This window comes from Euleptes europaea, chromosome 19 (genome assembly GCF_029931775.1).
Source record: "Euleptes europaea isolate rEulEur1 chromosome 19, rEulEur1.hap1, whole genome shotgun sequence".
Lineage (NCBI taxonomy): Eukaryota > Metazoa > Chordata > Lepidosauria > Squamata > Sphaerodactylidae > Euleptes > Euleptes europaea.
The window spans coordinates 19095263-19237621 of record NC_079330.1 but is presented as its reverse complement, the minus strand read 5'-3'; the positions used below and the strand labels follow the sequence as shown (position 1 = coordinate 19237621).

Sequence of the window (142359 nt, the reverse complement as noted above, 5' to 3'; positions counted from 1 at the left end):
CCAGGTTTGATTCCCCACTCCTCCACATGAGCGGCGGAGGCTAATCAGGTGAACTGGATTTGTTTCCCCGCTCCTACGCATGAAGCCAGCTGGATGACCTTGGGCTAGTCACAGCTCTCTCAGCCCCACCTACCTCACAGGGTGACTGTTGTGGGGAGGGGAAGGGAAGGTGATTGTAAGCTGGTTTGAGTCTCCCTTAAGTGGTAGAGAAAGTCGGCATATAAAAAACAACTCTTCTTCCATCCTCCATCCTGTCTCACAACCATTTCCCAGCGGTTTTCTGAACCTGAGATTCTAGCTCTTGAACACAAGCCCTCTCTCTTTCCTTTTGTTTCCACTGGAATGTTTGGTTGCTTCTCATTAAAAGCAAAAGAGAAGAGGTTAGAGTCTCTCTCTCTCTCCCCCCCACCCCATCCACGGGGAGCCAGGACAAGATGCTAGTTAGCTATATCCCTTGGCTGGAGTGTTTCATGCGAAAAGGCGCATACACATGCTCTGTCAGAAACTATCCGAGTGATAAATTGCACCAGAGCTCTGGGCGAAGGAGTCTAAATCCAGGCACATTCATTAATGCGCCGCTTGGAAATTAGGAACCAAATTAAGGGAGGTGTTGTGGCAGGACTCTGAGCGAGCCAGCTGAGCATCTGAGATTATTCATGTCTGGCCGGAAAGCCCTTGGCGATTTCGTGTGTGAATAATGAGGTGATCCCGTCATTCTGGGGGTTGCCAGAGTCCCCCTTTCCCCAAATCCAACACCCAAGTTTGTACGTGCTGAACATCATTTGCTAATTACACAACCATTTATTGGGGCATCACCCCAATTCCTGCTTTGTGTCCACTCTCGGCAACCACCAACACGGGCGGATCAGAGGAAGCATCTTTGAAGAACATAAGAACATAAGAAAAGCCATGATGGATCAGACCCAAGCCCATCAAGTCCAGCAGTCTGTTCGCACAGCGGCCAACCAGGCGCTTCTAGGAAGCCCACAAACAAGACGTCTGCAGCAGCACTGTCCTGCCTGTGCTCCACAGCACCTCATATAACAGGCATGCTCCTCTGATCCTGGAGAGAATAGGAATGCATCATGACTAGTATCCATTTTTACTAGTAGCCATGAATAGCCCTCTCCTCCATGAACGTGTCCACTCCCCTCTTAAAGCCTTCCAAGTTGGCAGCCATCACCACATCCTGGGGCAGGGAGTTCCACAATTTAACTATGCGTTGTGTGAAGAAATACTTCCTTTTCTCTGTTTTGAATCTCTCACCCTCCAGCATCAGCAGATGACCCCACGCTGTAGTATTATGGGAGAAGGAGAAAAGCTTCTCCCTGTCCACTCTCTCCATACCATGCATAAATTTATAGGCCTCTATCATGTCTCCCCTTAACCACCTTCTTTTCAAGCTAAACAGACCTAAGCTTTTTAACAGCTCCTCATAGGGCAGTTGCTCTAGCCCCCTGATCATTTTGGTTGCTCTTTTCTGCACCGTCACAAGCTCTGCAATATCTGTTTTTTAGGTGTGGTGACCAGAACTGTACACAGTATTCCAAGTGTGGTCTCACCATAGATTTTGATTGGATGTTGTGCCAGCACTAGCGTTGCCAACCTCCAGGTGGGAGCTGGTAATCTCCTGGAATTACAAATGATCTCCAGGCTACGTAAATCCCTTATTTATTTATTGAAAACATTTGTTCCACTTCTCCTGGACGAAATGGCTGCTGTGGAAGGTAGACTGCATGTCATTTTTAAAAAATTTAAAATTAATTTTCCAAACAGAAAACCATCATCCAAACAAACAACAATAACAACAAACCTTCTTAAAAACAAATATTGCAACAATATAGTAAAAAAACACCCCAAACCCAGAAAAATACATAAAGTTGAATCAGATTATTGACAGAGGGTTTAGCATTTAACACATTTTCCAGTTTATTTTACGATTACCGATAAGAGAGGAATTCATTGATGGCACTGGGTTTCTTTTTAAATTCTTTATATAATTTGGACTTCATTCATTTCCATCAACTGAGAAAGGGCTTAGATAGATGCTGAGTAACTTTCTGATTCGTGTGTGAGATAAAATTATGCCACGTTTCATAGAAATCTGATATTTTAGCTTTACCTTTGACTACTCTGAGTTGGTGTGACAATTTTTCTGCCATAGTTATTTGCCACAGTTCAGACTACCAAGAGGAGACTGCATGGCGTTAAACCCTACCAAGGTACCTCCCCTCCCTAAACCCCAATTTGCCAGGCTCCACCCTCAAACCTCCAGGGGTTTACGAACCTGGAGTTGGCAACCCTAGCCAGCGCTGCTTTGGGTTTCCTGGCTTTTATACATCAGCAACTGATCTGGGTGTTGGAAAACAGGGCAGACTAACAGGAATCTGATATCTGTTGGGTGGGGGTCTCTATCTGGAACGCCACGAACTGATGGACTCTAATCTGGAGAACTGGCTTTGATTCCCCACTCCTCCCCATGAGCAGTAGAGGCTAATCTGGTGTACTGGGTTGGTTTCCCCACTCCTACACATGAAGCCAGCTGGGTGACCTTAGGCTAGTCACAGCTCTCTCAGCCCCACCTGCCTCACAGGGTGTCTGTTGTGGGGAGGGGAAGGGAATATGATTGTAAGCTGGTTTGATTCTGCCTTAAGTGGTAGAGAAAGTTGGCATATAAAAACCAACTCCTCCTCTTCTTCTTCTGATGCAAGGAGAGGAATGAACCCGATCATGTGTACGGTCTGTAAAAAAGGGTGCAGTGTGGGGTGTCGATTGCATTCAGGCTTGGATCTCCCAGTGGCCCAGAACCTCTTGCTGATGCAACCTCACCAACCCTGGGCAAAAAACCCAAAAAACTACTTTCACAGTGGGTGCAAGTAGGGTTGCCAACCTCCAGGTAATAGCAGAAGATCTCCTGCTATTACAACTGATCTCCAGCTGACAGATATCAGTTCACCTGGCCGCTTTGGCCATTGGGCTCTATGGCATTGAAGTCCCTCCCCTCCCCAAACCCGGCCCTCCTCAGGCTCCGCCCCAAAAAAACTTCCCGCCGATGGCAAAGAGGGGCCTGGCAACCCTAGGTGTAAGGCATCCAGTTTGTTGAGCCTGGTTCTGTAGCAATGGGGTCTAAGGGACCGTATTCCTTATACAGCCGGAACCGCTAGCAAGAATGGCTGGTCTGACTTTGACAGCATTACAACGCCACCACTGCAACGAGCCAGAAGGTTTACTGCAGTTCTGCGGCCCAGCAGGGATCAGATGACCTGAGGATTGCCATCTGGCTTTGCCTAATTGCTCATTCTAGCCTCGCTCCTCAATGTCAGCATCTTACGTGTCTCTCTCTGCAAGACCAAACTCTTTGGAGCCTCGCTTGGATCTCTAGCAAGCTACATGCTTGCCTGCCCAGCTTAAACCTACCACCTCTGCATAAAACTTCCACCCTTCTCTGTTCCTTTCCCAAAACCATTGAGTAAAGTCTAAAGAGAGCCGGTGTGGTAGAGTGGTAGGGTTGCCAGGTCCCTCTTCACCACTGGCGGGAGGTTTTTGAGGTGGAGCCTGAGGAAGGCGGTGTTTGGGGAGGGGAGGGACTTCAATGCCATAGAGTCCAATTGCCAAAGTGGCCATTTTCTCCAGGTGAACTGATCCCTATCAGCTGGAGATCAGTTGTAATAACAGGAGATCTCCAGCTAGTACTTGGAGTTTGGCAAGCCTATGTAGTGGTTAGGAGTGGTGGACTCTAATCTGGAGAACTGGGTTTGATTCCCTGCTCCTCCACAAGAGTGCCGGACTCTAATCTGGTGAACGGGGTTGGGTTCCCCACTCCTACACACAAAGCCTGCTGGATGACCTTGGGATGGTCACAGTTCTCTCCGAACTCTCTCCGCCCCACCTACCTCACAAGGTGTCTGTTGTAGGGAGGGGGAGGGAAGGTGATTGTAAGCTGCTTTGAGAGTCAAAGGTAGAGTAAAGCGGGGTATAAAAACCAACCCTTCTTCCATTCCTTTTCGGACTACTAAAGAAGGCACCAAATGAATGAGTAATTATAAACATCAAATATTTCTACCAGGTGTCCATACACAGGATGTGATGGTATGTTGTGGGCCAGCCCTCTGCATGCATCCCACAGCGTTCAGTTGATAATTCCCACATCTAGAGCTGCTTCTGCTTCTATATACCTCCCTCTTGCCTCTGAGTTGGAGGTGAAACAGGTCAGATAATATCCCATTGCGTGGCTGGATTTCTCCAATGCCATGGGTCAATCGCCCTTAGATTGCTATTTCAGTGGCCACCCCCATCTCAGGTAGGGAACAAGATCTGCAAGAAGAACTTTCTACATACCTAGCAGAATCTGATCAGTAGCTACCGGGGAAATGGTAGGGAACCTGACAGCTCCTTGGGGCAGGATGAAGGATGGTTTAATCACAGTCCCGATGTGGTCAGCTCACCTGTCAGGGGAATGATATAGAGATTCAGTCAAAATGTAGGAGTGAGCGGAGGAGAAGTCTGGGCGGGATCCTTTGCTCTCTTGCTAATTGCCAGAACTTTTTTCCTGGAAATGAAGGGAAAGAAGCTGAGTCAGTCAGAGGACGCAAAGGCTGAGATAAACAGGGCGACGGTCTGACTTGGTACAAGTAGGGTTGCCAGCTCTGGGTTGGGAAATACCTGGAGATTGTGGGGTGGGGGAAGCCTGGAGAGGGCAGGGTATGGGAAGAGAAGGACCTCAGCATGGTACAATGCTATAGAGTTCCCCCTCCAAAGCAGCTGTTTTCTCCGGGGGAACTCATCTTTGCAGTCTGGAGATCAGTTGTAATACCAGGAGTTTTCCAGGAACCACCTGGAAGTTGGTAACCCTAGGTGTAGGTAGGGTTGCCAGCTCTGGATTGGGAAATACCTGCAGATTTTGGGGGTGAGACCTGGGGAGGGTGGGGTTTGGGGAGGGGAGGGACCTCAGCAGGGTCTAGTGTCATGGTCCATCCTCCAAAGCAGCCATTTTCATCCAGGGGAATTGATCTTGGTCATCTGGAGACCAACTGTAATAGTGGGGGATCTCCAGGTGCTACCTGGAGGTTGGTAACTCTAGATAGAGGGTCTTGAGCATACCCTAGACTAGTCGGCTTGCCAACCTCCAGTCCAGGTGGTGGCTGGAGATCTCGCACTATTACAACTGATCTCCAGGCAACAGAGATCGGTTCCCCTGAAGAAAATGGCTGCTTGGGCACTTGGACTCTATGGCATAGAAGTCCCTCCCTTCTCCAAACCCCACCTTCCTCAGACTCCACCCCTAAAATCTCCAGGTATTTCCCAACCTGAAGCTGGCAACCTTATCGACTAGGCCCCAGCAATAGTCCAGTGGCAAGAATGAAATCCATTTGCTAGTTGGAGCAGATGGCTGTCAGGCAATTGCTACTCTTATTGACACTAGTTGGTAGGGTTGCCAAGTCCCTCTTCGCCACTGCCGGGAGGTATTTGGGGCGGAGCCTGAGTAGGGTGGGGTTTGGGAAGGGGAAGGACTTCAATGCAATAGAGTCAAATTGCCAAAGCGGCCATATTCTCCTGGTGAACTGATCTCTGTACCCTGGAGATCACTTGTAATAGCAGAAGATCTCCAGCTAGTACCTGGAGGTTGGCAACCCTACTAGTTGGGAGGCACTGATGAAGCAGGGGGTATTATATTCTGCCAATGGGCGAACACTTGTTTCGTTTGGCATGCCCCCAGTAAACTCTTACTGGCTCTCCCTTGTGTGTGTATGCCCCTCACTGGCGGTCTTCAAGTTAGGGTTGCCAACCTCCAGGTGATGGCTGGAGATCTCCCACTATTACAACTGACCTCCAAGCAACAGAGATCAATTCACCTGGAGAAAATGGCCGCTTTGGAAGGTGGACTCTATGGCATTATACCCCATTGAAGTCCCTCCGCAAATCCCGCCCTCCTCAGGCTCCGCCCCTCAAAATCTCCAGGTATTTCCCACCCCAGAGCTGGCAGCCCTCCATAGAGTCTACCTTCCAAAGAGGCCATTTTCTCCAGGTGAACTGATTTCTGTCACCTGGAGATCAGTTGTAATAGCGGGAGATCACCGTCACCACCTGGAGGTATCTCTTTGGAGAACCCAGAAACCAAATGAAACTAGACTAGCCTCTGGTGAGCAGAAGGAAGTTTGTACTACCCATGGGGAGTTTTTGCAAGACAGAAAAAGATATGGAAATTTACCAGCTGGAGATATAAGATGTTAGAAGAGGACCTGAAGAAGATCCGAAACGGCCGTCTTCCCTTTCTACTTGACATCTGTGGATAAAGAAATATATATTACAAAATATACAGTGTGATATTGTGAATTGAAATAGTAGCCTCATATTGTAACTTGTTGTACTTATATTTATGATATTTATATTTGTGATACTTATCTGGTATTTTATACCTGTTTGAAGAAATGCGTTGAATATGTTATTCACTAGTTGGTGATATTATACTTTTTCTGGATTATAGAATTTTTCGCATTGTGATGATATTACTGTCTGTGGTTTGTGGTGGTTGGCAACCCTGAGACAGAACTGTGCCTCCATGCCTTCTGTCTTCCCCACGTATGGGGGAAAGCGAAGATGGCGGGTTAGCAGAGATAAGTGGGATTCTACCTATTTCCCCCTTCCCTCTGTACCATGTCTAATCACTCACCGCAATGGCATTCCTCTGCTCTGCCCCCGCCGCTATCCGTCTTGCAATTGAATTGTGTGACATCTATAGTCGTAGAGTTCGGCGGGTCAGATTGAGATAAATTACTCCAGGCTGAGTACTGGTAGGGAACTGCTAGAGGATAGAAACTATCTTTAGGTAAAGAGCCGTCTGCATCCCATTGAAAGCAACATTTCAAAGGACGCTTTGGGCCTCCTTTGCGAGACGGGTCTGCCCTATTGCCAGCCAGGGCTTCCGAGAAACAAATGGAGAATCAGGGATTTGTTCTTAAACTGTGAGAGGTGAACCTAGGGTTGCCAGCTTCCAGGTACTAGCAGGAGATCTCCCGCTATTACAACTGACCTCCAGCCGGTAGAGGTCAGTTCACCTGGAGAAAAAGGCCGCTTTGGCAATTGGACTCTATGTCATTGACTCTATGTCATTGGCAATTGGACTCTATGTCCAATTGGACTCTATGTCATTGACTCTATGTCATTGGCAATTGGACTCTATGTCCAATTGGACTCTATGTCATTGGCAATTGGACTCTATGTCCAATTGGACTCTATGTCATTGGCAATTGGACTCTATGTCCAATTGGACTCTGTGTCATTGCCAATTGGACTCTATGTCCCCAAACCCCGACCTCCTCAGCCTCCACCCCAAAAACCTCCCACCGGTGGCGAAGAGGGACCTGGCAATCCTATGGAGGCCTCTTCAAAAAGGATGTGGACAGAATGCAGCGGGTGCAGGGAGAGTGACGAGGATGACCAAGCCCTACGAGGAAAGGCTGAGGGAGTTGGGAATGTTTAGCCTGAGAAGAGGAGGTTGAGGGAAGGCATGCAGGGCCGGCGTTACCATTAAGGCTACATTAAGGCGAACTAGGCTGTCGCCTAGGGCGCATACCTCAGAGGGGCGCAGAACTGGCCTGAGGGGCACAGTTTTAAACTGATTAGTTTCTTGAAAAAATGCAACTGACAATTTATATTTTTTATTTTAAGGTAAGTACCACAACAGTGCTATGGAATATCATTAATTATGACATCTTATAAACAGCTTTGTAGGAGTGCATCAGGCTTCCCCCCCCTCCCCGCTCACAAGACATCTGTTTTTGAAAAGTGGTTAGCAGTGGGGGGGGGAATAGTTAGCCTTGCCTAGGGCGCAAAAAGAGCCCCGTGGCGCAGAGTGGTCAGCTGCAGTACTGCAGTCCAAGCTCTGCTCACGAGCTGAGTTCGATCCCGACGAAAGTCTGTTTCAGGTAGCCGGCTCAAGGTTGACTCAGCCTTCCATCCTTCCGAGGTCAGTAAAATGAGTACCTGGCTTGCTGCTGGGGGTAAAGGGAAGATGACTGGGGAAGGGACTGGCAAACCACCCCGTAAACAAAGTCTGCCTAGTAAACGTCAGGATGTGACATCACCCCATCGGGATGTGACGTCAGGAATGACCCGGAGCTTGCACAGGGGACCTTTACTTTTTATAGGGCGCAAAAAAGTCTAGCACCGGCCCTAGGGACTTGATTGCTCTCTTTAAATATCTGAAGGGCCATCTCTTAGAGGAGGGCATGGAGCTGTTCCTCTTGGCAGCAGAGGATAGGACTCACAATAATGGGTCTAAATTGTGGGTGGAAAGGAACCGGCTGGATATTAGGGGGATTTTTTTTACATTAAGAGTTGTTCGACAGTGGAATCAGCTACCTAGGGAGGTGGTGAGCTCTCCCTCGCAGGCAGTCTTCAAGCAGAGGCTGGACAAGCACTTGCCAGGGATGCTCTGGCTGATCCTGCATTAAGCAGGGGGTTGGACTAGATGGCCTGTATGGCCCCTTCCAACTCTATGATTCTCGTTCGGCCCAGTAAATTGTGAGCATGCGCCAACTCGCTGCCATGAAGGCAAAAATGCTGCACACACACTCAAAATGTAGCTGATTTTAAACAATAGATAGCCTATGCATGGGTCATACATTATCCCCGAGAGCCAGTAAATTGCGAGCAGATGGCTACAGCAGCAGCTGGATGCTACCAGATGCAAAGCCGCTCTGCAAACCAGTGATTTAAAACCGCAAACTACCGGTAATCATTAATGGAAGCATATGGGGCGCCTGACTCGAAAGACATGGGCTTTGTGAACAGAGTGCATTCGTTTTTTTGCTCAACCTATTTGCAACAAAAATCAAAATGTAATAATTTTTTTCTTTTTCTTTTTGCACTTGGCATTCTTATACACCCCCTCAAGAACTTAGGGTGAGGAGGCAGCATATGAATGATTTAAAAGGTAAAATAAAACGAGAGCTGCCGTGGGTTTTGTACGCTCGGGGAAGTGCTATGGCACGGTTTTCCCTGGTTCACCCCTCGTTTTCTAGTCTCCACACTGTTCCTTCATCAAGGACGTTGCTTCCGACTTCACATACCTTGCATTCGACGAATGTTTAACATCTCGTTGTCGGTAAAGGCCACACGTGCCACAAAACCGGTGGGGGCCTTGACTACCACATTATCCTGCACGCCACAGAGAAGCCTCCAAAATCAAACAGAAAGCCAGGATGGAAATGGTTTTCAATGACGCAAGAAACAAAAGTGTCCTGCATGACCAAACCTTGGCAAAACAGCCTTGGAAATATCCAGTTTTTGGTTTGCAGCAAAATCACACCAACCGCTGTTCAGCCAGTATAGCTGAAGGGCCTCCAGGTGCAGAGGCAGTCTACCTCTGCATTTAAGATGCTTTGGACGGTGGCCCAACAATACGGAGCAGTGCTGTTGCGTCTATGACCAGCTTTTTAACTATGTACTGTTTGAAACAGGATGATTGGTGGCGAGTTGGATTCTTGGTTCAGTTGTGCCTGCCTCTGGTTTGGATCAGAAGTGTGGTGTGTACAGGGGAGAGTGGCAGTGGAAAGCGCCGTCAACTTACGGCAGCCCTGTAGGCTGTTCAAGGCAAATGACGAACAGAGTTAGTTTGCCATTGCCTTCCTCTGTGTAGCAATCCTGGAATTCCTTACCGGTCTCCCCTCCAAGTACTAACCAGGGCTGACCCTGCTTAGCTTCTGAGATCTGACAGGTCAGAGCATTGGGGAAAGAGGAGGGGTTTAACCCTTCCCTTGCTAATTTATGTGGATTAACTGCCCTCCTGGGGTTTTATGATCATTGGAACGCAAACAAGACAGCCACCCTATTTTCCCCTGTTTTTTTTGTTGTTTTCCAAGTTAATAACAGGGAAACTATACAGGAGGAAGAAGGTCTAACCCCTTTCTCCCCCCCCCCCCCACAATTCTGATTTGAATTGAGAAACTCAGTAGGATCCCTTGTTGCTCAAAGGATTGTGAGGTTGTAAAAGGGGACTATAGCCCTCCCATGGCAAAAAGCGCTCTAGAGGTGGAATTTGACTGCAAATCACACTACCTAGGAGCCCGGCGTTCTCTACCCTTTCCCCTGTGGATTTCCACAGGCCTCTCTCTTTCTCGTTCTCTGTCATTTTTATCTTGCTTTTCAGTATATTTAATCCTACTTTAATCCTACTTTTCCTCCCAAGAGCTCAGGGTGGAAACTGACCATCCCAACAACCCTGTAAAGTACGTTAGGCTGACAGCATGCAACAGGTCTACAACAGATCACTTGGTAAGCTTTGTGGCAGTTGTAGGAGAGGGTGTGTGGCTCAGTGGAAGAGCATCTGCTTCGCATGCAGAACGTCCCAGGTTCAATCCCTGGCATCTCCACCTTAAAGGAGGTGGTGTTGTGAAAGACCTCAACCTGAGACCCTGGAGAGCCTCTGCTAGTCTGAATAGACAAGACTGACCTTGACGGATCAAAGGTCTGATTCAGTATAAGGCAGCATCGTGTGAGTACGCTTGAACCAGGTTCTCCAAGATTAGGGTTGCCAGGTCCTTCTTGGCCACCGGCAGGAGGTTTTTGGGGTGGAGCCTGAGGAAGGCAGGGTTTGAGGAGGGGACAGACTTAAGTGCCATAGAGTCCAATTGCCAAAGTAGCCATTTTCTTCAGGTGAACTGATCTCTGCCAGCTGGAGATCAGTTGTAATAGCAGATCTCCAGCTAGTACCTGGAGGCTGGCAACGCTGTCCGAGATCTTAGTCTGACACTCTAAATACTTTGCTGGCTTTGGTCCCCAAATTATACAGTACCATTACTGTACAGAATAGCCCAAACAAAATAAATAAATAAGATAAAGTGGGGGATGCTTCTCTGCCTACAGCGCAATCTCTGGTCCTAGCTGCCTTCCACAGTTTTCAGCCCACTTGACGTTTCTTTTTTTCTTTTTTTAATCTGCCTTATCTGACGGCCAGATTTTGGAGACTACCATGGCCATTAACAGAGCGACTACACAAATCACACGTCATAATAAAAGACCCAGCTAAAAGTTCCCCAAAAATTTGAAACCGTATTATGCATATGTCTCGTAAAACACGTATAAATTGAAATGAAAATGCTTAGATATCAATATATACTGGAAAAAGCAAACAACAGAAATTAGTGATCACAAATGTTAGCATGAATGTTAAAATAAGATGACAGTTTAATAAGGCTAGTTATGTTATGAAAATGCAAAGTAGATAGATAGATAGATAGATAGATAGATAGATAGATAGATAGATAGATAGATAGATAGATAGTTTATTTACGGCCCTTGGCCAGATGAAACAAAATACATAGACTAAACAAAGACAAAAGTTTACAGTCCGAGTCTTAAATCACTTTAAAAAAATTTGTAAAATAAATAACATCCAAGTTACATCTGCCATTTAGACATATTTGGATGGGAGACCACCAAGGAAGTCCAGGGTTGCTGTGCAGAGGAAGGCACTGGCAAACCACCTCTGTTAGTCTCATTCCTTGAAAACACCATAAGGCATCGCCATAAGTCGGCTGCGACTTGACGGCACTTTACACACATATATATCATGAGAGTGAATGATTGAACAAAAATAGCATACTAATGTTTTAATGCCAGATTAGTATAATTTAGGGAAGATTACAAGAGGGGAACAAAATTGTAATGTTCACCCAGCTAATGCTTGTTTTGGTATATTTGAAATTTTGCGTCTGTGTTGCGTTATGTTCTGTTGTTCTGTATTTTATGTTTGTTTGTATTTTAGTGGATATGCAATAAAAAACTTTAATTAAAAAAAGAAATCACACACACACATATATGATTATACACACACACACATATGTGTGTATATATGATATGTATATCATGTATATGTGATTGGAGCTCTGATTGAAACAGAAGGTTTTCTCCTCCGCCAGCAGCAGCAGCCCAGGAGGAAAACGCTCTCTGCCCTTGAACTGATGCTGGTCCTTTTGTGCCAGTTTGTTCCAAACCTTCACGCAAGGTCCTCCCAGCTGCTTTGTGGATCCGGCTGGTTTTGTTTTCATTGTACACAAAGGCTGCAGTGCTTCTGTTCTCTCGCCTGACAGGGAGGCCGTCCAGGTCAAGGCTGGATCAGGTTTTTGATGTGCAAATGGTTTCTGAAACGTGCAAGAGGGCTGCAAGGCGGGGCTGTGGGTGGAATGATAGCAAACTCAAAAACCTGCTCAGATAGGGTTGCCAACCTCCAGGTAATAGCTGGAGATCTCCCGCTAATACAACTGATCTCCAGCCAATAGAGGGCAGTTCCCCTGGAGAAAATGGCCACTTTGGGAATTGGACTCTTTGGCCTTGAAGTCCCTCCCCAAACCTCGCCCTCCTCAAGCTCCCCACAAAAAACCTCCCACCAACGGTGAAGCCCTCTTCACCACCAATGGTGAAGCCCTCTGGCAACCCTATCTCCAGCCAATAGAGATCAGTTCCCCTGGAGAAAATGGCCACTTTGGCAACTGGACTCTATGGCATTGAAGTCCTTCCCCTCCCCAAACCCTGCCCTCCTCAGGCTCCGCCCCAAAAATCTCCAGGTATTTCCCAACCTGGAGCTGGAAACCCTAGGCACAGAGCCCTGCTCCGTCAAAACAAAGGCGCATCTAGACCATCATCCTCTTTCCTACAGGGCCAGGCAGATGTTTCCCAGAAGCCCACAAGTGAGCACAAAGTCAACCACCTTCCCTTGTTGCTTATCCTCCAGCAACTGGAAATCAGAGGCCTCTGAACATGGAGGTTCTATTTAGCCATCTTTGGGTGTAGTAAAATTTTGTCTCATCCCTCTTTAAAGTCATCTATAACTAGCAGCAATAGGGTTGCCAACTGCCAGGTAGTGGCAGGAGATCTCCTGCTAATTCAGCTGATCTCCAGCCAGATCACCTGGAGAAAAATGACCGCTTTGGCAATTGAACTCTATGGCATTGAAGTCCCTCCCCTCCCCAAACCCCACCCTCCACCCCCAAAATCTCCCGCTGGTTGAGAAGAGGGACCTGGCAACCCAAAGCAGCAACCTTGACCTGAATGGCCCAGGCTAGCCCAACCTTATCAGATCTGAGATGCTAAGCAGGATCTGCCCTGGTTAGTACTAGAATGAGACCACCAAGGAAGTCCAGGGTTGCTACGCAGAGGCAGGCAACGGCAAGCTGTCAGGCCTTTGCCCTTAGCAGGAGTAAAGGCTCTTGACATGAGTTAAGCCGGTTTCTGGCTACACGTCAAGTCCTTGGTTCTCATGCCTGTAAACGTCTGTGTACAGTTTCGCTCGTCCTGTTTTCCACAGCTGTGCTAATGTTTAGTCTTCCTTCCTGGGAATCGCTTCTCTCAGGGTTGCTTAGCCATGTTTACCTTCGCAGCCTGTAGTGCTTTTAAACATGTAACCTGCCTATGTTCGCCATTACCAGCCTCACCTGCCTGTGGGCAGTCAGCTCTTCAATCTGCCTTTTGCTCCCAATAAAGTCTTACTGCGTCAGATCTACCTGTCTGGATGAGTTTGCTTATGGGATGTTAGGGACAGACGCCTGATCCTGACACAAGCCACCTCTGTTTGTCTCTTCTAGTTTTAGAGGACGGGGCGAGCACACGTTCCCCATCCCCACTGTCTTTTCCTCGTGCATAATTTTACAGGCCTTTTCTCATGGTCCAAACCTGATGTCTTGAAGTGTTTTTTTTTTTTAAGAGAGAAAACAGCCCAATTACTGGATTGGCAACCAACCTAGGAGCTAAATGCTCTGGGCCCACAGACCCGACTTCCCTCTTCCCTCCTTGCTTTTCCCCAAGCAGCTGTCCCAAAACAAATGCTCTTTGTCTCAATTTCTGATATTCCCCATCCGTTTCACCGGTTTGAGATTTTGTCTCAGCCTCCAGGTAATTGTTCCTTGCCGACCAAGGAGACTTTGATTGATGGAAGCCGGGCGCTGTTTTCGTTTGGCACCCAGCAGAGAGGGATGCCCTTAGAAGCCACAATTCTCCTTCTGCACTGGACAGGAGACCGCTTCAAAAAAGCATGCAGATGGCAACAGAAATTCCAGACAGAAGAAAACATTTAAAAAGAAGGGTTAAGAAAGCCGGAAGAATACCAATTTGACTTTTAATGTGGGAAAGGGGGGGGGGTAGAAGAAAAATGATATCAACTTAATTTTTTACTTGGGGGTATATAATAGTTTTTTAAGATCTAATTCTTTTTATATGACAGAGATGAGTGACTGGAGACATTAATAATAATGACTGATAAGGATTAGAAAATATTAATACAAAGGAGATACTAGATATTTGTAGGGAGGGAGGAAGTGGGTGGGGAAGTCAATTGTAACTAATTATATTTAATACTGAAGATATACACCTAATAATTTTTTAATTCTTTACTGACTCAAAGATTGGTATATAGGATGTATTGTCAAATGAAATGTATAGCAATTATTGAAAAACAATAAAAAAATATATATAAAAAAATTCTCTTTCTGCACTGGTGCCAATTAGCGAGAAATGGTCATAAGGAGGTCATAAGGTGACTTTTCTCCTGCTTGGCTCAATGTTGGCGGACAATGGCAGGAGGAAGATGGTAGAGGTGTCTTCAAGTCTGTTTGGAGTGGAGGCCAGATGATTCTGGGGAGTTAACTAAATGACCCTCTCTTGTCACCGCCGCACATTTTGGTACTCAAAAAACCCCTGCCTTCCAAAAAGAGGAAAAATGACACCTCAACAAAGGTTCCTAGCCCACTATTTAGGCCTCTGCGACACCCCCGCCCCGGTCCCAACCCATGGGTTGAACGCCCCAGCTCTAGACAATGTAAAATGATTGTGTGAATTTAGGGCTTTTCCTTGAGGGTTACAAACATTTGGGTTTTAAATTAAAACGACTATTCTCAAGATTCTCTGCTAATAACAAGGCCACACATCCCAGGCTTCTGTAGCTAGGGTTGCCAACCTCCAGGTACTAGCTGGAGATCTCCTGCTATTACAACTGATCTCCAGCCGATAGAGATCAGTTCACCTGGAAAAAAAGACCGCTTTGGCCATTGGACTCTATAGCATTGAAGTCCCTCCCCTCCCCAAACCCCGCCGTCTTCAGGCTCTGCCCCAAAAACCTCCTGCCAGTTGCAACAAGGGACCTGACAACCCTATCTGCACTCTGTAGCACATTTGTAGCTTTCTGGATTCCCAAACCTCTCTGGTATCAGCCAAATCCCAACTAGCAGCCCAATTTAAATACCCGGTAATACCAAATAATTAATGAAATCTTTTCTCATCTGGTATTTAGCTTGAACAAGTCCTAGATCCTGTGCATTTAGATGGACTGCACCTAGTGCGCGCATGCCCCTCCTCACAAGGCAGCTGCAGCACAGCAGCTGAAAGCCCTCTGATCTAATTTTAATTGTCCCTTCTGGGAATTGGGCTTGTAACGCTGCCCACGTTCATCCCAATCTAACACAAGGGAGAACATGAGCCAGGCTTGCTGTCCATTCGCAAGCACCTCTCCCAATAGCAGTTAGTTGTTGGGGATGGTTAGGGCTGCCAACCTCCAGGTACTAGCTGGAGAGCTCTTGCTATTGCAACTGATCTCCAGCCGATAGCGATCAGTTCCCCCGGAGGAAATGGCTGCGTTGGTAATTGGACTCTATGGCGTTGAAGCCCCCACCCCAAACCCTGCCCTCTAGGATTAGCAAAACTCAATGGTTAAACCACAGAGTTTTTGCCAGTTCCTAGAGCACCCCCCTCCCGTCATGATGCCACTTCTGATTTTTGCCGGAAGTGATGTCACGTATGGCCACAATGGTGGCACACCCCACCAATTTGCCACTGTTTTTCTCCAAGCGGCCTTTGAGGTGCCAGTGGACAATAGGGCAGATTGCTGGGAGGTTTGCTGCCATAGTGGGAAACCTAGCGAGCCTAGTTTAGAGGCAGGAGTAAAACGAACAGATCTTACTGAGCCTTAAAAACATATTCCTCTCTCACCAGGGCAAAGTAGCCTGTCCTTTGGGTGTATATCTGAAAGTATGTGTTTTGACATTGGGACACTCTAAAAGGAACTACCATCAATATTGGGGACACATTTAAATTATCATATCTGACGGGCAAAATAAGCTTTTACCCTTCTTTGGAAGTGACAATGGACTTTTTTTTAATTAAAGGTATCTGCGTGAGTCACTGGGGGTGGGGGGAGGAAGAAGAATACTCTCCTCCGATCTACCCTCAGGACAGTATAAAACCATCAGTATATATAACCAGTCACTTACATGTTGACCACTTATTGCGTGTGTGTGTGTGTGTGTGTGTGTGTGCGCGCGCTAAGTGCCATCAAGTCGCTTCCAACTCATGGCGACCCTATGAATCAACAGGGGTTACCGCGCTTGTATTCCCAGCGATGTATTAAGAGTTTGAAAATGTTATAAAAAGTACTGTTCGCACTTTGTTTGGCCCCTTTAGCTGTGAAGATGTCTTCCAACCATTTATAAGCCATGGTTTCCAAAAACCCTTTCAAAGCGATGTTTTTTATAACATTTTCAAACTCTTGATACCACACTAGGTATTCCCAGTGATGTAACAGCCAATGTCCTCCAAAACGTCCTATCTTTAACAGCCTTGCTCAGGTCTTGCAAATTGAGGGCCGTGGCTTCCTTTATAGAGTCAATCCATCTCTTGTTGGGTCTTCCTCTTTTCCTACTGCCTTCAACGTCCTATCTTTAAGCCTTGCTCAGGTCTTGCAAACTGAGGGCCGTGGCTTCCTTTATAGAGCCAATCCATCTCTTGTTGGGCCTTCCTCTTTTCCTACTGCCTTCAACATTTCCTAGCATGATTGTCTTTTCCAGTGACTAGGGTTGCCCACCTCCAGGTACTAGCTGGAGATCTCCTGTTTACAACTGATTTCCATCTGATAAAGAGATCATTTCACCTGGAGAAAATGACCATTTTGGCCATTGGACTCTATAGCATTGAAGTCCCTCCCCAAACTCTGCCCTCCTCAGGCTCCGCCCCAAAAACCTCCCACCGGTGGCGAAGAGGGACCTGGCAACCCTAGCAGTGACTCATAATTGTACCATTGAAGAGGGGGGAAAGACCCCATTAAGAGGGCTATGTGCCGCAGATGCCAAGGAGAACCTCATTAATCTTGCCTAGAGAACTCCTTGCCCCCCAGGGAGATTTCCCCCTTCCTTCTTGCCCCGTTAACAGTGCTATTCCACCACTTCTTTGACCCAGGCAACAACCGATAATGGCCTTTTGATTTCTGATTTTTCCTTTCGTTTTGTCCTCTGTTTTGGCTTTCAATGCATAAAACTGTTCTTCAGGGAAATTGAGTGTTTGTGTGTGGACATTGTAATCGAAAAGCTATTATGATTGCTGAACACTAGGTTGAAAGGGAAGAAGATAAATATTTTTATTAATGAATTCCTTAGTGGCCACGGGAGGGGAAAAGAAAACCTCTGGTGCCATCTCTTGGCCTTCACGGGAACTGAAGAACAATCCAAATTTGGCACAATGGATAAATAAGGTCCGTCATCTACCATTAGTATACATGCAGTTAATTCAGATGCTGCCCCAGAAATGCTGAATTCTGCAGTCTAATTCCGTAAGCTACTTGATTTAAGCTGGTGTGCTTTTAAAGTTGCACACCTGGTGCAACTTTTCTACTTCTACCAGAGAAAGATAACATTTTATGGATACGTATCTACATATTATCCAAGACTTACCATGATGGCTTTGGCCATCTACCCCAGCAACCTGTTTCCAGTATTTGCAAGCAGGGCACAAAGAGGAGGGGTGTACTCTTTGAGTTCTAAAATGCTTCGGAAGAACACGTAGGGTTGCCAGGTCCCTCTTCGCCATCGGCGGGAGGTTTTTGGGATGGAGCCTGAGGGTGGGGTTTGGGGAGGGACTTCAATGCCATAGAGTGCAATTGCCCAAGTGGCCATTTTCTCCAGGTGAATTGATCTCTATCGCCTGGCGATCAGTTGTGATAGCAGATCTCCAGCTATTACCTGGAGGTTGGCAACCCTAACGGGGACCAAAGTGGCTTACAACGTTCTCTCCTTCCCCATTTTACCCTCACAACATCCTTGGGAGGCAGGTTAAACAGCATGTGCGTGATTGATCCAAAGAAGAGTTGGTTTTTATATGCCAAATTTCTCTACCTTTTAAGGAGTCTCAAAACGGCTTACAGTGGCCTTCCTATCCCCCCCACCCCGAAAGGGCACCTTATGAGGAAAGTGGGGCTGAGGGAGTCCGGAGAGAACTGACTGGTTCACGGTCACCCAGCAGGCTTCATGTGTAGGAGTGGGGAAACCAACCTGGTTCCCCAGATTAGAGTCCGCCGCTCATGTGGAGTGGGGAATCAAACCCGATTCTCCAGATTAGAGTCCACCGCTCTTAACCACTACGCCACACTGGTTGCCCAGCAAGCTTCCAGGCCAGAGAGGGGATTCGAACCAGGGGCTCCCAGACCCTAGTCTGACATTCGAACCACTATATCATGCTGGCTCTGTTCTTTGACCAGCTCAACCAAACACCAGCAAGCAGATATGTACAGTGGTGACTGTGGCGTTTATAGGCCTCATTTCCGCAAAACAAATAAGACAGAACTGCCATTCAAAAGAAATTAGTGCCCGGTAATTCCTAACAGACAATATTCAGTCCTCTATACCAGCCACAGGCTTTCCTCCTACCTTTGTTTTCTGCACATGGGGGCATCCTCCTCCTCCGCCTAATTCAAATTCTTAACAAGATCATCCTTCTTTCTCTCTCCAATCCCTCCTAGAACGCAAGAGCCATTAATCTGTCCCCACCTTTGAACTCATTTCGGCTGGATTTATTAATAGCTTCAGAAGGGCTCTACCTGATTTCTGTTTAACCTTTCCGTTAATCACTTTGCCCTTTCAGACTGGAGATATTTGCAATGGAGGTTTATTTTAACTTGCCCCACCCCAAAAGTCTCACTACTGGGGAGGGGGGACCAGAGCATCTGGCGTAACTTGTAACTCGCCATTCAGGTGCATACAGAGTTTAGAAAGTTTTGAGACTGAAACACACGACTTAGTCCAGTGATGATGCTTCATTCATGGCTTTATTTATGAAAAACAAAGGGTGTGAGACCATGGCGTTAGCTTTGGGGGGAGAAGGGGCATGCACTATTCTTAAGGCATTGTACTAACAGAGGTAGAGCAAGAGTAACATTTGTAATATCCCAAATTGGGGCATGCAAGGATTCCAGGTAAGGAGCCCCACGGCACAGAGTGGTAAGCTGCACTACTGCAGTCAAAAGCTTTGCTTGTGATCTGAGTTCAATCCCGATGGATGTCGGTTTCAGGCAGCCGGCTCAAGGTGGACTCAGCCTTCCATCCTTCCGACTTCGGTAAAATGAGTACCTATCTTGCTGGGGTAAAGTGTAGACGACTGGGGAAGGCATTGGTAAACCACTCTGTAAAGACAGTCTGCCTAGTAAACGTTGTGATGTGACATCACCCCATGGGTCAGTAATGACCTGGTGCTTGCACAGGGGCCTGGCTTTACCTTTAAACATTCAAAGGGATGAGTACAGGTACGCAAGTGGGAACTTTCTCCACTCAAGAGCCAGCATGGTGTAGTGGTTAAGAGTGGTGGTTTGGAGAGGTGGACTCTGATCTGGAGAACTGGGTTTGATTCCCCACGCCTCCACATGAGCAGCGGAGGCTGATCTGGTGAACTGGATTTGTTTCCCCACTCCTCCACATGAAGCCAGCTGGGTGACCTTGGGCTAGTCATAGCTCTCTCAGCCCCACCTCCCTCACAGGGTGTCTGTTGCGGGGAGGGAAGGTGATTTTAAGCCAGTTTGATTGTTCCTTAAGTGTTAGAGAAAGTGGGCATATAAAAACCAACTCTTCTTCTTCAACCAAAATCTCTCTCCAGGATTCTATATGCTCTTGATAGGGCACCTTCCCCTTTTCACTGACTCCGCAATTCTGGCAGAAATAAGCAACACGCACCTCTCTGAACTGTGTCGTGGGGACTGCTCGCTTTTTCTTAAACTACGAAATAGTGCTTTTTCTACACACGCACACTCACCAAGTATGCAGATGCTCCAACTGTGTCTGTACCTAGACCCCCCTTTTTGCTACATTTGCGATAGGCACTCCACTAAGTAGCACTGTAATGAGGTTAGAGCACTGGACTACGTTCAGATCCCCACTCTACCATGGGAGCTTGCTGGGTGACCTTGTGCCGGCCACTGTCTCCCTCCCAGGCTTGTTTATAAGGATAAAATAAAAAGGTAAAGGTCCCCTGTGCAAGCACCGGGTCATTCCTGACCCATGGGGGGGACGTCACATCCCGACATTTCCAAGGCAGACTTTGTTTGCGGGGTGGTTTGCCAGTGCCTTCCCCAGTCATCGTCCCTTTACCTCCAGCAAGCTGGGTACTCATTTCACTGACCTCGGAAGGATGGAAGGCTGAGTCAACCTTGAGCCAGCAACCTGAAACAAACTTCCGTCGGGATCGAAGTCAGGTCGTGAGCAGAGCTTTTGATTGCAGTACTGCAGCTTAACACTCTGCGCCACAGGGCTCCCTAAGGATAAAATAGAGTAAGGGAAATGATGTAAGGCACTTTGGAACTCCCTCAGGGAGAAAAGCAGGATATAAGTGCCTAAAGAAATTTGCTGTTATGACGGAAGGAGACAGGCGTGATCTTTCGCAGAATGGGAATTCAGGTGACCGTTTTGTTAAAAAAGCATGGCTGGTTTGAGTCCTTATGCCTACCAAAGCCACATTTTTTGGCAACACTCAGCAAACTTTCAGTAGCCAGCGGGAGCCGCTGCAGAAGACACACATGAACACACATGAAGCTGCCTTATACTGAAGCAGACCCTTGGTCCATCAAAGTCAGGATTGCCTGCAGCGGCTCTCCAGGTTCTCAGGCAGAGGTCTTTCACGTCACCTACTTGCCTAGTCCCTTTAATTGGAGATGCCAGGATTGAACCTGGGACCTTCTGCATGCCAAGCAGATGCTCTACCACTGAGCCACAGCCCCTCCCCACTATGTACAACCACAAAGACAGCCCCAAGTGGTCCAGGAAATACCCTGAAAAAATAACAGGCGACTTTATTGAGGAACAAAATGTGAACTGACAGATCAGAGGGAGAGTAATACACTTAATGCAGAGGGGCCTTCGGACAAAGCCAAGGGCCTTTGTCTCCTGAAGCCTTTCAAAGTGACATGATGCACCTTAAATAAATTAAGGGGACTGTGGTACTCTTCTTTTTTTCGCCTTCACTTCACGCTCTTGGCAAACTCCTCTCCTTTCTTGATGGAACCTTTTAGCTCCGAAATTGCGTCGGCCACCATCTTCTCTTCGAAAGGAGAGATCTTGCCAATACCCAAGTTTTTCTCGATGCCATTTTTCTGTTTGGGGGAGAAGAAAGTTGCAGATTAAGCACGCTGAAGCTTTAGATACATAGGTAACCTGCTCTGAAGGAATGCATGGTATGGAGAGAGTGGACAGGGAGAAGCTTTTCTCCTTCTCTCGTAATACCAGAGCACGGTCATCTGCTGAAACTGGAGGGTGTGAGATTCAAAACAGACAAAAGGAAGTATTTCTTCACACACTGCATAAATTGTGGAACTCCCTGCCCCAGGATGTGGTGATGGCTGACAATGTGGAAGGGTTTAAGAGGGGAGAGGACATGTTCATGGAGAAGAGGGCTATATATGGTTACTAGTCAAAATGGATACCTAGTCATGATGCATACCTATTATCTCCAGTACCAGAGGAGCATGCCTATTATATTAGGAGCTGTGGAATACAGGCAGGAGAATGCTGCTGCTGTCATCTTGTTCGTGGGCTTCCCATAGGCACCTGGTTGGCCACTGTGTGAACAGGCTGCTGGACTTGATGGGCCTTGGTCTGATCCAGCATGGCTTTTCTTATGTTCTTAATGATGCAGCTCCTTATCCTTGCTCTCCTAAATGTTTGGCCAGAAGCAATTTTGCCAGGTCTCATCTTTTTCAGACAGACAAGCTTCTAGTCCTTATGGCTACGAAGGTAGATTTGAAGTGGGTGAGCTGTGTTTGCTTTATCTCAGAATGGTGGCTGCAAAGGATTTCTATCGACTGGGAGGAATACATAAGAAACTGCCCCAGACCCTTGAGCCAGACCTGTGGGACCCTTAAGGCAAGGAATCACTCAGCCTACATACCCCTACTTGTTGGGGCTATTTGGCCTATCAAGGTCAGTATTCTCTACGCTGACTGGCAATGGATCTCCAGGGTATGATTATTTTATAAATCTTTTCCAACAGGAGGGAGCAAGCTTTCCTGAGGTCTCAGAGTAATTTCTTATTGATATTCCAGAACGGCCACCGGTGTTGCATGAAGAAATCAAAACACTAATTGGCCAGCTAAAATCAAGGAAAGCCCCAGGTCCTGACATGATTCCTCCTGAATTATTGAAGCTTCGTCCTGATTAGTGGGCTCCACCCCTAGCTGCTCTTTTCACTGTAATCGATAGAACAGGTGAAATCCCAGATACCTGGATGGATATCTGGATCTCCAGGGTCTCAGGGGAAGGTCTGTTACTCCACCAACTACTAGATCCTTTTAACCAGAGATTGAACGTGGAAACTTCTGCATACAAAGGAGATGTTCTACCGCTGACCTGTGGCCCCTTCCCCTGAAGGCTTCAAATCCTGCCTTTTCCCATGGCTTGCAAAAACCACAAGTAGCCCCATGGTAACAGTTGAAGACTGATGTGCAATAGAAGTCATGCCCCAAAAATAAAAAAAAAATAAAACAGAGTAATTTTTGCTGGTTGCCAAATTTCACTTTGGGGGCAGTTACAATTGCCTGAAGTAGGCACGACAGAATTCCTTCACAGTACGGTTTGCGTTGGAAAACCATCGGCTCTTCTGAAATCATAAAAGAGTCAGCTGGGAGCTGGGAATCAAACAGACAGCGTTTCGATGAATTTCAACAGAATGGTGCCATTGACTAGACAAGCTAAATCTACCCCTGGAGTCTTGTGGAGTCCCAGTTACGCCTTTGTGGCATTCTGCAGATAAAGATACTCCGGGCAATGAATCACCCGGCCTACGTACCCCTAGCAGCAGCGGCGTGGAGAAGTACATGCACTCCGTTTCCTCCGATCGGACGAAGGAACATTCAATGACCCCCTCCTTCCCATTCATGGCATCCAGGACGGAAAAAACGAACCGGGCGCCGGCGTAGGCCATAGACAGGGTGGCAGAGCCTGTGGAGGAAAAAAGGTTATTCAAGGGGACGCCGGATCAGGATTCCGTTCCCTACAGGCCAATTCTGAAGCCACTTTCCAAGAATAAAAAGGGAACGCCCCAGTGGTTGTGTCTGCAAGCATCGTGGCTTATTGAGATATGGATGGCAATTGATTCCAAAGTACAAAGCACGTCTACTGACTTGCATAACCAGTGCCACCCCTCCCCCCAATAAAGTAGCGCTGGCATATTTTTGCAGGGTTCCAGATACTTTCTAAAAGGATGGCAGAGGTCCAGAGACAATATGCTAGGATCAAGTCTCACTGAAATCCTCTGGCAGTGGTCTCATGTAGTTTTCCCCTGGCAAAAGCCTACTTGTTCTGGGCCTAATATCCCATATTTGGATATCCAAGCTAGAAGTTTGCCCAGTAGGTGTTTGGCATATAGCTTCCCTACTATGGATAAAAGACTTATTGGTCTAAAGTTGGATGGAGTTGTATACTCTCTCTTGTTATGAATAGGTACCAAAATCACACTTGTCCATGCCTCTGGCATGACACCAGTTTTATTCACCCATGTAAACAATTGGGCCAGTAGAGGGGACCATCAGTTAGGGTCCGATTTGAGCACTTCTGGGCCTAGCACATCTGGGCCAGACTGAAATCAAGAGTAATAGAAAAGAGCAAGAGTCCAGTAGCACCTTATTTCCCCTCTCCTTAATCTAATAAAGGATTGTTCCGAGGAAGGGAGACTGAGGAGTCTCCTATGGGAAGGATCAGACCAGAGGGTGAAGCAAGTAGCTAAATTCTGTGCCGCAAAATACAAGATCTGTCAGACAAAGCTGGGGCTTGGTAACAACTTAAAAGGGAGAATGTTTTAATAATTCGAGGTCTGTTTATGAATCATATATCTATATAGTTACTGTATATTCTCCAGTTTTAATTCTGTAACCGATATGAATGTTTTAATGGCATTTTCCATATTAATAATGAATCGGTAGCACCTTAAAGACAAACAAAAATTTATGGCAGGGTATGAGCTTTCATGAGCCACAGCTCACAAGAAGTGAGCTGTGGCTCACGAAAGCTCACACCCTGCCAGAAATTGTGTTAGTCTTTAAGGTGCTACTGGATTCTTCCTCTTTTCTATGGCTATTGTCATACTAACATGGCTACCCACCACTGAAATCAAGAGGTTCGCTCTCACTGGCTTCCACAGAACGTGGGCACAGCTCACTCACTCTGGATTGCGTCACACGGCTTCTGAATGGAAAGAAGGATTTCTGCCTTGCAAAGGAAGCTAATTTTAAACCACATGGGCCCAGCAAGGGTGCCAAGAGTGGCAACAGTTGGGGCTTGTGGCCTGGCGGCTGGATGACGGGGGCTGTGTATGGACTGGAGCCCACGCTCGGACGGCAGGCTCACACTTAGGGCTTGACGTGGCACAAGGGGGGCACAGATCTCACCCAAACAGCAGCATCACTTCTTTAACTTGGGTAATTATTCTAGTGCTGTGGAAGTTTGCAATAACCAACTAGCCCTGGGCTACACTCAAACCTGCAGTGCTCTGTCTGCAGACTGCAGAGAGCCACATTAGCAATCACTGCCCAAGAAAGAAACATTTACCGCCATCACTGGCATGTGGGCCTGCTCCTCAGGGAGGCAGGCAGTTTCCTGGCAGCTGCCCTTTCAAGGGGGAAACCCCCTGCCAATCACAAGCCCCACCTGGCAAGGGCCTTGCCCACTTCCCTGAAACATGGGACAGGGGCCACATTGAAGAAGAAGAAGAAGAGTTGGTTTTTATATGCCGACTTTCACTACTACTTAAGGAAGAATTAAACCAGCTTACAATCGCCTTCCCCTCCCCACAACAGACACCCTGTGAGGTAGGTGGGGCTGAGAGCACTATAACCAGCCCAAGGTCACCCAGCTGGCTTCATGTGAAGGAGTAGGGAAACAAATCCAGTTCACCAGATTAGCCTCCACCGCTCATGTGGAGGAGAGGGGAATCAAACCAGGTTCTCCAGATCAGAGTCCACCACTCCAAACCACTGCTCTTAACCACTGCACCATGCTGGCTACACATTGGAGGAACAGAGCTCAGACGAGTCACAAGCAGCTTGCTGAAGAGCTACACGTGGCTCCCGAGCCACTGAGTGAGTTATCACCAATTTAAGCCAAACAAAAGCAGCATCTAAGAGAGGCGGAAAGCCTGGTTAGTGGTGGCTGGCTATTGGCAGGACTCGTTCCAACAGGTCACTGGTAATTCACAATCCTCTCCCTCACTGTAGTGCTTCCCGACTCAAGAACGCTCCATAAAACTCAGGCAGTGGACTCTCATCTCGAACCAACCTGCGCCAGCTTTTGCTTTGACCACTTCCGTCCCTGCCTCCTGAATCCGCCCCGTGAGCGCCGCCAGCTGGTCCTGAGGGAAGTCCACTTTGGGGGTGCACTGCAAAGAAAAAAGGGGATGTCACCAGCGAGCCCCTGACTGCCTTCAAGTCTGCCAGAGTGGTGGTTAGAACCCGGGTTTTTTGGGAATCTCAAGTTCCCCGTCCGTGCCAGCAGGGAAAATGGGCTCCAAAGCGTCATCTGACAAGCAGAAGTCTGCCCACAACTGCCGCGAGGACGGTGCAGATGCCCACCTGATATATTAGCAATGTGCAGACTTAGGAATGCTTAGTCTGGAGAAGAGGAGGTTGAGGGGGGGACATGGTTGCTCTCTTTAAGTACTTGAAAGGCTGTCACCTGGAGGAGGGCAGGGAGCTGTTCCTGTTGGCAGGGAGCTGTTGGCAGCAGTGGACAGGACTCACATTAATGGGTATAAATTATGGGCGGAAAGGTATCAGCTGGACATTAGGAAAAAATTTTTACAGTGAGAGTAGTTCAGCAGTAGAATTGGCTGCCTAGGGAGGTGGTGTCTGTCTCAGTCTTCCAGTAGTGGCTGGAGTAACGCTTGTCAGGGATGCTCTAGGCTGATCCTGCATTGAGAAGGGGGTTGGACTAGATTCCCTGTATGGCCCCTTCCAACTCTGTGATTCTAATTTCCATCTTCTGACCCTGGGCCCTCCCAGCCAAAGCTATTAGCAGGGTGGATCTCACCTCCACCTAGCTCATAACATCACCTCCCCACTTCAGCAACTTGGATTCCACCATGCAATAAAGGCGCAGAAGCCTCTGGGTCAACCTCTTATTTTTGTAAAGGGCCGGAGGAACAAATAGCACCATACGTTGCTCTTTCTGCACAATACAGTGAAAGAGCAAGAGGCGGTGTGTCACCTAACTCGGAAGGGGCTGTGGTTCAGTGGTAGAGCATTTGCTTGGCATGCAGACGCTCCCAAGTTCAATCCCCGGCATCTCCAGCTAAAGGGACTAGGCAAGTAGGTGATGGGAAAGACCTCTCCCTGAGACTCTGGAGAGCCGCTGCCGGTCTGAGTAGACAATACTGACGTTGATGGACCAAGGGTCTGATTCAGTATAAGGCAGCTTCATGTGCTCAACTTGGAAGAGGCTTGTCCTGGGAAATTAGCGGTGCTCATGACAAGTAAGGAGAGAGAACATGGCCTCTTGGATGACTGAGAGCAGAGAAGGAGGTGGAGACAGCCAGCTAGGATAGGACTGCAAGGCCATCCCTGCTGTACATGTTCATTTCCAAGGAATCCAGAGAGACTCCTTCTACAGGCAGGCACATGGGTCTCCTTTCTCCACAAGCCCAAGGCTAGACTACTGTCACTTGCTTTTACATGGGGCTGCCCTTGCGGGCTAGGTGGAAATACCGAGATTCAATTGCTTTTTGGCAATGGGTAACAGAGGCCCCTCCTTCACATTTCTGACCTGCCAGAAGTTCTACTGCATTAAATCCAAACTCTCTTCCCTCCCATCATCTCTGCAGCTTCACTTTCAAAGCTGGTATCCGCTATGCTGACACCTTTCTAACACCCGGCCTTTTTGAGGCCAGAAATATCGATGCCAGAAAACACCGTGAGGCATCAGAGCACAGACCTGAGAAATGAGTGGGATGATGGTCTTGCCTGCATGACCGCCGATCACAGGGACATTTACACGAGCTGGATCCAAGCCCTGCGGAAGAGTCACATTTTAGGAACATTTTCAAGTCGAAGCATGCAACAGTCCATACAGATCTGTATCATCGGCTGCCACAACCAGCAGCACACCTACTGAGCTGTGACCAGCACGCCTTTCTTAAAGTTTGCATGACCTAGAATCTGGATGCTCACGAGGCATAACTGAAGCCTAGTGGAACTTTACAGACTGGGGGGGGGGGGGGACTCCAGCATGACTGAGCTCACAAAAGCTTATCCTGGGATAAATTTGGTGAGTCTTTAAGGTGCCACTGGACTTCTGTTTTATTTTATTGCAACAAACTTAATACAGCTACCCCTCTGGAGTGAGTAACCTGCAAGCGAGAAACCCAGTGTATCTCAATTTTTTAAAAAACACACACAAACCAACTAGCCAGGTTCTTCGCTCCCATGGAATCTGAGAAATTCACAAGTTGGTGGGAAACTGGATACAACGCTACCTGGTCCTTTCTCCAAGGAACATTTCATGAAGGCCTTCCAGTGTATGATCAGAAGAGAGGCTCTAGAGCAGGGGTGTCAAACATAAGGCCCGTGGGGTGGATCTGGCCTGTTGAGAGCTCTTATGCAGCCTGTGAGCCAGTTAAGGCAGCCACCCCCCCCTCGATCTGGGCTGGCGAGACATGGCTGGCCCAACCAACATTTATGTCATATCCGGTCCTCGTAACAATTGAGTTTGACACCCCTGCTCTATAACCATTTCTGACCACTATCCTTCCCCCTCTTCATTTCCACATCTACCCTTCCTTGGCCCCTTCTCCCCCTTCCTTTGCCAAGGTACCCCACACTACAAGACCTTTGGTGCTGGCAATGGGACGAGTCGTTGCCATACCAAAAATAGTCATTTATACAACCCTAACCAAGGGGAAGCAGAGATCATTACATTGTTCCGCTCTGCCTCTGAACTCTGCAACTTAAGAGCAGGTGCTAAAAGGGATCTGAATTGTAAATGGGCAACAGGCAAGACTTACAGTGCAATCTTATGGTGAGTTACTCCAGTCTAAGCCCACTGAAGTCAATGGGCTTAGATTGGAGTAACTCTCCACAGGATTGCACTGTTAGACGCATGACTTCTGGAGACACCAGCTGAGTACTCTGACAATTAGCTTAACTTGACCTCAATGGGGACAAAGAGCACCGAGCTTTCCCATGAGTTGATGGGCCATAGCCTAGAGCTGAGAAGAGGATCTGGAGCTGAGAAAGAGAGGAGTGAAAGACCAGCTCTGCACTCAGAAGCCCCCCACCCCACCCCGCTCTTTCTTGTTTCTGTTGTCTATTTCATATTGTCAGCTACTCTGCCCCCTTGCCCCAAGCGGAATATAATTCATTAATTAACTGCCACTTCCTTTGACCTTGATGGCAAGCTAAGAGTTCTGGAAAGGCGCTGGAGAGCCCCTGAAATCCAACTTAGTATATACCAAACTGCATCATGGGATTTTCTATTTATTCTCCCTGTGTTCTTGTGCCAAGGTGAAGAGAGGACACAGCGTGCTGCCCAATTAAGCATCAGGACAGCTTTGCAGCTGGTCAGATTGCCTGGCTTCTTCTTGGCCCTGGACTTGGGAACAGAACAGGAGTCTCCTTTTAATAAGGCTTTTGCAACTGACAAAAATGCCCAACCAACTGCCAAACTGTGGGGGGAAAAACACCTATACAGTGATGAAATTTGATGGAGGTTGACACTTGGAGGGACCTGGAAGGTTTGAATCCAAGTCACCTCTGCTAATGGCAAGGCAGCAGCGAAGATTAAACGCGATGCTGCCAAGTGCAAACTCTGCTGCTGTGGCCAATGGCAGGATACTTCCTACCCATCTGACAGGCTTAGATGCCACCATAAGAATCAGCAGTGAGTTCGACATGCTCAGAACTGTCAACCTTTGACACGGTACAGGCTGCATTCAGATTCCATGTTTAACCACCCTTCTAACAGATACGTGCATGAATCCAGCTTGTTGCATGGCATGCCTGTTTAATGGTAGACAAAGGGGTCATGTGAATGCCACCTTACGCATCTGCTCAAAGCTCAGACATTTGTAAGAGAGAAGGCTCACAGCAGGGGTCCACAACCTTTCTGAGCCTGTGGGTGCATTTGAAATTTTGACATGGCATGGTGGGCACAGCAACAAAATGGCTGCCACAGAAGGGGGAGCCAGCCACAAAATGATTGCCACAGCTTAACTTCAGTAGCACAGTGCAGAATCTTGTGCTGTAGTGGTAGCTGTTACCAAAGCAACATTTTAAAAAAATCCACATGGCCTATCTCCAATAGACAACCAGAAGCCTTGCTGGGTACAAGCCCTACCTGTCCCCACCCAGTTCCTGAAACACTTGGTGGGTGCCAGAAAAGGTGTCGGCAGGTGCCATGGCGCCCACGGGCACCACCTTGGGGACCCCTGGTTTGCAGCACTTACAGCAGTGCACAGACACATATTGGTGGAGTCACAGCCCCTTTGTATAGTTCTCTTCTCTTCTCTGAAGACCAGCATGCCCTAAGCCCTGGTTCTTACCCCGTTTTAACCCTGTGTCTTGTTTCAAGCTCTCCCCCTTTTTGAGTTTGGATGATGTGTTACATACACAAAAAAGCCAAGCCCAAACCTGTAGGCACAAACTAAAAAACAAACGATGACAAATAAATTAGCCAACTGTGGATAAATTGGCTCATGGTACGGATTCTTTTTTGGGGAGGTGGGGCTTGAAAAAAACATTTTAGATTCTCTTGAGAAGCAAAAACAGCAGCAGGTTTCAAGAGCAGGGGCCTGGTGGGGTACTAGAAAATACGTGCTGGGCAAGGTAGTCATGAAAACATGACCAACATGATCCTAGGAGATCCCGCTGGACCAGACCAATGGCCCATCTGGTCCATCATATTAGTTTTCAACAGGTGTATCTGGAAAATCCACAATGATAACACCAAAGTAGCAACAATAGCGGCTTCAGCAGTTGCAATCCACCCCGTTCGCTTCCAAGTACAGGCTCAGTATCCCTTATCCGGACTGCTTGGGACCAGAAGTGGTCTGTATTTCAGATCTTTCCATATATTGGAATTGTTTGGAATTTTTGCCCAGGGCTGCACTGATTCATTTTGTTTAATATTACAGCACTAAATATTCTTACCTTCAACTCAGCAACAAAGGTATTTGCTCGGACAATGTCCAGCGTTGTAACACCGAAAATTCTGTTGGGGTTGTACACTCCGTGCTTCTTGAAAACCTCTGAAGTAATTGGGATGGTGGAATTGACCTGAGAGAGTATAAACAAGCAATGACCTGACACAAGAGCACCCTTGTGATGTGTTTTCCCTTAAGAACAACGCATTCATGTAAAGTGGCTTGATTCCCCCAATTCCTTGTGGAAGAGAGCTTGGTTTTTCTTACCGGATTTGCAATAACACAGATCATAGCTTCGGGGCAGTGCTTGGCACAGGCCGCTGCCAAATTAGCTACAATGGTGGCATTTGTATTGAAAAGGTCATCACGGGTCATGCCTGAAAATCAGATGAGTAAAGCAATTAGCCATTTTCTGGTCTCTGAGCCCACCCAAATCACGCCACAAGAAAAGTAAGACTGCAGCTTACTATGCCCACAGCTAGGCAATATAGGGCATTAGTTTGCAAGAGGACACATGGCGTCTGGGAGATCGTACAAGAAACAGAGCAAGGTGTTTTCACGCAAGCTGAATAATGCACTTCCCTTTCAATGCACTTCAGTGATTGTTTGCAAGCGGATTTTGCTGCTTTACATAGTAAATTTGAAAGTGTTTTAAAAAGTGTTTAAATTACATTGAAAGTGTTTAAATTGCAAACACACACCCAAGTAAAGTCACCTCTTGATGCTGGCAGTAAACCAAGATCAATGTGGAGGCTATCCAAAGACAGCTGCCTCCCAGAATCCTGGCCATACCTCTAAAACAACAGGCATGGAGGGCTGCGGCTCAGTGGAAAAGCAACTGCTCTCCATGCAGCAGATCTCAAGGTTGAGCCCTGGCATATCCAGTTCAAAAATCTCTGGTAATAGGGCTGGGAAAGGCCTCTCTCTACCTTGGAGAGCTGCTACTCACTGGAGTAGATGGGCCAGGGCTCTGTGTTTTCTTTCATATTTCCAGGTCAGCAACCTCAAACTGGGACACCATTCTACCTAAAACAGGTTCCTTTGAAGAACTTCTAACATACCTGGCTTTCTAGGAACTCCAGCTGGGATCACGACAACTTCACAGCCCTTCAGAGATTCTGGCAACTGTTCGGGTCCCAGGAAACCTGAAGTGGCAAGACAAAAAAAAAAAAAAACCCATAGATATGCTGTTCTACTGCTATTCATCTGCTAATGAAAACTGTTCATGCTCTGGGGAAGAAAACAGTCTCATGTTCCCTCACTGCATTAAAATACTTGACCAGAATGCATTTTTACCAACCCTGCTTTAGGCAACAAGATTGTAATTGCACAATTCTGACAGCTGATATCATCCCCAAGAAACCCTTTGGTTCAGCTGTATAAAGAAAACCCACAAGTAAACTGGACATGTTGTACCTTTGACTTCCGCTCTTGTTTCGATGTGGCTGAGGTCGGCTGCAACGCCAGGGGTGTGGGCGATATCATAGAGGTTGAGGCGGCTGACCAAGGGGCTGTTCTTCAGCAACAGTGAAAGAGGCTGGCCAATACCACCGGAGGCGCCAAGCACAGCCACCTTAGCATGGTTCTGGATTGGAGGAGAATAATAAAACAGGCTTAAAGACAGACCAAGTGCATTGGGACACATTTCTCTGGGGTCAGACAGAAAGACAGGAGAAGTTCTTCTCTGCAGGGATCCTCTCAAGCTCCTTCATCACTGCAGGTTAATTTAACATATGCTGATCTTGATAATGAATTTAGGCTGCTCCATCACAGACAGATGAGGCTGTCCTGCCTCATCTGATTTGAATGAAATTAACAGCAGCCAGAAGCAAATAAGTGGGTTCTGGAGCAAATCAAGCCTGAATTCTCCCTAGAAGCTAAAATGACTGATATTATAGTTTGATCTCGCCAGATCTCAGAAGTTGAACAGGGTTAGTAATTGGATGGCAGACCACCAAGGAATACCAGGGTTGTCATGCAGAGAAAGGCAAAGACAAAACACCTTTTGCCTTGAAAAGCCTACAGGGTTGCCATAAATCGGCGACTTGACAGCACTTTACTAACACATTGTACTTTTGCCGCATTATGAGAAGATAAGAGTCACTGGAAAAAGCAATAATTCTAGGAAAGGTTGAAGGCAGCAGGAAAAAAAGAAGACTCAACATGAGAGGAATTGACTCGATTAAGGAAGCCACAGCCCTCAGTTTGCAAGACCCGAGCAAGGCGGTTAACAACAGGACATTTTGGAGGTCATTAATTCATGCGGTCGCCATGAATCGGAAGCTACTTGACGTCCCTTAACACAAACATAGACGCCTGCAGGGTGGAAGTCACAGCACAAAATGAAGACTACTGTCCATAACACAGAACACCTGGTAGCACCTAAAAAAAGGATGGTTGTGTTGCTCTTTTCCAGAAAGTTTCTAGTGCTTGTGGTTCTAGTGGAAAGCCTGGACAATATAAAAGCAACAAACTCTTGTACACTAGAGTGAATCTTGGTGAGATCATCAAGTAATAAAAAAGCCAAATCCCTCCTTACGGAGCCTCTGTCCATTTTTATCTCCCATATAAACCCCTGTAATATCAAGTGCCAACTTCCCTTTCCCAATCTATGAGAGAAATGGCTGCTAAAAAAGCACGTGACAAAATCCCGGATTGTGGAACTAGAAAAACACTGCTAGAGGTTAATACATAAGCTCATTTGCCCATGTCAATAGTAGAACAAAGGAGGATTCTCTAATTAGAGAAGAGTACATCTCACTCCGTGGAGTTCTGCCCTTCAGCCAAGAAGGTAAACCTCTGCCCCTTTTCACACACCTTCTTTGGTATGCTGCTGACAGTGCAGTTCTGAAGGAAGGCAACTGCCAGTACTGGAGCCAGCCAAGATGAAGCCAAAGTATGTGCTGCTCCTTATGAATATTATCAGATAATAGGCCAGGGCACAGAAAGAGGGAAGGACTCAAAGGCAGCCTCTGTTACCGAAACGTTCCCACTGAGTTCAGAGATATGTTGACCTCCAGGTGCCAATAAGTTATTAAAGGGCTTTAAAGGCTAAAAAGAACTAGAGATTTCACAACTCAAGGCAAGAAAAGTCAAGCTCAACTGGGGTCCAAAAGAACTGATAGTGACAGGAGAGACAGTGGATTAACTGGATAGGATCACACTCTCCACAAACGAACAAGTCCATCGCTTGGGGGTACTTTTGAACTTTACACAGTTCTTGAATTCCTCAGCTGCAGCCCAAAACACCTTAGCTGCTTCAGCTAAACTCACTGCTGAGGGACTGAGTGTACATACACCATTGCTCATGCCTTTGTAACTTTTGGACTAGACAACTACAACACTATACCTGTGACTGCCTTTGAATACTGTTTAAAAACTGGTTCAGACACATGCTGCAATGCCAAATTCATTGGCCTAGTTTGTTTCCAAACCAATTTCAAGGTGTCAAACCCAATTTAAGGTGCTGCTTTTGATATATAAAGCCCTAAAATGGTCTTGTTATCCCAGGTAGTACCTGCCAATCTCTGCCAAACTTAAGGTCAATCAACGAGTCCCAGCTTCAGGTTCCAATTTTGACCAAGGCCAGATTTATCTCCATAAGAAGCCTGGCCATCTTCTGTTATCGCCCCAGACCTCTGAACACTCTTCTGAAGGACATATGCTTATCTGCCTCTCCTCTGGCATTCAGGTCCTCATCTCCTGCTGTACTTTTGTATTTTGCCATTTTAAAAACCAACAAACCCTACCATTGGACCTTGCATCCTGTTTTGTGAAATGGTGTTTAATTGTTTTGTTTCGTGAAAGTTGAAAGGTTGCACATAGGTTTGATAAACTGATCTTGAAAACAACAAATCTGATAACTCTCAGCGCTTGTACAAGACTTTACAAGAGGTCACCAATGCGGTGCCCGTGGGTGCCATGGTGCCCGCTGACAGCTTTCCTGGTGCCAGCCAAATACTTTTAGAAAGTGGGCATGGCAAGCTTCTACGCTCATTAAAAGACAGAGCTTCTGCCTGAAATGTTGAAGAGGTACTATTAGAGTTATATATAACCTCACTCCCTGATATTTTGTGGTTGGATCTGCCTCCTGTGGCAGCCATTTTCTGATTGTGCCCATCACCATGTGTCAGAAATCCAAACGTGCCTATAGCCTCAAAAAGGCTGGGAACCCCTGCTTTACAAAATGAGATTCCCTCCCATTTTTATTTGGTTACATTCATTCACAGATTAAGAGAGCAATCCTGAACAGGTCTCCTCAGAATCCTACTCAGGACTAGCCAGTGGGGCTTAGTCCCAGGAAAATATTCGTAGGATTGCACTGTAAGGGCTCTGGTAATCAGCATACTTTTGGTAACCTTTACTTCTCCCACTATTTTTGGTTTTGGGTTGACTGTCAAGGTGCCATAGTTCTACTAACAGCAGCAAAGCTAGAAGCACTTTAACAAGAGGCTTAGGCCAGGAAACCAGTAAGTGGGATCCTAAATGGAAATGGGTTCACTTCTACTCCCAGGGGCCATCGTTCCACTCTGGGACTTTTATTGGAGTCCCAGAACACGTCCACTACTCCAGGTCCTGTCATTCCACTCTGGGGACAGTCATTCCAGTCCCTCAGCACTGATTCTACTCCTATGGACATCATTCCACTCTGGAGGCTATCATTCCAATCCCAGAGCACTGATTCTAGTGATAGGGACATCATTCTACTCTGGAGGCTGTCATTCCAATTCCAGAACACTTATGCCACTCCCAGGGACTGACATTCTACTTGGGGAGGGGGCTATCATTCCAATCCCAGAGCACTGATTCTATTCCCAGGGGGCTGTTTATTCAAGATCCATTCCACATTTGCACTGGAATGTCTGTGTGCTGTAATGTATTTCAATGGATGCCATGCAAGTCAATTATCACTCCCAGCTCCCATTACATCCAGCGGCATTCCAGCATCGCCCACTGCTCCAAATGGGCAATCCTGTGATTCATTTTAGTGCGTCTGTCCTTTGGACTGCTTAGCAGGTACTCTTAGTGGAAGAGGAGGGACCTGTAGCAGCGGGGGTTTAGCGAGTGCTTCAGCTTGATAAATTTCACCCACACGTCAATTAGGAACTACTACTCAAGGTACTTCTGCAAGCCACACTGATGAGGCTGAATAAGTTGCAAGAGAAGGTTGCCAACCTCAAGGTGGATATGTGAAAAAATAGTATTCAGCTCACACTAATTATGCAAAAGTGCGATGTTATTATGTACAAATGCAAGAAGCCAACAATAATGGGGATACATGCAACAAAGTATATACAAGGATAAAGTGTAGCTAACAAGCTACTCATACAGTTGGTTAGTTTCAACCTGGAAAGTCCTTTGGAGGTAAGTACAAGGACGTATCTACTTCTTCCTTCTAGAAAGATAATGAAACTAGAAGAAAGAAGTAGAAAAGTCATTTTTTTTCACATAGTCTATTTAGTATTAGGTGCTTCTTTTTGCTAAACCTCAAGGTGGAGGCTTGAGCTCACCTGACTACGGAGATCACCTCCCCGAGAAAATGGGACTCCATGGTACCACATCCTCCACCCTCCCCAGACACTAGCCTCCAATATTGGAAACTCTATTGCAAGATCTCATTAGCAGAAGGGGGAAAAAACGCTCATATTCTTGGGTTTACACAGCTGCTGGTAGACTTTTAAAAACTTAGCTGTGCCTTGACAGATCGCCTGCGAGTTTCTTGCACAGCGCCTAAGACATCAGCGTCCGGCTGAGCACGACACGCATGCGCAGTAAACTTCAAGGGACAGGCCCGGTCACGGCCACCTGCGGCCTCGTTTCGCATCTCAAGCTCCTCTTTCGCTTCCCCCCTGGCCCAGATACCTGCGAGGAGGTAGCGAGCCCCCTGCGGAGGGCGGCAGAGGCGGGGCGGGCGAGGCGGGCGAACATGACGGGACCGGGCGGAATTCTCGCTTCTCCTCCTCGGACGACCTCCAGGCAAAGAGGGCACGGCCTGCCGCGACGGTCACCGCTCTCGCGCCAAGTCTCGCGAGAACCTGACGGAGCCGGTTCAATCCTTCTCTCGTTATTACTCTCGCGAGATCTCCAGCTTGACTTTTTGTTCTTCATGACGTCTGACGTCTCGCCGGGGATGCCTGTTCTCGTTGTTCTTATCTCGCGAGACCTCTGCAATAAGCTCAAGACGATTGGTTTTTAGCTTTCTGGCATTTCAGTCCACAAGGAGCAAAAGAGAGTATCACGTAAACTTTAGGTAGCGAAAGGAAAACAAATCTTATTTTATATTTATAAAAATCACCAGAGCTGATTCTTTTTTATTTTTTTATTTTCTTAAGTCACATACCATTTCAATATTGTCATCTTCAGAGTTACATAAAATAAAACAATTTCAAACCAATCAACCTAATCAGTATTGACTTTTTCTGACTTCCCCTCCTCTTATCAAATTAATATCTATGCAATCCCCTCTGTATTTGTCTTCTAATTCATTATAGTTCATTGTATCATTTCAATAAACTACATATTATCATCCTATCTACTTTTAATTGTTAAATACTTCATCCTTTCAACATGAATCCATTGAATTAGATTAAGTCATAGCCTTTAACATTTCCCATATTTAATTCGTTTTCGAAATATGTTCATTATCATCATCATTTGTTTATTACGGTCAAAGACCAGTTTTTACAAAAAGAGATATAATAATTAAAACAGAATGTCTGATATTTGCTCAATAAATCGTAAATTTAGTTACAACAGCTCTTGGTAAAATAGTCTGTTTGACGTAAAAGTCATTTTAACAGCTTCGCTATACCACTTTATTATTAGATGATTCTGTTAAAGATATTACCTATCAGGTTGCAAGATTCTGTGCTAGGGCATGTGCAATAAGGCACAATATGTTATCCATGCCTCCACCAGAGCTAATTCGAGCACCTCCACAGATAACTCTCGCAAGCCTACAACCCCCCCCCAATTTAAAATTATTTAAATTTAAAATTGCTTTTCCCAGGAAGGCTTAGTCCTTTTCTCCATTTTACCACGGTCTCTCGCTAACTAATAGGGTGAGAGTAACCAAGGTTTAAAAAAAAATCCGTCTTGAACACAGGCAAGTAAAATCAGAAAAGGGGGGGGAGAGCGCTTGCTTTTCTCAACTCTCGCGAGAGGCTGTTCCTCTTTGCAAGCTGGGCGGCCGTGGCACGAAATATCGCGAGAACCTGTCGCCAGTTTCGGGTCCCGGCGTTCAGGCCAAGTCCCGCGAGAAACGTCAAAGAGGGGAAGACGGGCGTGACGTCAGGCCTTGGTTACCCCGGCGTCTCATGCTTAGCAACGACACTGTGAGCGTACGGACGCGGGAATGGCCATGGCGGCTGTGGAAGCGGTAAGAAAGACGAGTCGTTTCCAGGAAATGGGGCTTCCTTGCTTGCAAGCGGCGAGCTGCGCGTCTTCCGGGCGTAGAACCTGCTCGGGTGCCTGGGAACCGGCCTCCAAGGTGGGGGGCGTGGCCAAGGGTGATTGTGACGCACGTGCGTCACAATCACCCTTGGTCACGTCCCCCACCTTGGAGGTGAACTCCAGCGTCGTGAGCACCAGGTGGCGTCATAGGAGGCCATGGTTACCATGGCGACTGGAACCCAGACCCGCACATTCGAGAATAATTCCGAAAGGGAGTAGCGCGTGTATAATTAATCAGTAATAACATTGGTGGTGGTGATTTCTAATTTAAAAGTGCATAATGGGCATTAATGGGTTGTGATTCCTTACAGCAGCCCTGCAAGGTAGGTCAGCAGTTTAGCTTCTGGATGTTTTGCTCTGCTCGTGGGAAGTTAATCATTCGATGCCTGTTAGGGGATGCCAACCTCCAGGTGGGACCTGGGGAATCCCCCTGAATTACAGCTCATCTCCAGACTACAGAGATTGGTTCCCCTGGAGAAAATGGAAGCTTTGGAAGGTGGACTCTGTGGCATTGTACCCCACTGAGGTCCCTCTCCTGCCCAGGTTCCAACCCCAAATTGCAGGAGTTTCTCAACCTGGGTCTGGCAATCCTACCCCCCATCCCCTGCTGGTGGCTAGGGGAGGACCTGGCAACCGTAATGCCTGTCAAAATGGTTAGTGAAGCACGTATAACCTAATAGTTGTGTGCGTGTGTGTTCAGTGCCGTCAAGTCGCTTCCGACTCATGGCGACCCTATGAATGAAAGTCCTCCAAAATGTCCTATCTTTGACAGCCTTTCTCAGATCTTGCAAACTGAAGGCGGTGGCTTCCTTTATTGAGTCCATCCATCTCTTGTTGGGTCTTCCTCTTTTCCTGCTGCCCTCAACTTTTCCTAGCATGACTGTCTTTTCCAGTGACTCTTGTCGTCTCATGACGTGACCAAAATACGACAGCCTCAGTTTAGTCGTTTTAGCTTCTAGGGTCAGTTCAGGCTTGATTTGATCTATAACCCACTGATTTGTTTTTTTTTGGCAGTCCACAGAATCCGTAACACTCTCCTCCAACACCACATTTCAAAGGAATCTATTTTCTTCCTAATAGGCTGACCGTATGTACGGTTTGAATGGGACAGCCCCATTTTTATCATATTTCCTGGCCGTCCCGTCTTTTTAATTAAAATGTCAATTTTGTCCTGTTTTGCACCTCATGACACTTCCAACGTTTATTTCCTATCAGTTCTGACATTTCTTATGCTGCATGCAAGCATAGCTGAGTAAATTCTCATCGAAAAAGTGCTCTGATCGGGTTACGCTAATATTACATAACCCCTGTCCCATTTTTGCCATCCCAATGTCCCGTTTTTGCCTCAAGGAAATATGGTCAGCCTACTAATAGTTAAGAGAATAAACTGTGCTATTCTCAACAGCACCACCCTAGCTGCAATATTGGGATATTAATACTGATCTACTTTGTAGCGCTGTTGGAAGAAGTACAGCAAGATAATTTGCGTGCAATGTTTTGGACACTGATAGTGCTATATACGGCTTGGCGTTGCTATTAAGTCAATGTTTTCATTTATTTTCAGGCGGAACGGGAACCCTGACACCTGTATTTCTGCTCAGCTCACCCTGTCTCAGTTTTCAGGCTGCAAACTCAGATTGGAAAGAGCGGCTTCAATTCATAGTTGACCCCCACCCCTCAAACACAGATTTGCCTGCTTGAGAATGCTCTGATGTTCTAAATAATTTTCGTCCAGCAAAATGGCAGGGGTGGAGCTCTGTGAACCAACTGAACTATATAACATACTGAACCAGGCAATGATGCATTCCAGGTTGACAGAGCCAAACTATTTATGTTTATTGGGTAAGTAAAGGGCATGGTCAAAGTGGACAGTATGCCTAACCTGCATCACAGTTTTTATAAAGATAAACTAGAAAATGATGTTACCAGCTGCTTTCAGTCCCCATTGGGGAGAAAAGCAGGTATAAATATCTAAATAAAGATTCATAAATAATAGGGAAGGGAAGCAGTTGTAGGATGTGCGTGTGTTAAGTGCCGTCAGGCCGCTTCTGACTTATGGCAACCCTATGAATTAATGACCTCCAAAACATCCTATTATTAATGGCCTTGCTCAGGACTTGCAAACTGAGGGCCGCGGCCTCCTTGATTGAGTCAGTTCATCTCGTTATGGGTCTTCCTCTCTTTTTTGCTGCCTTCAACTTTTCCTAGCATTACCGTCTTTGTAGGATTGTAGGAGACAAGCTAATAATTAGATGCATCGGAGGGTGGACTCTCTAGTATTAAAAACTGGTTTGAAAACAACAGTGTTATAAAAATGTACATACATATGAATTGTGGGAAAGGAAATGCCTGCTGTTCTGGCTGCACTCCCCTCTGTCCCCAAAATTTCTGCATCTCCCCTCCCCCACAAGATTTGTAGATCACCCCACTAAGAATTGTGCTCACTAGTAGAGGTTCTCCTCATTCTGCTGCCACTGATCTGAGCTGGGGTTTGAACTGACAAACATGTCTGCAAAGCATATGCCCCTTTCAAAACTGCTGCTCACCTGTTGCCCTTCCCCAACACGTGCCATGCCTGCACCAGCCCTCTCTGCATTCAAGAGTTTAGTCTCCTGGCCCAACCAGTCTAGTAGAAGAGTTAATGGAAGTAGTTATCAGATTGGTTCTTTCCCCACCTTTTCCGAGTAACCTGCTGTTGTCCCAAAGCTCTTCTCCAAAAATTGGAAGTGATTCCTAGGCGAAACACACCATAGGACGGGGTGCTGTAGGAAGAATCGTTCTTCCACTTGTGGCTTGCATCAGGAGAGGGAGGCAATTTTTCCTACTTGTTGCTGCAATTCCTTATCCTGTGGTGCTGATTAAGTTTATGAGGCTCTCCTGTTTCTCAGGGAGGTGTTTCAGGATGGAGGGAAGGGCAAGGCAGAGAAAGATCTGTTTTGCCAACTTCTTCCATGGAGCCTTCCACTGGATCCACCCTTTGGAAGAGAAAGATATGTGTGCCAAAGTCAGCATCTGCTGTTTGCTGGGTAGCAGGACAAAGGCCTGTGCCAGAAAAGAACTGCCATGCCTTAAACTTTGCAGATCTCTCACCCTTACTGGTTGTATCATATGGGAACCGTCTGTTTTCTTACAGCCTTTGGCTTACAAGGGCTAGTAACTTCTTGGACTTAAAAACAAAAAAGAACACTCAGGTTCTTGGGATCCCACAGGTTATACCTCATTCTCAGGACCACCCGGGAGGCCTAGCCTTCCTCACTAGGAGAGGTTGCTGTGTTTCCAGTTGAGGCTTTAAAGAAATGAATAGACAGTGATAATCGAACCCCAGTGACTGTTTTGAATTCGACAGAGCGATCCTGAGGGTTGCCCATGCAGCTGACTGTCAGTGTAACTGTGGCACCGCTAGATCTCTCCCTAAAGAGCTTGTTAGGCGGAGCCCAGCAGGAAAAAGAGTTAGTAGCTGGGTTTCAGTGGCTGCATCCCCAGCAACTGCACCATAGCATCCCATACAGGTGTTGTGGAGAAGCGGCGGGGCTGTGATGGACAGCGCAGGCAGAAGCAATCGGGGGCTAACAGGCAAGGAGGCCAAGCCCAGCACCTGTCACAGCCCTGGAGCGGGAAGGGGTGTGGCCATGGATGCTGGTTCCATGTCCGCAACGCACCCCTTCGCCCCCTTAAAGGGTCTGAGTCCTGTTGGTAGCCCCTGGCATGCTGACAGAGTTGGGAAGGGCCCTGCTATACCATGCCACCTTCCCTCCCATATAAGCAAATAATTATTTCATATTTTTCTACAAGCTGATATCTCACAAATTTTTACCCCAGTTGACCCTGCAGGTGGCTTCTGCTTTATAATTAGAATAAAAAACGGATACAAAGTATCTGACTAGTAAGACAATCTGTAAAATCACAATAAAAACAATTTTTTATGTGCCATCAAGTCACAGCTGACTTATGTTGACCCTGTAAGAGATGTTCGGAGGTGGTTTGCCATTGCCTGCCTCAGCATCACGACCCTGGTATTCCTTGGAGGTCTCCCATACAAATACTAACCAAGGGCCAACCCTGCTTTGCTTCTGAAATCTGACTAGATAAGGCTAGATTGGAGCTATCCAGGTCAGGGCGTGAAAACAGTGTGTGTGTAAAGTGCCGTCAAGTCGTAGCCGACTTATGGCGACCCCTTGTGGGGTTTTCATGGCGAGAGACTAACAGAGGTGGTTTGCCAGTGCCTTCCTCTGCACAGCAACCCTGGCATTCCTTGGTGGTCTCCCATCCAAATGCTAACCAGGGCTGACCCTGCTTAGCTTCTGAGATCTGACGAGATCAGGCTAGCCTGGGCCATCCAGGTCAGTAAGAACAGTAGCCCCCACAAAAAGTCAAATGCAAAATTGAAAAGATCAGGTCAGTCACAATGTCCAATTATGTAGAAACAAACAGGACAGGTAAAGTCACATCTGAGTAAAGGAAAGGTTTCTCCCCTGTGTCTGAAACAAAGTGGATTTGATACCAAGTGGCTCTCGGGGAAGAGGGTGTTTCCAAAGGGAGGTGGCACCACCGCAAATCCATGATAAATACTGCCTTGTTACCTTCCTCCTTTTTTTCTCTCAGAGTAGCAGTGGCGAGGAGGATTTTCGCAATAATTTTTGCATAAAAGGGTGGGTGTGATCTTGCAAAACCCAACCTGTGCCAGTGGGAATCGGGGGGGGGGGGGGACACACAGACTTGCATAACTCAAGTGGGTCCAGTTTAGAACACAACCACTTATGGGAAGGGGCGGGGGAGAGGCACTGGTCTTTGTGAATTGTTTTCAAAATGAAACCTTATTCTCAAAGCTAGCTCTGTCGCTTTAAACAGCAGTTGTCACATCACCAGTTTCAAAGCCTGTTTTTCAATGTCAACCCAGTGCTTTCTCTTGGGGTGGCAGCCCCACCGCCCTCACCCAGCCTAAAGCCTTGCCCATTCCACATTAATCTCTATATTCCATGTCACTAGGCACAGTTGTCCCCAAAGAATAAACATAACACACAATCCAAATATCTTATCTGTCACATCAGGGCGGCGTCTGTGTTCTCACACATTCCAGCTGTCCCTATTTGCCAGGGACCATCCCTGTTTTATGGATCCTGCCCCCGGGAAATCAGTATCTGTATGTTACTGTTTTCTGCCTTTTGGGGATGCCTCTCTAAAATGCTGTTAGCACAGGTTGCCTTGTCAATCCTGGTGGTTTACCCCTACCCCCAGTGCTTTAGAAGGGAAATCTGTGAGTGGGCAGATGGCTGCCTCTTGGCTCTAGCGCCCACACAGGCGCGCACACAAACATTCAGGCAGCATGCAGTAGTACACAACTTGTCAACTTACGCCCTGCAGCTGCTGCGGTATGTTCAGATCTGTTGATAATGTATCGTAGGACAATTATGGTTTTGCCAAGCATATCTTTACCTGAAAGAGAAAAAAAAACCCTTCTGGCTTTGAAATCGCTGGAAGACTAAATTAATATGACACACAGGAGTCAGAGCAAAGGCTTTGTTTTATTTATTTAAGTTGGGAACCCAAAGAGGTTTACTTTGTCGAAGACCATGGATTATTTTGGTGGGAAAGGAGAGAACTTACCAAGATAAGAGACAGTAGCTTGCCCTAGGCCAGTGGTTCCCAACCTTTTTTCACTTGCACTACCCATTTCTATAAATTGTACCCTTCATATTACCAAAATGTTTGTCATTAACATAGTTGCTGTTATTTCAAATTTATATTTCCACCATTATTTGTTTTTTTTTTCTTCATGTACCCCTAAATGTCCTGGTTTGTACCCCAGAGGGTACATATACCCCAAGTTGGGAATCACTGCCTTTGGCCATCTAGTAAATTCCTTGCTGAAGTTTGTAAAAACATAAGAAAAGCCATACTGGATCAGACAAAGGCCCATCAAGTCCAGCAGTCTGTTCACACAGTGGCCAACCAGGTGCCTCTAGCAAGCCCCCAAACAAGACGACTGCGGCAGCATCCTGCCTGGGCTTTACAGCACCTAATATAATGGGCATGCTCCTCTGATACTGGAGAGAACAGGTATGCATCATGACTAGTATTCATTTTGACTAATAGCTATGGATAGCCCTCTCCTCCATGAACATGTCCCCTCTCCTCTTAAAGCCTTCCAAGTTGGCAGCCATCAGCACATCCTGGGGCAGGGAGTTCCACAATTTAACTATGCGTTGGGTGAAGAAATATTTCCTTTTATTTGTTTTGAATCTCTCACCCTCCAGCTTCAGTAGATGACCCGCTTTTTGGTATTATGAGAGAGGGAGGAAAGCTTCTCCCCGTCCACTCTCTCCATACCAGCCATAATTTTATAGACCTCTGTAAAAATGTGTATTATGGTTATTGCGGAAGCCCCAGTGGTACAGTTGTTTCTTGCACAGGGTGGACAGCTCTGGGTTGGGAAATACCTGGAGATTTTGGGGTGGAACCTGAGGAGGGGAGGGGCTTCAATGGGGTATAATGCCATGATAGAGTCCAGGGGGACTGATCTCTGTTGCCTGGAGATCAGTTGTAATAGAAGGAGATCTCCAGCCAGCACCTGGAGGTTGGCAACCCTATTTCTGCATCAAGCACATTTATTTATGCCTTGCCTTTCTCTCCAGTGGGGACCCAAAGAGGCTTATATTAGTCTCTTCTCCATTTTATCCTCACAACAACCCCCTGAGGTAGGTTAGGATGAGAGAGCGACTGACCTAACGTCACCCACCCAGTAAGCTTCCATGGCAGAGTGGGGACTCATACCTGGGTCTCCCAGATCCTAGTCTGACACTCTAACCGCTACTCCAAATAATGTGTAAAAGGGGAGCTCAGACAGTGACCGGCATGAGAATTGGGGGTGTTAAAAGGTATTGTTGATGAAATATTGGAGAGTATTGGTCCTCCCTTCTCTTATTTTTTCACCACCACAACATTATGGGTTAGGTGAGCATCCAAGAGAGAGCCCAAGGCCCCAGGTCCCCCCGGGCACCTTAACTGAGCATGGATTTTAACATGGGCCTCCCCGGTTCAGCACTGTAACCACTGTGCCACACTATCTGCCCTTTTACTGATTGAACACATGAAGCTGCCTTCTACTGAATCAGACCCTTGGTCCATCAAAGTCAGTATTGTCTGTTCAGACCGGCAGCAGCTCTCCAGGGTCTCAGGTGGAGGTCTTTCATGTCACCTACTTGCCTAGTCCCTTTAACTGGAGATGCCGGGGATTGAACCTGGGAGCATGCCATTGAGATGCTTTACCACTAAGCCACAGACCCTCCCAGTTGAGCCTTGGCATTTGTCCACAGGTCCCGGAGCTTTTCATGGTGTGGGACCAAGGTGGCCACTGTGATTTCCTGATTGTATCGGAGAGGAAATCCTAGAACAGGATTAGTGACTTATCAAGAAGGTGTAGGAATGTTCAAGGAAGAGCAGGATGACCCTGTCTTCTCCCACTCACGCGGGTCAATCACCCTGTAAGCTTGTTGATGATCCCAGACAATACAATTTATAGGCCCACTGAGCTGGCATCTTTAGCTACAACCAAAGCCTCGGTGCCAGAAATCACTCAAATGTGTATTGGGAGAGATCTGGTGATGCGCTATGAAAAACGAATTAGTCATTTGTCTGGATTGTTTCTGGATTTTGTCTGGATTATAACTACTGATTGTATGCTGGTCTTTGTAACAATAAAGAGTAATTGTCTGGATTGTTTTTACTTATAAATTACTTACTTTATTACACTAAATGTGTCTACAGTTATTTTTTTTTCCAAAACAGTTTACAACAAATGGCTTTTTAAAAATAACAAGTTCAAGGGCCATCAGTACTGCTGACAATTCAGGGGTTTTTTAAACAAAGAATCTTGATGGGAGAGACTCATCTGTTGATTTTGGCCTAGTATAGGAAGAGAAAAGGGGAAGAGGGAGAGGACACAGATTCTGCCCAGACGCCTCCAGTTACGTATCTTTGCTTCAGGGGTTTGATCCATTGGCCTGTCTGCATTTTTGTTTGTGTGCTGTTCATTTTCAGATGCTCGTACTAAGCGGGAGTACAACGAAAACCACGTGATAACAGCCCTAAGAGTGAAACAGGCGAGTTGTGTTTTTGGACACTTTGGTCATCTGTTCATGTTATCTGTGGTTTGGCTAGAATCTCAGTGAAGTAGTATGTGCTTCTCAGCTGAGCGGGCGCTGGCACTGCTATGAGGTGAGGCTTGGGGGTCATGGGGTAGGAAACAAAGCAATCTGATCTGTAAGTCCACAGATGTTCTTCCTGCACAGACCCTAAGGCAACTGAGCCGTAGGCCATTTATGCATGGCTGTTTCCTTGCTGTCACCCCTGCCAACTACTTCGGGGCTTCACTTTGATTATGCTTGCATTTTCCTACCTTCAGAGGTTGCCTCGCTTTCCCTGAGGATTTCCGTGCGTTTTGCCCACGTTTTCTGGATTCGTGTCTAGCCAGCATCTAGAAAATGCAGGCAAAACGTGCGGAAACGTGGGGAGGCGACCTCTGACGGTTGGCAAATGCAAGCATAATCAAAGCAAAGCCCTGAAGTAGGTGCCAGGGTGACCGTGAGGAAACAGCCTTGCATAAATGGCCATATAGTTCACTGCATCGTCTGTCTGTATTCACAGGAACACACATGAACACACATGAAGCTGGCTTATACTGATTCAGACCCTTGGTCCATCAAAGTCAGTACTCTGACCACATGAACACATGAAGCTGCCTTATAATGAATCAGACCCTTGGTTCATTAAAGTTAGTATTGTCTACTCAGACCGGCAGCAGCTCTTCAGGGTCTCAGGCAGAGGTCTTTCACATCACCTACTTGCCTAGTCCTTTTTTAACTGGAGATGCCGGGGATTGGACCTGGGACCTTCTGCATGCCAAGCAGATGCTCCACCACTGAGCCACAGCCTCTCTTTTCTGCCTCTGGTCTATCATCATCCTTATTTTTCTCTGTTTTCAAGAGGCCTTCTTAAATCTGTGTTAGTGTGAGACGCTAGAGCAGGGGTCCCCAACCTTTTTGAGCCTGCAGGCGCATTTGAAATTCTGACACGGTACGGTGGGAGCAGCAACAAAAATGGCTGCCGCAGGGGGTGGAGCCAGCCACAAAACGTTTGCCATGGCTTAACTTCAGTAACACAGTGCAGATCCTTTTGCTGTGGTGGCAGCTGTTTATCACTTGAATCCTTGTCACTAAGAAAATCCTGCAAATTAAAAATCACTCTAGGGCCCTGTTTCACAGGCTTTCTGCTCTGTATTTATTTTACTTTCTTTATACCCCACGTTTCTGCTTTAAAGAACCTGTTGGGCAAATACACACCACCTCAGTCCATTGACTTGGAATGCGTCCGATACTGCGTTGTGTACGATGGCAGAACAGATACTTTGGAAGCTGCTTTTGACATGGATTATGACTTACCGGAACTGGATGACGAACTAAAAGGTATTCCTACCTCTGCTGTTCCTATTGCTGCTAAGCGGGCCAACTGATTCTGTGTAATAGGCCTGGCTCACACATGACTCCGCATGGAGCCAGTTCTCACTGAGGAAGTAGTAAACATTTTTCTGGGCTGTCTCTCTTCAGACTTCAGGTAGGAGGGTGGCCAGGCCAGGATGTGGTGGACTCAAGGAAGCGAGAGAAAGAGAGACAGCCCAGAAAACTTTGGTAGGGAAAGCATTTCTGCCTGTGCTGAAAAAGAGTCCTTTTCACTGCTGAGGGACTACGTCTCCTCCTGCTGCTCCACTCAGCACATGTGTTAAGAGAGCCAGGAGGTACTCTGCTCTCTTCCCGCTCATGCTAGCAGCAGGTCCTTCCTAACAGTTCCTAACAAATCTTTTTTCCCCTCCCACTTAGACTGCGAAGGAGATCCAGAAGCTTTGATTGAAAAACGCAGGTTGTCACCTAAATTTAGTAAGTTGAGAGTTTTGTTTTGTTGCTGCGGTGTCAGGCTGGGAGCTGCAGTTCAGGAGTAGGGTTGCTAGCTCCAGGTTGGGAAATGCCTGGAGATTTGGGGGGGTGGAGCCTGAGAAGGGCAGGGTTTGGGGAGGGGTGGGACTTCAAAGGGGTATAATGCCATAGAGGCCACCTTCCATTTTCTCCAGGTGAATTGATCTTTATCGCCTGGAGACCGGTTGTATTAGTGGGAGATCTCCAGCCACGACCTGGAGGTTGGCAACCCTAGGTGTGAACCAGGTGTGCCATTTTGCCATGTGCCTGGTCCGACTCCCGTGCCCTCACAGTCAAACATGAGATGCAGGACACGATGCTCCCAAGCCAGGGTTGCCAGGTCCCTCTTTGTAACCGGTGGGAGGTTTTTGGGGCGGAGCCTCAGGAGGGCAGGGTTTGGGGAGGGGAGGGACTTCAGTGCCATAGAGTCCAATTGCCAAAGTGGCCATTTTCTTCAGGCGAACTGGTCTCTATCGGCTGGAGATCAGTTGCAATAGCAGGAGATCTCCAGCTACTACCTGGTGGTTGGCAACCCTATCCCAAGCACACAAGAGTCCTGTTTGGATCAGGTCTGCAACACGGGGGGGGAGAAGGGACTTGGTGACCAAAAATGACTTTGGCGGGTGCTGTTTGTCACAGTTGGGGGAGGTAGCCACGTAGTGGGGAGAGAATGGCCCATGGACACCCGGAGCCTCATAGAATCCTGCAGCCAGCCTTGTGGTTAACAGGAGCCCTTCAATACACTTCAGGTGGAACGCGGCTCCTGGGTCATCTCTCGGCAGTGGAGGAGTTGAAAGGCATGCTGGGTACAGGGGCGGCCATGATGCTAAAGCCTTACCCCCACTGTCCGGGGGCCCTGCTCTATTTGCGGCTGCCTTTACAGCAAACCAAGGGGGAAATCGCCCCTTCGGGGAGCGTGCTGGCAAGGGGCACCTGCTCCAACCGCCACTCCTTTGCGTCTTCCTGCAGATGCCAAACATGGATCCGCCGCACGCTGTGCCAGGATCATGCAGCTGTATACCCGCTTCCCTGTCCTGGTCCTTAGAGGCGGGTATGAGCTCTTCACCACCTGTTACCATTTCCTGAGGACCAGGAAGGTAATCTGGACGCCTCAGGTGAGAGGGGAATAACGTTGCTTTCGTGTGTCAGAGGAGCATGCCCATTATATTGGGTGCTTTGGAACACAGGCAGGATGCTGCTGCGGTCGTCTCGTTGGTGGGCTTCCTAGAGGCCCCTGGTTGGCCACTGTGAACAGACTGCTGGACTTGATGGGCCTTGGTCTGATCCAACATGGCTTTTCTTATGTACTGATGTTCTTAACCCTAAGCAGGTATCCTTCCACAGCAAAAAAATAAGAAAAAAGGGATGAAATAGGAACAGTGATTGATTGGGGTGGAGACCAGAAAGTAGGACCATCCCTGGTCAGTGGGGGCAGTCGGAGTACAGGTGCCGTCTTTATCGTGCTCCCTGTTTCTTAAGCAGTTGCTGCTGATTCATACATCCTCTTCCCTCTCCAAACTTCCTGAGGGACACCCTGCAATCTGAAAGCTGGGCAAGGCCACGATAGGAACCACAATCCCATTAATTCGTTGCTCTCTGCAGCAGCTTCTTTGATCTCTTTTTTTGCTTGAGTCACTATTAAAGGTAAAGGTCCCTTGTGCAAGCACTGGGTCATTCCTGATCCATGGGGTGACGTCGCATCCCGGCGTTTACTAGGCAGACTTTGTTTATGGGGTGGTTTGCCAGTGCCTTCCCCAGTCACCTTCCCTTTACCCCCAGCAAGCTGGGGACTCATTTTACCGACCTCGGAAGGATGGAAGGCTGAGTCGACCTTGAGCCGGCTATCTGAAACCGACTTCTGTCGGGATCGAACTCAGGTCGTGAGCAGGGCTTTTGACTGCAGTACTGCAGCTTACCACTCTGCGCCACGGAGCTCCTCTGAGTCACTCTTAGCATTAAAAAAATGTAGTTTGCATTCCTCATGTTGTTTGTTCTCAAGCCCTCAGAGGCAGATTGATGATCGGGTTGAGCTTGGGGTTGGGCCTGAGGAGAAGGGGGAGAAGAATGTGAATCCTGTGACAGACACGTTGGATGAAGCATACAAATGAGCCTCGCTATGCTTGTGTTGCTTAATTGATCCTTCTGTTGTTATCACGGGGAGGTGCCCCAACGCCCTCTTCCCCAACGAGGAGATTGCAAGCAGGAAAGCTGCACCTCCTAAGCATAGACTGGCAGGGCAAAAATTTACTGCTGAACAGACTTGGGTTGTATAGCAGCTTTTCAAGAACGGCTGAGACCCGGTGTGGTTTGTGGGTAATCTGTTAGGGTAGGATCTGGGGGACCCAGGATCGAACCTCCACTTGCCGTGGAAACTGGGCTGGTCTCAGACTATCCTGGGTTGTTATTATGAGGATAAAATGGAGGAGGAAAGAACAGTGTTGAAAGCTGCTTTGGGGGCCCTGTGGGTGAGCGGTGGTATAAATATCTCTTAACAGATGAAAAGAATACCAGCACACCTGAGCCAGCGTGGTGTAGTGGTTAAGTGTGGTGGACTCTAATATGGAGAACCAGGTTCGATTCCCTGCTCCTCCACATGAGGAGTGGACTCTAATCTGGAGGACCAGGCTCGATTCTCCACTCCGACACATGAAGCCTGCTGGGTGACCTCGGGCTAATCACAGTCCTCTCAGAACTCTCTCAGCCCCACCTGCCTCACAAGGTGCCTGCTGTTTGGGGGGAGGGGGAAGGGAAAGCGACTGTAAGCCGCTTTGAGACTCTATGGCATTATACCCCATTGAAGTCCCTCTCCTCCCAAACATCACCCTCCTTAGGCTCCGCCCCCTAAATCTCCAGGTATTTCTCAACCCTGAGCTGGCAACTCTACTTTTAAGCCCCCTGACCCAGCCCAGAACTTGAACTTGTATTGGTTTGGTAGGGTTCTGATTTCAGAGGTGTGTCCTTCATTGGTTCCTTTTGATTCTTCCACAGGAACTGGAGGAGCTCCTGCCTTACCCGGTTGAGATTGTTCCGGACAAGCTGTACATGGGAGATTACAGGCAAGCCTCCAATCAGCAGATGCAGAAGGATCTGAAAATCGTAGCCCATGTCAATGTCTCCGAGGAGACGGACACATTGTGAGTCGCACGGTGTAGGGCGATAGCACTGAACAGGGCTTCTCCTGCAGCCTTGTATAGGAGCCAAGAAAAGCGACTAGTCCTTAATAAAAAATGTATATTGGCCCACATATCCACAAAAAAGGAGCCAGCTGCTGTGAACCTTTATCTGTTGTGTAAAGTGCCATGGTTTTAGCTGTTGGTTGGCGTGGTGTAGTGGTTAGTCTTGAATGAGGGCTTGGGAGACCCACGTTTAAATGCTCTGGCTTTGTTTTAATGCTTTGTTTTAATGTTTTGTTAAATGCTTTGTTTTAATGTTTAAAGCAGGCGTGTCAAACTCATTTGTTGCAAGGGCCAGATATGTCATAAATGTCACTTGGTGAGGGCCGAGCCGTGCCTCGCCAGCCCAGATTGAGAGTGGCTGGCTCGCGGGCCGGATAAGAGCTCTCAAGGAGCCGGATTTGGCCCACGGGCCTTATGTTTGACATCCCTGGTTTAAAGGCTCCTGCTTTGTTTTAACTCTGTATCAGATTTCTGATTTGTTTTAAAATTTCTGCCATCCAAACCCTCTTGTGCTGTTGATGGGACATCCCAGCCATTGATGGTATAGACCTTTGACTGTCTAATCTATTGTGATGCTTAATGAGAAAGGTGGACTATTAATACCATTGATGAGGAGGATAACAATTCATATTCCCCACTCTGCCATGAAGCTTGCTGAGTGACTTTGGGCCCGTCGGTCTCTTTTTCTCTCCACCTAATCCTTCCCCGCGTGAGGATAAAAGGAGGAGAGGGAAAAACCACGCTTGTTGCTCTGAGCTGTGTAGTGGAAAGGCAAGATAAACACGTGAAAAATAGACAGTGGACTTAGTGCCCATTCAGAGAGCTAGGAACCCACAAAATGAGCTTCGGCTAAAAGGGTACAGGATCAGATCAGCAAGTAATCATATTAACTAATATAAAAAGTCACCCAGGACATATTTCAGGGAGGGGCAGCTCCCTGGTGGAGTGGATGCTTCGCATGCAGAAGATCTTGTATTCAGTCTTCAGATAAAAGACTATAAGAAGAAAGATCACGATGGGTAGCCGCGTTTGTCTGTAGCAGTAGAAAAGAGCAAGAGTCCAGTAGCACCTTAAAGAGTTACAAAATTTCTGGCAGGGTATGAGCTTTCGTGAGTCACAGCTCACTTCTTCAGATACTTCTTTGCTTTTAAGATGCTACTGGACTCTTCCTTTTTTCTACTGCTATCAGAAGAAGCTATACAAATATAAAATGTAAATTGTTTATCTCCAGCAGCAGCAGGTAAAGAAGACTAGCCTATCGGGGCCTTTAAAAGGCCATTGTGAACACTGTTGCCTTCAGACTTCTCTGAAATGTTTGGAAAGAGGAAGGGAGGCAGCTGTTCTGTGGAAGGGCATTCTGCTTCTCCGGGGCAGCCACCGTAAAGGCCCTGCTTACACATACAAGTCAACTTGGCCTATCTGTGTGCTGGAACCTAGAAAAGAGACTTGCTTGCTGATCTCTGAGCCTGGGGATGGGGGAGGAAGCCACATAATACCCTGGACCCAATTTTGGTTTAGGCTTTAAAAATCTGATAAGTTAATAATAAAGGTTCTTGGACACTAAGAGGCTGCGGTTTCCTGTAGCAATGCATTGGCTCAAGGCGCAGTGCTCCAGACCGGCCGTCAGAAGGCCTGCAGTTTAAGTCTGCTCTCAGCTGATGGCTCCAGTAATCGTGATATTCCCTGTCATCTGGAATGATCTCTTCCTTGTCATATTTGAAGGCCCCGAAAGCTGCCGCAATCCTTTCTCTTACAAGCCAAATAAGAGTTTTTCCGTCTCAAAAATATCATCTGGAATCTGCCTGATCTTCTCACTGGTGATTGTTTAAAACCTGCTTGATGCCCCTTGCTTGGATTTTTCCAAACACCAGGAAGAGGAGAAGGAAACAAAGGAGAAGAAGGGGAGTAGATTTTTATATCCCCACTTTTCTCTACCTTAAGGAGTCTCAAATCGGCTTACAATCACCTTCCCTTCCCCTCTCCCCCACAACAGACTCCCTGTGAGGTAGGTGGGGCTGAGAGAGTTCTGAGAGACCTGTGACTTGCCCAAGGTCGCCCAGCAGGTTTTATGTGGAGGAGTGGGGAACTGAACCCAGTTCTCCAGATTAGAGTCCGCCACTCTTAACCACTGCACCACGCTGGCTCTCAGATCTGAACAGATCTTCTCTTTGCTCTTTCTCAGCTTCCCAAAAAGCAGTAAGAACCTCCTTCACATACCCATTCCGGATTCTCCAGAGGGGAATATTTACCCCCACTTTTGTAAAATTTGCCACTTCATTGGTGAGTAGATCAAAATGTTACTCCTGGAGTTCACAGAAGCTTGATGTTTTTACATAATGCTCCCACCCAGGTTCCTCCCAACATCTTTGGGAACAAACCTGAATCCCAAAGGCTGGCTCAGGCCTCACCACCAATGGATATTTGCCATAGTACTTACATAGAACCTTCATGTTCAGGAGCAGTGTACCTCTGAATACCAGTTGCTGGAGGCAAACAAGGGGAGAGGGCTGCAGTCCTCATGCTAACTTTTTCTCACCATACAAGTTGACTTTAAAACAGAACTCCTCTTTTCCTGGAGCTTGTTTCCTTTCAAATTAGCACCTGATCTTAGAGTTGGAAGGGACCACCAGGGTCATCTAATCCAACCCCCTGCACAATGCAGGAAATTCACAACTACCTCCCCCTCCCCACATCCCCAGTGACCCATACTTCATGCCCAGAAGACGGCCAAGGTGCCCTCCCCTCTCATGATCTGCCTAAGGTTATAGAATCAGCATTGCTGACAGATGGCCATCTAGCCTCTTCTTAAAAACCTCCAGGGAAGGAGAGCTTACCACCTCCCGAGGAAGCCTGTTCCACTGAGGAACCGCTCTTTTAGAAAATTCTTCCTAATGTCTAGATGGAAGCTCTTTTGATTTAATTTCAACCCGTTGGTTCTGGTCCAACCTTCTGGAGCAACAGAAAACAACTCGGCACCATCCTCTATGTGACAGCCCTTCAAGTACTTGAAGATGGTTATCATGTCCCCTCTCAGTCTTCTCCTCTTCAGGCTAAACATACCCAGTTCCTTCAACCTTTCCTCGTAGACTTGGTCTCCAGACCCCTCACCATCTTGGTTGCCCTCCTCTGGACCCGTTCCAGCTTGTCTACATCTTTCTTAAATTGCGGTCCCCAAAACTGAACACAATACTCTAGGTGAGGTCTAACCAGAGCAGGGTAAAGCAATGCCATTATTATCGATGTAATAAAAGTTTTTCTTTTGTTTCTTCATCTAGATAGCCATAAAGGAAGAGTCCTGGTTTTCTCTCTCTCGGGTATAAGCAGGTGCAGCACTGTAGCGGTGGCCTATCTCATGCATACACACCACCTTACCTTAATGGTGGGTGCATCTACAGCAAAACGTTGTCGTCTTTTTCGGTTTAGGTGGTGTTGGAAAGGGCTGTCAAGTCACAACAGAATTATGGTGACCCTGTAGGGCAGGGGTGGGGAGCCTTTTTTCTGCCAAGGGCCATTTAGATATTTATAACATCATTCGCAGGCCATACAAAATTATCAACTTAAAAATTAGCCTGCTATATTTGGTCAAACATTTAGCCAAGAGGCACGATCGGAGATGGCTCCGAGTGTCTGCCACGTAGAGCGACTCGCTTTTGAGCTCTGCCATTCCCAGCTGGGCCTGAGAGATTCAGGCAGGGCAGCAAACACAAGACACAGTTTCTTGGGCGGTCCTAGCAGCTCCATAGCTAACGACTCTTCTTCAAGTGGGGGGGAAGGTTCCTTTTCTAGGCAAAACAAACTCACATCCGCCTTGACTAGAGGCTACTCCTGTCCGCGGGAGGGAGCGGATTGCCAGTCTTAGATCCTTCTGAGCTAGAGATCTGCCAGGACCCACGAAGGGCCAGACTGAATGATTTCGCGGGCCTTATATGGCCTCCAGGCCTGACGTTTCCCACCCCTGCCGTAGGGTTTTTAAGGCAAAAGACGTTTGGAGGTGGTTTACCTTTGCCTGCCTCCATGTGGTGGCAGATCTACTATGAAACTAATGAAACTTAAGCTTCAGGGCCCCTAATCCTGGAGGGGCCCTGAAGCAACTTTTTTTTTTAATGAGTGACTTTTGCAACAAAACCGATGGAGTTTTTTAAAAAGTGTTTGTTATTAAAATAAGGCTATTTTAGTGATAGAATCATAAGCCGATGGGTTGAAGTACTTAATATTGACCTTAGAATATGCTCTAATACCCATTTCATATGGCCTCAAAATGTCCCTGTAGCTGGTCAGATTTCAAAATTTTCTCGGGGGCTTGCAGTGCCTGAACTCCCAGCCGTATGGGCTTGCTGAGCTCGTTAGAATCTATCCATAGCCTACATTTTAGCATCTGGATCCTTGAATCCTTCGTTGGTGCACTGCTTAATAGTTCTATAGCTCAGCCCTTAGGCTAGAGCAAATTGGAACCATAAAAAGACATCTGAATTCTTAATTCATGCTGCACCTGTCTGACCACCTTGTTCTCCATCATTTGGGCCTCGAGGTCCTTGCAAGGGCAGCAAGGCCCTTTGGACCTTGTTGGATGTCGCCCTAACGTTGCTGGTTGCACAGGGGGGGCCATAACAGTTCAAGCTTCAGGATCCCAAAAATGTAGGTCTGCCACTGCCTAGGTGTGGGCTGAGAGAGAGCTGAGTGATTTCCACACCTCCCTGCCCACACCCGATGCTGTTTCTCTTCTCCACAGCTGGCATGCTTTTTACTGTCTACTTTTGTAATTGGTAGTGGCTATATCACTATAGTGTCATTACGTTATAGCAATATAACTACTACCAATTTAAAAAGAAACAGCTGGCAAAAAGCATGGTAGTGGCGGGGGAATGGTAGGCGTGAGGGGATACTCCAGGAAATACCCCATCGTGTGGAAGCTCTGTCATTGTGAATGCAAAGGCAGGGGTAATGAATGGGGAGTTGTCCCCATGTGGAAGCAACCATAGTTGAGCTTGCCTCTCTTGTATCAACCTATAATCTTTCAGATCTTGCAGATCCTGAGCCTGGAACCTGCTACCACTGCTGGATTAAGCCAGCAGAAGCTTAGTTTCTTTCCCTGCCCCGCCTCCCGGTTCTGGAACTGGTGCAGGCAACCATTTGGGGTGCCAGGCCTGGATGGGAGAGTAGCTGACTTTTCAACTCTTCGCTTAGCTACTGAAACAAGTAGTATGAACCAGTGGGGCCAGAATGGCATTAATACTTGTGTTTCCCTGGTGATGAAATTTACAACATTTCTTAAGCAGAATTTTCTGTCCAAAGCTGCAGTGCTGTTCACGCTTTCTTGGGGAGTATATGCCCTTGAATACAGCCGAACTTCATTCTAAATATACAGACATAGGATTGCACAGAAAATCTGCTAGACAAAAGACTTAGGGCCAAACTAGATATTACCATGTCCAGGGGTACAGCCTGTGGACGCTCTTGCCATTTTAGAGCTGAACTCATCCATTTAAAAATTCCAGGAGGGTTTCCCACCACCTGTCCCTTTTCAAGTGCCAATGGCATTGGTGTCTACACCATAACCTCCAGTTTGGCCCTTAGACAGATCATCGTGACCCACCTTCATTGTCTAGAAGACTGGCCAAATTCTCTGAGACCATTAGCTAAGTGCACCCCTGCAGAGCTGGATAGAGAAACTGTTCTGCCATTCCTCATGACCGATCCATGCTCTCTGACTGTCTTTGTAGAAAGCTTGGAGCTGCATCCAGAAGTGCAAAGCGAACATGCGGCCAAACCGGGGGTTTGTGCAACAGCTGTCACAGTGGGAACGCCACATCTACATGACAGCAATCACTGATATCTCTGAGCCATTTTTCTGACCGAAGGCAGCTGGCGAAGAAGGGTTCCGAAATGCTGATTGTACGGAGAGTGGTCTTGTGGGAAGAGTGTGGGGTTTTTTTTTAACTCTTTACACACCTTTTGATGATCTTATCCTGAACTGTTTGTAATCTGTGCTGGAGGCAGTATTAAGGCCTTCTGTGAGTTTCACTGTGGAATAAATAGATGAGTTTGGATCCAGACTAATTTTTTCAGTCAATGGAAGGCACTTCTGTCAATGTTATAAAAGTTTGAAACTCCCCACCCCACCCCCCCAAAAAAAACCTTGCTCCTGGGGGACAGGGAACAATTTTGGAGAGCTCACTGGGCTATAGTGGACATGGGGAAGCAGAAAAGTTCCGTTTCTTGGACAGGAGTCCCTGACTTTAGCGGAAACAGAAGCTTGGTTCAGCCTGTGAGATGTTATCTTGATCGCAAGAGCATGGGGAAGGAGGTTCTGACCTCCGCCACTGGCCAGAAGCTCAAGGGCCGCTGGGTAGCTGCACCCCTCTTCCGTTCCAGCAAGGGAAAGAGCTGCTTGGCCCTCAACTGCTTGGTCTGATCTTCTGCTCCATTTCCTTTTGCATCTTGCCTTACATTTAGCCTGAGGATAAGGGCCTGTATCATTTCTGTGCAGCGTTCTGTATTGAATGTTAAAGGATGTGAACCACTCGGGGAGATGTTTTTCATAGGAAAAGCAGGATCAAAATCCAATAAATCAATTGTGCAACCTGTTGAAAATATCTAATAAGGGGAGGGGCCGTGGCTCAGTGGTAGAGCATCTGCTTGGCATGCAGAAGGTCCCAGGTTCAATCCCCAGCATCTCCCATTAAAGGGACTAGGGAAGTAGGTGATGTGAAAGACCCTTGCCTGAGACCTTGGAGAACCGCTGCCAGTCTGAGTAGGCAATACTGACTTGGATGGACCAAGGGTCTGATTTAGTAGAAGGCAACTTCATATGTACCTTGAATCATACGTACCTTAAATGGTGGTGTTTTGGGAGAAGGGACAACTCTGAGCAGGCATGATGAGAAGGCTTGCGTTTTAAAGCTTCAAGGGGGATGGAAGAGTGGGTGCGCTAGTAAGCACTCATGGGGTAGTATCAGATAGTGGTTAGAATGTCAGACTGAGGAGACCTGGGTTTGGATCTGCCTTCTACTATGATGCTCACTAGATGGCCTTGGGCCAGTCACTCTCTTAGTGTAACCTCCTCCACAGGGTTGTTGTGTCAATAGAACAGGAAGGAGAGAACTGCATGTGCTGCCCTGTGCTCCATGGAAGAAAGGTGGGCGAAAAACGTAAAAGAGCACTTTTCAAGACTGATACCTAGGCTGCAGCTATGATAATGTTGCATAAAATTATTTCAGGAATTAGAAGTCAGGAATATGTTTGATATAATTTCTCTGTTGTTGACTCCTGTCTCTATACAAGACAGTGAATATATTCACAAGAGATCAGAACAACATATTTGTCTACTGACAATTTGTCTACTATCTGTATACTTAAGAACCCCTTAAAAGAGGACTGCGTCCGGATTCTTGCATCTGAATTGTCATTTCTTGGTCATTTTGTTATTGTACATTGTACACAGCAATAATCATTCTCAGCATATTCACAGTGTTTGCCACGGCTCTTCTTTTTTGTTTATCTACACTTATCTGCTTTTATAAAAGAAGAGTCGATCTCTTTGGCTGTTAGCCATGCAATCTCCATTTTGAGAGACACCATACTTAGGATTATCAGATACTGAGGATGAGGAACATGAGGTGGTTTTCCCCCCTATTGGATATATTTCTAAGTCTGAAAGGTGGTAGTCATCTATACCAAAATGTCTTGCAAGAGATTCTTCTTCTCCTTCAAAGACATGGAAATATTTTAAGTTTGGGATTTTTTTTCTTTAGAACTATTCAAAGTGTGGAGAGAGCAACCAGGTATACATCATCTAAAAAAAAAAGGTTTTTTTTTGGGGGGGTGTTCCCTTTTTGTCCTTCAGAACCCTTGTTTTATACAGATCATTTATTTATTTGGGGATTTGATTGAACAGATTTCTATCCCCCCAATAGCCTGGTGGCTTCCACAAGGAACTATAATCTCACAGTCCCCCCCCCCCAAAAAAAAGATAATATAAATGTATGTTTTAAAAACTACTGAATTAAAACAATAAATGTCTATTCCTGCATTTAAAAAACACGATAAAGGGGAGTTTTTACACACACTGATTAAATATATGAAGACTTAATGAGTTAATGCATCAATGGATCACCTAATACCATTAATCAACGGAGGTTACTTTAATGGTATCAGCCTATATGATTGTACGTGCCTAATACATACAGATTTATAGCTGAATGCATCAGGTCTAGCATAGTTTTATTCTATTTATTATCTATCAATCCAGAATTTTATTAACCTTATATTTCCTTTATTATGCATCTGGTATCCTTGACATGTTTGTAATGGCCTATGGCTAAATGCAAATGAAACCATTCATTCATCCATACGCATAGGTGTATTCACGCATCTGCACACACGCAGCTCAATCTCTAAAGCACAAAGGATGGTCTAAGGCCCGCCCCGCCCCAATCAAGCCCCGCCCCGCTCCAATCAAGCCCCGCCCTCCTAGCGCCGGTTGCCCTTGGACACGACCCGCCCCTGCCCTCCCGCGAACGGTCAGGCGCTCCCCTCCCCCCGCCCATTGGCTGCCGCGCCCTCGGGCTCGTCTCCCCTCTCCTCCGCTGATTGGGCCGCGGCGCCTGCCGGAAGCACCGCCTCCGAGGGGAGGGCGTGGCTGACGGGCAGCTCCGTCGCCGGCGGGAGCGGCCGTCGTGTCCAAGCGGCGTCGACGAGGCCGCCGCTGCCGCCATGAGCCGCCGGCCTTCGTTCAGCGAGTGCCTGCGCGACTGGGAGGAGCTGCAGGACGGCTTCCAGCGCGTGCAGGTACCCTGGGGAAGGGGAAGTGACGTCACGGGGTGGGCCTGGGAGGGGGAGGACCTGTGTTGGTGATGGGGGGTTGGTAAATAAAGGGGAGTGGCCCTTCAAATAAAGGCCCCACAGTAAGACGGTCTCAGCCCTAGGAGGTCTTGCTGGGGGGAGGGGTGTGCCTCTGAGCAGCTGCAAAGAGCTTTTTCCCTGCCTCCTTCCCTTAACTTAGGTGAGATGGGGGATGCCTCTGAACATGTGCAGAGTGCTTTTGATTGCTACCAGTCCTTAAGGCTGGGAGAAGAGGATTCGTATCTTCTGATGGGGTCAAGCCCAATATCCCAGTGGAGTGGTTAGGAGAGGAAGGGCACGTGAAGCGGCCTTCTGCTGAACCAGACCCTTGGTCCATCCAAGTCCCCATGGTCTGCTCAGACCGGCAGCGGCTCTCCAGGGTCTCAGGCAGGGGTCTTTCCCATCCCCTACTTGCCTGGTCCCTTTAATTGGAGATGCCAGGGATTGAACCTGGGGCCTTCTGCATGCCGAGCAGATGCTCTACCACTGAGCCATGGCCTGTCCCCATGAAGGTGCCTTATACTGAATCAGACTCTTAGTCCATCAAAGTCAGTGCTATCTACTCTGATGGCAGCGGCTCTCCAAGGTCTCAGGCAGAGGTCTTTCACATCGCCTACTTGCCTGGTCCCTTTAACTGGAGATGCCGGAGATTGAACCTGGGGCCTTCTGCATGCCAAGCAAAGGCTCTACCACTGAGCCATGGCCCCTCTGTAATGGAAAATAAGCATTTACATAGAGCATTTCAGGTGTGTGCAAGCACTTCCCACATATTCTTTCAGAAATCCTGCCCCCACTGCCCTGTAAACCCCCCCCCCCAAATATTGCTCCTCAATAACCGGTACTCAGAGGTACACTCTCTCTGCACATGGAAGTTGAACACATGAAGCTGCCTTATGCTGAACCAGACCCTTGGCCCATCAAAGTCAGGATTGTCTACTCAGACCGGCAGTGGCTCTCCAGGGCCTCAGCCAGAGGTCTTTCACATCACCTACTTGCCTAGTCCCTTTAGCTGGAGATGACAGGGGTTGAACCTGGGACCTTCTGCATGCCAAGCAGATGCTCTACCACCAAACCACGGCCCCTCCCCAATAGGGGGTTGGTCTTGTGCTCCAGTATTTCCATGCCTGTTGGGTGGACTGGGTTTCAGAAGATGGTTCTGGAGATTCAGCCCCATGAGACGTAAATTACGGGCTCCTGTTCTGCTTTCCATACTGCGGAACACCTATGTGAAACTGCTGGGAGAGGTCATCTGAAGGTTTGGACTGGTGTGTCATCAATAAGGGGGTGACGCCCAACCCTCTTTCTCATATTCAATTCTGTCACCTGGCATACTTTGAACGCTCGTCTGGAGGTGGTATCATGGGCCTGGGTGAGGGCTGGTAAACAAGTTCAGTCCAGATGCTGTTGGTGGACAAAAACTCCAGATTCGGGTTTGTGGAGCTGGCCTGGGTGGCCTCCCATTCCCTTTTAAGGATCAGACGCACTGCTTGGAGTGTGTTTAGATCCCAGACTACAGATAAAGGGGCAGATCTCTAGAATCATGTAGTCCTTTTTCAGCTGAGGCCCTTTCTTGAGAAGCACGTTGGCCACAATTATCTATGTCCTGATAGCATCTGAGTTGGACTACTGCAATGTGCTGTATTTGGGGCTGCCTTTGAAGACTGTTCATATGCTCCAACTCGTCCAAAGTGCAGTGGCTAGGTTGCTGGCAGGCACAATTTGCGGTGACAGCATTTCTCCACTGGCTGTCAGTTTACTTTTGGGCGTGACTCACAGTGCTGGTCATTAACTATAAAGCTCTCATGATCTGGAACAAGAGTACCTGAAGGGGGAATCGCCTCCTGCTGTATGAGCCCACCTGCCCATTAAGATCGTCATGGGAGGCCCTTGTCTCTGTGTGTCTCTTCTAGTGCCATTACTAGCCTCTTGTAGAGGCTAGATGGGTGAGCACCAGAGACATGGCCTTCTCAGTAGTGGCACCCAAGTGCCAGGCCAAGATATTATATGCCAAGATATTATATGCCTGAGAATCAGGGATTCCTAAAGTGGGTTGTATCTCCCCCCCCCCCCCAGAAAGCAATCTACAGTTTCTGAGTAGGGGTGATGAGAAACTTGGTGTGGGGGGTGCATTTAGCAATTTAGGTCGTCCTTCCCACTCTCAGTGGCTTCTGTCTGCTGGTGGAGGAGGGTTGTTTTATACTGTGCACCCCATCCTGCAGATGCAATCCTGGATTTCTCAGCCCAGGTCCTTAAATTAACACACAGCAAAACAGAAGATGAAGAAGGAGAGTTGATTTTTATATGCTGATTTTCTCAACTGTTAAGAGAATCAAACTGTCTTACAATCTCCTTCCCTTCCTCTTCCCACAACAGATACCTTGTGAGGTAGGTGGGGCTGAGAGAGTTCTAAGAGAGCTGTGACTAGCCCAAGGTCACCCAGCTGGCTTCATGTAGAGGAGTAGGGACATGGGCATGGGGAGGTAGTTGTGAATTTCCTGCATTGTGCAGGGGGTTAGACTAGATGACCCTGAAGATCCTTTCCAATTCCATGATTCATAATGGTTGGAGGGGCAGTGCTCCTGGAAATGTGGGACCAGTGGGGAGGATGGAGAGAGAGAGGCCCAGCCACTCTGGGCTTTCAAGGCAGGGCTTCTCAAGGTGGAAATGAAGTCTGAGAGGGAGAGAGTTTTTCTCCCCAACAAGCATGCTGCTGCTTAGCAGGTGGGAACACCCTAGGTCACTCAGCTGAGCAAAGAGTTTTTGTGGCTTTTGTTTCTCGCTGGCTGCCACCGTGATCTGACTTGCGAGCTCCGTGTGCGTTGCTGTACGTGTGTGCCCCCAGGGATTTCCTCTCTGCCCTTTACGCCTGGAACTGCAGTTGCACGCTTCAGTTCCGTTCTTTCAGAGGAGCCACACCTCATTTCCTTCAAGCCCCCACCTGTTCTGCAAAGCCTCTGATTCCGTCTTCCTCCCTTTCCAAAATCAAGTTGAAAAATACCTGTAAACGTCTGCTTACGCGAATCCTTGATTGGAAATTCCTTGGGGCAAGGACCCGTTCTTTACATTGTCTCCTCCTTCCCTTTTTGAAGACGGTTGCTGAGTTCTAACTTGAAACATAGTAGAACTGACTCACGTGCATAGGGGCCAAAGTTCATTACTAAGATCTCAGCTGTCCAGATCGATGGGGCGTTTCACATATGTAGACCTCATGGAGTCAATGAATAGCTGAAGTGATGCATATGGGGGGGGGAATGAAGGAATTAACAGTCTTTGCCCCCACCTTCTCATCAATTTCTGAGATAGCCTGAGACATGGATAAAAGGGTATGGATACCCAGCCACCTGAAGATAACATACTCCCTAAATATGGAGAATCTAGGTGCCATCGGGGTGGGATTGAATTTATTTTAATATTCGATTGGCTATACTGTATTGTATTTAAAGCTTTTGTGATTGTACTGTATTTTATGTGACGTTAGTCACCCCGAGCCCGGTTTGCTGGGGGAGGGCGGCACACAAATATAATTTATTATTATTGTTATTCTTAGGTATCAGAATGGCTCTTCACAGCCTACAGTCCTAGGAAGCGTTAACAGAATAGAAAATACTGACCCGACTGTATAAGGCAGCTTCATGTGTTCATGATTACTTCTCTAGATCTTTATACCTCGCTTTTCTTCCCCCACGGGGACTCAAAGCAGCTTACAACGCTGTTCTCCCATCTTCTGTTTTATCCTTTGTGAGGGGGGCTAGGTTGAAAGTGAGTGACGGGATCACCTGGTAAGCTTCCAGGGCATTGGGGCAATTTGAACCTGCGTATCGCAGATCCTAATCTGACACGCTAAGCACTCTACTGTGCCAGGTCTATTGTACCTAGGGTTGCCAACCTCCAGGTGGTGGCTGGAGATCTCCCACTATTACAATTGATCTCCAGGCAACAGGAATCAGTTCCCCTGGAGAAAATGGCTCCTCTGGAAGATGGACTCTATGGCATGACAACCCACTGAAGTCCCTCCCTCTCCCCAAACCCTGCCCTCCTCTGGCTCCACCCCCAAAATTTCCAGGTATTTCCCAGCCTGGAACTGGCAACCCTAATTATACCTAGCTGCTCATAAGAAGAAGAAGAGTTGGTTTTTATATGCCGACTTTGTCTACCACTTAAGGAAGAATCAAACTGGCTTACAATCACCTTCCCTTCCCCTACTCACAACAGACACCCTGTGAGGTAGGTGGGGCTGAGAGAGCTCTAAGAGAGCTGTGACTAGCCCAAGGTCACCCAGCTGGCTTCATGTATAGGAGCGGGGAATCAAACCCGGATCTCCAGACCAGAGTCCACCGCTCTTAACCACTACACCACACTGGCTCACTGTGCACATGTTTCTGCCATCCAGTGTTTTGTGTCAATGAATGGAAAGGAACTGGCACATTAAAAATCAAAGTCTTGTTCATTTTGCACGAAAGCATAACAAGTGGGATAACGCTGATTTGCAAAGCAGGGCAGTCCCTCCCATAGGTCACATGCATACCTGCAGGCCTGGGTCACCCTGTCCTAAGAAGGACCCGCCTTTTAAGATAACACCGACACTCGGATAGCGAGAGATTTTACTGCACCAACGTGCTGTGGAATGTCCCCATCGTGCTCTCTGAGGTCTGTCGGAAAGCGTATTTCTCTTGCCCAACACGACGGATTGAGTAACGGATTGAGCAATGCCTCCATGTATCGAGGGTGAAAGGGCTGCGTTGACAGCCATGCCAAGGGAGTGCAGCTGCTTCTTTGCCAAGAGCCAGATTTATTAAATTGCATTACTCATGCACAAGGCGTTTTACTAAGGCAGGGCCGGTGGTCGGTGGCGTCCCGTCTTTTTCAATGTAGGTTGCTGTGAAACAGCTGGACAGTGGCACAATCTTTCCCCTGCCTACCATCCCGTCCCCGCCATGCTTATTTGTGGTCTTTGTGCTTGGCTGGGGAGATGGCCCTCCTCAGGCTCCGCCTCCCGCCGGTGAGGAACAGGGACCCGGCAACCCTACCAGCCATGGCTCTACTGGCTGCTGCTCTGTCGGTGCGTTCTTGTCATGCCCTGAAACCCAGATGGATCTCAAACTGGTGCTTTTCCTCATTCTCCTTCGTTTTGTTTTTGAGCAGGAAACCCACAGGTTGTACAAGCAGAAGTTGGAAGAGCTGACAAAGCTCCAGGATGGGATCTCCAGCTCCATCACCCGGCAGAAGAAACAGCTGAAGGAGCTATCGCTGGCCCTCAAAAAGTACGTCTGTAGCAGCTGTGTGGCTCCGCCAAGGGGAGCTGTTGCGAGCCACTGTGCGCGTTTACCACAGAGCCCCAGGGAACAGTTTTTCTGTTGATTCATCTCACGGTAGCTCAGTAACACCTGAGTTCAGACACCATAGACACATGGCCAAGTGATCCAGTGATAGAACGCTTACTGTGTATGCAAGAGGTCCCCAAGATTGTGTGTGTGTAAAGTGCCTTCAAGTTGCACCCGACTTATGGCGACCCCTTTTGGGGGTTTTCATGGCAAGAGACTAACAGAGGTGGTTTGCCAGTGCCTTCCTCTGCACAGCAACCCTGGCCTTCCTTGGTGGTCTCCCATCCAAATACTAACTTGGGCTGACCCTGCTTAGCTTCTGAGATCTGACGAGATCAGGCTAGCCTGGTCCTTAGGTCTCCAATTAAAGGGTCTCTGCCAGGAGATCCTACAAGAGCCGCTTGCCAGACAGTGTGTTGGGCAGGCCTCGTATAAGGTGGTATTGTATGTCCCTCGTTAAACAGGGATAAGCCCGGATAACTCAGTTTAACCCAAGCTTATCAGAACTTGGGAAAGCGAAGCAGCGTCAGCTACAGTTAGTACGTGGAGAGGAGACCACCAAGGAAGTCCAGGGTTGCTTTGCGGAGGAAGGCAACAGCAAACCACCTCTGCTTCTCTCTTACCTGGAACACCTTGTGGTTTGGGTCACCACGAGTCAGTTGTGACTCCACAGCACATTCTTCTTCACGTCTTAGAAAAAGAAGAAGAAAAGTTGGTTTTTATACCCCGATTTTCTCTACCTTTTTTTTAAGGAGAGTCAAACTGGCTTACAATCACCTTAACTTCCTCTCCCCGCAACAAACACCTTGTGCGGTGGGTGGGGCTGAGAAGAGTTCGGAGAGAACTGTGACTGGCCCAAGGTCACCCAGCAGGTTTCATGCATAGGAGTAGGGAATCGAGCCCAGTTCTCCAGATTAGAGTTCGCCGCTCATGTGGATGAGTGGGGAATCAAACTCGGTTCTCCAGATTAGAGAGTAAAACACATGCTTTGCTGGAAGAAGTTCCTCTGTTAGTTCCCTGGATCTCGAGTTGTAGATGTTGGGGAAGACCCTTCTCTGCCTGAGACCCTGGAGAACGGCTTCCTGATAGTCATAAGAACATAAGAAAGGCCGTGCTGGATCAGACCAAGGCCCATCAAGTCCAGCAATCTGTTCACACAGTGGCCAACCAGGTGCCTCTAGGAAGCCCACAAGCAAGACAACGGCAGTTCCACAGCACCTAAAATAATGGGCATGCTCCTCTGATCCTGGGGAGAATAGGTACTGAGCTAGATGGACCAACATACCTTTAACCGGCACCTTCATTTCACCCCCTTGGGTTAAATCCAAGAGTGAAGCGGCCTGGGGTGGTGCTTCCGCCCCCCCCCCCCCCCGGGTCTCTGTGTGCTGCCTTTTCCATCTCTCACTTCTTTGGTTACCTCTGTTAGAAGGTGCTGGCAGCATTTTGAGAACTGTTATTCCCACCACCCCCAAGGTGCAAGTCTTACCTTCTTGCCGATCAGGAGGAGACCGTCCAGGAGATCCAGGACATGATCAAAGAGCGGCAGAATGTCTTCTTTGAAATGGAAGCTTATTTGCCCAAGAAGAACGGGTAAGAATTGAGTGGTCTGCAGAACTTCTGCAGCTAGGATTGCCAGGTCCCCCTTTGCCACCGATAGGAGGATTTTGGGGCAGAGCCTGAGGAGGGCGGGGTGAGGGGAGGGGACTTCAATGCCATAGAGTCCAGTTGCCAGGGTGACCATTTTCTCCAGGTGAGCTGATCTCTATTGGCTGGAGATCAGTTGTAATAGCAGGAGATCTCCAGCTAGTACCTAAAGATTGGCATCCCTAACTGCAGTGGGGAGCGGAACAGTACTGGAGCCCCATTCAGAGCCGCTCCCTGAAGCTGCATGAACGGTGCACTGTGGGAAACTGGGTTTGCCAGCCTATACGAATGGCCCAAATTCAACAAGTTTGCATAGATGTTTTTCATTTGCATAACTTTGCTTCTGCAGTGGGCTATGTGGGGAACTGGAGCCCCACTTTCTACCCTCTAGAAATCCCTCTGGGTTTAAGGGTTTCAACTAAGTATGGCCCATGTACTTTAAAACCTGCCTTCATAGCCATGAGGGCTTAAAATTCCCCTCCCCTCCATACATAGGCCTTTTACGCGTTCTCAGTTTCCTCCCGTCTAACTTCCTGTTTCTTGGGGGGCAGGGGGCAAGTTTCAGTTCTGTATAATCTCTTCCTCCCTCTGCATAATCTCTTCCTTCCTCCCCTCTATGCATAATCTCTTCTTCCCCCTGCCCTCTCCATACCATGGTATGTGGCCATCTCCCTTTTTATGGGCTGCCCCCGGGGCCCCTTTTAAAGAGAGTGCAGTCCCTCTTGCCCATGCCATCTTGCTTCCCGACCTCTTAGGAGAAATTGTCTCGCGATACATCAGGTGGCCACTTGGCTGGCGAGGTACCCCTTCCGGGTCCCTCTGGTGATGCAGCGGCTTTTTAAAAGAAGAAGGTTGGTTTTTATACCCTTCTTTTCCCTCTGCTTTTAAGGAGTCTCAGAGCATCTTACAATCGCCTTCCCTTCCTCTCCCCACAACAGACACCCTGTGAGGCAGGTGGGGCTGAGAGAACTGTGACTGGCACAAGGTCACCCAGCAGGCTTCATGAGGAGGAGTGGGGAATCGAACCCCGTTCTCCAGATTAGAGTTTGCAGCTCTTAAACCACTACACCACGCTAGTCATGTTGATGCAGCCGCCGCCAGACAGGTGTCAAGAACCCCTCCCCCAACAACCCTCTAATTTGGCCCCCCCAGAAGAACTTCAGCTGACCGGTTTCATGACATGATTCAACCCCACGGTGCTTGTTTACTTCTTTGTGCTGTGGTCTTTGGGGGTTCGTCTCTGCTCATAGCTTTATGGGGGGGGTGTTCATGGGGGGGGGTGTGCACCCCAGTGCGTTTTTGCCAAGGAAGAAACGGGCCTGTAAAACATAACACTGATTTGGGAGTAAATCATGTCGAGTTTGGTGCCACGTGCTATCGAGTAAACCCACAAAAGATTGGGCTCTTAGCAACCCACCGAATGGACACGTGGTTCGGCCTGTCTGAATCTCTGCGCTATGTGCCAAATTTCTCACCCTGTGCAGAGTATCCTCAGCTTTGCCACAGCCTTGTGTGGGCTTGTGTGGGGGGGTATCCTTAACCTCTTCTCTGTTCTGTGGCAATCCAGGTTGTACCTGAGCCTTGTGCTGGGGAACGTGAACGTCACCCTGCTCAGCAAGCAGGCTAAGTAAGTGCTTCACTCTTGGGGTTTTGATTTCGTTGCTCATGTGCGGTAGAGCCACAAAAACTTAAATATAGAAGAAGAAGAAGAGTTGGCTTTCATTCCCTGCTTTTCTCTACCTTTAAGGGTCTTTTAGGCATGGCTGTTTCACTCACTGTCACCCTTCCGACGACTTCGGGTCTTTGTTTGGATTATGCGTGCCGTTCCCGACCGTCAGAGGTCGCCCTCTCTCCCCCTGCGTTTCCCCGTGTTTTCCCCGCATTTTCAGGGACCTGTTTTATCTCAAATTTGGAAATGCGGGCAAAACGTGGGGAAACGCAGGGGGAGAGCGAGGTGATCTCCGACGGTCGGGAACTGCATGCATAATCCAAACAAAGACCCAGAGTCATTGGAGGGGTGACAAAGAGTGAAACAGCCATGCATTAAAGGCCAAGGAGTCTCAAAGCAGCTTAAAATTGCCTTCCCTTCCCCTCCCCACAACAGACACCTTGTGAGGTAGGTGGGGCTGAGAGCTGTCTAAGAGCTGTGACTAGCCCAAGGTCACCCAGCAGGCTTCATGTACAGGAGTGGGGAAACCAACCCAGTTCACCAGATTAGAGTCTGCCGCTCATGTGGAGGAGTGGGGAATCAAACCCGGTTCTTTAGATTAGAGTTTGCCGCTCATGTGGAGGAGTGGGGAATCAAACCTGGTTCTCCAGATCAGAGTCTGCCGCTCTTAACCACTACGCCACTCTGGCTCTCTGGCCTCGGTGCAGCCCCTCTCATTCTGAGAAGTAGGATCTTTCCGCGAGTCTTCCTGGGATGTTCAAAGCCCGTCTTCCCCTCTTACCAGGTTTGCCTACAAGGATGAATATGAGAAGTTCAAGCTCTACCTCACCATCATCCTCATCATTATCTCCTTCACCTGCCGGTTCCTCCTCAACTCCAGGTGAGTTTACAGTCCCTGGGCCAGAGCAATGTGCATGCACACACCCTCCCCTCCCCAGAAGGCACGGCCTTCTCGGTGCCTCAAGAGGAGTTGATTATTTATCCATGAGCTTTACAAGAAAAAGCAAGATCGTGAGCATGGTGCAACAGAATGTCATATTGGTGCAGTAAAACCTGGTATTAGCTGGACATTTGCAATGCAGCTGAGAATAGTAAGTAATGCAGTATGGAGCGGACTTCTTACAGAGCATGTGCAAAAAATGGAATCTGTAGTCAAAGAGAGTCAAAGACCCCGTGGAGTATCTTGGAAGGAGTTAGTATGACATTATTAGATAGGTCTTGAGTTTACCCTTTTTTCTGGGGATTGTCTCCATTGGCACAAATGTATTGTCCAGATCCCCCCCCCCCCCGATAAGATCCCTTTCCTCAGCCCTACTCTCCAAGTCCTGCCTGCAGATGTGAGCAGAAGAGTTGTTTTTTATATGCCAACTTTCTCTACCACTTAAGGAAGAATCAAACCAGCTTATAATCACCTTCCCTTCCCCTCCCCACAACAGGCACCCTGTGAGGTGGGTGGGGCTGAGAGAGTGTGACTAGCCCAAGGTCACCCAACTGGCTTCGTGTGTAGGAGTGGGGAAACTAATCCAGTTCACGGGATTAGCCTCTGCCGCAAAATAAGGGTAGGGAGTTAGAAGGGAGCTGCTGGGTCCTTTGCACCTCCGGTACGGCAGGTGTTTGTACATCCGAGTAAGCCAATCTTCAGACATATGGGACCATATGAAATGTTGTATTTTGTGTATTCTTAGATAATGTTAGTATTGTACCTAGACAGAATTTTCCCCATTTTTGAAAAAAACTATCATATTGATGAAATTGTAATTGTAATTGTAATTTGTAATTGTAAGCATTCTTTCTCAGACAGTTGAGAATCTTGAATTATTTTTTCCCTGAAAATGTTCTATCGGTTGTTTAATAGTCAATATCCAGCTTAAATCCATCCTCCAAGGAACATTTTTATTGGAAACTATAGCTTGTGTTCCCTGACGGGGAATTTATTGACTGTTCCTTTTGCCCAATGATGCACTCCAAACAAAACAGAGCCGTTAAAGTAATCCTTTATTAAGAGCTCGAGCTGAGAAGTTCACCCAGTCAAAATCACTTAAAGACAAGGAAGTTCTAATGAGCTCATTATGCACACAACTTTTATAGTTTTAATGACATCACAGCGTTACTAAGGAAGCACTTCAAAAGAAGAATTATCCCATCCAATTGGACATAAGCAAGTATTGACGCATTCATGCAGCTTAGAAATTGTATCTAGCTTCAGGGAGGTAACTCAAAATTCTACTCTGTACCATCTTATCAGCACCCAAGGATGGAGGCCTTGTTTTCTTTGACAAAAGTCCTTTTAGAATAGCAAAGCCAGCATAAAAACTTGTCAGGGTACAAAGGCCCATTTTCAACCAGAGAAACCTAGCAGACAATAAAGACGGCTCCGCTCATGCCAAGTTAAAATTCACCCACATCCCTCATAAAAAATTACTTCAGTTTGTATTTTGACTGCTTCAGTACCGCTTCAGATTGCAGATGGGGGTGTCCCATTTGTGTTGCTCCCTTGTGTAACAATGCTAGGCAATTGAAGAAGAAGAGTTGGTTTTTATACCCCGCTTTTCTCTACCTTTAAGGGGTCTCAAAGCGGCTTACAACCGCCTTCCCTTCCCCTCCCCACAACTGCACCTTGTGAGGTAGGTGGGGCTGAGAGAGTCCTGAGAGAACTGTGACTGGCCCAAGGTCACCCAGCAGGCTTCATGTGGAGGAGTGGGGAACTGAACCCGGTTCTCCAGATTAGAGAAAAAATTAGCATTATCAGGGAGCAGCGTTGTAACCCAGCCCTCTGGATTCAAGTACTGATTTCCTACTTTTAGAATGTTATTTGTGAAGAGCAGAGTTTTCCAAACTTTTTGAGTCATGGAACACTTTTCAGGAGAGAAATTCTTCATGGAGCACTAATTTTCCCCTAGCTGCTATACACTAAACCGAATGACAGTAATATTTTTCTTTCCAGTCTCTTCTTGGGGCACTAGATGTTTCGCGGAGTACCAAGTGCTCCTTGGAGCACAGTTTGGGAACCTCTGATGTAGAGGAACTTGGAAAAATACAGCCCCTCACCTCTAGTATGGAATGGTGCAGTCCGTCCCCCCTACCTTAATGCCACCTCCTTTTGCCCCCTTAGAAGATGTAATCCTTGCTTTAAAAATACAACTTGGGGATGGGAAAAATATATCATCGACCACTTCCGGGGGGTCTTTTGAGGCCAGATTTCCAATCAGCTTAAGTTAGGTAACGTGTAATGAATACCGGTCTCCTATTGACCAGTCCCACCCCACGTGACCGCTGTCCCTCTCCATTTCTGCCGCCACAGGGTGACGGACGCCGTCTTCAATTTCCTCCTGGTCTGGTACTACTGCACACTCACCATCCGGGAGAGCATCCTGATCAACAACGGCTCCAAGTAAGCGGCTCCCTCCCAGACCCCCCTCCCCCCCCCTTGCAGAGCCATTGCCAGGTCTTGCTAACCAAAATAATCCTCTCTCCTGTCTGTTTTGCTCCTCCAGGATCAAGGGCTGGTGGGTTTTCCATCACTATATTTCCACCTTCCTTTCCGGCGTCATGTTGACGTGGTGAGTCAAGCTGGGCTCCGCCTTCCAGTTTGTGGCATGTACTACTCTTGCTGTCGTTGCCACAAACTTAAATAGTTCACTGTGTATTTTTGGAATATTGCTTGGCAAGGTATTTAATTTGAGGGCCATTAAAAGCAGCAGAGTGAGGCAGGGGGCGGGGCGGGAGCAGGCCACTCCCCCCTTTCACACTGAAGTAAATTACAAGTCAATTACATGCAAATTTCTTCTCCCCTCCCTCCCCTCTTGCAGGCCGGATGGACTCATGTATCAGATGTTCAGGAACCAGTTCCTTTCCTTTTCCATGTACCAGAGTAAGTGAGGTTGTATTGGATGGGGGCGGGAGAGGCAGGCTGGGCGTCTGTGAACTGCAAAACTGCATAGAGGATGTGTTGGCGGCCATTTACGCAAGACTGTTTCCTTGCAGTCACCCCGCTGACTACTTCAGGGCTTTGCCTTGATTATGTATGCATTTTCCGACCATCCGAGGGCACCTCGCTCTCCCTGTGCGTTTCCATGCGTTTTGCCCAGGTTTTCTGGATTCCGGCTAAACACGAATTCAGAAAATGCAGGGGAAATGCAAGGAAATGCGCAGGGAGAGCAAGGCGACCTCTGACGGTCAGAAAACGCATGCATAATCAAGGCAAAGCCTTGAAATAGCGGGGTGACTGTGAGGAAACAGCCATGTGTAAATGGCCAGCATGGTCAGAATACACATTCAGTCTATGCGCTAGCTGATGTTGTCCATATATATTCAGTCCCCCCCACACACACACACACTACAATGAGAACTAGGAACTTGCTTTTTAAAAATAGAAGGCATCATCATTTCCAGTACTTGATCCGGCCATTCAAGGTTCCCCTGCGACACTGTGAGATCTAGAAACTTGCGTGAAAAGAAATACAAAAATGAACTAAATCCCAATAAGGGTAGGGAGTTAGAAGGGATCTGCTGGGTCCTTTGCACCTCCGGTACGGCAGGTGTTCGTACATCCGAGAAAACCAATCTTCAGATGCAAAAAGCCCTGTTGTAACCAGGAAGGCTGTGCTGCTTGTGGACGAAGTCACAGAAGGTAAGGTCGCCACTGATGATCCTTCTGCATTTTGGATCCACAATCTCTTGGATGCACAATCTCTGAGAGCCAGCGTGGTGTAGTGGTTAAGAGCGGTGGTTTGGAGTAGTGGACTTCAATCTGGAGAACCGGGTTTGATGCCCCACTCCTCCACATGAGCGGCAGAGGCTAATCTGGTGAACTGGGCTGGTTTCTTCACTCCTCCACGTAAGGCCAGCTGGGTGACCTTGGGCCAGTCACGGCTCTCTCAGCCCCACCGACCTCACAGGGTGTCTGTTGTGGTGAGGGGAAGGTGATTGTAAGCCGGTTTGATTCTCCCTTAAGTGGTAGAGAAAGGGTGAAAACGCATGGTCGCTTTATCCTCCTTTAATCCCTGTTTCAACCAGGATTCAGCCTGGATCGAACGCATGCGTTTCACCTAATGTGCATTCGATCCTGGCTAAAACAGGGATTAAAGGAGGATAAAGTGACTATGCGTTTTCGCCCATAGTCAGCATATAAAAACCAACTCTTCTTCTTCTTCAACCCTTTGACAGGTTTTGTGCAGTTCCTGCAGTATTACTACCAGAGCGGCTGCCTCTACCGGCTTCGAGCCCTGGGGGAACGACACAACATGGACCTCACTGTGGGTAAGTTTTTTTTGTGTGTATATCCTTATTTAATATTCTTGGAACTAATTTACAGATTCAGTTGCCATAAGGGTGCGTTGATGGCCATAAGTTCAGATAGCCATAAGAGCAGACTGGCCCCTTCTCCTCCGTGACTTTATCAACAGCTGTTGAATACATGAACACATGAAGCTGCCTTCTACTGAATCAGACCCTTGGGGTCCATCAAAGTCAGTATTGTCTACTCAGACCGGCAGCGGCTCTCCAAGGTCTGAGGCTGAGGTCTTTCCCATCACCTACTTGCCTAGTCCCTTTAACTGGAGATGCCAGGGACTGAACCTGGGACCTTCTGCCTGCCAAGCAGAGGCTCTACCACTGAGCCACAGCCCCTCCCTGTTAGCCACAAGTGAGCCACCACCTTGCAGTGGTTAAGAGCATCGGACTCTAATCTGGAGAACCGGGTTCGGTTCCCCACTCCAGCCTGGCTTCGACAGGGAGGGTGGGTTATAAACGTAATACAATAAGCAAATGAATATGAAGCCCGCTGGGTGACCCTGGGCCAGTCCCAGCTCTCTCAGGACTCTCTCAGCTCACGCGGAGGCAGGCAACAGCAAACCACCTCCAGATGTCTGTTGCCTTGAAAACCCTACGGGGTCGCCATAAGTCAGCCGTGCCTTGACGGCGCTTTGCACCACCATCAGCCACGATGGCTGAATGGAACCTCCATGTACAGAGGCAGCCGTATCTCTAAATCCCCAATGTCAGGGGGTGTCCATACAAGATGTTTCCCCGCTCACCACTGTCGCTGTCACTCGTCTCCTGGAATCGCAGGAGAGAATCCTCATTTACTTCATTGCGGCCCCAGACTTGTTCAATAGCAGCATAGCCCTCATTGGCTGCCCTCATTGGCTGCACATGGCATTCCAGAACGCAAGCAAGAACTATTCAGCTATTGGGGGTCAGAGCCGTTCCTTGCTGGAGAAGACCCTGTTTTTGAGCGAGGGCAAGAGGTGGCAGGAGGTCGCAGTATTCCAGTCCCAGCGGTGGGGGGATGTGGGGCGGCTACCTGGTTTGGCCTAACTCATCCGTCCCCCCCCTCTTTCGCCGCAGAGGGCTTCCAGTCCTGGATGTGGAGGGGCCTCACCTTCCTGCTTCCGTTCCTCTTCTTTGGCCAAGTAAGTACACAGTGTGGTGCCTTCCTCCGGTGGGGAGAGTGGATTGGGGTAATGTGGCAGAAAGTACTGGATTTACACATTTTCATATTGTTGCGCCACACTGAGACATGTCCTCCCTTTCCCGTCTGCAGTTCTGGCAGCTTTACAACGCCATCACCCTCTTCCGACTGGCGAGGCATCCCCAGTGCAAAGAATGGCAGGTAAGTGAGAGGAGGCAGGGAAAAGAGATCCCACATTTCCCTGTCTCCTAGAATCATACAGGCCATCTAGTCCCACCCCCTGCTCAAAGCAAGATCAGCCTACAGCATCCCTGACAAGTGCTTGTCCAGCCTCTGCTTGAAGACTGCCTGCGAAGGAGAGCTCACCACCTCCCTAGGTAGCTGATTCCACTGTTGAACAACTCTTACTGTAAATCCCCACCCCCAATATCCAGCCGGTTCCTTTCCACCCGCAACTTAGACCCATTATTGTGAGTCCTATCCTCTGCTGCCAACAGAAACAGCTCTGTGCCCTCCTCTAAGAGACTGCTCTTCAGATACTTAAAGAGAGCAATCATGTCCCTAAGGCCGGTGCCAGTCTTTTTTGCGCCCTATAAAAGGTAAAAGTCCCCTGTGCAAGTCAAAACATTTTTTTCCTAATATCCAGCTGGAGGAGAGGGCTATCCATGGATACTAGTCATGACACATACCTATTCTCTCCAGTATTAGAGGAGCATGCCCATTATATTAGGTGCTGTAAAACACAGGCAGGATGCTGCTGCTGCAGTTGTCTTGTTTGTGGGCTTCCTAGAGGCACCTGGTTGGCCACTGTGTGAACAGACTGCTGGACTTGATGGGCCTGGGTCTGATCCAGCAGGGTGTTTCTTATGTTCTTATGTACTAAACTTGAAAACTGAAAAACGCTGTGTAACGCAAGGGTGGCGGAGGTAAATGCCCCTCCTTCTGAATGTGCAAAGTTACAGAAGGCATCCCCTTTTTGAGGTGGAAAGTTCACAGGATTGGGTGTTTGGGTTTACGCTGCGCATCTTACTCTACTATAGTTTCAGAGGGTAGCTGTGCTGGTCTGCAGTGGAACAGTTAGATTTGAGTCCAGTAGCATCTTCGAGGCCAACGAGATTGTCAGGGTATAAACTTTCGAGAGTCTGAGCCCCCTTCTAAGGTGCTACTGGACTCGAGTCTGGCTCCTTTACCAAATCCATGGCGGGGGGAAGAAGGAGTATTTATTTACTTCATTTATGCCCAGCTTCCCCCCCACCCCCCACCCCTATCAGGGGACCCAAAGTAGCTTACGTTGTTCTGCTTCGCTCCATTTTATCCTTGCCAAACCCGGAGAGTGGGTGCCAAACGCATTCCACTGCAGGTCATTGTGAACCATTTGTCCAGTGGAGGTGAAACGGACAGGCAGGGAAAAAAACCATGTAAACTGTACTTTCTCGACAGTCCGCCACTGGATGCTTGTGAAAACATGAAGCTGCCTTCTACTGAATCAGACCCTGGGTCTGTCGAAGTCAGTATTGTCTACTCAGACCGGCAGCGGCTCTCCAGGGTCTCAGGCAGAGGTCTTTCAATTCACCTACTTGCCTAGCCCCTTTAATGGAAGATGCCAGGGATTGAACCTGGGACCTTTTGCCTGCACAAGCAGACGCTCTACCACTGAGCCACAGCTCCTTCCCTTGGATTTAAGACATTCAAGAAGATGGACTATAAGATAGCTGGTTGGCCACTATGTGAACCGACTGCTGAACTCGATGGGCCTCGGTCTGACCCAGCATGGCCTTTCTTATGTTCTTATAGCGTGGTTTGGGAAGAAGCCCAGAAATGCAGGGTTAGGGTCTGCGTCTGCCAACTCCAAACGTCCAGATTTGGAAATCCAGTATTTCCCCCCTGCCCAGTAACCCGCACGCCTCCCTCTTTTGAGAGTCTTCCTGCCATGGCCCGTCCAGTGAGAAGGGTGTCCTCACAGAGCGTCTTCTTCCCGACAGGTGCTGATGTGTGGCTTTCCTTTCTTCGTCCTCTTCGCCGGCAACTTCTTCACCACCTTGCGGGTGGTCCATCAGAAGTTCCAGGAGAAGACCAAGGATTCCAAGAAGCAGTGAGAGCCTCCGGGCTCCCGAGTGCCCTGTCCTCCTTGATCCCCCAGACGTTCCCTCCTCTGCCTCCTTCCTGTCCTTTTCAGCCCTGAGCCGGGGAGCCCCGGTCCCGCGCTCCCGAACTGACGATGAGCTTCGGGCTGAGCCCCTTTCCTGGCGCCCCCTCCCGATTCCGCCCTCCCACGAACTGGTACAAATGAAGACGAATGTGAATGCCGCTGTCCGGCCTGAGGCTTGTCCTTGGATGGTGGGACTCCCGGACGACGACCGCATGCCAGAGACCAGCAGTGACTTCATCCATGACTCTTGAATGTCATTCTGAATCCGCTTCCCTCCTTCCCCTGAACCCTCCCGCCTGGGGACTACTGCTGCCTGAAGCACCCATCTGCCAGGTGGGGGCAGGTTCAGCCTTGACCAACTTTCAAGTACATCTGAACCCGGTTTGAGGGGCAAAGGTGCCTGTGGGGAGATGCATTGCCTTCCTACTGTACAACCTCTCCTGTCTTGACTTTTGTGCTGAAGCGCTACACCCACTCTGAGGCTTGCGAGAGACTTTTCCCTTCTGGATTTGCGCTCCACTCCTGTCTGGTATTTGACTGGAGTGGGGAGGGGGGGTTTGAAGGGCTGCCTGCGTCCTCTTTGTGTACCGCCTGGCTTCCTAACCTTCAGTACCCCCACCTCCAAAAAGCATTCCTTGATGCCCACCCAAGTCTCTTGCCTGATGACCTGGCAGCGAGAACCGATGGGTGATTTCCCCCTCCCCCCCATATTTTTTTGTATCCCTTCTGAAGTCGGAAGGGACTATGGCTGGCCGGGAAGGCTTAGCATGTGTGTGTTGTGAAGCTGGTACTGAAAAATTGCTCGGAGTGGGGGGAGTGCATCGGGTGCCCCCCCCCTCCTCCCTCAGCCTTCGTGCCCCGTATTTTGAAACGGTGTCGTGTTTGGCGTTTGTCTTAGGAAAGCTGGAAGGAGCTGGCCGGCATTCAACCTGTGTCTTTTCCTCTCTTCTCAACATGTATTCTCGTCATTAAAAAAAAAGTGTTGTAAAATAAAAGAAGGGAAACAGAAGCGCCTTCAAACCGATAGCAAGGACTGCATGAAGTTTCCCTGAGTTTTCGGTGGTCAGAAACTGAACCTTCTGTAGGTCAAGGCAGTGGTACAGGTAGGTGGATTCCACATTTACAGTGCAATCCTAAAGAGTTACTCCAGCCTAAATTGGTTCGTTTCAGTGGGCTTGTAGAATCGTAGAGTTGGAAGGGGCCAAACAGGCCATCTAGTTCCACCCCCTGCTCAATGCAGGATCATAAGAACATAAGAAAAGCCCTGCTGGATCACACCAAGGCGCATCAAGTCCAGCAGTCCGTTCACACAGTGGCCAACCAGGTAGGTGCCTCTAGGAAGCCCACAAACAAGACAACTGCAGCAGCATTATCCTGCCTGTGTTCCACAGCACCTAATATAATAGGCATGTTCCTCTAATCCTGAAGAGAATAGGTATGAACATAAGAAGGGCCATCCTGGATCAGACCAAGACCCATCAAGTCCAGCAGTCTGTTCACACAGTGGCCAACCAGGTGCCTCTAGGAAGCCCACAAACAAGACAACTGCAACGGCATTGTCCTGCCTGTGTTCCACAGCACCTAATATATTCGGCATGCTCCTCTGGAGAGAATAGGTATGCATCATGACCAGTAGCCATTTTCACTAGTAGCCATGAATACCCCTCTCCTCCATGAACAGCCTAGAGCATCCCTGACATGTTTTCGTCCAGCTGCTGCTTGAAGACTGCCAGAAAGGGGGAGCTCACCACCTCCCTAGGCAGCCAATTCCACTGCTGAACTACTCTCACCGTAAACAATTTTTTTCCTAATGTCCAGCTAGTGCCTTTCTGTCTGTAATTTATACCCATTATTGTGAGTCCCGTCCTCTTCCGCCAACTGCAGCAACTCTGCTTAGGATTGCACTGTTAGTGGCCTTAGGGTGCACCGTGCAGTGTGAAGTGGCTGCACACACACACATGACTGTTCTTGTGGCCGTAGTCTACCCTGCAGAGCCACGTGAAACGTGCAGCTCCACAAAAAATGATTTCGTGCAGCTCCAGAGGGTGGCTCGCAGGCTTGAAAACCAGAGGGAAGAGGCTCGTTCTTGCTACTCCACGCCTGCTTCAGTTGCACCCAGAAAAGAGGTGTGTGTCTAGGAAGGCAAAAAACTGGCACTGCATCTGTGATGCAAAGCTTGTGTTCTTGGAGCCTATGGGGCAGCACTTTCAGCAAGGGGGTGCATGGGTTAAAAAATAAGGGTGCACAGCTCAGCTTGCCAGCAGTCCCAGTTCTTCATGTAAGGACCGAACAAGTAAGGTGGTCCCTGATCTAAAAGAGAGGTGCTTTGAGGCACGGGCAATCCCTGCTAAGATCTCAGCCACTGCAAGATTTAGAGCAGGGGCGTCAAACATAAGGCTCATGGGCTGGATCCAGCCCCTTGAGAGCTCTTATCCGGCCCATGATCCAGCCGAGGCAGCACCCCCCCCCCACTCTTGATCTGGGCTGGCGAGGCACGGCCCAGCCAAACCAAGTGACGTTTATGTCACATCCGGCCCTTGTAACAACTGATTTCGACACTCCTGATTTAGAGGTTACAGAGCGAGCTTCGGTGTCCTCGGCCTTTCCGTGCCTAGCGAAAGTCAGAATTTATTGAGATGGCAGAATTAACCTTTCCTGCCAGGCTTGACAGATCCTGCTTCCCCACCCCCATAGCAGCACTCTTCCAAGCTCCCCCCTCCCTTTGCACAGTTCCCCCTCCCCAAAGCACCACACGGCCAGGGAAGAGTGAGTAAAAGATACAGGGGTTTTATTCCAAGAGCAAAAAGTCAACTTTAAATTATGTACATTCCATGGACAATCTGCTCAGCCACCTCCCAAATGCACCAGGTAAGGGAGGGTGAAGAGAGAAAGACACCTGCCAGCAGCTTCAATGTTAACCGTTAAGTCTGTGTGTGTGTGGGTGGGTGCCAGATGTTGAGAGCAGCTGTGTGATTTGACAAAAAGGACAATTCCCTCTGTGGAATTCCTTGCCAGAGAGCAACACAACCCTACGTTGGTAGCCCTTGGTGTGTGTGTGTGGGGGGGGGAGGTCAGTATTCAGGAGGGCAGCAAAGACTTGGAACAGTTCTCCAAGGAAAGGAGGAGGGGGGGTCTCCCCTAGTCTAGGACAAAGTGCCACGCTGATTCAGCATCGCCCCCTGCAGGCAACGCAGGTGGGTGCGGTTTTCATCCAGGTCCACGACAGAGTGACGAAAGCCGGACTAGGCTGGGAGAGGAAATGCTGCATTCTCATGAATGGATTCGCAAGTCCGCCTGCAGCCCCACGAGGCTTTCTTCCACGCGACGAAGCCAGACTGAACGGGGAACCTCCCCAGCCAGGGGCAGCCTACCCTCCCCCCAACACCAGGCATCAGCAGGGGAAAGCCTTGGCCTCCAGGCCCTGATCGCTGCCCACCCAACCGTGCGTGAAACAGGACGATGGTCTGCTGGTCTGATCCGACAGGGCTCTTCTGATGTGGGGGCCCCAGAGTCCCAATAGGGTTTTCGACCAGGGTAGGCCCAGCAGGAAGCAGCTTTATTGCCACACGCCACTGCTGAAAGAACCATCAGTAGGTTGGTAATTCGGGGAGGCGGGAGGGTTCAGAGTTCCGCCTAAGGCGGTCGGTCCCACTTGTGTAAACAGCTGTATGGAGAGGAGGAAGAAAAGCCCCACCACCCCAAGACTACCCCCTTGATTCTACCATCCTCCACTCGACCGCTGAAGTCAAGCCCCTGCTTTCTTTCACAAGCTCCCTCCCCACCACCCACCCCTTTTTACAATTCTGGAATTAACCCCCCCCCCCAATAATTCTAATTAGCCATTTCCCTCCCCGCTTTCCCAACGTGACGGCCACAGCTAGTCCTGAGCCCTTCCCAAACCGCCTCTTCCAAAAAGTGGCTGAAAAAGGTGGGCCGGGGGAAACACCCCCCATTCTGTTTTGCAGGCCCATTGAGAAGGGCTCCGGTTATGACCGTTGGCACAGCTCCTGCTGGAGCACAGAAACTCATCTGGGAGGGGCGTTCCTGGGCAGAAGAGACACCGGATGGCTGGGTGCAGAGAGAAGGGGCAGCACGCTCCACAGTCCTATCCCCCCCTCCCGAGAACCTCCCAGCAGCGGTCCCCAAGCGAGACAGAGAAAGCCGCTGGTGCCCTGGGGGAGCCGGTGTGGCCCCGCCTGGCTCCGGGGTCAGCCCTGTGGACTTCCCCCGTTCTGACCCACCGCTGGGGGTGGAGGGGGCAAGAATGCAAAGGAGAGGAAGGCACAGTCTCACAGCGGCAGCCAGGCGAGTCCCATCCCCCCCTGCCACCTGCCCTCCACCCAGCGCTCTTCCTTCACCCAGACAGCCCTGCTCGTGCCCTCCCCCCTAACTCCAGATGTCCAAGGAGTAGCGGCCTTTGGTCATCAGCTTCTTGACGTAGTCCACGGCCTGCTGCTGGTTCATCTTGCCAAACTCGGCCACGATCTCATAGAAGGTGTTCTGGACGTCCCGAGCCATGTTGCGGGCGTCGCTGGAAGGGGGGAAAGACGCAAGCGGGTGAATTGGGGACTTTTGGCAGGCAAAAAAAATCCCTGCTCTATTGCCGAACCCTCCCCCAGAAGTTCTCTTCTGCAAAGCTGGACTTTCTGGCTGGAGACCACCAAGGCAGTCCAGGATCGCCAGCTACACAGAGACAGGCAACAGCAAACCACCTGCTTGTCTCTTGCCTTGCAAACCGGGGTCCCTAACCCTTTTGAGCTTCTGGACACGTTTGGAATTCTGGTAGGTGCCGCAACAAAATGGCTGCCCCAGGAGGCGGAGCCAGCCACAAAATGATTGCCGCAGCTTAACTTCGGTAACATAGTGTAGATCCTTGTGCTGTGCCGGCAGCTGCTGCCAAAGGATCAGTGTAAAAAAAATCTGCACAGCCATTCAAATCTCTGACAGTCAATCAGAAGCCTTGCTGGGCAAAAGCCCTGCCTGGCCCCACCTACTTTCTAAAAGTGGGAGATACTCGGCAGGCACAAGAAAGGTATCGGTAGGCACCCTGGCACCCATGGGCACCACACTGGGGACCCCTGCCCTACAATATCATCATAGATCAGTTACGGCTTGACAGTATTTCCCACCACTATCAGCTACTCTAGCTGGTAGCATCTCTGCCAAGACTCAGCCAGGGAAATGCGTTTTCCCAACCCAGCTACATCCCTTTAACTGGAGGTTATACATAAAAAAAAAAAACCCAGCTACCAACATTTGAAAAAAAGGAAAATGGTGGCAAGTGAATGACAGGACTATCTGCAAGCAAATCACCACCTCTGCCCTTTGTGACAGACCTTCCACTCCCAACCATGTAGGAGAGATTTTCAAAGCCTCTGTGCATGGCAAAAGAGCAGCAGGGGAGTCTGCAGATCACAGACAGGATAACTCCAGAGAGCAGGGGGGGGGGGCTCAGAGTCACAGAACCATAGAGTTGGGACCACCAGGGTCATCTACTCCAATTCCCTGCACAATGCAGGAAATTTACAACTACCTCCCCCTCCCAACACCCCCAGTGACCCCTACTTCATGCCCAGAAGATGGCCAAGATGCCCTCCCTCTCATCATCTGCCTAAGGACATAGAATCAGCATTGCTAACAGATGGTCATCTAGCCTCTGCTTAAAAACCTCCAGGAAAGGAGAGCTTACCACCACCCGAGGAAGCCTGTTCTACTGAGGAACCGCTCTATTAGAAAGTTCTTCCTAATGTCTAGATCAGGGGTCGGCAAACTCATTAGTCAAAAGAGCCAAATATCAACAGTACAACGATTGAGATTTCTTTTGAGAGCCAAATTTCTTAGACTTAAACTATATAGGTAGGTACACTGTTTATTAACTTAGTAAACTTTAATTAAAGTTTTAAGTCTTAATTAAACTATAGGTACACTGAATAAAACTTGATATCATACTTAATAGTGATCTTATTTATTGATAAAAATTAAATTGTAAGTCCCTGCCATTTCCCCCTCCCCGTCCGGAGTCCTCGTCTGGAGGCCTGGTCTACGGCCATAAAAGCCTATTGGTAGACCTGGCCTCCGGCTGAGTCCCATTGGGAGGCCAGGTCTACCCACTGGCTTTCTTGGCAGTAGACCTGGCCTCCGGAGGCCCATAGAAGCCAATTGGTAGACCTGGCCTCTGAAGGGGGACTTTTTCCCCTCCTCGGAGTCCAGGTCTACTAACAAGAAAGCCAGTGGGTAGACATGGCCTCCCAATGGGACTCAGTCAGAGACCAGGTCTACCAAAGGAAGCCCGCCCCTCCCAACAGCTGATAGGCGGGAGGGGGCCAGGAACCGCCAAGCCGCCCGCCCAGCAATCGTGCGGCTAGAGGGGAGGGGAGGCTTTAGCCTCCCAACCATTGAGGGCAAGGGAAAGGGGGACCTGGCCATTCTCCACAGTGTGTGTGTGGGGGGAAGACAGCGCGCCCGCTCTCTCAGGCGCTCCGGCTCCGCAGCCCGGCTGCCAGCGTGAGCGGGCGCAAGAGCAGGGGCTCCGAACCAAGTTCGGAGAGCCGCACTCAACGGGCCAAAGAGCCGCATGCGGCTCTGGAGCCGCAGTTTTGAGACCCCTGGTCTAGATGGAAACCTTTTTGATTTAATTTCAACCTGTTGGTTCTGGTCCGACCTTCTGGCACAACAGAAAACAACTCGGCACCATCCTCTATACGACAGCCCTTCAAGTACTTGAAGATGGCTATCATATCACCTCTCAGTCTTCAGACTAAATGCAGAACTTTACATTTATCTCTGTTGAAATGCATTTTCAACTCACCCACACACGTATATGTGGCAGTTTCCTTCATGGATCAGTTTCCACATGCTCTCCTTGTTCTTCTTCAGTAAGTGCTGAACGTAAATCTAGAGACAGAGGCACAAGGTTATAACAGGAGCTGATCGGACTCTGGCCTGCATCTCCTCAGCAACATCGCAGAAAGGACAGGCTTTGGCACCTGCTGCAGAACTCATCTTTGGTTTTTTAAGTAGATGAGGAAGGTTTCTAGTCCTTATGGCTATAAAGGTAACATTGAAACCATGGCACCAAGTGCCTGGTGGAATTTCTGAAGCCGGGAAGGGGGACAAACATGATTTCTGACAGGGAAAATAAAGAAGAAATCTGTTGTCCTCTCCTCCCATGGTAGTTTACAGAACTAGAATTAAGCCAAAACACATGCCCAAGTTGGATGTTTCCCCATAGGCCGGTCTGACTGAAAACTCCAGGTTTTCCTGGAACAGGTTATCAATTAGCCTAGTGCAAAATGTACACAGCAAAGAGACAAAACGGTAGGCACCCTGGATCTGATGGCATGCCTCCTAAACCGGGAGGCACCCTGCATTGAAGCAAGAGGTTCTTCCACTGAGCCACAGCCCCTCCCTGCACGAACCGGTCATTTACTCCTGTTCGCCGCTTCCTGGCCATTAAGGGGAGACATGATAGAGGTCTATAAAATTATGCCTGGTATGGAGAGAGTGGGCAGGAAGAAGCTTTTCTCCCTCTCTCGTAATACCAGAACACGGGGTCATCTGCTGAAGCTGGAGGGTGAGAGATTCAAAACAGATCAAAGGAAGTATTTCTTCACACAACGAATAGTTATAATTGTGGAACTCCCTGCCCCAGGATGTGGTGATGGCTGTCAGCTTGGAAGGCTTTAAGAGGGGAGTGGACATGTTCAAGGAGGAGAGGGCTATCCATGGCTACTGGTCATGATGCATACCTATTCTCTCCAGGAGCAGAGGAGCATGCCTATGATATTAGGTGCCGTGGAACACAGGCAGAATAAATGCTGCTGCAGTTGTCTTGTTTGAGGGCTTCCTAGAGGCACCTGGTTGGCCACTGTGTGAACAGATTGCTGGACTTGATGGGCCTGGGTCTGATCCAGCAGGGCTTTTCTAATGTCCAAACAGTTTCTAAACCCCAAGAGGTCTGGTCCTCTTATCCCACGACCGCTAAACGTGCTCGGGAGCCTTTAGGGGTGGGTTACCTTCTGCGGTTGGTCTCTTGAGAAAGCCACGTGCAGCTCAGTCAAGGCTCCCTCCTTGAGGAATTTTGCCAGCTCGTCCTTGTAGAGGTAGTCCTCATTCTCGTGCCGGCATCCGTAGTAGAGCACCGTCTCGCCCACCTCCTTGCCTGGAACGCAACAGGGACGAGATGAGCTTTACCAGCTCTTGGGTTTTGCAGTGCTGCGATAGGGATGCTGAAACGTGCGGGATTCAAACGGTTGTTTCCAAAACCGTACGCCGGGGATACTTATGTATTCCAAGAGAAATATCCTGCTCGGTTCCAGGAAAAAATACAGCTTCCGATCCCCAAAAGTTCACTCACAACAGAGATCTGCCCTGTGAGGGTCTCCGCCACTTAAGGGAGGCTCAAACCGGCTTACAATCACCTTCCCTTCCCCTCCCCACAACAGACACCCTGTGAGGCCGAGAGAGCTCTAAGAGAGCTGTGACTAGTCCAAGGTCACCCAGCGGGCTTCATGTGGAGGAGTGGGGAATCAAACTCGGTTCTCCAGTCTACTGCTCTTAACCGGCCTGGTGGAATGCTCTGTCTGGTAACATCAGGGCCCTGCGGGACCTTAAAGAGTTCTGCAGGGCCTGCAAGACGGAGCTTTTCCGCCAGGCCTACAGTTGAGGACAGCTGCGGTATCATCCTCTGCTAGACTCCCTATCCCCCCTTGTTCTATGTTATTCTAATGGGGAGGGGCAACCTACTGCCTATTCCGGGCACTATGGGCCAAATTGAGCGCCATCTGGAGTTTTTAATTGGGTTTTAATGTTTGATTTTAGAATTATTACTTTTAATATTGTATGTGTGATGTTCCCCGCCCTGAGCCTGGTCTTGGCCAGGGAGGGCAAGTTATAAATTGAATAAATAAATCAATAAAATAAACCATGACACCACACTGACTCCCAGGTTTCTGATATCACCAGAAATGAAAGACCATTTGTTGTACACAAAACCACGCAGGGACTAGGGGCACCCTGCGATTCAGTAACAGAGTTTCCAATTTGTTACTGGCCTGGCCAATCATCATTCACCAAAGGGCAGGGCCTCTTTGGTATGGGACTCACCTTGCTGCTTGAGCCACCCTCGCTCCTGGATGAACCCAATGAAGGGTGCTATGCCGGTCCCTGGCCCAATCATGACGACAGGAGTGGTGGATTTGAAAGGCAGCCGGAACTGCGATTTCCGGACGTACATGGGCACCGTGGACTTGTGCCCGTTCTCGTTGGGATGCTTGGTCTTCAGCCAGCTGGTGGCCACGCCTTTGTTCACCCGGCCCGTCTTGGTTTCATACTCCACCAAGACGGCACAGATGTGGACGGAGTTTGGTTGCACCTGGAAACGAGGGAGAGGGAGGGGAGAAGGAGAACTGGTCAGCTCCACTGAGAGATCTTGCGGGATTCTGCAGGAGAGAAGAAACCCTCTAGATCCAAACGAGATCTAAGCAAGAGCCGCACTCCACTCTATGCCATGTGTGTTAGGTGCCATCAAGTTGCTTCCAACATGGTGACCCTAGGAATTAATGACCTCCGAAAAGTTCTACCATTGACAGCCTTGCTCAGGTCTTGCAAACTGAAGGCCGTGACTCCCTTGATTGAGTCAATCCATCTCATGCTGGGCCTTCCTCTTTTCCTACTGCCTTGTGCATGTGTAAAGTGCCGTCAAGTCGCAGCCGACTTATGGCAACTCCTTTTGGGGGGTTTTCATGGCAAGAGACTAACAGAGGTAGCTTGCCAGTGCCTTCCTCTGCACAGCAACCCTGGTATTCCTTGGTGGTCTCCCATCCAAATACTAACCAGGGTCGACCCTGCTTAGCTTCTGAGATCTGGCGAGATCAGGCTAGCCTGGGCCATCCAGGTCAGGGCTCCTACTGCCTTAGTCATACCTAAATCATATACAATGACTGCATCTGCACTTTGCCTTCTTAGCAACAGTGCAGACTGTAATACCAGCTGTGAATGTAGTTTCCTGAGAACCTGAGTGTTTGACTCTTTTGCAACCAAGTTCATAGACCTTATGGTTGCACAAATTGGCCTGGACGTTTGGCAGGCAATTCTGTTAAAAAAATCTAGGAGCCAGAGGAGGAAAATGCAGCAGCTTCAGTGGCCTGCGTTTCCAGGTGCAACTTTGTGAATTCAACATCAAATTACACCTAAACGTATTTGCGTAGAAATATCTGATTTGACCTCATCCTCCTAAGAATCCAGTGCTGCTTCAAGAAATGAAACCCAGCGGCTGAGCTCCTCCACTAATATGGCAGGGTCTCACTGCGGAAGGAAAAAGAGCTAGCCATGGAATGTCAATTATCAGTGCAGCTTCTGTGAAGGAAATGAAAGGTCAGCTTGACGGGTACAATGGGGGGGTTGAGGAAGGGCTAGCCACGGAATGTTAATTATCAGTGCAGCTACTATGAGGGAAGAAGAGTTGGTTTTTATATGCCTACTTTCTCTAACACTTTAGGAAGAATCAAACCGGCTTACAATCACCTTCCCTTCCCCTCCCCACAACAGACACCCTGGGAGGTTGGTGAGGCTGAGAGAGCTCTAAGAGAGTTGTGACTAGCGCAAGGTCACCCAGCTGGTTTCATGTGCAGGAGTGGGGAAACCAACCCGGGTCACCAGATTAGCATCCGCCACTAATGTGGAGGAGTGGGGAATCAAACCCGGTTCTCCAGATTAGAGTCCCCTGCTTCAAACTACCGCTCTTAACCACTACACATCACTGGCTCTCAATTATCAGTGCAGCTACTGTGAGGGAAATGGAAGGTCAGCTTGACTGTTACAATGGGGGTGTTGAGAAGAACTAAATTCCACATATATTTGACTGTAAAAAATAACGCATCCGGCCTCAGAGAAGACCTCAGATCTCCCCTTCTGCTCACCTTGGAGGTTGAAGCGATGGAGTAGTAGCGAGCCTGCAAACGGGGCAGCAGTTCACAGAGGTGGTCGATGGGAGGGCGCAGCGAGGGAGTGTCTTGCAGGATGGCCAGGATGTTCCTCCGGGCCTCGACGACCCAGCTGAGGTACAGTGCCTGCACAGAGACCAAGCAAACGCCGTCCCCTCCAATGAGCCGGGGGGGGGGGTTGGGGTGAACCACTGAACTCGTCCCGAGCCCCAGGCAGCTCCTCTGCTTGGGATCTCCCATTTCCCGCCCCCATGCAAGTGTTTGGATAACCCAAAGGGCCAGTCTCAGACATCTATGGGCTAGCAGCCCCTATCACGGGGGTCCCCAACCTTTTTGAGCGTACAGGACCTTCCGCATGCTAAGCAGATGCTCTGCCGCTGAGCCACAACCCGGCCCCTTGTACGATTCTGCGCTTCCTCAGGGGAGCAGCACAGGCGAGCGGGCACCCACCTTGCCTTCCGCAGAGGAGGAGGCCATCTTGCGCATGTTCTCCTGCTCGTTGGCGTCCGTGGCGTACTGCGCCAGCTCGTAGAGGACGTTGGTGCGGGGCGGGTTGGTGATGTCCAGGTAGTAGGTCAGCGCGGACCGGTAGGAGGTGGGGCAAGGGAACGGGTGCTTCTTGTTGGATTCCTCTGTGGGAGGGGAGAGAAGGAAAGAGTTCAGAGACACCGTTCGCACATCACTCTGGGGGTGGGGTAGGAAGGCAAAAACAGCCCCAGCCATCAGACTCCCTACCTGCTGGTGTGTCTTAAGGGGTACCAAGAAGAAGAAGAAGAGTTGGTTTTTATATGCCGACTTTCTCTACCACTTAAGGCAGAATCAAACCGGCTTACAATCGCCTTCCCTTCCCCTCCCCACAACAGACGCCCTGTGAGGTAGGTGGGGCTGAAAGAGCGTGACTGGCCCAAGGTCACCCAGCTGGCTTCGTGTATAGGAGTGGGGAAACCAACCCAGTTCACCAGACTAGCCTCTGCTGCTCATGTGGAGGAGTGGGGAATCCAACCCGGTTCTCCAGATCAGAGTCCACCGCTCCAAACCACCACTCTTAACCACTACACCACACTGGCTCCCAAGAATACCATCTAAGAATACTCACCATCTAGATTGTTTAAGGAGATGACCGTATCCAGATTTGCCCCGAGGATTTCTCCAAGCTGGTTCACTAGTGAAGCCTCGTTGGCTGGGTACACAGCAATGTGGTCTCCAGACTCATACCTGGGGGTGGGGAGAAAAAGACCAAAAGATAGCCACATCCCATCTCTTGCTTCATCTGGTCTAGTCACACAGTTTGGGGAACCCTCTAGAAGCTCTGACTACATTTAAACCCTCTAACCTTTGGAGGCTCTGAGCCAGATAGCCCAACAGATCTCAGAAGCTAGGCAGGGCCGACCCTGGTTAGTACTTAGATGGGAGGAGGAGGAGGAGAAGGAGGAGAGTTAGTTTTTATATACCAACTTTCTCTACCACTTAAGGGAGACTCAAACCGGCTTACCCCTTCCCTTCCCCTCCCCACATCAGACACCCTGTGAGGTAGGTGTGGCCGAGAGAGCTCTTAATAGAACTGTAACTTGCCCAAGGTCACCCAACTGGCTTCATGTGGAGGAGTGGGAAATCAAACCTGGTTCTCCAGATCAGAGTCCACCGCTCTTTACCACTACACCGCGCTGGGAGACCATCAAGGAAGTCTAGGATCTCTACACAGGCAGGCAATGGCAAACCACCTCTGGATGGGCAAACCACCTCTGGATTCTATGGGAGTGCTTTGATTGTGGGATCCTGCATGGTGGGGGGAGGGTTGGGGTCACTGGGGATGTGGGAGGGGGGGTAGTTGTTAATTTCCTGCATTGGGCAGGGGGGTTGGACTAGATGACCCTGGTGGTCCCTTCCAACTCTATGATTCTATGTCTCTTGCTTTGAAAACTCTAGGGGGTCACCATAAGTCAGCTGCAATTTGACGGTAAAAAAAACAAACCCTTTGGAGAAATCGCTTTACAGAAATGACAGACCCCAATTAAAACACTGTTTCAGACAGACAGACAGACACGATAAACTTCTAAAAATCTGGACATACATTTAACGAACACAAACACAGAAAATAGTCATCAGCTCCTCATCTTAACAACAAAAACAAAGTAGCTGAGTATGAGTTTTCACCCTGTTGGGAGACCCCAGTACTTTGGATGTGCAGACCCTTTTAATTAGGTCTGAATTTTAACATCCTTTTGGTGAAATCCTCAAATTAAACCACACGCATACTCAAAGTGAGGGAGGTTGAAACTCTGAAGGGCAATTCACTCATTGACACTGCAGAAAAACACATGAAACGCCACAAGAGGGGGGAAGCGGTACATTATATTTCTCTGCCATTCTTGGACCCCTTGTGATCCTGTGCGCAAGAAAGACTTAGCAGCACCAAAGCAGAATCCACGCTTGGCACATCAAAATCGTGCGCCGGATTCCCGAGTCATGCGGCCAACTCGGTGCAACTCACAGGATAGAACTCTTGAGTGTGATGCTCTCCATGTCTGACTTACCGGATTTTGGAACCGGTGATGTCCAGCTCCAGGTGCATGAAGTGCCTATCACCCCCTTGATTTAGCTTCCGGTTCACGGAAACCGGGGCCAAGAAGGGGTTTTTGGCATCAAACGGCCTGAAAGGAAAAAAACAAAACAAAAAACAAGACCAGTTTGGATTGTTTCAGAGAGTAGCCGTGTCAGACCGCAGTAGAACAGCTAGATACAGGCCCAGGAGCACCTTAGCGACCAACAAATTTTTCAGGGTATAAGCTTTCGAGAATCAAAGCTCCCTTCGTCAGATACGAATCGGACTGGAGATCTCTGAGTCCTTATATCCCAGTCAGAAGGAGGGAGGCAGGGTTGCCTTCACCACTGGCGGGAGGATTTTGAGGCGGAGCCTGAGGAGGGCGGGGTTTGGGGAGGGGAGGGACTTCAATGCCACCGAGTCCAATTGCCAAAGCGGCCATTTTCTCCAGGGGAACTGATTTCTATCAGCTGGAGATCAGTTGTAATAACAAGAAATATCCAGCTAGTGCCTGGAGGTTGGCAACCCTAGAGGGAGGGGAGCCGCAAAGATGGAACTCAGGATGCAAGGTACAATGTGCATTGTAATCAGCTTCATTAGAGAAGAGGGGGAAATATTTGGGGGAAGAAAATAAGCATCTGTAGCAAGATGGTAATCCTACGTCCCTCTTCAGCCCTGGAGGGGTCCATTGTTCTGAACTTGTGAATGAACTCACGTTCAGAAATCTCATGCTGTAATCTCCCCTTGAAGCGTCTCTGCTTGGATTCTGTGCCTCCACCTATATTTATTATCTTACCTGGTTGGGGGGGAAGTCAGCACACTACATCAGGGATTTTTAAATTTCACCCATGACTGTGTTTTAGTAAAGCTCCATGCTTGGTCAGCAACTACGTTGGCCAGCTACACACCCAAACGGGAGAGTGACAAGCTGTCCACTTCCCCAAGTAGTCTGATACCATATCCAGCCAGCGTTCCCCCGTTTCCCTTCCCTGCCTGGGAGATTCTCTTGCTTGCATTTGCTCCTGTCTACATTCGCTGGCCCCGTTATTTCAGGAAGCACAGAAACATGGTAACTCTCCTTAGACCCAAGGGCCACCAGACGCCAACCTCCCGAGTTCACCCAAAACAATGCAACAAATGAACGCTAACGCACTGATGGAATTCCTGTGCATGACTCAATACCAGATGTGCTTTTGTCAGTGTCCCTCCTAATGCATGTATCCTGCTGTGCATAGACAGGGGTTACATGTGCTAAGTGACACCCAGATTTCCTCGAGAGGTGGTAAGTGTTCCTTCTCTGGAGGTTTTTAAGAAGAGGCTAGATGGCCATCTGTCAGCAATGCTGATTCTTTGACCTTAGGCAGATGATGAGAGGGAGGGCAACTTGGCCATCTTCCGGGCATGGAGTAGGGGTCACTGAGGGTGTACGTGTGTGTGGGGGAGGTAGTTGTGAATTTCCTGCATTGTGCAGAGGGTTGGACTAGATGACCCTGGTGGTACCTTCCAATTATATTATTCTAGAGTTTCTGAGTTAAAAATGCAGCACAAGCATTTTTCAGGTCTCTCTTGGCAATGAGGACTAGAAACTATGACCTTAAAAAAATGATGCAAAACACATCCACAGCTACCACAGCAGTGGTCTATCTATCCCCCCCAGGAGTTCCACCCTCCAGCTTCTCACCAAATCTGCCTGTGGAATTTTTTATTTTAAAAATTCAAACTTACGGCTTCTGACTCTCATAGCTCTTGAGACGGCCCATTTCTCCCGAATAAACCTTGTTCATGTTGATGTCCTCGTAGATAACCAGTTCATATTGACGTATGCTGTGGAAGAACAGGAGGGGAGGGAGAAGAAGGTAAGCACAAGGCCAAATGGGTATCAAGGAGACAGCAGTAACCACTGGTTAGAAGATGAAGCAGAGTTGGTTTTTTCTACCCTGCTTTTTCTCTACCTTTTACGAGTCTCAAAGCGGCTTACAATCACCTTCCCTTCCCCACAACAGGCACCTTGTAGGTAAGTGGGGCTGAGAGAGTTCTGAGAGAACTGTGACTGGCCCAAGGTCACCCAGCTGGCTTCATGTGGAGGAGTGGGGACTCAAACCTGGTTCACCAGATTAGAGTCTGACACTCGTGGAGGAGTGGGGAAGGAAACACGGCTCTCCAGATTAGAGTCCACTGCTCTTAACCATCTCTTATCCCGGCACCCACCTGGATTCATCTCCTGTGGCCTCCACACCAAAGTGCTCGCACACCGCCGGCCAGAACTGCTCACGCCACGTGATGAAATCCTCTTCCAGGCTGCCGGAGAGAAGGAAAAAAATGTGATCCAGGGAACTAAAACATTGTTTCCTGCTTAGAAAAGATCTCCCCCCTCTGCTAGCTTCCAGATTTTCTGCAATACCAAACACATAAGAGCTCTGTAGAATAAGGCCTAAGGGCCATTTAGCCCAGAATCCTGTTTTCCAGAGAGGCCAAGCAGATGCCCCTTGGAAGCCCGCACAAGCCAAAGTCTCCCCCGTTGTGACCCTTTAAAAAAAAAATCTAATATGTATGTCCACACGCATCCATGCAGTGCTTCCTTACTCTTCATTGAACCAAGCTTTAAGGGATCATGCTGTTTTTGAAAACTGTTTTATCCGTACAAAGTAAATGCTTAAGACCTTGTCAATGAGCAATAAAGGTTGTTGTTGTTACTCTTCATTGATTTAATAACCTACTCCTATTACACATTGCCCTGACCTGGATGGCCCAGGCTAGCCTGAACTCGTCAGATCTCAGAAGCTAAGCAGAGTTGGCCCTGGTTAGTATTTGGATAGGCAACCTCCAAGGAACACCAGGGTCATGACACGGAGGCAGTCAATGGCAAACCACCTCTGAACGTCTCTTGCCTTGAAAACCCCACCAGAGGTTGCCGTAAGTCAGATGCGATTTAACAGCAAAATAAAATTACACATTGTAACTAATATTTCATCTATTCCATGTCTCAACTAAGAACAACAAAGAAGAAAGCATTACTGTTAAGTTACATTTCGAAACCCTGAATTGCAAAAAAAGGAAAAGCAACGCTAGGCTCGCTGCTAGGTTGGCCCACCAGCCAACTGGCGACCACCAACTCCCACGGCCACTCACTTCCCGTCGTCGTCTCCTAGGCCGAGCTCAAAAATCCGCTGGGCGCCAAGCTCCTCCAGTCGCTTGTCCACGTATTTCCCCATGGCGTTGAAATGTTCGTATGTTTTGTTCCCAAGTCCAAATACCTGGAAGGCAATGGAGGGGTTTGCGGGTTCAGATGCAGCCAAGTCCAGAGAACGTCTCCTTGAAGAAGAATGGGCAGCCAGGCTGCCAGGACACTGTGATATCATTGAACTAGAGCAGTAATTCACAACCTAAGAGCTGGCATGGTGCAGTGGTTGGAACATCAGACGAGGATCAGGGAGATCCAGGTTCGAAATTCCACTTAGAATCATAGAGTTGGAAGGGACCACCAGGGTCATCTAGTGTAACCCCCTGCACAATGCAGGAAATTCACAACTACCTCCCCCCCTTACACCCCCAGTGACTCCTCCATGTCCAGAAGACAGCCAAGATGCTCTCCCTCTCATGATCTGCCTAAGGTCATAGAATCAGCATTGCTGACAGATGGCCATCTAGCCTCTGCTTAAAAATCTCCAGGGAAGGAGAGCCCACCACCTCCCGAGGAAGCCTGTTCCACTGAGGAACTGCTCTGTTAGAAAATTCTTCCTAATGTCTAGACAGAAACTCTTTTGATTTAATTTCAACCCGCTGGTTCTGGACCGAGCTTCTGGGGCAACAGAAAACAATTCAGCACCATCCTCTGTATGACAGCCCTTCAAGTACTTGAAGATGGATATCATGTCCCCTCTCAGTGTTCTCTCCAGGCTAAACGTACCCAGCTCCTTCAACCTTTCCTCCAGACCCCACTTGGCCGTGGAAGCTTGCTGGATCACCCTGGACCAATCACACACTGTCAGCCTAATCTACATCTCATGCAATGACGCAGAAGAGGAGAGGGGAACGACTTGGGTCCCCATCTGGACAGAGAGGTGGGCTGTAAATGAACTAACAAAACAAACAAACCCCAGTTTTCCCATGTGGACAGCACAACTGTGAACAACGGCTACAGTGTCAACGCAATATCCCAACTATGAGCGGGAGTAGCCTCTGCTTGCCAACTTGGCCTGCAGGGCACCGTTTGTGCCAGCTTTCGTATAGAGGGCTTTCATGAAGAGGATGGCGCGGAGTTGTTTTCTGTTGCCCCAGAAGGCTGGACCAGAACCAATGGGTTGAAACTAAAACAAAAGAGTTTTCGGCTAAACATCAGGAAGAACTTCCTGACAGTTGGCGCGGCTCCTCAGTGGAACAGGCTTCCTTGGGAGGTGGTGGGAGCCCCCTTCTTTGGAGGTTTGTAAGCAGAGGCTAGATGGCCATTTGTCAGCTATGCTGATCCGGTGATCTTAGACAGATCGTGAGAGTGAGTGCAGGAAGGGTTGCGTCAGTGTTCGGCTCCCGTGGCCCTTCCTTACATGCCCAAGAAAATGCCAATCGCCACTTTGGGGTCAGGAAGCAATTTTCCTCCAGAGCATGAATCCCAGAGGGTTTTTTTGCCATCTTCTGGGCATAGAGCAGGGGTCACTGGGAGTGTGGGGGAGAGGTAGTTGTGAATTTCCTGCATTGTGAAGGGGGTTGGACTAGATGACCCTGGAGGTTCCTTCCAGCTCTATGTTTCTATGAAACCTTTGGGAGGTAAAGGGCTGGATAGTCAATGGAGTGGGGGCAGTGTGAGGCATGACAACCATTGAAGAGGAGGAGAAGGAAGAGGAGGAGAAGACTGCAACAGTCAAGGCAAGAGATAACCGGAGGGCGAGCCAGGGCTTTCCCCGAGGGGCAGGGAGGGACAGCTGCTTCATTTTGTGGATCACAGACCGTAATCGAGGCAAAGGAAGAACACACAGAAAACCAGCCAAGTTAGGCATCTGGGTAATGTCTGGCTGAGCTTATTAACAGCCAGAGGCATAAAAGGCAGATTGTTCCAGCTCATAATTCAATTGCAGTACAGGAAAGGAGCAAATTTATCTGGACGCAGGCCAAAGACTTCTCAAATCAGCCAGCTGGACAGCAGTAACGGGGAAACAACTTCTTTTAACGTTCATGAACAGCAAAGATGGTTCTGCGTTGACTTGGCACAATTTTGGTACACGGCGTCTGATGCCCTGCATCCCACCCTCCAGCCTTGCCTCTCCTGCCCCCCTCCAGGCACTTCAGCAAGAGTAAGACTCGCCGCCACTCAAAACGCACCATGGTCATGTCTCCGAGGCAAGAGTGGCCAAAGAAAACAAGAGAGACTCACTGCGAATTTGATGCCGGAGAGGTTGGCGTCCGTCTCCTGCAGCCAGTCGTAGAAGTCTTGGGCGTTGTCCGTTGGGTCTCCCTCCCCGTAGGTGGCCATGCAGAAGACCGCCAGAGCCTTCTCGATCTCAGTAAGGCGACTCAGGTCGGACTGGGAAGGAAAGGAATCAGAAAGAGCGTTGGCTCCTGAGAGCTGGTTTTTATACCCCAATTTTTTCTCTAGCTTTAAGGACTCTCAAAGTGGTTTACATCAGAAGTGGAATTTTGGAGCTTCGACCTGCTTGTGTTCGAGAAGCTCCTGCTCCCTTTTAAAAGGCCAAGCCAGCCACTTTGGGTAGAAGAAGAAGAAGAGTTGGTTTTTATATGCCGAATTTCTCTACCACTTAAGGAAGGACTCAAACCGGCTTACAATCCTTTTCCCTTCCCCACAACAGATTCCCTGTGACGTAGGTTGGGCTGAGAGAGCTCTAACAGAGCTGTGACTAGCCCAAGGTCACCCAGCTCGCTTCGTGTGTAGGAGTGGGGAAACCAACCCAGTTCACCAGATTAGCCTCCGCCGCTCGTGTGGAGGAGTGGGGAATCAAACCCGGTTCTCCAGATCAGACTCCGCCGCTCCAAACCACCGCTCTTAAGCACTTCACCATGCTGGCTCCCAGAGCAGCAGCCAGTTCTAAGCTGGCCTTCTGTGGCACAGCCCCCTGCCTGTGAGCCCAGTCGCCTACTGCGTGCCTTACTGGTTGTGTTCAAGGGGATCTTGAAAACCCTTGCCTTTATTGAGATCTCTGATGGTGTGTGCCTTTTTGCTACAGGTTACAATCACTTGTCATTATTTTCTCTCTTTTGTCTGCTTAAAGGAGCCCAGTGGTGCAGAGCGGTAAGCTGCAGTACTGCAGTTAAAGCTCTGCTCATGACCTGAGTTCGATCCCGACCAAAGTCAGTTTCAGGCAGCTGGCTGGAGGTTGGTAAAACGAGTACCCAGCTTGCTGGGGGTCAAGTGTAGACGACTGGGGAAGGCCATGGCAAACCACCCTGTAAACACAGTCTTCCTAGTAAACGTCATGATGTGATGTCACCCCATGGGTCAGGAATGACCCACTGCTTGCACAGGGAACTACATTTACCTTTGCCCTTATCCGCTGAATGGTTAATTATTGTTGACTATTGATTTGCTAAGAGATTTTCTGCTGAAAAATGAGTCTTCATTCTTGTTGGCAATAAAAACCACAGTGCACACTAACATATCGATTGAAGTTTGGGCTAACCAAAGGAAAGTTTTTGAACTTCACAAGGCTCTGTTTACTTAGTCTATGAACAGGCTGCCTTTCCTCCATCAATAGGGTTGCCAACTTCCAGGCGGTGGCTGGAGCTCTCCCGCTATCACAACTGATCTCCAGGCGGCAGAGAGCAGTTCCCCTGGAGAAAAAGGCTGCTTTGCAAGGTGGACTCTATGGAATTATACCCCATTGTAGCCCCTCCCCTCCCCAAACCCCATCCTCCTCAGGCTCTACCCCCAAAATATCCAGGTATTTCCCAATCTGGAGCAGGCAACGCTATCAATCAAGGAATTTGAGAGAGTGTTGGTGGGGGTTGTCTCAGGCAGCCTCCCTATCCGGGCACTGACCGAAGAATGGTAAACTCCTTCTATCTAGGACAGTCGTCCTCTTCCACCGAGCGCGCAGCTTCGGGAGGGACGCACATGGAGCGGTGAGGAAGGGAGGGGACACCCACCTAGCCAGCCAGGTCAGCCGAATCAACCCTGGCGATCAACGGGGTGATGGACGTCTCAGCCGGATCTCCCTCACGTCAGCAGGCACTGACTGGATGCGGCCCTGCCTAGCCTCAGCAAGGGGGTGGCATCACACATACACCCCAACCACATGCAGGAGGAGACTGCCGTTGTCACAGCCAACTTATAGCAACCCCGTAGGGTTTTCAAGGCAAGAGACGGACAGAGGTGGTTTGCCGTGGCCCGCCTCTGCATAGCAACTCTGGACTTCCTTCATGGTCTCCCAAGTACTAACCACCAGGGCCGACCCTGCTTAGATTTCATGATTGGACAAGGTCGGGCCACCCTGGCCCATCCAGGTCAGTGCCCCAACCACATGGCGGTGGGATAGAATCATAGAGTTGGAAGGGACCACAAGGGTCATCTAGTCCAACCCCCTGCACAATGCAGGAAATTCACAACTGCCTCCCCCCCCCCCCAGTGACCCCGTATGCCCAGAAGGTGGCCAAAAAAGTAAAAACCCTCCAGGATCCCTGGCCAATCTGGCCTGGAGGGAAATTACTTCCTGACCCCAAAATGGTGATCGGCATTACGGTGGGCATGTAAGAAAGGGCCACGAGAGCCAAGCACTGACGCAAACCTCCCTGCCTTTCCCTCTCATGATCTGCCCAAGCTCACAGAATCAGCACTGCTGACAGATGGCCATCTAGCCTCTGCTTAAAAACCTCCAAAGAAGGAGAGTGCCGTCAAGTTAGTGCCAACTTATGGCCACCCCTTGGAGTTTTCAAGGCAAGAGATTAACAGAGGTGGTGTGCCACTGCCTGCCACTGCGTTATGACCCTGACTCCCTGATGGTCTCTCGTCCAAATACTAACCAGTGCTGACCCAGCTTAGCTTCCCACATCTCACAAGATCAAGCCAGCCTGGGACTTCCAACCACATACTGGGATCCAAAAGGGACTCTGAAAGATGTTTGCTTTGTGGCACGCTGCTTCAGACAGACAACCCACAACTCAAGAGGGAATTGTGTCTTAGATTAGTATTATGATTGCAGAGACGTTAAATATGTTTGATAAGATGCGATAAGGCAATCATTGTTTGACCAATTATACAATTAGCAAACGCTTAAATATTTCTTTTACTACTTGGGTAACTAGTTGATAATATTACGGCGCTGAACAGCATGGCAATGCAATCTGTTTGACTTATTTCTATCTTTGTCCTTTCAATTGCACTGTGGGTACCCCTATTTCCCCGCCCCCTCTTTTCCTTTTGTATCCCTTCTTTTATAAAATTTTAAAAATGAGGGGATTGTGTCATAATGACACAGATCAATTCCTAAAGGAGTCCAGGGTTCCTTTTTTTTTTTTTTTAAGTTCAGGAAACATGATGCAGTTTTAACCAATTATGAGACTTTCCCCTCATATGTTATTATGACTTGGGGTCACCCAATTCATTGGCTTGGCGTAAGCTTCAGGGAAGGCTTCAGAAAGAACCTCCTTCAGCCATGAGATGTGCAGTCACCAGAGGTCTCGAGCTTCAGCGTGTTTTTTTTAGTAAACAGACAACTCCACAATGGAAAGAGGTCTATAATTAACAGCGGTCGATCCCAAGTGGCTCCACTGAAATCCAGAATATGCCTGCAAGCACCAGTTGCCAGGAGGGTGAGGGTGGCGGCAGGAGAGGGTGAGAGCCAGCATGGTATAGTAGTTAAGAGAGCCAGCACGGTATAGTAGTTAAGAGAGGTGGTCATCTCCTTAAAACAATCTAGATGGTGAGTATTCTTAGATGGTATTCTTGGGAGCCAGCGTGGTGTAGTGGTTAAGAGTGGTGGTTTGGAGCGGTGGACTCTGATCTGGAGAACCGGGTTTGATTCCCCACTCCTCCACATGAGCAGTGGATGCTAATCTGATGAACCGGGTTGGTTTCCCCACTCCTCCACATGAAGCCAGCTGGGTGACCTTGGGCTAGTCATGGCTCTCTTAGAGCTCTCTCAGCCCCACCTACCTCACAGGGTGTCTGTTGTGGGGAGGGGGAGGGAAGGTGATTGTAAGATGGTTTGATTCTTCTTTAAGTGGTAGAGAAAGTCGGCATATAAAAACAAACTCTTCTTCTCCTTCTTTATTCCCTGCTTGCGAGCTTCCTGGGGGGCACCCGACAGGCCATGGTTGGAAACCGGTTGCTGGACTAGAAGGATCCATTTGGGTCTTATCTGGCAAGGTTTAGACAGCTTACACAAAAGGATTTGCTTTCGAGGCAGGTCCGTCGTCAAGGCAAAGAGGCAAAGTTGCCAGCAACGTACCAAGTCGTACTCCTCCGGGTCAGCGGACATGCCCCGCATGCCATACCGATGGGCGTCTTTGGCCAGGCGGTTGGCAAACTCTTCACCGGTCCCTGTCTGGGAGCCATAGAAAACCACTATGTTTCTGCCCTAGAACAGGAGTGGAAAAAAACAAAAACCAGGAATTAGCAACGGGTCCAAAAAAGCCCGTACCGAAATTGCTCATCCAAATTCAGACTCTGCTGCTCCAGGGTCCTGAGACAGGAGATATGCTAGCTGTATCTGAAGAAGTGAGCTGTGGCTCACGAAAGCTCCTATCCTGCCAGAAATGTTGTTAGTCTTTTTTTTTCCTCCTGGTAAGTCATTTTATTTGCCGTCATAGGCCATCCAACAAATTGAGTTTACATTACTGAATAATATAAAGTAAAACAAGTACAAAATACAATTAAAATTTAAATGTTTAAAATGCAAAAAAAAAATGCAGAGGTACATAGCTAATCAATATCAAAGAGAACGAAAGCGGTATATTATTAAAATTGGAATGCTTAATAATAGCAAAAGCTTGGTAAAATATCTTGTTAAAAAAAGCTTGGGTCCTGATACAGGAGATATTCTAGCTGAAGAAGGGAGATGTGGCTCACGAAAGCTCCTACCCTGCCAGAAATTTTGTTAAGTCTTTAAGGTGCTGCTGGACTCTTGCTCTTTTCTACTGCTATCGACAGACCGACAAGGCTGAGTCAACCTTGAGCTGGCTACCTGAACCCGATTGAACTCAGGCCATGAGCAGAGTTGGACTGCAGTACTGCAGCTTACCACTCTGCGCCACGGGGCTCTCTTGGCATTACTGATTTTAATGCATTTGTGTGTTATGTGTGTTAAGTGCCGTCAAGTCGCTTCCGACTCATGGCGACCCTATGAATGAAAGTCCTCCAAAATGTCCTATCTTTGACAGCCTTGCTCAGATCTTGCAAATTGAAGGCTGTGGCTTCCTTTATTGAGTCAATCCATCTCTTGTTGGGTCTTCCTCTTTTCCTGCTGCCAACTTTTCCTATCATGACGGTCTTTTCCAGTGACTCTTGTCGTCTCATGACGTGACCAAAATACGATAGCCTCAGTTTAGTCATTTTAGCTTCTAGGGTCAGTTCAATGCATTTACAAGGTATTTAAATTGAATGTAAGCTGATTCGGGCATAGGTTGAAAGAAATTGTGGCTAATATCCAAACAGTCACCCCAAAACAAGGGAACCAAAAAGTGATCCCCCGCTTGTGATGTCAGCCAAGAAAAAGAACACAAGGAGTCTAGACTAACGTACCGTCTTTTTCATTTTTTCAATAAAGCTGCCCTCATTGGTCGATTGTGTTCTGCAAGAGAGAAAGCGAAAGAAACACGTTCAAACTTCCGTATCCACATCACTTTTTTCTATTTCATCTTTTAAAAAAAAATGCAAAGTGCCAGACAGTCATTTGCCTGGTCTCCCCATCACATCCACATAAGGTCAGAGCATTCTCAAGCAAGCCATTCACCTAGTCACCTGCGGTGAACAGAAAACTATCGTCAGGTGACCAAGGACACTTTTTGGAAATTGGAGAGACTGATTCTCGTTCAGCGTGGTGTAGTGGTTAAGAGTGGTGGTTCGGAGCGGTGGACTCTGATCTGGAGAACTGGGTTGGATTCCCCACTCCTCCACATGAGCGGCGGAGGCTAATCTGGTGAACTGGACTTGTTTTCCCACTCCTACACATGAAACCAGCTGGGTGACCTTGGGCTAGTCACAGTTCTCTTAGAGCTCTCTCAGCTCCACCTACCTCACAGGGTGTCTGTTGTGGGGAGGGGAAGGGAAGATGATTGTAAGCCGGTTGGATTCTTCCTTTAGCCACCATGTCTAGGAGCCACTGATAGACTTGCCCTCCATGAATCTGTCTAATCCGCTTTCATGCCTGCGGCAATCACTACATCCTCTGGCAGCGAATGGCAAATTTGCCTTCTTTTTATCCAATAAAAGCTCTATGATACATCACTCTTGAGCAGTGAATAGTTATTAATCACATATCACCTAACAGACAAAAGGATTTTTTAAAAATTTTGCAGCTGCTAGAGCTCTTTTTGGATCCTCGTCAGCGAGTAGAAATGTAACTAGGTCATAAGGACACAGCCAGAATGAACTGGCAAACACGGTGAAATATTGTGCCTCCTGAAATTAGCGTACAAAGGACCCTCCAAAAGAAAATGTGCAATCGTGTCGATCCATCCTAGGGAACGGGGGCAGATGCATGCTGAACAAGGTAAATGTATGAAGCTTCCCCTCATATGACCTTAAGCAGATCATGAGAGGGAGGGCATCTTGGCCATCTTCTGGGCACGGAGTAGGGGGTCACTGGGAGTGTGGGGGGAGGTAGTTGTGAATTTCCTGCATTGTGTAGGGGGTGACTCTGGTGGTCCCTTCCAACTCTATGATTCTATGATTCTAAAACTGCCAAGGAGTGGGCATTTAGTCTGGCCAGAATTAACAATCTTAAAAGGATTTGGGAGGTCAATAGATTGGCATAGGAGGAAAGAGATTTCAGAGGGGAAAACCCCCGAAATGGGATGAACCAATGCAAAGTGCTCTAAAGGCAGAGCTTCAGTGATCAATTAATTTTACACAATTTCTCACCAAAGCAAACACTGCATAAAGGCCCAGGTCCTGGATAGTATCCAGGTTCACACGAGAGCCAAGAGTTTCGCAAAGACAGTCTTCAACCATATTGACCTGTAAGGGTCCTCTTTCCAAGAGGGCCAGATAGCCCTTAACTGCTCAAATATAGCTTGATGAACAATCTAAACGCTCATAACAAAGCCCTTGCCCCAAGGGAATGTTGACCTAGTTCTGAACAAAGAGCCACGCCAGCTACGAGGAATGTCTAATAATTTTTGCAAAAAGAATAAAAGAAGATGGTCAATATTTTAATTAGCTGAAATAATCCTTACGGCTACTCCATCGAGTATAATTGGGACTACTTTTAAGTTAAAAACTTGAACTGGAACATAGTTCCCACCACTGTTTTTTTTGTGGGGGGGTTAATATGCTTGCCAGCACAGGTTTTTGCCTTTTTTGTTTTGTTTATCAGTGACTGATGTGGTCCCCATTTTAGATGGCAGGCAAAAAGAGTACCCAAATATGAAAAACCCTTCACTTGTATTTTCCCCCCATTCAGAGTGAATTCCATATCTCAATAATTTTCTGTAAAGTATTTCCTTTTGTCTGTCCTGAATCTACTGCCCATCAGCTTCATCGGATGCCCTCAAGTTCTAGTATTTGGAGAGAAGGAGAAAAGGGTCTCTTTGTCAGCTGTCCCCAGCCCATGCATGATTTCATAAACCTCTGTCATGTCCCCCTCCCACTTCCTCCAGGAAGTCTGCTTCACTCTAGCAAGTTCTCTGGACCAGACCAGGGTAAAAACAAGGCGGTCTTCCACTCTTCCGAATCGGGGCCAAGATCCCACCAGCTCTCTCTGGCCTCCTAACAAATACTGCCCTGGAGAGCCAGCATAGTGTAGTGGTTAAGAGCGGTGGTTTGGAGCGGTGGACTCTGATCTGGAGAACCGGGTTCGATTCCCCACTCCTCCACATGAGCAGCGGACACTAATCTGGTGAACCGGGTTGGTCTCCCCACTCCTACACATGAAGCCAGCTGGGTGACCTTGGGCTAGTCACAGTTCTATTAAGAACTCTCTCAGCCCCACCTCTCTCACAGGGTGTCTGTTGTGGGGAAGGGAAGGTGATTGTAAGCCTTGTGGGGAGGGGAAGGGAAGGTGATTGATTCTGCGTTAAGTGGTAGAGAAAGACGGCATATAAAAACCAACTACTACTACTACTCTTCCTCTTCCCCCCAAGGTGGCCAGGTTGGCCTTTTAAAAGGGAGCAGGAGCTTCTCGAAGGCAAGCAGGTCAAAGCTCCAAAACTCCACTTCTGATGCAACAGTCTAACCCCGGCTGCTCATAAGCCCTGCTTCTGATGGCACAGACAAAGGACGAGCCGCCTGATGGCTCTCCAGCAGCCGGTCTTCAGCTGTAACACATCTGGAGGGGGAGAATCCTGCAGCTGGGCCTTGAGAACGGGGGGGGGGGAGGAGGAAGGAGAGATGGCTTCATTGGGTCCCATTTCAAAAGACTAAACAGGCGGCGAGCTGGCTGAAAAGCAGCGGAGCCAAGAGAAGGGACTTGGAATTCTCTGCCTCTTTCACAATGGCAGAAGAATGTGTGGCTGGGTTCCCAGCCGGGAGAAGGAAGAAAACAAAAGAAGGGCCAACTATGGATTGAAGGGGGATGGACGGGACACCACACTAAATAAGGCAGAGCCAAGGTCAGAACTCAATGGAGAGGGGTGGAGCCTGGCTGGAAAAGGGAGGAGCCAGGGCATAACTTTTTGTGGATTCAAGGCGTTGGGGGGGGGGGAGATAAAATACCATGCAGCGCATGGAGGACTTTATTTAAGAAGGCACTCCAGGAAACTCTGCTCCGGTTTTACAGACCGTTTGTAGGCGCTAGCAGATGTGTCCATGGTAGAAAAGCCATATGCAGAAAATTAACCACCCCCCTGCTCCTGTTTACCCAGCTGTGGATCATCATTATATAGTATAGAATCATAGAGTTGGAAGGGACCACCAGGGTCATCTAGTCCAACCCCATGCACAATGCAGGCAATTCACAACTACCTCCCCCACCCCCAGTGACCCCTACTCCATGCCCAGAAGATGGCCAAGATGCCCTCACTTTCATCATCTGTTTAAGGTCATAGAATCAGCATTGCTGACAGATGGCCATCTAGCCTCTGCTTAAAAACCTCCAGGGAAGGAGCGCTCACCACCTCCCGAGGAAGCCTGTTCCACTGAGGAACCGCTGTTAGAAATGTCTTCCTAATGTTTAGATGGAAACTCTATACATACACAGAGCACATTTCTTGAACGGGCGGGGGAGACCCAAGCCATGCACAGGTACCTAACGGCATAGAAACCTCTGACACCCAGTACTAAGAGGCAATTTTGAGGGAGGGCCTTGGCCTCTTTGCCTTGACAGCTGGCTCTCCAGGGCAACAGTCTGGCCTCTGTGTGAAACAGGATGCTGGACTCGATGGACCACTGGTCTGATCCAGCAGTAGCGTTGCCAGCTCTGGGCTGGAGTCTGAGGACGGGAGGGACTTCAGCAGGGTATAATGCCATAGAGTCCACCTTCCAAGGCAGCCATTTTCTCCAGGGGAAGTGACCTGTCGCCCGGAGATCTTGGAACCCAAGATCTCGTAATAGCGGGAGACCTCCAGGTGACACATGGAGGTTGGCAACCCAATCCAGCAGCAATTGTATAAAGAAAAAATGTTTATAATATGTGGGGAGGCAACTATTGTTAATTTTGCCCCCCTTCAAAAAAAATGTAGATCCATACCTGGGTTCAACGTGTCTGCCATGCAAAGATCCAAGCAAGACACTTGGCAGTGCCATTTCGTAGTTGGGTATTTTTGCGGTTTAGGGGGGCTCATTAGTGGAAGGTCACCTCGCCTTCCATCTCCGGGATAAACACCGAGGCCGACTTGGCTGTGATTCGCAAAATTGCCTTTGAAGCGCTCCCAAACGGAAGCAACTTCACCCCGCTTCCCAGGAGCCTTGGTTCGCTGCTCGGTCGATTTCGAGGGCCAGGATGTTCCACCCACCTAAACCACCGACTCCTTCCTGGGGGATAATTAAAAGCCAATGCTACTTACTCCCACCTCCTCTCTCCAAACCTCAAGGGTTTCCCTCCCTGTCGATAATGTTCACTATCACACACGCATACCCGAAATGTGGCCCTTTTACTCATCCTCGGTTCCTAAATTTTGCCAACATGAATTAGAACGGCCCTGCAACCCAATTACTAGCTGATATATTGCATTATCACCCTGTTCTCCCTCCAAGGAATTTAGGGTTGTGTACATGGTTTTCCCCTCCTCCCTTTTACCCTGAGAGGTAGCAGAGCGCATGTGACTGGCGAGTGCCATGGCCGAGTAAGGAGAGGAACCCAGATCTCCTCAGGCTTAGTCCAACACTCTAATCCAGGGGTGTCAAACATACAGCCCACGGGTCAGATCCACCCCCTTCAGAGCTCTTATCCAGTCCACAAGCCAGCCAAGGCAGCAACCCCCCCCCCAGTCCCCATCTGGGCGGGCGAGGCATGACCCACCCAACCAAGTGACATTTATGTCATATAATCCGGCCCTCATAACAAATGAGTTCTACACCCATGCTCTAATCACTACACCACATTACTTCTCTATCCACACATCTGTGCTGATGAAGGGAAAGAGAAGAAGGCCGTGGCTCAGTGGTAGAGCCTCTGCTTGGAATGCAGAAGGTCCCAGGTTCAGTCCCCGGCATCTTCGGTTAAAGGGACTAGGCAAGTAGGTGATGTGAAAGACCTCTGCCTGAGACCCCGGAGAGCCGCTGCCGGTCTGAGTAGACAATGCTGACTTTGATGGACCAAGGGTCCGTTTCAGTATAAGGCAGCTTCAAGTGTGTTCATCAACTCTTCCAATTCCTGATCTCCTGCATGAAATTCCAAGTCACCGCAGGAGAGGAAATATTTTGCAAACACAGAGGAGAATCGTCTTTGTTCCTATTTGAGGGAGGCCACTGGGTTTGGAAGAGATATCCAGCCCTTTACCATTCCCTGACCACCTTAACTGTCATTATTGGGAGGTATAAAGGGCACTAGGAGCCCTGTGGAGCAGAGTGGTAAGCTGTAGTACTGCAGTCAAAAGCTCTGCTCACGACCTGAGTTTGATCCCAGGGGAAGTTGGTTTCAGGTAGCCAGCTCAAGGTTGACTCAGCCTCCCATCCTTCCGAGGTCGGTAAAATGAGTACCCAGCTTGCTGGGGGTAAAGGGAAACATGACTGGGGAAGGCACTGGCAAACCACCCCGTAAACAAAGTCTGCCTAGGAAACGTCGGGATGTGGCGTCACCCCATGGGTCAGGAAAGACCCGGTGCTTGCACAGGGGACCTTTACCTTTTTATTAAGGGCACTAGCTAGTCCAAATAAAATGATCCTGGGAATGTGCTCAAACTCCATACGTTGTAAAGGGCCTCTGGGGCCATCTCCCATTTCCTAGTTGGAGACAGGCTGGCGGAAGAGGAGCAGTAACTTCTCCTCCATTTTGCCCGCTGTAAGGGAGCGGGATGTATGCATGTGCATGGATCCAAGAGGAGCAGATGGAGTCGAGGGGAGTGAAGCTGGGAAACGTGGTTAGCAAGGGCAGCCATGGAAGGCACCTTGTCCGAGCCCCCCCCCCCCCACCAAAACTTAGAGCTGACCCCAATACTAAGCAGGATACCTAAGCAAAACTCCCACGTGCAGAGGGAGTAGTAGACGTTGGGGGCAAACCAGCAAGAGATGGCCAACACCCTCCTGCCCCGCTGGTGAGTTTTGCAAACTGACTGGCTACTGTTGGAAACAGGACCTTTGCATTCAGCCGGCTGAACATGGGTACCAAGTCGATGGCTCTTTCCCCAGCTTCCCCACTGGCTGCCATTTTTGGGCAGTGTGATGGCTGTCTAGATGAGCCCCTGGCAACCCCCCTGACCCACACCTCACCAAAGAAGCCTCTGAGCCTTGTGCCAACTCCCAACCCGCCCCAGCGCAGCCCAGCAAACTAGGCTTGTAGGTCACCTCTCAGGCCTGTGTGTACCAGGGAGCCAGGATGAAGGCTGGGATGGAAAAGGACAGCATCCAATTCATGCACAAGAAAAATCTGACCTATACGTCTTATTTTTAGAAAAAACACCCATAGCTTTACACCCTTTTTATCACCTTTTTATGACTGAAATATCTGAAGCTTTATAGAAATTTGGGTACCAAGTCGCAGTGTTGTGGCTCAAGCAAAAAGAAATCCGCGGGACATGTAATTCTTGGGGAAGGGTTGCCACTATACACAGCTACTGACTTGGCAATCACCGAATGACAGAAGGATTTGAATTTGGGGCCAAAGTTTGGAGGCAAAGCAGGGGGAAGAAGCAGGGAAGCCGAAGTACTACATGTGGTTTCCAGTCTGGTGGTGGAAATCCATCTGTCACTGCCTGCTGTGTCTGGCTTCCAGAAGCAAACGGTGTGTGTGTGAGAGACAGAGACAGAAGGACAGTGTGACTGTACTGGCATGGATAGTGATCCGGGCTGGCCACAACTGGTACTGAAAGCTGTAAACTTCGTGGAGGAAGAGCACCGCTCTGCAACATCTGGGCAGAGTTTACCGCCGATATCAACAACCCAGTGAGGCTGAGAAAACAAAGCCCCCTTCCCCGCCCCATGCCTGCGACAGACCGATCTCAGCCATGGATTCCCTAGGCAGCCTTAAGCCTATCTGAAGAATGAGACGTGACTCACGGAAGCTCGAATCAAAATGAATGCTGTTAGTAGGGTTGCCAACCTCCAGGTACTGGCTGGAGGTCTCCTGCTATTACAACTGATCTCCAGCTGATAGAGATCAGTTCATCTGGAGAAAATGGCCACTTTGGCAATTGGACTCTATGGCATTGAAGTCCCACCCCTCCCCAGATCCCTCCCTTCTCAGGGTCTGCCCCAAGAACCTCCCGCCGGTGCCAAAGAGGGACCTGGCAACCCTAGCTGTTATTCTTTAAGATGCCGCTCGACTTCTGTTTCACTCAGCCTTAGAGCCAGCGTGGTGTAGTAGTTAAGAGGGGCGGACTCTGATGTGGAGAACCGGGTTTGATTCCCCACTCCTCCACATGAGCGGCGGACTCTAATCTGGTGAACCGGGTTGGTTTCCCCACTCCGCATGAAGCCAGCTGGGTGATCTTGGGCTAGTCAGTTCTCTCCGAGCTCTCTCAGCCTCACCTACCTCACAAGGTGTCTGTTGTGGGGAGAGGAAGGGAAGGAGATTGTTTGATTCTCCTTAAAAGGCAGAGAAAACTGGCATATAAAAACCAACTGTTCTTCTTAACCATTGCCATTCCCCTCTCAGCCTCAGCCCTACATGAGTAAAAAGCGGACAGCAATACCAATCGCCCTTATGGGGCTGTCGGGAAAACCCAGGCACTTTTTATGCATGATAAGCATTATTAAGGCTAGGAAGAGAGTCTTGGATGCTGAAACGTTAGATACTGTTCTCGGGGAGGCTGGCATCTGAAAGACGTCACATTGTGGCTTATAAGTTTGGAAACACATTCCTTGGCCTGGCTTTTCCCTTAACTTTAGCGCTCTACACACCCAGAGGACACTTTAGGGGAGAGCAGGAAAAAGAAATGAAAAAGCAAAGTAACTCCAGGGAGCTGCCATTGTCCATGCACCCTTCTGAAATTCACAACACTCTCCCCAGGCCGAGCTTCCCCAGATGCCCTCCGCCCATCTCTCTTGGCTGAGCCGTGTTCTCAAACCAGCCCGGCACTGGAAATGGGCGGCACACCATCCAAAGCGTCGCCAAGACAGCGGCTGTACCCTTCAGAGACGGCTGAGAGGGGTGCCTGAGAACGAAAGAGAGACTCACCCCCCCGGAGAAGGTTCCTCCTGCAAGCCGGAGTACGCGCAGCCCATGGTGAGTCTGGGGCCGTGGCAGGGGTGGCGCTCCCGAGCCCCCGCGGTTTCATGCCAGCCGCAGGGAGCCGGGCAAGGCTACGCTCTGCCCCCACGGAGGGATGCGTGCACGGATTCCCATCCTGTCCCCCTCAGCTCTCGCAGCCAGAGGCCGGCCTCCTTTCGTTGAAAGGCAGTGGGGCCAGCATACCAAGGCGCTGTGGCGAGCCCGTCCTCTGGGACTCGTGCCGGCTGCTTTTGAAGTTACCCGGAGGGTCCGGCAGAGTCCCAAGAACTCCAACATCTGGCAGCAGCAGAAAGGAATGAGGAGAGAGACTCAAGAATGAAAACTCCCAGGGTTCCTTGCAACCCAAGACACCCACACACACACACACACACTTTTGCCATTCAAAAGGAGGGGGGAATAGTTTCCCAGCAAAGGACTTGTGTTACCCAGGCAACAGTTTTTGCATTATTTTTCTTTTAATTAGAAAAGAGCTCTTATGTTGTTATGTTCTCTGTCTCTCTTGTCTAATTAAAAGCAACTCATTTGCTCCAGTGGTTAACGTTGGTTGCAAAATCTATTTACAAGCAATCCAAATTAATTTTAGCTTAGAAAGAAGGCGGCTAAGTGGAGACATGATAGAGGTCTATAAAATTATGCATGGTTTGGAGAGAGCGGACAGGGAGAAGCTTTTCTCCCTCTCTCATAATACTAGAATGTGGGGTCATCTGCTGAAGCTGGAGGGAGAGAGATTCAAAACTGATACAAGGAAGTATTTCTTCACACAACACATAGTTAAATTGTGGAACTCCCTGCCCCAGGATGTGGTGATGGCTGCCAACTTGGAAGGCTTTAAGAGGGAAGTGGACATGTTCATGGAGGAGAGGGGTATTCATGGCTACTAGTAAAAATGGATACTAGTCATGATGCATACCTATTCTCTCCAGGATCAGAGGAGCATGCCTATTATATTAGGTGCTGTGGAACACAGGCAGGATGGTGCTGCTGCAGCCGTCTTGTTTGTGGGCTTCCTAGAGGCACCTGGTTGGCCACTGTGTGAACAGACTGCTGGACTTGATGGGCCTCCGTCTGATCCAGCATGGCCTTTCTTATGTTCTTAGAAATAAGGATGGCTTGCTTGTGAACTGGACCAAGTTTATTATTGTCTGCTCTGGTTGGCGGCGCTCGCCAGGGTTTCCGGCAGGGGAGGATCTCTGGAGATGCCAGGTACTGAACCTGGGAATTTTGTAGGCGAGCCCGGCTTTCTACCAGTGAGCCAAGGTTTCTTTTGGTGTGAGTGTGGGGGGGGGGGGCGGGTATGAGGGAAGATCTATGTTAACATACCTGGTAGCCATCCAAATACTAGTTTGCCCCCCACTCCAATCCCCGCTTTAGAAAAGCCCTTTTAAAACAGTAGGAAAGGGGGGCATCAAGGAATTAATACTCTCATCCTCTCTATAAGCCTGTAAGGTAGGTCAGCAGAACTACGTCACCTGGCTTTTGGAAACTGCCTGTTGCATCTCTGCATGAGTCAGTGCAGAAAGCCAATTTCAGTCGGGGGGCTGAAATTCGGTCTGATCTGTGACCAAACGTTCCCTGCCTGCAGGGTATCACCCCAAGTGCAGCTGAGTTCCCTAGATAACTGCTGTGGTTTTTTACGGCACGCCAAACCATAAGACAAAACAGTAATTACCACAACAACCCCACCAAGGTCCATGTTCACACGCTCTCATCAGAGCCAATTCAAACATTTAGAACAGCTTAAACTACATGCCCCATGGCGCAGAGTGGTAAGCTGCAGTACTGCAGTCCAAACTCTGCTCACAACCTGAGTTCGATCCCGACGGAAGTCGGTTTCAGGTAGCCGGCTCAAGGTTGACTCAGCCTTCCATCCTTCTGAGGTCGGTCAAATGAGTACCCAGCTGGCTGGGGGTAAAGGGAAGATGACTGGGGAAGGCACTGGCAAACCACCCCGTAAAGAAAAATCTGCCTAGTAAACGTCGGGATGTGACACCACCCCATGGGTCAGGAATGACCCGGTGCTTGCACAGGGGACTTTTACCTTGCCTGTACATGCCAGTGTAGCACAGCAGTTAGAATGTCAGGCTAGGAATGGGGAGACCCCAAGTTCAAATCCCACCTGCATGTAGTTAGGGCAAAATGAGTGTTAAGTACAGTACCCTGAACTCCTTGGAAGAAAAGAAGGCTAAAAATGACATGTGCTTAAATAAGGGGGGTGGGGAACAACTGCTTGTTTGAAAACATTCAGCCCAACAAGCCTCTCTTTGGCACGGGGGCTCTGTCAGAGAAAATAATCCCATCGATGTCCCTGCCCAATATCTTCCCTCGATGTCTTCCCTCCCCAAACCCCACCCCCCAAACCTCCCACAGGTGGCAAAGAGACCTGGCAACCCTAGGGTGGAACCTTTTCCAGAATTCAACCAGTACCCGGATAGTGTTGCTTGTACAACATCGGAACTGGCTCTGACTGCTAAAAGGGAAATCTCTTCTTCAGCAGCCTTTTATTCGCCTTCTAAAAAGCTACCGGGGTGGATGCCATCCTACTGCTCCCATTGTGAAAAGTTTATTAATATATTTATTGCCCACCTTTCCTTTTAGCTCAAGGTTGAAGCCTCCCTCCAGTTTAAGGAGCCTTAAGTGACTTTTCCATTGGAGGGAATGACACATGTGAAATGCGTCAATCGATAAATCTCGCTTCTTAAAATATTCCAGTGGGAGAAAACCCACTGGAACATGCACACTAGCGCACACGGATCTGACCTGTCACACAGATCAACTGACTGGTCACAAGCGGGCATACATGATCACCTATCATTTGAACTTTTGGGAGGAAAAGCAGCGTGGTATAGCCCTATCCTGACAGATCTCTGAAGCTACGCAGGGTCAGTACTTGGACGGGAGACCGCCGAGGCTGACTCTGCAGAGGAAGTCAATAGCAAACCACCTCTGCTTCTCACTTGCCTTGAAAGCTCCTTGCAGAGGTTGCCAAAAGTCGGCTGACGGCACTATACCATTTAATACAGGTTTTATAGATCTACTATTTATCAACAGAGGCTTGAGGTAATTGTTGATGGCATCATATATTCTTATGGCATTGGTGCCATTTTGTGTTAGAGCTGATCTCAGTAGCTCTAAATCTGGATTTGTAAAAATTAGGGATAATTGGTTGCGTAAATGCTCCGACCATTTGAGTCTCCTAAAATCCGGTACTATACCCTCTGCATATTCCGGAACTGGCCTCATTAGAGAAGCATGCCCATTGTGTTAGGTGCTATGGAACACAGGCAGGATGCTGCTGCAGCCATCTTGTTTGTGGGCTTCCTAGAGGCAACTGGTTGGCCGCTGTGTGAACAGGCTGCTGGACTTGATGGGCCTTGGCCTGATCCAGCATGGCCTTTCTTATGTTCTTATGACGTTAGCTTTGGTTTTAAGCAACAAACTCTGTGGGCAACGGTCACTCATACAGGAATCAATAACCTCATACTTATCCACCAAATTGACTAAATTATCAGGTATGGCAACGTAGTCTATTGTACCCGCCCTGCAGGTTGATAAGACAGGTGAAAGTCCCTCCTGATGAATCGAATGTAGGACCATGCAATACATATAAATTATTTAATGAAAGCAACTGACGGCACTATACACCCACTTCATTTGAACTTTAGGTAACGCTGTCAACTGTTCTCTGAACCTAAGAATGCTGCTGCGTAGGACCGAGGAATGTCCAGCTGGCCTCGACCAGGGCCAGGGCTTTTTCTGCCATGACCCCTGCCTGGTGGAATAGGCTCTCCAGTGAGACCAGGGCCCTGCGGGATCTTAAAAGAATTCCACAGGGCCTGTAAAACAGAGCTATTCCGCCAGGCTTTTGGTTGAGGCCAGCTACGGTTTCCTATATATGATTGCCGGCCTCCCTGACCCTCACCGTTGTTGTATCTTAGTCCATCTGCTTGCCTAGTTATAACTTTTTACATTTAGAGGGCGCCTAAATAGTTTTAGAATATTTGGTTTTTATAACCTTAGAGCTATTTTAAATGCTGTTTTAATGGTTTTATTGATTAAATGGGTTATCACTCTCTTGTATGCTGCTCTGAGCCCAGTCTCGGACGGGGAGAGTGGGGTATTAAATTGAAATAATAATAATAATAATAATAATAATAATAATAATAATAATAATAATAATAATAATAATAATAATAATAATAATAATAGAGCAGCTTCATGTTTCAATTTCATTCCGGTTGCGTTAGTTAGCTTGCCCCACCCTCACACACCCCCAGCAGCAATGGGGGGGGGGCAAACCAAGCAGCAGAGCACAGCCCCTCCTGCTGGCCACCTGTCAGAACAACAGACTCCCCCCAACAGGAAGAACTGGCTTGCTGTCAAACAGGCACAACATGCCTTGCAAAACTGGCTTCTGTGTTTCACCAGGAGCTAGTATCTTTTCGGCATTTCAGCCACAGCTGTCACTTTGCTTTATTTCTGTACAATTTTGCTTTTTTTTAAAAAAGTGAAATTGTCACCGAAGGCGGACTCTGGTGACTTAGGATAAAAGCCAGAAGACCTTCGGCCTTTCACAATCGTAATTCCAGAGCGGTCATCGTGTGCGTGTCGCAGCAAAATTCAACATGAGCCCAGCGGCACCCTAAAGACTAATAAACTTTATTCGTCTTTAAAACTCCACTGGATTTCTGTTTATTTTCACAGTAATGGTTAACCGACTCAGGTACAAGTAACAAACCCACTAAAGCATCTTCTTTGTTCCATTAAAAAGAGCCAGAGTCCAGTAGCACCTTAAAGACTAACAAAATTTATGGCACGGTGTGAGCTTTCGTGAGCCACAACTCTTCTTAAGCTCTCACACCCTGTCAGAAATGGTGTTAGTCTTTAAGGTGCTACTGGACTCTTGCTCTTTTCTACTGCTACAGACAGACTAACACAGCCACCCATCGTGATCTTGTTTCCATTAAGTCTGCGTTTTAAAAATATATATATATGGACCAAATGAAGCTGCCTTCTGCCAAGGCAGTCTATCAGTCTGCCCAGCTCTGTCCTGAATTCTCAGACCAGCAGTGGCTCCCTGGGGGATCAGGAACTCAAAAGCCTTCCCCAACAGCAGGCAACGGGAAAGCTTTCGCCGGAGAGGCTGAAAACTGGACCTGGAACCTTCCGCATGATAAGCAGGTGCTTCGCCACTGAACCACGGACCCTAGCAATTAACCAACCCTCCTCTGACCGCTCGAACGCCCACCCCTGCGTCGACCACTTACACTGCTGGCTGGATTTTGGCAAAATCCGGGACCTCCTCTTTTTTCTTGCGGAAGAAAAACCAGTAGGTCAAGAGACCGATGATGGCAGCTAAGAGGAACATATCTATTATCATGCTCGAGGAGCTGGAAGCTTCCGGGCCCTACGTAGGCGAAGATTCTTCGGGGGACGGCGCTGTCCTCTCGGCAGCCGAGAAGCTGAAGAGGGAGACAGAAACGGGGGTGTCAGCTTTGTTCGGCAAACCCTTCAGCTGTCAAAAATGTTATCGTTTAAATATCAACAAGCTCACAATCTTGGTCACCCGGGTATACCTGGCGGAACTCACTGCCACAAGCTGTAGTGGCGGCCGCTGGCTTAGATGGCCGTAAAAGCGGATTAGACAAATTAGCCAAGGAAGTTAAATAGGACCTCCATGTTCGGAAAGAGTGTACCTCTAAATACCAGAAGCTGGGAGCACAAAGGAAGTTGGATCACCTTTTTAATTTTTATTATATGATATTAATAAAAACAAAACATGAGACTAATTACAAAAAGAACTGAGATTACTAGAAATGATATAGAAGGAATCATGCCAAGGTCTCCTTTAGAGATAGCTTAGTAAACCTATAATAAGAAACATATTATTACTTGGAGAAAGATTTAAAAAATCAATAATAAGTACAAGAGTATGCAATATATGGGAGGATAAGTCATTAAGTGATACAAATCGCCTCAGTAATAAGTACAAGAGAATGGTAGGATAAGTAATTATATTTGTCCCTGTTATGTAGATGGTTTCTCAGATAGTTTGAGTAAATAATTATATTTCTACAATGAGTCAAGTTCAAAATTTTATTATTACTTTACAGCAACTCAACTTGAGTTAACTCCATCTTATTTGAGACTACAGGACAGTAAACACAATAAGTATTATCAACAATTCATGACTTCCATATCAGAATTGTATGCTTCTTGCCGTACCCACTCCCCCCCACAAAAAATTTATCATAAAATTCATTGCTTGGCCTTTTGTTCACATAGTTTGTCAATTTTGCCATTACTGCGTATTCTGCTAATTTACTCTTCCAGCCTTCTACATCTTCTCACACTCTTCTGACTTCCATTTTGTTGCCAGTGTTAATCTGACTGCTGTTACCATATATTTACACAGTTCTTCTGTGGCTTTTGTTATATTTATTGGTATGATTCCCAGCAGTAGGATCACCTTGATGCCTCACTTGTAGGCTGGAAACAGGATGCCAGGCTTAGACGGCCCTTTGGCCTAATCCAGCAGGGCTCATCGTGTGGATTTCCCTCCGCCCCCGTATGAGCAAGGTGGCATACTTGCAATCTGCACCCTGGCTGGTCACGTCACCTGGATCGCCACACCCAAAAAACCTCTTGCAACAGGGCACCTGGAAGCGGTGATTGCAAGAACACACTAGCGGCCTGACTTTTCCTCCGGAAGAAAAACTCACATCCACCCTGACTACACTTCCTTCCTTGTACGGGTGCCGTTTCTCCCAACGCAAGCAAAAACAAATAAATATTAGATAATGCATCAAAATCCCATGGGGGGGAGGCAACACACCAAAGAATAAGAGTTCAAAAATCCACGGCAGTAAAATAGCGATACTTTGCTCCTACCTATCGCTTCCAAGTATTCAAAGCATGAATTCAACACATGCTTGTGACTGGGGGGAAACAAGAAGGGTGACGAAGGAGAGGCCATTTATGCAGGGTCAATTTTGATGCCCGCTCAAAGCTCTTTTTAAAAATGCGACCTTTAAAATGCTTATTCACGGTCCCTACGCAAAAAAAGAAATGCCACACACATACCCCACTCGCCTGCTCCTTTGTTCCTTCCATTAGCCAACCGCCGTTTGCATAGCTAACGGGTGGCTGTCATTTTTGCATGGTTCCTTCGGGGGATTCTTCGGTGTGGGGGCGGCGCAAACACAAAAGGTCGTGATACAGGGGCTCTTAAGAAATGGGAAGCAGGTATGTGCCAGCTTCGCAGTCACTTCCTGGATGACAGTTCAGCATGCAAAGCTCAAAAAAAAAAAGGATGCGGGGCACTTCAGTCTGGGATGCGCAGCTAAGTACCAAGCATAAATGGCCAGAGAGTTTGGAAGGGAAAAAACGTCCCTACTCTAGCCCCAGGGGAGAGGAATAGTCTTAGAGGAAAGAGGTATTCCTGGCCCAAGTTTTGTGAGATAATCACTTTAAGCGCTGTGAAGTTATTCCTACAGAGAGAAAAAGGGAGAAGGGAGAATCTCCATACTTCCTCGTTTTAGGCCCCAGAGTATACACATGAACCTCCGTGTGCAGCAGGTGCTGGGACTAAGCTACCTTAAAGAGTTGGAAATTTACTTAATAATTTAAGTAAATTTTACTTAATAATTTACTTAATAAATTTTACTTAATAATTTAAAATAACACTTGTGCTGTACTTGTTGAGCAACTCATTATTTATAGAGAAAATGTGCACCTTTCCTTAATACTAGGTTTTCCTCCAATACCTTTCCCTGTGATGTATAATGAAATTCTATTTTATTGTTGAACTGAATAAAGCCTCTAGCATTTCAATTATATCAGGTAAAAGGATGTAGGAGACGAGGGAGATATTTGTCCCCCCCCCCCGACACATAAGGCTTGGGGTCCTGCCAAATCACAGATCACTTTCTTAGACTCGGATGTTGCAGGCCTAAGCAGAATTACACCCTCTAAACCCAAGGATCTCAATGGATTTAGGGCCAAACGTCACATTAAGTTTTATAACAATGCTCCAAGAGAGAACCGTGACTCTAAGATAACTGCCCCGAGAGAGCTCTAAGAGAACTGTAACTAGCCCAAGGTCACCCAGCTGGCTTCATGTGGAGGAGTGGGGAAACAAACCCGGTTCTCCAGATTAGAGTCCACCGCTCTTAACCACTAAACCACGCTGGCTCTCATGCTGGGGAGGACCTCAACAGAGTATAAAGCCATTCAGTCCACCCTCCAAAGCAGCCAATTTCTCCAGGGGAACTGATTTCTGTCATCTGGAGATCAATTGTAATACCAGGAGATCTCCAGGCACCACCTGGAGGTTGGCAACCCTCAAAGTTGGGTTTTGAAAGGTACGGCTCTGCTCAGGAGAGCACTATAAACGCCATGAGCACTCCCAAAAACTGGTGGAAAACTGTTGGCGAAAAAAAATTATGAATGGGTCGAGAATCCTATCTGAAATGTATAATCACGCTGTGGGTTTTTTTTCTTTGAAGAATTCTGAGCTTGTTTTGGCTGGGAGGGGGTAGTAGACAGAGATGGAGAGCAATTTTTCGCCATGAGCATTTATAAAGTGCTTCAAAACACTACCGCACATACACTTTGTTGGTATAATCCAGACAACATCCCTGTAATTTTGGCTAGTATTATCATCATTCACCCATATTGCAGAGATTCAAATAGGGGACTTCCCAGTTTGCATCACAATGCCTGAACACATGAAGCTGCCTTCTACTGAATCAGGCCCTTGGCCCATCAAAGTCAGTATTGCCTTCTCTGACCGGCAGCGGCTCTCCAGGGTCTCAGGCAGAGGTCTTTCCCATCACCTACTCGCCTGGTCCCTTGAACTGGAGATGCCGGGGGTTGAACCTGGGACCTTCTGCATGCCAAGCAGATGCTCTGCCACTGAGCCACGGCCCCTCCCCAATGCCTGACCCATTAAACTTAACCAGTTCGCCATTCTCACCTTCCTTGAAGTATCTAAACTGAAGCTGTTCATTTCAGCCTACCCTCAATCCTGTAGCTTCTGCCTAGTCCCTAGCAAAAGTTTCCCTCCTTTCATAGCCTCCCCCATCAGTCCCCTCTGCAAGAGTAGGAATTCAGCCAATGGGGCTCTCCTGTCTGCAGTGCCCTTCTGTGACACTACAGCTGCCTAGCCAATCACTGATTACTATTACAGAGGCCTGTTATTATGGAAAAAAACATGATTTGAGAAAATGTTCCAATGCATCATAGCTTCTGGCTTGTACGCCAGGGAACCGGACAGGAGGGCAGCAGACTGCCTGCCCAAGCTCACAGTGGAGGCAACACTCGAACCCAGAACTCCAGGGACCCCTCGGGCTTGAGTTTCAATGCAACCAACCTGAAGTTCACTGCCTCTCAGCGGCATTTTAAAACCACAGAAAAGCACGGCAAAGCAGAAACCAGACCAGCAGCATTCCTGCTCGTCTTTTCCGAAGGAATGTGGGCTAACACCAATACCAATTGTCAACTCTCACAGCAGGGCTATTCAAAATAACAAGAAGGCAAAGCTTTCCAAAAAGCCAACAGGTCACTGGAGCCAAAGCCATTTAAAGGGACAAAACTGCCTGATTTTTTTTACAAAATTGTCCTTCCCAAAACAGAATATAAACTCTTCCAGACGCTTCCCTACTATCATCCACAGCGTTATCTGCCGATCCTGTATAGGGTTGCCAGATCCGGGTTGGGAAATACCTGGAGATTTTGGGGGTGAACCCTGAGGAGGGCGGGGTTTGGTAAGGGGGGGTACTTCCATGGCGGAAAAGCTGGATGAGTCAAGCGGGAGGCATAAATAAGGGCAGAAGTACTGGGTGGGGCAACAAGCTCCACGTCGGATGCAAATGGGAGGAGAGCAGTGCGCAACATGTCTTGCATCCTGAAGGCGAGTTACGCAAGTGCTGAGCATCTTCTTCTGCCTCCCATAATCCAGCGCAATAGCTAAAGCTGGTCTCTGATTTTCGAAAAAGACACTCTAGTCAAATATTTTTGCCCAGGAGCAGTCAACGCAACTGCGCCCAGCTCCCAAAATGGTCGCACTTCCTCTTTCTGACCCAAATAAACCACTACCAGGTCTTCCGGCAACGATCTGAAACAACGTACAGTTAAATTGTGGAACTCCCTGCCCCTGGATGTGATGATGGCTGCCAACTTGGAAGGCTTTAAGAGGGGAGTGGACATGTTAATGGAGAATAGGCTACTAGAAAAAATGGATACTAGTTATGATGCACACCTATTCTCTCCAGGATCAGAGGAGCATGCCCATTATATTAGGTGCTGTGGAACACAGGCAGGATGGTGCTGCTGCAGCTGCCTTGTTTGTGGGCTTCCTAGAGGCACCTGGTTGGCTGCTGTGTGAACAGACCGCTGGACTTGATGGGCCTGGGTCTGATCCAGCATGGCCTTTCTTATGTTCTTAAGGGTTCCCAAGTTCCCCCTGGCCACCAGCGGGGGATGGGAGGTTGCCAGATCCAGGTTGGGAAACTCCTGGAGATTTGGCAATGGAGCCCAGGGAGGACAGGGACTGCAGTGGGGTACAGTGCCACAGAGTCCACCCTCCAAAGCATCCATTTCCTCCAGGGGAACTGATCTCTGTCATCTGGAGATGAGCTGTAATTCCAGGGGATCCCCAGGTCCCACCTGGAGGCTGGCATCCCTATCTGAAACACCAAACAGCCACTGCCCAAGTATGAATGTTGTGCCATCTACATAGCGTTCCCGCTTGGAGGAGCTCACAATCTATGGGGGTTACCGCACTTGTATTCCCAGTGATGTATTAAGAGTTTGAAAACGTTATAAAAATACTGTTCACACTTTGTTTGGCCCCTTTAGCTGTGAAGACGTCTTCCAACCATTTATAAGCCGTGGTACCCAAAAACCCTTTTAAAGCGATGTTTTTTATAACATTTTCAAACGCTTAATACATCGCTGGGAATACAAAGTGCGGTAACCCCCTAAATCACACGCTTCACTGGAACTGGAACACATATGGCAGCAAATCAGCAGCTTTGGTGCCCCTTTGTGACTCCAGAATCCGAACTTGTGGGGGGGGAATCAAACATTTTGGGTGCCCCCCCCCAACTCCCAGCCTCTGGCTTTTAAGCTGCTGTTGCATCCATGTCCAAACCTTGCATGTGATTTCTCTGGGCAAGCATGCTGACAGGAACAACTACAGAATGGGGAAGTGGAGATTCTGGGAGCGCCTTGGAGCCTAGGGGCTGCCCACGATCCTTCCTATCATGGGCAGGTGAGGGGTCACGGTGACTCAGCAGAATGGATATGCAAGATTTGGTGCTCCAGGCCATTCATAAATAAAAAGGAGACATGAAACCACAGCAAGGCTACTTCCTAACCCCCAGATAGGGTTGCCAACCTCCAGGTTGCAGCAGAAGATCTCCTGCTATTACAACTGATCTCCAGCCGATAGAGATCAGTTCACCTGGAGAAAATGGTTGCTTTGACAATTGGACTCTATGGCATTTAAGTCCTTCCCCTCCCAAACCCCGCCCTCAGGTGGTGGCTAGAGATCTCCTGGGGTTACAACTGATCTCCAGGCGATAGAGAACAGTTCACCTGGAGAAAATGGTCACTTTGGGAGGTGGACTCTATGGTCTCATACCCCACCCTCCTCAGGCTCCACCTCCAAAGTTTCTAGATATTTCCCAACCCAGAGCTGGCAACCCTAGCTCCACGGAGTCCTGCCATCCCTTGAAAATGCTATTTTGTGTATGAGGGGCTCTGTGAAGAGCAAAATTGTTCCCTGAAGAGCTCCCTGGACAGCTACAGCGTTTTTTCTAAACACTGGCTGACCTCTCCAGAACTTTAGGGAAGTTTGGGGAGTGTGCTTACCAGGATTCCTGAACTACAAGATCATTCGATTGCACTATGGGACAGTATTCCCACCCACCCCAAAGAGTCCACAGAACACATGACTATCCCACAGTTTAGTCATGCTGGCAGAGGCACCTCCATGATTCCCCCTCCCCCCATTGGCTGTGGAGACAATAAAGGAAAATATAGCCTTTTACAGAGGGAATGTGGCTCAGTCTACTGAAGTCTTTGGAGCTGGGAGGCAGGTCAAATTCTATGCGAATGCAAAATCTAATCTAATCAGACTGCGCAACCATCCCTACCTTGGCATCCAAGGCATGTGCTCCAACCACCAAGCTACAAGCCCTCCCCCAAGGCTGGTTGGTCTTGCATGCCACCATCCTTCTTTAGGGATTTTATCCTACCTGCTCTGCAACTGTCTGCTTCTGTGTGATTTCTTTAATGCTGCTTACGTCCCATGGCCCAGAGTGGTAAGTTGCAGTACTGCAGTCCAAGCTCTGCTCACGACCAGAGTTCGATCCCGACTGAAGTCGGTTTCAGGTCGCCGGCTCAAGGTTGACTCAGCCTCCCATCCTTCCAAGGTTGGTGAAACTATTCCCAGCAAGCTGGGTACACAACTGTAGACAACTGGGGAAGCCAATGGCAAACCACAATGTAAACATAGTCTACCTAGTAAACGCCGCGATGTGACGTCACCCCATGGGTTGGTAATGACCTGGTGCTTCCACAGGGGACTACCTTTACCTTTTGTATGTCCCATGGCTTGCCTTTTTAATGGCTTGCCTTTTTGTATACTGTGGTTTTTAATTGTGAGCTGCCTCGAACATGACTCTGAAGAGGCGGCACGGAAATATTCTAAAGAAAGGAGGAAAGAGTGCACTAGTCCTGTTTCCCGCTTCTCAACTTTCAGAATGCATTCCCCCAAAAAATAAAATTCCACAGCTTCGGGCATTTGGGGAGAAGGGAAAAACCAAGGAACGAGTTGTGCAACGCAGGCTTCTCTGCAGAGATTTGCTCCTGTTGCATAAGAACCATTTTTGCCAATTGGCAGGGACGCAATCCCCACTCACAGCTCAGGCAAGCCAGAATGGTTTCTTCGGTTCAACAGAGAACCAAAAAATCCGCAGCCGCAGGTGGGGCTGACTTCCCGCTATCTGGCTGCAGGGTGGAATCATGGATGGATGGGGGTGGGGGAGAGGAGAGAAGGAAAGGAAAGGAGGATCAAGTTAATTAGTAAAGAAACAGACCATATTTTGGGAAAGCTATATAAATTATTGCTTAAATATGAAACAGAGCAAGAGCAAGTCAAGTCATGCATGATAAAATGGATGGAAAATTTTAAAAAGGAGATTACTATGCAACAGTGGGAAAGGCTGTGGACTAAGACAATTAAATTTACAGCCAGTAACAATTTACGTGAGAATTGGTACAAACAATTTTTTAGATGGTACATTACTCCATTGGATACTAAGAAGATAGATGAATCTTATGATGGACGTTGCTAGAAATGTAAAGATAGTGATGGGACATACTTCCATTCATGGTGGACGTGTAAGAAAGAAATTTTGGATTCAAATTCATCAAGAAATGCAGAAAATTTTAAGATTTAAATTTCCCATGAATCCAGAAATTATGCTATTAGGAATTCCACCAGATAACTTGGATGTAAACTATACAGAAGTATTTGGATATTTGACGACGACGGCTAGGTTAATTTTGGCAGCTTCTTGGAAGCAAGATGATATTCCAGATTTGGAAAAGTGGCAACAAAAGATGGATGAATTTGCGGTGATGGCCAGATTAACCAGCTTGATAAAAGACAAGACGATGGAAGAATTTCAAAAGAAATGGGAATGCTATTTTGATTATGCTAAATGGAAAGGATAGATTGTTAGATATAAGGACTATTGTTTATAATTTCACAGAATTTATCATATAGTTAGAAGGCTATAAAATGTGACTTAAAATCAAAGTATAAAAGGAGATGTAAATTCCACGGAGTATAAACTGTGTGCATGATGTATGTGTTTGTATGTTTAGTTTGAAAATGTTCATAAAATATATTTTTTAAAAAAGTTAAGGCGTAGTGGTGATTCATTACACCCAAGGCATGCATGTTTCGTGCTCAGCCCGTGTGCAGATTTATCTAGATTAGGGTTCCCCGGTTTTGGTTTTGAGCCCTGCGGGCACATCTGGAATTCTGACAAAGGAACAAAATGGCTGCTGCAGGACGCAGAGCCAGCCACAAAACGACGGCCAGAGATTAACTTCATTGACTTCACAGTGCAGATCCTTGTGCTGTGGTGGGAGCTGATGCCAAAGCTGTTAAAAAAAAAAAAAAATCTGCAAAGCCCAGTAATACAGAGATCAGTTGTAATCCCAGGAGATCTCCAGGACCTACCTGGAGGTCAGCAATCCAAACCCCAAACGACAAAGGTAACCCCGCCAACTACTTCGGGGCTCAGCCTTGATCATGCATGCATTTTCCAGCCGTCAGAGGTCGCCTAGCTCTCCCCTGCGCGTTTCCCCGAGTTTCGCCCAGGTTTTCTGGACGCTGGCTGAACACGAAGCCAGGAAACACGGGCAAAATGCACAGAAACACGAGGGGAGAGCAAAGCGACCTCTGGCAGTCGGAAAATGTATGCATAAGCAAGGCAAAGCCCCGAAGTGGTTGGTGGGGTTACCGCGAGGAAACGGCCATGCATTAATGGACAAAGAATGCTTTAAGAGGCACGTGCGCGCACACACACACGTGACTGTTCACACACAGTGACAAAACCCAAATGCCTACAAGCATTTTCCAGCTGCGATCCTGAACACTGTTGTAAGAACACTGGAATGCAGCCATTATTGTCAAAAACTAAGCAGGATGGGATACATCACAGTACAACTGAGGATTAGGGTTGCCAACTGCCAGGTAGTAGCAGGAGATCTCCTGCTGATTCAACTGATCTCCAGCCGATAGAGGTCAGATCACCTGGAGAAAAATGGCCACTTTGGCAATTGAACTCTATGGCATTTTAAGTCCCTCCCCAAACCCTCCCCTTCTCAGGCTCTGCCCCAAAAATCTCCCGCCGGTGGCGAAGAGGGACCTGGCAACCCTACTGAGGATACAGATTTCACAATGGGAAGATCTAAGTATCAGCAACAGCTGCAGGAAAATTCCAGGGCCTAGAAGTTTGATGCTGCGATCTAGAAAATCAACATGTGTTTTATGATTATTAAATTTTGACTTCTTAAAAAAAAAAAAAGAACACGTATCGAGCTTGTGCTTCAAACCTGGACTTGGACTCAATGCTACCTTATATAGAGATAGACCATTGGTACATCTACCTCAGATTCTTGAGCTGAAGAGCTATTCATTTATACCCCGCCTTTGTCCACAATGGGGACCCGAAGCAGCTTACTTTGTCCTCTTCTCCATTTTATCCTCATGGCAACCCTGTGAGGTAGGTTACGCCGAGCGTATTCTCCTGTCCTCCATCATCATCATCTATATACCTATACCAAAGTCAGCCAAATCTGAAGATACTTAAACCCTGTGACTGGAGCTGTGAATGGGCAAGAGAGATCTTGATGCAGACCTGAAATGAAAGGGGCCCCAACTTTGCAGAAAAATGTGAAATCTAAAAAAAAAAAAAAATACATTGGGGTGTTGTTGTTTTTAAAAATCCGGAAAATGATAAAAAGAGAACCTGTAGCTTTAAGCAATGGATTCCCTCAGTTGCTGTTGCTAGGAAACCACAATATTCCAGGCTTGATTCTCTCAGTAACAGGCAGGGAGAGGGGACAGGGGCCTTCCAGACCTATTGGGGCCAGGCCTGGCTAGGGTTACACCAGGTTGAGAAATCCCTGGAGATTTTGTGGTAGAGTGTGAGGAGGGCAGGGTTTGGGGAGGACAGCGGCCTCAGCCGGATATAATGCCACTGAGACCACCCTCCAAAGCTGGCATTTTCTCCAGGGAGATATGTCTCTGTGGTCTAGAGTTCAGTTGTAATTCTTGGAGACCTCCAGGTCCCACCTGTAGGTTGACTACCCTAGGCCTGGAAGCAACCTCTGGGGGTCTTGAGACCACCCGACTTGCATGATTCACCTAGGCCTGGCTCCTTGCTACTGTTCACCAGCAGGAACCCTTTGAAAGCCAGTGTGGGTACGGCAGCTAGAGTTTCAGAGCAAGGTCTAGGAAACCCAGGTTCAAATCCCCATCTTGCTGTGGAAGCTCACTGGGTGATTTGGGACCAGTCAAATACTTGCAGCCTAGCCTACCTCACAGGGTTGTTATGCAGATAAAAAGGAAGAGAGGAGAATAACGTAAGTTGCTTTGGTCCCCACTTTGGAGAAAGGAAGGGTATAATAAATAAATAATCAACATAGCAGAAGATTGGAGACAGATAAAACATAGGCTGGTGAACGGCTGAAAAGAGAGAATGAGTCAGGGAAAGGGGAGAGGATATGGGGTCTACCAGGAGGGAAAGAGGAAATAGTGTGGGGAAAGCGACATAGGGGAAAGTGAGGTGCCACGCCACAAGCCCTTGAGCATTCCCTACCATACAAGTGGGCCTGGCTCAGTGGTTGGAATCACAGCACCGGGTTCTAATTTACCTAGGTAGAGGCTGACAGTTGGGGGAAGATGGAAAGCTGAAGACGGGGGGCAGATAAAGGTTGACTGGCTGTTGGGCGGGAAGGAGAGAAAAAAGCAGGAAAAGGGGAGAGACTATGGGGCTTTCAGGGAAGGGAAAGAGGAAATAGTGGGGGACAGGAAAATGAGATGCCCCCACCACAAGTCCTTGTGGGTCCCCACTTGTTCTGTCCTCACAACCACACTGCAAACCTTCTGCATTGCCTCCTTCCAAGCCAGGAAAGATGGACACTGACATGCAGCAGCATTCGGGCGAGTGGCAGAAACGGACACATGGAATTTCATGGCGGAGCGAACAGAGAAGAGACAAGGATGGAAATCTAGCCTAAGTCCCTGGCTCCTCAACAGGACGGCAGAACTCAAGGCCCCAGTTCAAGTGCCTCTTGCCGCCTGTTTGCATCACCCCGCTCTGGCATGCTAGGAGCCGACGTTACGCAAGCAGGGTTTGTGAAATCTTTGTGCAACATAACCAAAGCTTACCTTTCGGGAACTACTTGGAGCTTGGGAGTCGAATGTAGTCATCTTCCACGTGAGCCGGGAACCAGGCCAACTGGCAGGAAGCGTCGTACGCAATATTTGCTTGCCAGGCCAAGAGCCGGGATTGGTCAGCTGCTCAAGGAAGGGCCTCCGAGACCCACCTCTGCTTCTGGACTGCCAAGTGATGCTATTCAGTGTCTAGCACTCCCAAACATCAATGCCTAACCACTGGGGTAGTTTCACTGCTCCCAAACAATGAACGGTCAATATAAAACAGCACCACCCTTTTGGGTCATTAATATTACCGTGGGTCAACAAACTGAGTCACAAAAGCCACAAAGCCAGGCTATGCCCATAGATAAGGAAGGGGTTTCTATAGACTTAGGGAATTCCTCAGTTATGCAGAAAAATACAACCGTGTAACAGTTAACAACATTGAGGACTGAGCAGAGTACCGAACGCTGAGCACAGCTGAGAGTCAGTTAAAAGGAAAGCAAGGGGGAAGAGAGAAATCGGTGAGGAAATTGGCCCTTGAAAGTATACAGAATCCCAAAGAGGTAAATTGGGGGTTTGTGTATAGGTTTCCACCCCACATACACACACACACAAACACACCACTTTATTTCCTCCCTCCAAGAGTAAACTTCACCATCAAGTGGCTCTCCGTAGGGCAGAGAAAGGGGGTTACCCACAGAGAACATGGGGCTTCCATTTAGTGCAGGGGTGGGGAACATCGGGCCCGGAGGCCATTTAAGGCCCATGAAATCATTTGGTCTGGCCCTTCGTGGGTCCTGGCAGATCTCTAGCTCAGAAAGATCTAAGACTGGGGATCCGCCCCGCAGACAGGAGCAGCCTCTATTCAAGGCAGATGTGAGTTTGTTTTGCTGAGAAAAAGAACCTTCCCCCCCCCCTTGCAGAAGAGTCATTAGCTATGGAGCTGCTAGGACCGCCCAAGAAACTGTGTTAACCCTTTCTCACCCGGGCCATGGAGAAATGTATTCCCTCTGTACTACACCAGGTGGGCAAGTGCGCCACTGGTTGGATGCCTGCCTGCTTGCCTGTGCCGGGGGGGGGGGTGTCATCTGGGGCAGCTGCCTGCTTGGGGCTAATTTTTAAGTTGATAATTTTGTATGGCCCACAAATGATGTTATAAATATCCAAATGGCCCTTGGCGGAAAAAAGGTTCCCCCACCCCTGATTTAGTGGGTAGTCTCCATAGTAATATTCTTCTGCATGCTATGTAATTTAAAAACAAACAAACCCCAATCTAGGGCATTAAGAAGGGTAAAAACGTAGGGGAGTCACCTTCCAAGATCAAGGCATCACCGGAGGGGGGGGGGTTGGCCTCAACCCCAATGGTGGATCCATAAGTCCCAGATACATAAAATTCACTCCTACATGGGAAAGGAAAACTTTATTTGGCAACACTGCCCCCCTCAAACAGCCCACCATTCCTGGTGCTTGTACCCCCAGGGGATCGACACCGATCTCTCCCTCTCACATTCACACATACACTCCACTCTCTGCCAGGTACAGGCCTTCCTCCAATCATCTCCTTCACATATAAACAGATGCTTCTCATTCACCTTACAAATCAGCCCTAACCTGATCAGCATGCACCAGAAGACACTCTAAGTAATTTCCAACATTACTGGAAACTCATTTCCAAAACCAGTGTTGCAAGTAATTTTGGGAGTCTATTCGATGTGCAGATAGTTACTGGCTAGGCTTATGACCGGATTTTTAGAAGGATTAAAACAGATGCATGGGCCACAGGTAGTCATTAGTCGTGACAAATGAAACCTCAATGCTCAGGTGCTTATGAGTCAGAATAAAAGGAACCTCCGCGTTCAGGAGATTATTAGTCAGGAGAAGTAAATGGAATTGCTATGTTCTAGTCTGAATCCTCTCCCCACAACAGACAACCTGTGAAGTAGGTGGGACCTAGAGCTCTCTCAGCCCCACCTACCTCACAGGGTGTCTGTTGTGGGGAGGGGAAGGGAAGGTGATTGTAAGCTGGTTTGAGTCTTCCCTAAGTGGTTTCACGTGTAGGAGTGGGGAAACCAACCCGGTTCACCAGATGAGCGTCCGCCGCTCATGTGGGGGAGAGGGGAATCAAACTTGGTTTCCAGATTAGAGTCCACCGCTCCAAACCACCGCTCCAAACCACTACACCACGCTGGCCACTGCCGCCACTTCCTGCTCGAGGCTGGCTATCATTGGGAACAATGACTGGACCAGGAGCCCCAGGGCACCCTGATACCCGCCAACACCTTCCCTGGCATCCACCAAGTATTTTTAGAAAGCGGATGGGGCCAGCTGGGGCGCTTGCCCGGCTGGGCTTCTGACTGGCCCTGGAGATTCGATTGGCTGGGCAGATTAAAGTAGCATTTCAGCTCCAGCTGCCAACACAGTGTTTTATTCTCTCTCATTGCTCTTTCCCAGTGTATTTAAGAACATAAGAACATAAGAAAGGCCCTGCTGGATCAGACCAAGGCCCATCAAGTCCAGTAGTCTGTTCACACAGTGGCCAACCAGGGGCCTCTAGGAAGCCACAAACAAGACAACTGCAGCAGCTCCATCCTGCCTGTGTTCCACCGCACCCAAAATAATAGGCATGCTCCTCTGATACTAGAGAGAATAGGTATGCAGCATGACCAGTATCCATTCTAACTAATAGCCATGAATACCCATCTCCTCTATGAATATGTCCACTCCCCTCTTAAAGCCCTCCAAGCTGGCAGCCATCACCACATCCTGGGGCAGGGAGTTCCACAATTTAACTATGCGTTGTGTGAAAAAACATTTCCTTTTATCTGTTTTGAAGCTCTCGCTCTCCAGCTTTAGCAGATGACCCCGTGTTCTAGTATTATGGGAGAGGGAGAAAAACTTCTCCCTGTCCACTCTCTCCAAACCATGCATAATTTTATAGACCTCTTTCATGTCTCCTCTTAGCCGCCTTCTTTCCAAGCTAAACAGCCCTAAGTGTCCTAACCGCTCCCCATAGGACAGTTGCTTTAGTCCCTTAATCATTTTGGTTGCTTTTTTGCACCTTCTCAAGCTCTGTAATATCCTTTTTTAGGTGTGGTGACCAGAACTGTACACAGTAGTCCAAGTGTGGTCTCACCATAGATTTGTACAAGGGCAGTATGATATCAGCAGTTTTTTTCTCTATTCCTCGTCTAATTATGGCCAGCATGGAATTTGCCTTTTTTACAGCAGCCGCACACTGGGTTGATATCTTCATTGAGCTATCCACTACTGCCCCAAGATCCCTTTCTTGGTCTGTCACTGCCAGCACAGATCCCATCAGTGTATATGTGAAGTTGGGATTTTTTGCCCCAATATGCATCACTTTACACTTGCTCACACTGAATCTCATTTGCCATTTTAATGCCCATTCTTCCAGTACGCAGAGATCCTTCTGGAGCTCTTCACAGTCCGATTTTGTTTTAACCACCCTAAATAATTTGGTGTCATCTGCAAACTTGGCTACTTCACTGTTTAACCCCAACTCCAGGTCATTTGTCTTAAACGCTTGCATTTTCCCTATTCTCCTCCGCATTTAGGCTTCCTCTGTGTGTATGGTCCCTGCCTCCTGTGGCAGCCAGTTTGTGGTTGCGCCCACCACCCTCTGTCGGAATTCCAAAGGTGCCCACAGGCTCAAAAAGACTGGGGATCCCTGGACTGGACCTCGTCTGACCCTGAACTCAGTTCTGAGATGGTACACCATAATACTTACGGCTTCTGGCATTTAGTCTTTGTTTTGCCACTATCCACCGCTTAACTAGGTCCATCGCTTAACTAGGGATGGAATGGTTTCTCCTAATCTTACCCGCCCCCCATTATACTTAGCTTATTGGTCATATCAGCAGGCGAGGAGAGAAATGCGTAGGCGTGATTATAGTAAAAAATACTTGACTCCACCCAGATTAAAAGCATGATGCAAAAATCAAGCTGGATGGGCAGAGACGGGGCAGGACGGGGCACCAGCCATACATTTTAGGAGTGCGATCACCATATCATGTGAATAGGGCAACACTGTGTAGGGCAGCCAACTTCCATTCATGCTAACTAGAACCCCATCCCCTTGGGAACCCACAAAGAAAATCCACGCGTTGCCCAGTCCACAGGATATGGAGATTGTTCGTATCCCGTTCCCGAAACATGCAACTCAGCATCTGCAGAGGGCTAGACCAAGAGTCCAGCACATTTGCCACTGGGGCAGGGGAACCCACAACACTTTGCCAGCCCACAAAGATGGGCAGTCTCTTTCCCACAGAGACAGTCTGAACCCATCAGTTACCTGCCTCTTAAACGCCTCTCTTTCTTTGTAGATGATAAACGGCTAACTTTCAGCTGAAGCTGCAAGAACCTTGGCCTTTTACGCAGGGACGTTTCCCCGCGGTCATCCCCGCTGACTGCTTCAGGGCTTCCTTTTGATTATGCATGCCTTTCCCGCCCTTCAGAGGTCGTCTCGCTCTCCCTACGCATTTTGCCCGCATTTTCCAGATTCTGGCTAAAAACCATATCTGGAAACCATAGGAAAAACGCGGGGGGAGAGGCAATCTCTGACGGGAGGAAAAGGCATGCATAATCAAAAGGAAGCCCTGAAGCGGTCGGCGGGGGGTGACCGCGGGGAAATGTCCCTGTGTAAAAGGCCTACGGTGCAATTTTTAAAAAGGCAGCCAGAAGTCACAACATCCTGGAACGCTCGCGTTGCGCCCATATTGACAGGGCAGGGCGTTTCAGAACCATAACTCGCAGCTTTGGAAAAAAACCCACATTGCTTTGTGTATTCTTTCAAATCAGAGACAGCGCTCCTTTTAACAGGGCACTCAGACAATCTGCCTCTCGCAATGTTTTTTGTTCAAAGATTACCTTAAGCCTACTATCGAGTTACCTTGTGGCTGAAACAACTTATACAAGAGCTATTCACTTGGACTCTCTCTGTTCAGTAGTTTGGTGGTGTTTTTTTTGTTTGTTTTTTAAACAAACTATGCTTTCTTTCCCCTCCCCTCCTGCCAGAGGCAAAGTTCATCCAAGGCAGTTAGAGAAGAGAGAGAACAAATTCTTTGAGCTGCAAATGTTCCCAAGAGGTAATTGCCTTTTGGAAGAGAGGCTATAAAGCGGCAAAAGGGGGCCTGAAAACCCAGAAGAACACCTGCGGCTTCGCGCAAAGAGCCTCTTCCCTCCCAAACATGTGCCAAAGCAAGTGTCATGACCACCTCCCAGGGGGTTGGAAGTGGAAAGTTAAGATGCACAGGCTCAATTCAGACACCACGAACAAAACCCTAGAACCTGCTCGACTGGGGGACTCGAGAGTCTTCTCCTCTCGCAAGGCTCACCACAATTGGAGACACAACTCGTTCCAATTGGTCGTGTCATCCAAATGCGGCAGCTTGGACAAAATGAAGCTTGTCCCCACCAACCCACCCAGTAGTCAGGATTCTTAGCCAGAGAAGAACCCCTGTTCCCGGGCAGTGGGAAGAGAGAGCCAGAGTGGTGCAGTGGTTATGAGCGGTGGTTTGGAGCGGCGGACTCTGATCTGGAGGACCCGGTTTGATCCCCCACTCCTCCACGTGAGCGGCGGAGGCTAATCTGGTGAACTGGACTGGTTTCCCCACTCCTCCACACGAAGCTAGCTGGGTGACCTTGGGCCAGTCACACCTCTCTGCCCCACCTACCTCACAGGGTGTCTGACACGCGCTTCCTCCACCATTGAAACAAACATGTTTGCCGCTGAGCAGGACCACAAACTGTGGTGTGCTTTGCTTCCCAGAGCCAGATGCCAAACTAGCATTAAACCCAAATTGGGTATCCCGGCTTGCAGGGAGGAGGGCACGGCTCGGATGAAAAACAGAAGCCTTTCGTTACAGCGCTGCCCGTGAGCAGAGGAAGCGGGCAAGTCCGAGCATCCACCGAGCTGCGAAAACACTGCAAGGCCTGTGAAGCATGTCATTGCCGGTTATCTTTAATTCCTTCCAGTGAATGACTACGTGCCAACGTGAACACGATCCAATTTTAAAAAAAATTAATCCTGCCTCTCTGTCGAAACAGTCTTCAAAACAGCTAAGAAATACTACAAATTGAAAAATAAAAAGCCAATCCAACAAAAAGCAGCAGCAGCATAAAACAGAGCAGGCCCTGGATCTATTCAGGCAACACATAAAAACTAGGAAATGGGAGACACCACCGGAGAATCAAGGATCTATCCCTTCCCCCCCCCTGTTTTTGGGGAGTGTGTGTGGTAGTACTCACCAGTACTGAGTACTGGCAGCTTTTGGGGGGGGGTCCCAAGTCCTGAGAGCGAAATTGGTGGAAATTGGTGGAACTTGATATAGGAGTACCAGCCAGCACTTTTCTTTCTCATGTCATGTGTGTTAACTCCTTTTCGATATCTTATATTTCTACGATTGTATTGTTCATTCTTCTGTATTGACAAGGATTATTTACACACTTATTAACAGTATTCTGAATACTGTTTGTTGTATTAACATACCACACCCTCATTAGCACATTATCTTGATACTTACAGGACAACGATTAGCACATTACCTTTGATACTTTTTGCAGGACAATGACTCAGCTCAAACCCAACCCCTTTCTGACTATATATTACTCTTGCTACACACTTGACACTGAGAGACACTGTCCTTCAGTGTTACTCCTCTGAAGATGCCGGCCACAGCTGCTGGCAAAACGTCAGGAAAGAAAATACCAAGACCACGGTCACACAGCCCGGATAACCTACAAGAAGCAATTGTTTGTTGCTTTTCCACATTATGGGTTCAGGTGATGTTTTCATTTTATCATCACAAGCAGACCCCTGTTTACGATACACCTTGCACGGGTACACTTTGCTTTTGTATTGAAACTCCAAAACCGATGCCTTAAAGCATCGTAATTTTTTTTGCCAGATTCTTTAAACAAACAGGCAAAAACAGAATATTGTTTACCAGTTTATGAAAAAAAGGGTAATTTAAGGAATTTTTTTTAACGCTGGAAAACGACAACCTGTGAAAGAACAGACTTGGGCTAATTGCAGATTTCTCTTTCTCTTCTTCTTTCTTTTAACAACAAAACACCACTGTTGTGGCCCCTTTTCCCATATCTCGAGGGGGGCCGCGGTGTACAGCTCTTTGGGGGCAAAAACTGTCCTTCACTCACTCAGAGGACAATTAAAAAGATTGCTAAATTAGAAACCATTCAGAGAAATTTAAAGAATCGTTTAAATGTTTTCATTGCTTAGATCAACTGATGAAGTGCTGAGAATGTAAATTATCTAAAAGCTCGGATATTGACACACTTTAGATATAATTTGTTTTCCTTTTTTATTTCCCCCCCTTTCTTCCTTCTGATCCCTACACATTAATAATGTATTATTAATGTATATTATTGAATTTTTATTAGTATTCGTTTTTGGGTTTGTATTCTTTGGATGTTGGAAGCGTGACTGCAGATTTCTGAATTTTATATGGAACTGGTCAATTGACCGCAATAATATATACATATATCTGTACCCTATAATATAAAAATAAAAATAAAGTTTAAAAAAACCGCATTGTTGTGGACCGTTTCCCATATCTCGAGGGGGGCCATGGTGTCCAGCTCTTTGGGGGCAAAAACTGTCCTTCACTCCCTCCGAGGGTCTCTACGGACAGAAAACGGGGAACTGCAACACCACAGTGGTCTGAGGGTGGGATGCGGGGGGAGAAACAAGACAGCCATGCTGGCAAAGGAGATCAGCACCACCCTACTGTTTCTCCCCCTCGCCCCATCTCTCATACCAGGAAAATGAAGGTGGCTTAACAGGCCCCTAAGACATCCCAGAGAGGCGGGGTGGCTTCTTCTTTCCCCATCTCTAAAGACGTACTGTTTCAGAAAATGACGCAACGACGGAAGGGTGCCATCGCCAACACAACGTTAGGCAAGCCGGGCGGTCTGAAAGCGATAATTAACTTTTTACAGGCGATTATCCCTCGGACTTGTGTGACACGGCACTTGTGTTATCTTACTGATTTGTAACCCAGGGATGGGGAGGAGGAAAAAAAAACACAAATGTATAATACATACTTGCATAAACACGTAAGCACATATTAATAAAAAAAAATGCACCCTAATTAAAAAATTAGAGATACACCTTCACCCGATAGGCTGTGCAGATCAAATCAAGACCAGAGCGGAAGCGCTTACGTTATATGTCTCATCTCACAGGGTAGAAGGGAGGGGATATGGTAATCCACCATCAATCTGATACGGATCTAACTAACTCGTAAGTGATGCTTCGGAGAGGTATAGTGAAACCGAGATAACCCAGTGACTTCCATGGAGCAGAGTTAAACTCTGTTAAGTAGATGACCACATCCACGGCCTATCACACATAGTTCTTGGGTTAACAGTAGTTTACAGGGCCTTTCTCCCTTGGGTTGACACCCTCCAGGTACTTGCAACAACCAGCATATGGGCTCAAATTTAAGATATGTGGTGTACAAAATACTATGCCACTACATATACTCTATAATGATAATGAACTGATTAGATAACAGAAAATTAGTGTTATTGTCACACGTAATAATCTAGAACGGTGTTGAATTCACACACATGTCAATTACATATACATAAACACAATCCCAAAATACCATCAAGGCACCAACAACGAAAAAACCAAAGTCCAAACAAATCTGCTATCACACGGACAAATATACTGCAGTCCTCACACAAAGTGTTCAAAGCCGTAATCAAATGGAAAAATAGTCCCGTGACCAGGAGGGCGCAAAGTCCGAGATAACCCAGTGACTTCCATGGAGCAGAGTTAAACTCTGTTGAGTGGACGACCACATCCACAGCCTATCACACACAGTTCTTGGGTTAACAGCAGTTTACAGGGCCTTTCTCCCTAGGGTTGCCAACCTCCAGGTACTAGCTGGAGATCTCCTGCTATTACAACTGATCTCCAGCCGATAGAGATCATATCATAAAATTTACTGCAGTCTTTGACCAGTATAACAAAAGTTATAACAAGATTTAACAAAAGTTCCAGATTTAAAACAATGGTTCAATACAACGGAAGACTAAAAGTCTACCGCTTTACAGCGGCTTTAACTATCGTTCCCCGAGTCTTACATATCCCGAGGCAAAATTTAGCAGCTTGTCTGGATGCCCAGTGATTTTCATCAGACAGTAAGTTTTCCAAATTAATTTCATCGGATTCGCCCAGAAGACCATCAAGCGCAGGCTGAAGGTGTTTTGATCGGGCTTCCTTGTGATGTGGACATCTCAGAATAATATTCTCAGTTGTTTCCACCTCCAGCCGATAGAGATCAGTTCACCTGGAGAAAATGGCCGCTTTGGCAATTGGAATCTATGGCATTGAAGTCCCTCCCCTCCCCAAACCCTGCCCTCCTCAGGCGCCACAAAAAATCTCCAGGTATTTCCCAACCCAGAGCTGGCAACCCTATTTCTCCCTTAAATGTAAACCATTGAAGCACATGCAATATTGCCTTTACATTTTTATGCATTCAGTATTGTATGTCTTACTGTAATAATTCATCAGACGTTGATATGTATAAAGTGTAATACAGTTTGAAAAAGAATATTTAGAATGATTAGTGGTTGTGTACTGAAATTTTTTTTTCCTGTATAGGGATTTCCATAACCTTATTTCAGTACACCTCTTGTTTATAGTATATTCATATGGCCACTTGGATAGAAACCTCCAGGCGGTGGCTGGAGATCTCCTGCTATTACAACTGATCTTCAGGTGACAGAGATCAGTTCCCCTGGAGAAAATGGCCGCTTTGGCAATTGGACTCTATGGCATTGAAGTCCCTCCCCTCTCTAAACCCCACTTTCTTCAGGCTCCACCCCCAAAATCTCCAGGTATTTCCCAACCCGGAGCTGGCAACCCTATTCTGAGGCGATCGCCCGTTTCTTCGGAGAGATGCTGAAGAACCGGAGAAGTGACTCTCTCAAGGGGTGATCCTGAGATTGTCTACTCAGAATCCCACTTGGGTCTATTCAGTGGGGCTTATCCCCCAAAAAAAACATTCTTAGGATTGCACTGTAACTCCCTTTAGTCGTTACACTCCTTCTGGAGACACAGGTCATTTGATGGTGCATTTGTGCAGACAGAATGGAAGAGGATGAAGCACCCGTGTGTGGATTGAAGGACGCCTTATCTTGATTCTGCACTCGGATCTGCCCCCAGGTGAGCCTATCCTGCTTTTTGAGGGGGGAGCTGTGGCTCAGTTTGTAGAACATCTGCTTGGCATACAGAAGGTCCCAGGTTCAATCCCCGGCATCTCCAGTTAAAGGGACTAGGCGAGTAGGTGATGTGAAAGACTTCTGCCTGAGACCTTGGAGAGCTGCTGCCGGTCTGAGTAGACAAGACTGACTTTGATGGACCAAGGGTCTGATTCAGTGGAAGGCAGTTTCATGTGTTCATGTGTATTCTGCCTCATGGATTCAATAATCAACACACACACACACACACACACACACACACACACACACAAGGGAGGGGAACAGCTGTTCACACTCACACTTCCCCAGGAAACCTCAACTAAAAGCCTGCAGGAACCACAGCTAGACAGCTGGACCATATGATCATTACGTAACGCAAGCGCTTTATGCATTTCCAGTACCAGAGAAGGAAGAAGCCTTTTCAAAGTCAGGGTCTCAAGAGGATCCATTACACCCCAAGGCAATTTTCCAAAACACCCAACGGAACCTGCTCGGTTTTTGCTCAATCATGGATCGCACCTACGATTCAACAAAAAAGGCTAAACAAAGGCCTCTGTTAAGAAATTATGACCAACGTACTATTGCAGAGCGGGAACGTTTCTTTCCGCAGGCTTGGATCTCACAGCGAATTTCCACAAATAGAAAGGGGGGTGGGATTTTTGTGGATTCTTCCCCCATGATTCCGCCTGCCATTCTGGGAAAGGGGGAGGGTCCCCTGTCCCAAAGAAGAAGCAACGTTTCGTGGATTATACGGGGCTGCAACAGAATGGGGGTAGGTGAGGAAATCCTGTTAGTGAAATTTACTGTGGGATCCAGTCCGCTGTGCGTTGACCACCTCTGGGATTATTAACTGAATATTGAATTTTTGGGGGGGGGTGACCTCAACAGCTTGTCTTGATGGACAGGAAGGCTGTGAGAGAGCCCCTGGTCACTCAAACACCCCTTTTACGTGTTCTCTTTCCCAACTCCGTTGTTTGCGGTGGCAACTGCCTCTCCTGTCCATCGCTGCGCTTTTCGTTCTCCCTACCCCAATTATCATCCTATCCCAAACCATCCCAGCCAAGCCCATCGGCGATCACACAATAAACCAGTCTTGATAAGCAGGTGAATGGACTATTGTTCCCAAGTCTGTCCTTTGTTGCAGGGAAGGAGCATCAATCCCCCACCCACCCCAGAAGTCAGCTAGACTAGTGGATTAAAAGGAGTGGTACGTGTGCCACCAGTAAGATGCAGAAGTAGTCTAGGTGGAATGCAGGGTTTTCAAAATAATTCACTAAGGGCGCTTTCACATATGCCAAATAAAGAGCTTTCAATTCACTTTCAGTGCCCTTTGCAGCTGGATTTTACTGTGTGAAACGGCAAAATCCACTTGCAAACCATCGTTCAAGTGCACTGCAGGGGGATTGAAAGTGCATTATTCAGGATGTGTGAAAGCACCCTAAGAGAGCCAGCGTGGTGTAGCGGTAAAGGTGTCGAACTAGGATCTGGGAAACCCAGGTTCAGATCTTCACTCTGCCATGAAAGCTTGCTGGGGGACCTTGGGCCAGTCTCACACTCTCAGCCCTGACCCTGGCTAGTATTTGGATGGGAGCCCTCCGAGGAACACCAGGGACGTGACGCGGAGGCAGGCGGCGGCAAACGACCTCTGAACACCTCTTGCCTTGGAAACCCTATGAGGTCACCATAAATCAGTTGTGACTTGATGGCAAAACACACGCGCACGATAATCCACTCTCCCGCAATCTCCATGTCCACCTGCAAGCATGACCATTGCCTGCCAAACCTACCTGCCATGGATTATCTATCTGTGACATTTTGGCATGCTAGTAGTAACCTTGTCCTGACCTCGATGGCCCAGGCTAGCCTGATCTCGTCAGATCTCAGAAGCTAAGCAGGGTCGGCCCTGGTTAGTATTTGGATGGGGGGAGACCACCAAGGAATACAGGGTTGATGTGCAGAGGAAGGCACTGGCAAACCACCTCTGGTAGTCTCTTGCCATGAAAACCCCAAAAAGGGGTCACCATAAGTCGGCTGCGACTTGACGGCACTTTATACACACACACACACAGTAGTAACCTTCCCCCCAGCCCACCACAGGTTTGTTTGATCTGCCTCTTCCTGCTGGACCTATCTGCCCTGGATTATTATTATCATTATTATATTAGATTTATGCCTTGCCCCTCCCCTGGGTCACAGGGTTCGGGTTGGTTCACGACCCGATTTATGCTTCTGCCCCACTCCATGTGTTTTTACAGTTGTAGCAGCAAAACTTATACTTGACATTATCATTACAACTATCAACGACTAATGGAAATATTTTGTTTGTGTTTTAAAGCCACGGCAATAAAAGTTACTTCCCTGGCAATACTACTGCAATTTTTATCCCTTATAAAATTTACCGCAAATGACTTATATAATAACGATGCCAGTAAATGTATAAATGTTCTTCTTGGGAAAAGTGAGTTTTTTGTTTCTATCATGGTTGGACTAGGGTTGCCAGGTCCCTCTTCGCCACGGGTGGGAGGTTTTGGGGGTGGAGCCTGAGGAGGGTGGGGTTTAGGGAGGGAGGGACTTCAATGCCACAGAATCAGATTGCCAAGGCGGCGATTTTCTCCAGGGGAACTGAACTCTTATCGGCTGGAGATCAGTTGTAATAGCAGATCTCCAGCTAGTACCCAGAGGTTGGCAACCCTAGGTAAGACCCAAGTTCTTTTGATAGATTAGAATGACTGTTGGGATGTAAGATAGGAAAGGCTGAGAACCACTCAGCTAGACAAAAGTATGCCACAAACAGAAAGGTGATAGAGGGTACTGAAGAGAGTATGAGCTTTCGAAGTTATGCGCAGTACAGCAATAGTCCCCAGGATGCACTGGAACATGAAGGCTGCCTTCAGACATTACAGCAAGTTTTAGTTTGATCAAGCCCTGGTTAGCTGCTGCATCCAAATGCAGCTGGTCCAAACAACCATGGTCACCGGCTGGTACCAGATTGAGACTGTGGTTTGTTGCAATGTATGAATTTGAAAGACTGTACCAATTCGACAAATCCCCCCCTCCCCGACGGCCTGGCAACAGAAGCGGCAGTCTACGGAGGACGTTCTCCTTGCCAGGAGATGGGAAGGATGCAAAAAGCAGATAAACAGGGATTAGGTACTTGGCATTTGGTAGACTAACCAGTTCATTGCACAAACGCCAGCTTATCGGGAGTATCTGAACGCAACCCAAGAGAAGGGCTTCCTGCAAGCTGCAACACCATCATCACACCAATACACACAAGATCACGCTGCTCCTCGCTCAATAAGATTCCCATAGTCACAATTTGTTTGGAGGTAGGAGCCTTCACTTGAGTCATCCTCTCCGGCGTCAATTACCCAATGGGGTGGTTAAAAAAGGTCAAAGTGATTTACCTGCGTTAGGCAAGCTTGAGCAGAGGGATTTGCAAATGTTGGTGTGAGAACACAAGAAAAGCCCCACTGGATCAGACCCAAGCCCATCAAGTGCAGCAGTCTGTTCACACAGTGGCCAACCAGGTGCCTCTAGGAAGCCCCCAAACAAGACAACTCCAGCAGCATCCTGCCTGTATTTCACAACACCTAATATATTCGGCATGCTCCTCTGATTCTGGAGAGAATAGGTATGCATCATGACTAGTACGGTATCATTTTTACTAGTAGCCATGAATACTCCTCTCTTCCATGAACATGCCCACTCCCCTCTTTGTTTTGCCAACTATCCACCGCTTAACTAGGTCCATCGCTTAACTAGGGGTGGAATGGTTTCTCCTAATCTTACCTAATCTTACTCCTCTCTTCCATGAATATGCCCACTCCCCTCTTAAAGCCTTCCAAATTGGCAGCCATCACCACCTACTGGGGCAGGGAGTTTCACAATGTCACTATGCGTTGTGTAAAGAAATATTCCCTTTCATCAGTTTTGAATCTCTAACCCTCCAGCTTCAGCAGATGACCCTACGTTCTAGTACTCTAGTTTACTAGCCAACCACTATTTCTCCACTCCAGCATCCAACACCTGCCACCCATCACCAAGACCTCTATCGTGCACAGAGGTCTTGCAGAAGAGGCAAAGTTTTTTCTCTTTTGCATTTTGGAACAGAAAAGAAACAACAGCAAGCGTTTTCTCATGCTGTTTCTAGTATTCCCCAAACTGCAACGTACAAGATAGAAATTTGGAGAACTGAACGTGGCCCCTTGCCCTTGGGAAGTACAACTGCAAAACTTAAATGTCTGCAGGGAGCGACCGCTGGGCAAAGCAGAAGTCACCCAACGCTACCCACTGGTGCCGACAGGTCAAGTAGGTGCAGAATCGCCATGAGGCAGTGTCCCCAAATGCCATCTCATCCAGAAGGATCGAAAAGCCACCAGGAGGTCAAGGGGCACCAGGACAGCCACACTCCCCTCTGCATGCGCCCAACTCACCAAAGAGGTACAAACATCAATCAACCTGGGCCACAGAAAACCCACTCCCTCCAGAATCCCAGAGCTGCACAACCACTGGCCATCCCTTAGCTCCGCTCAGAAACATGATACATCAATCTATCCATTCGTTCAGCGGGGATGGTTCAGCTGGGGGAGAGTGACTGGTGGAAGGCCGAGGGGGGATTTGAACCCAAGTCTCTTCACCCCTAGTCTGGCACAGTAAGCATTATATTACGTAGGCTTTCGGTATCCTAGAATCTGCCATGACCATTGGGGTCAAGGTGACTTTTAGAAAGTCTGAGCCTCTGTTCGTCACCTCCTCATACACACAACCACCTGCCTCGTACAAAATCCTGCCTCAGTTTCCTACTCTCTTCTGTATGGCAATCTTCACTCAAACAGCCACTGGCTTTAATATTCAACTCCAGGCCTCTACCCTTCAAGAGCAAGAAATCCAAGTACTTGAGGTTCATAACCACCCTCGAATATATTCCAGGTGAGCTTGTGCCAATTCCTTTTTCTCCCCTTTTAATTCCAAAGCACCCGAGTTCTACCATCCACAAAAGAAATTAGTTATTCCTGGCCTCTCGTTTCCAAAAAGGAGCCGTTAATCCCACGGCACAGCAAAACAATACTCCAGGAAGAACCACAACCTTCCCGCAGTCCAGATCCTAAGGGAATGGCTCAAGTCTCTCTTATTAGAATGATTCTCAAGAGTACCAGGCCCCCTAAGCTCAATTCCAAGATTGCCCCAGAGCCCAACAGGTCAATTACTGAAATCAAAATGACTTCATTCTATGATTTACATTGTAGTTTATAATCACCAAGGATGCGGGGAGGGACCCAATTTAAATGATTGATGAACCTTCCCATTTTCAAATTCATATACCATAATGGAATAAGTCAGTGGAGTATTGATTGAAGAATAGACCCACGGCCGGGGGGACCCTCAGTCCTAATGCCCACCGGGTGACCACAGGCCAATCAGAAAGCCAGCATGGTGTAGTGGTTAAGAGCGGTGGTTTGGAGCGGTGGAGTTTAATCTGGAGAACCGGGTTTGATTCCCCACTCCTGCACATGAGCTGTGAACACTGATATGGTGAACTGGGTTGGTTTCCCCACTCATACACATGAAGCCAGCTTGGTGACCTCGGGCTAGTCACAGTTCTCCTAGAGCTCTCTCATCCCCACCTCTGTCAGCCCCAAGGTGTCTGTTGTGGGGAGAGGAAGGGAAAGTGATTGT

At 48.2% G+C, this 142359-nt stretch overlaps 4 protein-coding genes and 1 non-coding gene across 5 annotated transcripts; 3 read left to right on the top strand and 2 right to left on the bottom strand.

Moving 5' to 3' along the window:
* Nucleotides 1-10296: 10296 nt before the first annotated feature.
* Nucleotides 10297-10373, top strand: TRNAA-CGC (transfer RNA alanine (anticodon CGC)). Its single transcript has one exon. It is a non-coding gene; the product is annotated as a tRNA-Ala (tRNA).
* A 10702-nt stretch (nucleotides 10374-21075) lies between these two features.
* Nucleotides 21076-36407, bottom strand: MDH2 (malate dehydrogenase 2). The gene is made up of 9 exons (XM_056864956.1): nucleotides 36283-36407; nucleotides 31837-32005; nucleotides 31482-31565; nucleotides 30688-30797; nucleotides 30428-30553; nucleotides 27216-27293; nucleotides 25566-25665; nucleotides 23083-23234; nucleotides 21076-21391 (listed from the first exon to the last, which is right to left on the bottom strand). Exons 1-9 carry the CDS (start codon nucleotides 36346-36348, stop codon nucleotides 21260-21262), a joined length of 1017 nt encoding a protein of 338 aa, XP_056720934.1. The 5' UTR covers nucleotides 36349-36407; the 3' UTR covers nucleotides 21076-21259.
* Nucleotides 36408-39562: 3155 nt separating this feature from the next.
* On the top strand, nucleotides 39563-56865 carry STYXL1 (serine/threonine/tyrosine interacting like 1). Its single transcript, XM_056865364.1, has 9 exons — nucleotides 39563-39714; nucleotides 45910-45971; nucleotides 47189-47333; nucleotides 47745-47801; nucleotides 48807-48952; nucleotides 50826-50971; nucleotides 53196-53293; nucleotides 54289-54392; nucleotides 56734-56865. The coding sequence occupies exons 1-9, from the start codon at nucleotides 39612-39614 to the stop codon at nucleotides 56863-56865; spliced, it is 993 nt and encodes a 330-aa protein (XP_056721342.1). The 5' UTR covers nucleotides 39563-39611.
* A 2833-nt stretch (nucleotides 56866-59698) lies between these two features.
* On the top strand, nucleotides 59699-76996 carry TMEM120A (transmembrane protein 120A). The gene is made up of 12 exons (XM_056865184.1): nucleotides 59699-59800; nucleotides 64997-65115; nucleotides 66649-66765; nucleotides 68387-68446; nucleotides 69273-69368; nucleotides 71790-71879; nucleotides 71983-72048; nucleotides 72298-72359; nucleotides 73655-73747; nucleotides 74837-74901; nucleotides 75033-75101; nucleotides 76883-76996. Exons 1-12 carry the CDS (start codon nucleotides 59726-59728, stop codon nucleotides 76994-76996), a joined length of 1026 nt encoding a protein of 341 aa, XP_056721162.1. The 5' UTR covers nucleotides 59699-59725.
* Nucleotides 76997-81406: 4410 nt separating this feature from the next.
* Nucleotides 81407-114882, bottom strand: LOC130491511 (NADPH--cytochrome P450 reductase). Its single transcript, XM_056865260.1, has 15 exons — nucleotides 114728-114882; nucleotides 101219-101267; nucleotides 99927-100055; nucleotides 95900-96049; nucleotides 93664-93788; nucleotides 92743-92832; nucleotides 92260-92358; nucleotides 90527-90643; nucleotides 89089-89207; nucleotides 88443-88624; nucleotides 87969-88118; nucleotides 86155-86422; nucleotides 85065-85210; nucleotides 83858-83943; nucleotides 81407-81580 (listed from the first exon to the last, which is right to left on the bottom strand). The coding sequence occupies exons 1-15, from the start codon at nucleotides 114838-114840 to the stop codon at nucleotides 81436-81438; spliced, it is 1968 nt and encodes a 655-aa protein (XP_056721238.1). The 5' UTR covers nucleotides 114841-114882; the 3' UTR covers nucleotides 81407-81435.
* Nucleotides 114883-142359: the final 27477 nt, after the last annotated feature.

Coding starts and splice junctions, on each gene's coding strand:
- MDH2 (XM_056864956.1), bottom strand. CDS start 36,348: ATGTTCGCCCGCCTCGCCCGCCCCGCCTCTGCCGCCCTCCGCAGGGGG. Junction 31,566..31,836: donor AACAAGAGCGGAAGTCAAAG/GTACAACATGTC, acceptor TTGCCACTTCAG/GTTTCCTGGGACCCGAACAG. Junction 30,554..30,687: donor TCTGTGTTATTGCAAATCCG/GTAAGAAAAACC, acceptor ATACTCTCTCAG/GTCAATTCCACCATCCCAAT.
- STYXL1 (XM_056865364.1), top strand. CDS start 39,612: ATGGCAGGGGTGGAGCTCTGTGAACCAACTGAACTATATAACATACTG. Junction 48,953..50,825: donor AGGTAATCTGGACGCCTCAG/GTGAGAGGGGAA, acceptor ATTCTTCCACAG/GAACTGGAGGAGCTCCTGCC. Junction 53,294..54,288: donor TAAAATTTGCCACTTCATTG/GTGAGTAGATCA, acceptor TTCTTCATCTAG/ATAGCCATAAAGGAAGAGTC.
- TMEM120A (XM_056865184.1), top strand. CDS start 59,726: ATGAGCCGCCGGCCTTCGTTCAGCGAGTGCCTGCGCGACTGGGAGGAG. Junction 68,447..69,272: donor CTGCTCAGCAAGCAGGCTAA/GTAAGTGCTTCA, acceptor CCCTCTTACCAG/GTTTGCCTACAAGGATGAAT. Junction 72,049..72,297: donor TCCGGCGTCATGTTGACGTG/GTGAGTCAAGCT, acceptor CCCCTCTTGCAG/GCCGGATGGACTCATGTATC.
- LOC130491511 (XM_056865260.1), bottom strand. CDS start 114,840: ATGATAATAGATATGTTCCTCTTAGCTGCCATCATCGGTCTCTTGACC. Junction 92,359..92,742: donor GCCACAGGAGATGAATCCAG/GTGGGTGCCGGG, acceptor GTTCTTCCACAG/CATACGTCAATATGAACTGG. Junction 90,644..92,259: donor AGCTATGAGAGTCAGAAGCC/GTAAGTTTGAAT, acceptor TTTTCCTTTCAG/GCCGTTTGATGCCAAAAACC.